This window comes from Haliotis asinina, chromosome 2 (assembly GCF_037392515.1).
Source record: "Haliotis asinina isolate JCU_RB_2024 chromosome 2, JCU_Hal_asi_v2, whole genome shotgun sequence".
In the NCBI taxonomy this organism is placed as follows: domain Eukaryota; kingdom Metazoa; phylum Mollusca; class Gastropoda; order Lepetellida; family Haliotidae; genus Haliotis; species Haliotis asinina.
In genome coordinates this window covers 73,686,660-73,802,419 of record NC_090281.1, presented here as the reverse complement: position 1 = coordinate 73,802,419, position 115,760 = coordinate 73,686,660, and the positions used below count along the sequence as shown (strand labels likewise).

General features: G+C 39.2%; 5 protein-coding genes across 16 annotated transcripts; 2 read left to right on the top strand and 3 right to left on the bottom strand.

Annotated features, from left to right (window-relative positions):
* Positions 1-7,777: 7,777 nt before the first annotated feature.
* Positions 7,778-16,332, bottom strand: LOC137272014 (uncharacterized). Its single transcript, XM_067804390.1, has 3 exons — positions 16,075-16,332; positions 15,909-16,035; positions 7,778-8,469 (listed from the first exon to the last, which is right to left on the bottom strand). The coding sequence occupies exons 1-3, from the start codon at positions 16,330-16,332 to the stop codon at positions 7,778-7,780; spliced, it is 1,077 nt and encodes a 358-aa protein (XP_067660491.1).
* Positions 16,333-27,015: 10,683 nt separating this feature from the next.
* Positions 27,016-35,759, bottom strand: LOC137274293 (nucleoside diphosphate kinase B-like). Its single transcript, XM_067807425.1, has 4 exons — positions 35,537-35,759; positions 29,216-29,317; positions 28,113-28,225; positions 27,016-27,355 (listed from the first exon to the last, which is right to left on the bottom strand). The coding sequence occupies exons 1-4, from the start codon at positions 35,708-35,710 to the stop codon at positions 27,238-27,240; spliced, it is 507 nt and encodes a 168-aa protein (XP_067663526.1). The 5' UTR covers positions 35,711-35,759; the 3' UTR covers positions 27,016-27,237.
* Positions 35,760-40,161: 4,402 nt separating this feature from the next.
* Positions 40,162-50,745, top strand: LOC137274291 (zinc finger protein 585A-like). Its single transcript, XM_067807424.1, has 2 exons — positions 40,162-40,216; positions 43,665-50,745. Exon 2 carries the CDS (start codon positions 43,739-43,741, stop codon positions 47,264-47,266), a length of 3,528 nt encoding a protein of 1,175 aa, XP_067663525.1. The 5' UTR covers positions 40,162-40,216; positions 43,665-43,738; the 3' UTR covers positions 47,267-50,745.
* A 4,193-nt stretch (positions 50,746-54,938) lies between these two features.
* LOC137274289 (sorting nexin-25-like) lies at positions 54,939-80,526 on the bottom strand. Of its 2 annotated transcripts, XM_067807421.1 has the most exons (24): positions 80,425-80,526; positions 79,811-80,069; positions 78,174-78,334; positions 77,645-77,776; positions 76,422-76,606; positions 75,668-75,854; positions 75,435-75,508; positions 73,904-73,918; positions 71,933-72,009; positions 71,321-71,443; positions 66,785-66,876; positions 66,589-66,628; positions 65,900-66,019; positions 65,091-65,244; positions 64,601-64,770; positions 64,229-64,369; positions 62,924-63,085; positions 61,978-62,091; positions 61,403-61,533; positions 60,786-60,854; positions 60,080-60,226; positions 58,972-59,153; positions 57,640-57,740; positions 54,939-57,402 (listed from the first exon to the last, which is right to left on the bottom strand). In XM_067807421.1, the coding sequence occupies exons 2-24, from the start codon at positions 80,030-80,032 to the stop codon at positions 57,286-57,288; spliced, it is 2,916 nt and encodes a 971-aa protein (XP_067663522.1). In that variant the 5' UTR covers positions 80,033-80,069; positions 80,425-80,526; the 3' UTR covers positions 54,939-57,285. The 2 variants fall into 2 exon arrangements, with proteins under 2 accessions (XP_067663522.1, XP_067663523.1); XM_067807422.1 differs by lacking the exon at positions 73,904-73,918.
* A 268-nt stretch (positions 80,527-80,794) lies between these two features.
* On the top strand, positions 80,795-96,102 carry LOC137274287 (ankyrin repeat domain-containing protein 10-like). 11 transcript variants are annotated; one of them, XR_010956176.1, is made up of 7 exons: positions 80,795-81,136; positions 83,999-84,151; positions 85,927-86,018; positions 86,789-87,180; positions 88,661-88,829; positions 90,365-90,533; positions 91,736-96,102. XR_010956176.1 is itself a non-coding variant. In XM_067807413.1 (7 exons), exons 1-6 carry the CDS (start codon positions 80,936-80,938, stop codon positions 90,517-90,519), a joined length of 1,116 nt encoding a protein of 371 aa, XP_067663514.1. In that variant the 5' UTR covers positions 80,811-80,935; the 3' UTR covers positions 90,520-90,533; positions 91,736-91,822. The 11 variants fall into 11 exon arrangements, 10 of the variants coding, with proteins under 10 accessions (XP_067663514.1, XP_067663511.1, XP_067663512.1 ...); XM_067807413.1 differs by lacking the exon at positions 83,999-84,151 and adding an exon at positions 84,195-84,353 and having other exon boundaries at positions 80,811-81,136; positions 88,661-88,777; positions 91,736-91,822; XM_067807410.1 differs by lacking the exon at positions 83,999-84,151 and adding an exon at positions 84,195-84,353 and having other exon boundaries at positions 80,811-81,136; positions 88,661-88,777; positions 90,350-90,533; positions 91,736-91,822.
* The last annotated feature ends 19,658 nt before the right edge of the window (positions 96,103-115,760 follow it).

Sequence of the window (115,760 nt, the reverse complement as noted above, 5' to 3'; positions counted from 1 at the left end):
GAAGTGAAACACAGAGCGCGACAGTTGTATGATGTTCAAGATCATCTGTGTTGAAGGTGAAGTCTATTCAAATTAACATGGGATGCCGAACATCAGGTGTAAAGCAATAATCCACAATTCTAAACTGTTTCAACAGGGGCTCCGAGGTTGTCTTTATCAAAGAGTTCCCAGGGTCGTTTTTAAAAAGATGGTGAGACAATTAGTTAGAAATCCACATAAGTGAGTGGGTGAGTTGGGGTTTTACGCCATTTTAGCTTTACCGGTATTCCAGCAATACCACAGCGGGAAACACCAGAAATGGGCTTCATACATTGTGACCGTGTGGAGAATCGAAACCGGACCTTCAGCTTGACGGAAGCTTTAATCACACCGCCACAGAAATGGACATTACACTAACATAAATATTAGTCAAAAGAAGTTTTAAAAACCTCGATGTTTTATACAACTAAAATCGGTCTTTGAGGTCAGGTCACCACAGACAAGCCAGAGTAAAATGAACGGACAGAGTGTTGATTGATTTCTTTTGAGCAGTATCAGTCCTCGTATGTTATGACGGTTTGTAGTTCAAAGGCTCCCAAGTCCTGGCATGTTCGATTGGGGTCGTTCAAAACGTAATCAATCTGCTGACCCAGTTCAATGTTATGTACCTTCGGAAACTCCTGCTTTGAACTAGCCCCCAGCAGTGAAGGAATGTAAAAGTCGATAACTTTTATAAGCTTTGTCATTATTTACTTAAAGTAAATATAAAATCCCAGTAATAACAGTCGGTTATGCTTATTATTTTTGTTCAAATTAAATGTAATGTAATTCAAAATTGACAAAATCGATCCTGCTGCTGTACTACCATGCAGTCACTGGTATGTTTGTGTCCGACATCACAATTCATATTAGGTATTATTGTGTCAAGACACTTACTCACAGTGTGGTATTTGAGGATAACACAATCGGCAAAATCACTGCTATTTACTCAACGTTCTGAAGTCTCCATGCATTGGTCCCTACTGTATTAATGCATAGATACGTCACGCTTCTACTGAAAGGTATTTGCTTTGAATCAATCTTGACCAGCTCCACGTGCAAATTACGTGATACCGCGAAACCCTTTAACGCAAACCTTCCTCAAACCATTTATCTTTAATTACACCATATCTTGTCAATGCAAACTGTGTCAGTTTAATGTGTTGTTGATGAATCAGTAAACATCAAGTAAACATATAACCTATGGACTACAGTAAAATGTATGCCTCACAGTTCCTGGACCATATTTTCCCAGCCCTTTATCCAGTGACAACGCCCTTACTTAATGAAGCAAGTCTAGATTCCCCCAGGCTCTGATTTTCCCACCTTACTGGAGCTGTTTTTCAGTGAAAATGGGATTATTTTTTGCCATCAAAATTATATATATATATATATATATATATATATATATATATATATATATATATATATATATATATATATATATATATATATATATATATATATATATATATATATTCAGAACGGTAATCTAACCTGTAAACTTCAGTGCAGGATATCCTGAACTCAAGCACGACAAGAATAGTTCAGTTTCATTTGTCCCGACCATAAAGTAACCTACACTCTTATTACATGTATAATCCATATGGCTTTCCTGTTGGCAAGACAAGACAATCGTTTATTGTATTTTAGGCCACCGGCCCTTATACAAGAGCGTTGCTTACAGCATTGTGATACATGTTGTAGATATAAACATTAGGACATGGTTAATTGTAAGTGCTCGTTACGACGAATAAATGCATACTTAACATAGAGAGCTAGGTTACGAAGGGTTTATTCATTATTAGATGTTAATACTAGTAAAGGCTGTCAATGATGGTATCGATAGATAATATTCTGAGATGTAGTTGTAACGTAAATCTTCATAAAACGGATAATCAAGGGTAAAATGTACTTCATCTTCAACTGAAGAATTGCATAAAGGACAAATTCTTTCAGATTTTAGGATGGACAGTTTTTGTAGTGTATGTATCTAAACTAACTAGAAACATATTTGCCAAATACAGGCCTGGCTTGTTGGACCTAATGGTACATAGAGGCTTTCCTCTTATACTCACTTGCATTTAAAATGGCCACCTCTATGTTAAGCTGTGAGATGAAGAATGACTCAGATAAACCGTTTAATGAGTTATTCAAGTTACTCAGTCACTCATTAGTGTGACTATAACGTTGATTTTATAAAACTTCAGACAGAATGGCAGACAGTCTTGGGATATGTATATCCTTTTCAGTACAATAAGTAGTATTAATGATTAATTACGTTTCAGAACAGCTACACACGTGTTACAAACGTATAAGAAAATGCCATCTGAAAAACACACCATTAAAAAGAAGTGGATATTGAATTTACAAGATTAATAAATGGCAAATGATGAAGTCAAGAAGGAAACAGATGATGAAGAAAAATTGAGGGAAAATGTGATAATGTATTCCATTGGATTTATTTCATCTGTATGGATATACATGCATATTACCTTTTCCCATGCCTTGGCATTGTCCAATGATATGCTCGCAAAGTGGAATATCCTCTACCTTTTGGCTGAAACCATCATTCTCAATTTTGGGTAAGACATGACACAAGAAGTAGATATTCCCATGGACACAAATTCTGCGCTTTTTCTTCAAGCATATACTATAACAAGTTATGCTTGGTTTGGAAATGTGAAAAAATAGTTTGGCAAAAAGCATTTATTTTAAGATTTAGGTACATTCATTGATTCATTGATTCATTGATTCATCTACAACATGGAGCACCACACGTGCTGTGAATCATGGTTGCAATCTAATCTAGTCCTAAATGCCAACTGGTATATAAAATTCATTTAACCGTATGTTTCTTTGACATAAACATTTCTGTTCGGTTTGGCAATGTCAAAACATGATAGTTTTATGTATATTTTTTGTTCAGTAACAGGCAAATACAAAGTCCCTCCTTCTGATTAAGGCTTTTAAAATGGAAATGAAGAAGACCAGTCTGTTTCAGATTTGGCCCAAGACAGTATGAGGCGTAACCTTCCACTTGCCCACTTTCCCTTCATGTGGAAAGATGTTCCAGCTGTTTCAGCCTTTGGTGTACACATTTCATAACCTTTTGCACAATCGAGCATGATGTTCCTCAAACGCTTTAAAAGAACATGACACTATTCTTGCTTATATAAGTCGTGAAATCACGGTTGCAATTGTCAAGGCTGAATAAAGTCAATAAGTTGGATTTTATGCTGTCTTTAGCAATATCACAGCAATAACACGGTGTGGACACCAGAAATGGGCTTCACACCCATGAGGGGAATTGTGACGAGGGAACACTTTAACCACTAGACTAACCCACCGCCCTCAATAACAGGACATGGATGCTACAGTTCCCAACACCCTTTACCTCGTATGCTCTTGTGTTGCTTAATTGGTAGCGGTGGGCATATATCTATGGGGGGTGGATTTTAATGTCTAAATGTCTATTCTCATTGTAGCCATGTAGAGAATCGAACCTCGAGGGCTACCCCACTGCCCCATATCGGTAAAGACAAAAAGAAAATGTGTAAAGAAAAAAGTGTTCTTCATTGTCTCCCTTTCAGAATATTGACAATTACTATTTCAGTCAATATTACGATGTGAACGTTCCACCTAATGGATATTTATCATATTGTGACAGTGATAACAGATGACCAGGATGAATGGAACGTGGTGTAACTGCTGGTGAGTTACAGAGTCGTGACATAATTTTGGTCTGACAGTATACAACACGGGGTGTTACCTGAAAATCATAGTGTAGAAACCAAATATTTCTAAAACAACATTTGAGCCAAAAAGGCAAGACATAGCGGAATGTCACCTTTAGACGTCGCTCCTATCTAGCGCACGCTCTCTGGTAATATTTGCACCCACAAAATGGTACCCAGTACATTGCTTCTACACTTGCACGTGTGTCTCGTGACAGATAACAAGCACCCATATATATTTCGAAGCTTCTACACACGAATGTTGCTTCTTTGACGCAAGCTTTTGCACACGTTTTGAAGTTGCCACTTTTGAAGTTGATCACTCGGTCGTTGTGGCCGCTGATGCAGAAGAGTCTCGACTGGTAAATTACGGTACGTCCGTACGTCCTACACTCTGGAAACAAACACTGAGTGATTAACTAGTTTTATGCCTCATTTAGCAATGTTCAAGCATTGTCACGGCGGATTTCACACCACTTGGCTACCACATCCTCGTGGAAAAAAACAGCAAGTCGGTTGATGATGTTTTGCGGCGAAACTTGTAGTGTGGATCCTGCATCATGTCTACAGCTAATAATCCAATGGTATACGCCATATATACAAATTAACGGTTTCTCAAACGGTTTTTTTAATTCCTTTTTCGCCAGAACAAATAAAACATCTAGATAAGACATTAGGTTATTGTGTACCGTTATGTTAAAAGCGGTCGCTCTTTATCATTAGAGTGAGTGAGTACGTTTTGTCCCGCTGTTAGCAATACTCCAGCAATATCACGGCAGGGAACGCCAGTAAATAGCTTCACGCTTTATACCCATGTAAGAATCGAACCCGGGTCTTCGGAGTGACGAGCGAACGCTTTCACCACTAGACTACCGAACTGAGCGTCGTTATCATTAGAGGTGGTGGAGTGGTTCAGGGGTCAAAAACGCTCATTTAGACATGATATCACGTACGCAATGGAATATCACCCGAAAAGAGGCAGTTGGGAGTAAAAGACACAGCAGAGGTGACAAATATATGGACGAATGACAGTTATTTGTGTAAAGGGTAATCATCTGGAACTGACTTGCGTGTTCGGTAACTCCTTAACCGGTGAGGATCAGAGGCCAATTTCACAAATGAGGTTTCACCCAGACCTCGATTCGATTTTCGATATTGGACCTTCGGTTCGATCATTTTCATTTCGATTCTTAAAACAAGTAAAAACATCAGATTTCGTATACCTCTCACGGTCGGCTTTAAAAATCCCCTGTCAATTTCTACTAATAACAGTTCTCCATGGATACGTATCCCTGTGTCAACCAATCACATTTCGCTTTACTTCAGAGCTCGAAACTGCTCATGTAAGAGTCAAAATATCGTTCTGGATGTGAGCATAAATATTAAGCTGTTGCAATTCGTGGAGATTTTGGCATGACCGTGTAGATCAAGTCTAGCAGTTCAAAACCTCAAAATCGTCTTGGAACACGATGGGCTTTATCAAGATTACATCACAAGCGACACATGGACGTGAGAATCAACTTCTGAATGAATTGGAAGGAATAACTGTTTCTTTGTCTCAAAGAGGTCATCCAGATAGAGATGAAGCAAAGGTGTCTGCAAGCTCTCATCTACAGGAACAACTTCTGGCACATTTCCTCCAGTTTAGAATCAGAGCATACAACATTGAAATTGCCAGGTTTCTGCTGGGACAGGTCACTTCGACGTCACCACTTAGAAAGGTCTCTCGGTTAGCCATTGAAACGGGACATGATCATCTTCCGTTTCATCATCGGCAAATTTAGAAAATAAAACCCGTTTAGGCGTATTCTGAGAAGGATCTGGCAATTTATTTAATTTCTCAGTGACCCAGAAAGATTCAAATTCTGAAGCTGAAGCCACGTTACCTTTAGGACATTTGTGGTGCCTACTATGACTGTCAAGAAAGGTTTGTGGATTATTTTCCTCGCTTGCTCTAGCGTAGACATCGATCACGTGTTTGTCGGGTTTGTTTAAAGGCCGCTGTATCATGACAGGAATGGACGGTGGGGTAGCCTAGTGGTCAAAGCGTCCGCTCGTCAAACCGAAGACGCTGGTTCAGTAACACTTAATGCGACGTGGGCCTGTGGACAATCCGATGATAGTTCACCAGACAATCCAGCGACACGAGATAAATAAACATCTCTCTACAAACTTTGATAAGCTGGTAATAATAGGTTGATTTTAAATTACGTCAGCTATGTACTTGAACAGATATTATTCTTCTTAGAAGTACTGCGAAATGCTTCAGAAATACGATATTTTTTAAATGCAATGGGTCTGTGTTACATTCTCGGCCAAAATAGTTATTTTACTAAAATGCCTTAATGAAATTGAAAAATGCTACAGAACTTTATGCAACAGAAAACCAACATGAACTTAAATGGCACCGTACAAGAACCCTCAATCCAAATTACATCCCGAAAGACGATCCACTGGACGGAAAGCGCAAAACAGTTCTAGGAGGACTCATCAGCATATATACATGTTAAACCAAGCTCACTCCCGCACCCGTCAAGGTCCAATTAGGAACTGATCTTCAGCAACCCCTACTTGTCGTAAGAGGCGACTAATGGAATCGGATGGTCAGGCTCCCTGACTTGACGGGCCATATCCCAATTGCGTAAATCGATGGTTATGCTGTTGATCACTGGATTACTGATGCTGACTGGATTATTTACAGACCGCCGTCATATAGCTGGAATACTGGGCGAGGCGTAAAACTAAACTCACTCACTCCCTCACACACAACTCCACTTACCTTTTACACAGGCCTTAGTTGAGGGTTTGAAATGAAGTCCCGTCTTACAAGAACAGGGTTTCCCGTTACGCTGAACCTTCTGTTTGTCAATACAAGTTGGCGTTTCCTCAAACGGCATGACGAAAGTGTTTATGCAGCCAATCAGGAAGCGATAATGCAACATCAGAAACAATTCTGAATGAGATAAAAAAAAAACTTCTTAATAAACTAAATATTCTAATATTAAAAGTCCAGAATGACATGAAATGGATTCATTGACTTTCAGTTTCTTTTAATACCGTCGCTTTAAGTCACTTGGTGGCTGTGTGCGGTATAGTTTCCAACTTTTCTCCAACTAGCTAGTCGGGCTGTCCATCCCTGAGAGGTACTAACCCCAATTCTGAATGTAAATACTATGCAAAATATTACAGAAATGCAAAATACAACCATTTATCCCATATTATTGCATGTTGTAAAAGTGTAATTAAACTTAACAAGAAGGGGAGAGTGGGTCAGTGACCGTGGAGATTTATTGGCCCGACTGGATGTTTACTATGTCGCACACTGTTTGGTGGTGACATATAACACCAAGATGTTTGGAATTCGCTAACAACACCCATATCTGGACCCACATCTCTCAGTTTTAACACAACTTAAATATTTAGGCATTATGTTAATTGTCATGTGAAAGTGTAATTTACTTTACCCATTGAATAGGATATAAAATATAAGACTCAAACATACTTTCAAAATGCATATTCTACTGTTGGGTGGGTATGCTAGAATGATATTCGGTCTCTGTTTGAACTTTAGTGGTCATTTGAATGCAAGGCAAAGTCAACGTGTCATTGGGGTGTTCTTAATCACATTTCTGCTATCTAACACAGATTTTGATTAATAATAGTAAACCTTTACATGGAAGGAAGCATAAACTACATACTTCGTTTATTTGTTGTTTAACGCCGCACTCAGCAATATTCCAGCTTTATGGCGGCGGTCTGGGCCAGACAATCCAGTGATCACCAGCGTAAACATCCATTTACGCAACTGGAATACGATGACACGTGTAAACCAAGTCAGTGACACTGACCATCCGATCCCGTTAGTCGCCTCTTACGACAGGTTGATGGGTTGTTGATGACCAATGACGGTCTAAAACTGTTTGAGGCAGCACGGTGGGTTCGATGTAAATTTGGGGATTTAGTTCTGATGGAAAGAAATACATTGTATCGGATATTAAAGGATCTTCTGTTTGTAATGTAGTTCAAGCATTGATGATATGTTTCGTCTTACTTCTTTTCATCATTTCTGGAGACAGCGTTGCTGTAGATAAATCCGGTAACGGTCTCGTATCTATAGCTACAGGCGCCTCCGCGTCCACAAGGTCAGTGTTTGACACCACGAGGGATAGAGCTGTCACAACGCTGGATTCAGCTGATGTGTGGTCGGAGGTGGTTTTTCCTTGAGTGTCGAGGCTGGTACCGATGTCTGAGGCGCCAGTGTTCATAGTCTTTGATGCAGTTTCCGTCATATCCGTGAGCTGATACGTCGACGTCAATGCTGACGATGACGTCGCTTTAATTGGAGCGATATCTGAGGCGTCTGTGGTCATAGTCTTTGATGCAGTTTCCGTCATATCCATAAGCTTATGCGGCAAGGTCAAGGCTGACGATGACGTCGCTTTAATTTCGACAGAAGACGTCGCCATGTGTTCGAACTTGTCGACCTGACTGTAGGTCAAAATCATTGTCGGCGTTATCGGCCCTGCATTTAATGTGTCAGGTGACTGTGTGAGGTATTGGCCATTGTCCACCTGGGGCTTCAAGGTATCTGACAAAGAGGTTTCGATTTTGAGTGCAGCACTGAGCCTTGTTTCTGGATACTCGGCGACGTGGTAGGTCGACAATGTCCCATGGGCGGTGTTCTTTTCTGTGCTGTCGTGGCTTGTGTTTCCTTCTGTGAAATATGATCAGATTCAGTACTAGTATACATTTACATGACGTGTGACCCAGTCGTCTCAAATGTAATACAGTCACAAATGAATCTGTGGTTTAGATTAGCTTTTTGCCTGTATGATTGAATTTCGTTGGGTATTTTAAGACAGGCATGATGGATCAATAATTATGTCATTAACATTTATGTTACTTTTTTAAAAAACAACTTAGACTGCAGTGTTTATTTCGTTTCCTTCTATAAATATCATCAGATTCGGTAGTGGAATAGAGATCTGTCGCGATTAACATTTGTTTTGTAAAAAGAATATGAGAGGCAAGATGAATCAAATAATAATACAATAATATTTTTTTTAAATTACAGCGACGCAAACAGGTTCTGCTTGTTTCACTGCAATGTTTCGGTTTATTAATATTGTCTTTGCCGATTAAAATGTATTAATATAGCAACGAGATTTCGTGCTAGCCTAGCACAGTCAGGCTGGTTGAGGCCAACATCACCTGAGCGCCCTTGTCCAGGCAAAGACTTCATCCAGGAAGCGCTCCCTTATGGTGGCTGATTTGGACCATCGCTTTCTCGCCTTAAATTTTTCAGGCGAGAAAGCGATACCACAAGACGAGAAAGCGAAAACACGAGACGAGAAAGCGATAACACGAGACGAGAAAGCGATAACACGAGACGAGAAAGCGATAATGCGAGACGAGAAAGCAATAGCACTAGACGAGAAAGCGATAGAGCGAGAAATCGAGAAATCGAGAAATCGAGAAATCGATAAAGCGATAGAGCGAGAAAGCGATACAGCCAGTCGAGAAAGCGAGAAAGCGATATTTACCTTCATTCTGCCCTGTTCCTTGCCTGCGTATGACTTAATCCAACAGGAAGCTGAATCACCATTAGTTTTAGTCGCGTAGAATAAAATGCATATACTTTCAAATTCTATGGCAATCTTTAAACTTGTCTAGCTAATAATCCAACGGCGTGTTCTCTTTTTGCCGGCAGGTATTGCTATGGGATTAAAAGCGGTGGACCGTTCTAATCCTTAAAACAAACGGATTAGGCAGGGTCCATCTCACACTTCACATCATACACAGTCACATTTAAATTTACAAATACAAAGAAAATTTACTTAAAGACTTCACAGTCACATTTTAAAATGCAATATATCACGGACAATTTCAAGAACTTTATCACTCACACATAAATTTACATATATATCACGTATTATTTAGTCGCATTTCAATTTACAGTCCCACCAGATGGGACACTGCGTCACCATAAACAAGTGGTGAGATGGTGCCAGTTAAAAGTCTACATTTCTGGATGTCGATCCTAGCGTCGATGTTTTCTACTTTTTGGTCGAAGAGAAGCACTGGTTCAGATTTGATGATGTTAATCAACTTGAACGTATTTTGGTGACTGGCAGTTGAAAATATCAATATCTACAATGATGACTACAAGACTTACTGTTTCTCTGTTCTTGGTAGATGGTTGGCACTGGTCTCTGATCTACTGTCACGAGTTCCTTCAAGCCATTGATAAATGAATCCACCTTTAGTTTGGCATTGAAAGTCAAAATTCTCTCTTATAACTGGTCTCGCCGCGTCATATTCGATTACTGGTGATTACTGATGATAACTGAGTTCACTAATGAACTGTGTTCAGAGTACATGGCATGTGAGCGAACTCAGGTGTGTGAGACGACCCAGGGACAGCCTCTGCTGACCTTTAATCCTAATCTGCTTATAGCCAATGAAGGTGCAAAAAGAGAATAAACCAATCCAACAATAACCAAGACCAAGAGTGTTTTTGTTAAAATAAATGAGTGTTTTGAAAGCCTGTGAAAAGTATAACAAGGTCTGGATTAATTCCTGGTTTACATTTCTCTATTGTCATTTCCCTTGTTAAATGCCACCATTGTTATCTCATCACTCATGCCTGGATGAACAATCCCTGGATTCCATTTGCCCATCCACCCTACCAGTTTAGCGCTAATTAACAATCGGCTTCCCTTGTTATCTTATCACGGTTGTTTCCAGTATTTTTAGACTATGTCATTTAACTGGATGCATAAGTATTAATCAGTGTGATTTGATAAGTCTACGCAGTTGTACATTGCAATACTAAGCTCCTTCTAACCCTAGTAAATACGTCGTACGGCGTGCTATGTCGTATAGCGAGCTCTGATAAACAGAAACCTGGAAATCGTGGAAATATCAAAACGAGGCTCTGCCGCTAGAAAGGTTTAGCGGTCTCTGACGGAACTGATATTACATCAACCTCATTGTTCGTTACAGAACTACGCTCAATAAGCACAAAACAATACATAACAGGTTTAACTAGTGAGCCATATGCATTGTAAATCGTTTTACGACCTCATCAGAGAGGGGCAATCTGTGATTCCATAGTTAAAGTATGTTGCCTCAACCTCGACATTAGGTAGAGAATGACGGTGCAATAAAAGTTTAAAATTGAAATTCATTTGTAAATACCATTTTCTTATGAAACAAGGAATTGGAATTCAGTTTAACCAGAGTTGTTTGTGGTGTCAATTTACACTTTCACACGAGAAAATTCGGATCATCTGAAAAGTAGGTCATTGTCTGAATAGGTTAATGAGACTTATGTTTCGGTATGGTATGATATCAGATAAACGTGATAAAGAGCAAAGAGTTGTTCTTTGCATGGGCACTTGGCTTCATCATGCATTATTGTTAATGGTTCCAGTTGGTTGGAGTTTTGCTAAGAGCAACATAAATCGATCGCATCTCACTCACTTAAGCGTTTCCTACAGTATTGTACATTACGTGCTTGATAACAGTGTCTACACCAAAACGTTGCTTATATTATAATAAAGAAGCTGCCTATCCATAGAACTGTCCCCACTGTTCAGCACACCAACTGTTAAATACCTCTCGAAGTTCACTATGGTTAGTTAGCCCAGCGTTTAACTGCGTAGAGTATACTGTATATTTTCAGGTTTGACTGGACGAACGTTGGACTGCATCCTTTTGCCTAGGTTAGACCACTGACTGTGGAATGGTTCTGTTTCTACATTTAGGTACCAATTTAAGGTGTTTTACTGTCAAGCGCGCCTCTTCGTTTCTTGGGTAGCAGCGATTTAGGTAGAGTTCATAAAGGTGAAGATCGTCAGTTAATAAATTTTATCATCTTGAAGAAATCAAAGAAAGTACATGTGTAATTTTTGATAACCACGAAAACCACAAATGGTTCCAGCTTTTTTATTATTGCTAAGAGCGACGTAAATCGAATCTCACTCACTTAATGGGGTTGTTGCAGTGATTGCATTTTAGGATGAATGTTTGGATGTGGTTGAATACACCGTTTTAGGTTGCACTAGTGCTATCACAATGCCTTATTTGTCATTACCCCTCCCACTAATAATAATTGGTTGATGTCATTAAGTTGTGTAAGACAATTCTAGTTCAGTGATGGCATAAAATATGTAATTCCTTCACAAAATGAATATTTCCGGTATTTCACATTCAAATAGTATGCCAAAGGAAAGTCTACATCTATCACAAATTTCTCTAAATGTCAAGTCAAACAATGACAAAAACATTACTGGAAACCATTCTATACTATTGAGAAACTACGAATGGTGATAAAAACTCCAGTTCATTCATGCTCAGACAGGACTGAATTGTGGGTAATATCGCTTTCTCACTTTTACGCTCTCTCGCTCTATCGCTTTCTCGCACAATGATATCGCTTTCTCGTCTCGTGCTATCGCTTTCTCGTCTTGTGGTATCGCTTTCTCGTCTCGCGATATCGCTTTCTCGTCTCGCATCATCGCTTTCTCGTCTCGTGTTATCGCTTTCTCGTCTCGTGTTATCGCTTTCTCGTCTCGCGATATCGCTTTCTCGCCTGAACAATTTAAGGCGAGAAAGCGATGGCCCAAATCAGCCACCATACTCCCTAGATTTTGGGAGAATGTGTCTACCAACACTGCAGCCTTCTCCATTATCCAGGAACATCTTGATAATTCGGGTTTCGTAAAGGACAATCAAACTGAGTAAACTTAGTCTCAGTGTATTTCGTTACACTCCACCACTAAGTCTAACAAAACCTAGAAGGTCGCGTCAGGTAACCTTTGAGCGACCAATCACCGTCCAATCAAACGCGAGACGGTTAAATAGATTTAACCAATCAGACAACGGCTACTATTTAGGGATCGGAGGGACTTTCAAAATATTCAGGTCACTGACACAGATTTCTCCACAAACAAAAATCCACATATAACACAATTATTTGACCTGCAGTTTATAGGGTTTGGGGTTTCTGTTGACACGGTTACCATTAGCTAACGTTCCCGCAAGATGACATCCTTGAATATTGCCCAATCACCATTTTCAGCGACTGTTTACTCACCGTTGTCATGGTTGTGCGTACGCCGTGTGCATCATCCGGAAGCGAGCGTACGCTAAATAGCATTCAGAATCGTTCGGGTATGAACCTTTTCAAGATTAAAATTTCAAAAGGTGTGTGGGAATGTCCACTTTCGCGATTTGGTAAGCTGTGTTCTGACTGGTCAATCTCAAAGGTTACCTGACGCGACCTCCCATAAGGTTTTGTTAGACTCAGTAATGGAGTGTAAAGAAAAGTACTGAGGGTAAGTTTACTTAGACTGCGTAAAGGAGGTCTGCATGTTTGTCATGTTTGTCAATCACATTATTGTCAAGTGATCGAAAATACAATGACATAAAATGAATTCATTAGTTTTGTCAAAGACAAGGTCTGCTTTGTTCCAAAGAATTCTCATTTTTCTTTGACGCAGCTCAGTGTCATCATTTCTTGCACTTATCACTATGGACGATGTGAGTGAGTTTAGTTTTACGTCACTTATGGCAATATTCCAGCAATATCACGACGAAGGACACCAAAATGGGCTTCACACATTGTACCCAGGTCTTCGACGTGACGAGCGAACGCTTTAATCACTAGGCTACTCCCACCGCCCCCATGGACGGTGTGCATACATTAGATAGCGTATAAATGATTTTAGTCAGTTGTAACCAAGAGTGACACTCGGTTTCCATGGTAACACAAGCATGTTTACCTATCATTGCTGCCACACAAAAATGGCCATGTTCAGATAAAGGTATGCAGAGCTTCTCAGGACAACTGCTACTGCTGCAGCTTTTTTTACCAATCTGAAATTTGAAAAACACCTGTTAACAACTGACAAGTTTGACGATCTATCAGTAGAAGGCTCTACCCTGATCCTCAGTCACAGATCGTTTCAACACAAGCTAAAGCCAGGAGTCGGCATGATAGTGCAGGGTGAAGTAGTGAAGCATGCAACAAATCATTTAAAGATTCTATCCAAGGCATATGTAAGAAACCATAAGAAAAAAACAACACTTTTCGGGGGATGGGGGGTGGGGTGGGGTGGGGGGGTGGGGGGGGGGGGAGTGTATGAGGGGTTAAAAATATCAAGAAATCTGAAACGAACTGTGTAACCTTAAATATTTTAAAAACGTGAATACCTCTGGTAATGACAGTGACCGTAATGTGGACCCGGGACCGGTGACCGATAAGACTAGACTGTGACTAGATGTGCGTAATGATGGAATATCAATAAATTAAACTTTCAGTGCTGTTAAAAAATTAAAGACAGGTAAATTCTCACTTCATTCTCACGGGCAAAAAAGTGAACGCTTTTTATGTTGAATTTATGGCGAAGTTCTTTCAATGATTGACTCTTGTTGTATTTGTGATCTGTGCTATTCCTCCCCATCTGTCCATTACATTACACGTGCTCTTCGTCACTGATGGGGTTCTCATGGACAGTGTTAGTGCATTGTCCCAAATGATGGCTTCATTCAACGTACCATAACTTTAAAATCATTGATAAGGATGTTCACTTTCTTTTGCCCACAAATTTAGTTAAATTAATCACTTTGGTTTTAAATGGCCGCCTGACAACTTTCGTTAATGATAATTCTGTTATTTCCGAAATATTTCCGAATCCGGTTTAGTATTCCACAGCATTCCAGTAATGTTCAGTATGTCACAAATGATAACACATTTAGTTCATTAACTGTCAGTGATATTTTCAGATCTGAAACAGAAGAAATGTTGCAGTGTTTTTGTAGGTTTCCAAAAAGCAGTTGATATCATGACGTACATGGCGTGTATGTCTTTGGCAAAAAAACTTCTATATGTTATTAATGCAAAGTGCCTACATGGTTTTCAAAATCTATATAAAAATACTCAACCATGTATAAAATATGGTGAAAATCATCTGTTGTTGTTGTTGTTGTTGTTTCTACTTTGGATGATGGAATGCGTCAGGGAGAAAATCTGATGCCACTATTATTTTCCCTCAACCTTAATGATATTGACAATTTTTATAAATGAAAATACCTGTAAAGGTATAGACTTAGATAATGTTGTTGATATCTTAAAAGTGTACATATTTCTATATGTAGATAATACCGTTTTACTTGCACAGAATCCTACTGACTTACACCATTGTTAAGATATTTATGGCCAGTATTGTAATATACAGAGGTTGGGATTTATATCAAGAAAACCAAGACTTATACTGTTCACAAAAATAGAAATTATGAATCATTTTAGAAGAATTTATTGCGTCAGTTTGGGAGCAGTCATGTCATGTAATTACAATGGTATATATTCCATTTAAATATTAAATGTTCTCGTCACGATATGATTGAAATATTGCCGACGTAACGTTAAATATTAACTCACTCACCGTGGTATTAAGGTGTAAATTCAGACGTCTGTAGACAAAGGCTTCGCCAAAACAACAGCAGCCTTTCTTGTTGTGTTTCTGTTTAAATAGGTAAATAAGACTGGATAACTCAAGAAAGTCGCTCTTCCTGAAGCCTTCCCCACTCTTCCTGCAATGCGATGTCCATCCATAGATGTGTCTCAAACCAGACGCGTAGCTACCATTATAAGAAAAAGCCAGGGCTTACACATGATTGTTGCTAAAAGAGGTTGGACAAGTCTGCAATACTATCTAAATATAAAGCTTTGCAATCTGTCGGGCTTACACGAAATAGCTGGATTACTACGCGCCTGGATGCATGTTAGGACGCTGACGTAGGCGTCGATCGAGTCCATCCCATATCGTTTACATCTGGTGATCGGGAAGGCCAAGACACTGAGGTTAGAATTGGCATGATGGCGGAGCGTGACGCGTGTAGTACGTGAAGTACATGCTCAAACAACTCCCCCTGTCGGTCCATCATCGTATGAATGTGGCGGGCAAGGTCTCTTTTGATGTACTGATTTGCTGTAAAATTCCCCTGAACCACCACTAAATCAGATCCTTGTGTACGATGAAGGCGCCGTCTTCCATCTCGCCCACTGAAGAAGATATCGTGATTCACCACTGAACCAGACTCACCTCCAGATTTTAAGGTTCCAGTCCCGGACTCTACGACACCAACCCAAGCGATCGTACCGATGAAAGTCTCTCAAAACAGGGGCGACAACAGTTGGTCGGAAAGTCCTCTCAAACCGGGGATACGTTATGTAGTCTCCAATCTTGGGCGGCACTGGTCTGCTGGAAACGATCTTGGGAAACAACAACAGAACCAGTTTAACTTAACTTACCCGCAATATGGTCTTTATGTACATCCAGTTCCGATCAGGTACCACCGGCCCCGTGGCGTTGTGAAGGTGACACTGGCGTCTCCCGGGGTTGTAGCTGATGCTGGCACATCGGGGGAAGTAGCCGCACAGTTCGTAACACTGAAACATCACGGACAGTCGGACAGACTGAATGACCGGGCCATGAAAATAGCCAGATGTTTTGTACTTCTCCAGTAATGAGTCCATGTAAGCTGGACTTCCATCTGAACCGATGGACATTATGAAGACGCATACTAACACGCGACATAGCATTGTTAGAAAGGAATATGTGTCTGAGATCTGTTCCCAGGCAATTGCGATCAGTGGGCGGAGCCGTGAACTCAGACGAGTGTTTCGGAATGTGACGCGAGTGACAGTTGCTTCATAGGAAAGTTTTGGAATGTGACGAGTTGCTTAAGATGCACCAACAGTGTTGTATCGATCCAGTATGACGTCAGAGTGATGTATTTTATATATGTTGATAAAGTAGCATTCGCACAATATAGATATATATGTGTAATAATGCGTTGTATTTGTGGATTCAGTCACGAATGAATTATATAAATAACTAGGTACTGACAGTATAAATCACCTTATCTTTATATCCTTTATATCTCCAACATCATCTGTCCAGAAATATGAAGACTCTCTTCACTACGATATACGTCTGATTATGTATTTAGTAATAACGGGTTCGTCTAAAAATCACGTTTATTTGGAAACCAAAACTGTTCCACTATAGTAAACAAAGAACTTTAAATTGCAGTGTATATGTTTAATAAATTTAACAAACAGCCTTACAAAGGCGTTATTTCTCGTATTTGCGACATTTGTATATCATTTACATTGTGCATTTATCATGACATGTTTACTTCCTTCCATTGTATCCCGTAGCGGTATTTATATAAACTTATGCTTGTTTACCAGTCTGGTTCCTTTCATTGGAAATATTATATTTAAATCATATCCTTATCAACGGAACTTACCACAATAAGTTCAATGGGTGTTGCGTTTATATTCCGGATAAAACAGATGAAATACATAGTCAGCATCTTACATATATTCTACTTGTAAACATCCGCGTTCGATCCTTTCATCCTTATCAACCGAAGATGTTAGATAAGATTAGAAGATAGGATTTGTAAGTTTTGCAGATCTTTTGAAGATGAGCTACACCTTACTCATCGCGTGTGATATTTGTTCTGGTATTAGGTAACAATTTATGGCGGGTATCATCCCTTACTAACCCTTTATTTTCACAAATGTCTTCAAAAGCTCAGTCTGTATTCTTATTAAGTAATATAAGATTTGTGAAGCCTCTTGACGCATTATAATCGTAAATGTATAACAGACCCAGTCTCAGTCAGTAATTATCATAACGCCTACTAATACTTTAACCTTTTAGTCTTGTATTCAAAAAATTGAAATTTCGAGTTTTTGAAAGAAACTTGACGCGACGAGAAAATATTCGAAATTTCCAATTTTTGACTGAAACTTGAAGCAGCGAGTAAATATTCGAAATTTCAAGTTTTTGAAAGAAACTTGAAGCAACGAGAAAATACTCGAAATTTCAAGTTTTTGAAAGAAACTTGAAGTAACGAGAAAATATTCGAAATTTCAAGTTTTTGACTGAAAATTCTCGCAGTAACGAAAACTTAATCGAAGCAATGAAAACATATTTGAAATAACGAGAAAATACTCGAAGTTACGAGAAATTTATTGAAATAACGAAAAAATACTCGAAGCAACGAGTAAATAATTGAAGTAACGAGAACTGTCTCTGAAAAAAATATTTTGTGCTACAAAAGTGACAGCATTAGGCTTTCGGAATATCATCCTTTAACGGCAGGTTCTATAAGGATAAAATATAAGTTTTAATGCACGACCTCCGTCAAAAACTATGACGTTTGTGCAGATTTGTCTGTGGTGGGAGTCTCTGAAACGTATATAGCCCTCACTCTTTAAAATTGTACAAGATCTTTTGAAATCTTCACCAGGATCATAAATTATTAACGTTCTCTGTTCAAGCGATTCATCAATGTGCCTGATTTGAAATGAGCCATTGTGAGCATCAGAAGGTATGTTTTTTATCGAACAGAAACAGTTGAAACTTGATCACTCAGAAATAGTAGCGACGTCTTCAGGGCCTAGATTGTTTCAATGATGAATAGTAAAATTTTAATGTCAATGTTTATAAATTACAACTATTCTTTTACATAAAATGACATGTTCTTATTAAATGACGTATTGTTATTGGTTCAGCTGATTTAACATTTAGCATTAAAGTATTTTTCGAACCCATCTGTTACCTATATGTGCTGTAACGGGTGTATGTTCCAGAATGACACAAGAATTTAAAATATGCATTTCTTTTATGATATTAATGATGCTTCTTTAATACTAAAATGTTCTTTATAACTGACAGAGCATATTAATATGCGTTTTCTCAACCATCAATAATGGAAATTTACGAACGTCGCTCATATCATGATAGTGTACATTACACTGCAATCAGCAACAATAATAAAACGTTCACAATATCTTTCTTTGCAGCTCTTTTAAAGAATATTATTTCCAGCCCCAAATAGTTGTTTGGCTTTTTAATCTACCCTTCTGTTTTTCTCAGCATTGCAGTATACTGACAGAGAGAAATGTGCATCAGGCACAGCATGACCCTGCCACCTACCGACTCGCCCAAACCCTCTTGCCTACCTACCTTCCTACTACATACCTACCTTCCTCCTACCTACCTACCTTCCTCCTACTTACCTACCCACCTACCTACATACATACATACATACCTACCTACATATATACCTACCTACCTATATACCTACCTACCTTCCTGCCTACCTCCTACCACCTACCAACCTTCCATCTACCAACCTATCTCCTACCTACCTCCTACCACCTATCAACCTTCCTCCTACATACCTTCCTACATACCTACCTCCTACATACCTACCTTCCTCCGAGCTTCCTATCTACCTCCTAAAACCTACCAACCTTTCTCCTACCTACCCACCCGCCTCTTACCTACTTACTACTTTCCTCCCTACTTACACACCTACCTACCTACATTCCTCCTACCAACCTTCCTACCTACCTCCTCCATACATACCCCCACCTACGTTCCTCCTACCCTCCAACCTACTGCTAGACACATATTAGATGATCCTGCGCACTAAACGCATTTGTGACGAGAGGCGGTACAACGAATTGGGCGAGTACACTTGGCTGCTACAGGTAGCTTGACGATTATGCACGTGCAATACATGCTAACCGTCACATGAAATCTACACCGCTACTGATTAACACCTGTCTCGCTACTGTGTAACACCAGTCTCGCTACTGTTTTACACCTGTCTCAGTACTGTTAAACAGATTTCAGCTGTAGCAGAAAATGTCCAAGTTAGGAATACATGGGCAAATAGTTCATTCTCAGGCAAGGGAGATAGCATACAATGTTATCATGTATATGCACAAAAATTGTGCAATCAAAGCAGATTCTCTTTTACAAAGTAGCCGTGCTACTGGACTCTCAACGGCAACTTTAAAGCGCATTAAGGCAGAAGGTGGTAGGAGTGTGAGTGGACCTACATTTATTAGTCCCACCAAGTTGCTCAAACCCCAAACTTGCAGTTACAAACCTGATGATTTCGACCGCTGTGCAGTCCGTCAATTTGTACAAAGTTTATATGGCGTTAAAAAAACAACTACCCACTCTGGATACGATGTATGACATGGCAAAGTGCCAGTTGAACTACAAGGGTTCTAAGGAAAGTTGTCGAAAAAATCTCAAAGACATGGGGTTTAGGTGGCGAAAAACGCAGTCAACCCGTAAACTTTTAATGGAACGTAAAGACATTGTTTCCAAGCGTACTTGCGTGCAACGCAGGGGGAACATGAACTTCTCGATATTTATCAGACAACCTGTCTCCCTCTTGTTCCAAGTGGATCAAGCCCTTACAATTAGGATAGTCACCATGGTCATGTTGAGGGGCGATTATGGTATGTGTGAACCATCAATGGCACCTCCACAACCAGGGAGTCCCCATCGTTCTTCGTATTCCTGGATCACATCCTTCAGATCATCACCATCAGGAAACTTGATGTATCAAGGCGCCAAATGTTCCATAATAACACTGCAAACATTATGGACATAGTCAAAACCCGATGACTTTCCAAGACCAAATAAGTTAGAAACTGTTCTGTACTCAGCTGAGGAAGCCAGCCAATATATGGCTGCTGCAACCTGATGTTTAGTATCAACTGGTTTGCATATGGTGCTGTTTCTCAAGATGAGGCGCCAACTCATTACAGATGAAATCAAATGTCTCTTTTCATCTTGAAGTTCTCAATCCATTGTACCTCATCAAAAGAATTTAAAACAGTATCATTCCACCAAGTCTGGATCCTTTCTTTTCTGTATATTTCTCTTTCACGACTGAGTCCAATGGTCAATGATGCAGACAAAACGTATGGTAGATATCTGTAAGATCTTCTACGTTGAACTAATAGTGCTTGTCAGTTGCGAAATTAAACACTTTACTACACAAAATACTAATAAACATCAGCGCATATGAACGCATTGCAAATATACAATTTGCACACGTGTGTTACCAGGAGTATTTTGCACACGTATGCAAAAGTGTACATATGAATGGGGCCATTTATCATCCAAAAATGTGTTCCACAGGATATATCTCTTGTGTGAGATCAGACGATGTCTCCTAGGCGATATCGTTTTGTCAGTAGATTTTGTACAATGCCCTGATAATGCTATGACGTCGTGAAGTTGATGACGTCACAATGCTATGACATCGCTGCACTGCAAAATCTAGTGGCAGTACTGTGTTCAGAGATTTTATCATTTTTCACTGAAAACTAATGGAGAAGGATTTTTATGATAACTAGAATCTCACCCTCGTGTCTACTGATATCTCGTTCATAAAGGTGAAAATATCAACGGCAAGCCTCGGATATGTATTACTTTATCAACTTGTGTGAGATTGTCTATTTACTGGCCACAAGTGATGACATGTGACCGGATATCAGAATACAATCAACAATATGACTGAGTGACGTCATCGTATTGATCTTATATACGAAAATATCGTGACCATGAAATATTCTATACAAAGCGCCACACAAACACAGGCACACACAATTCCAAGATACCAACCACCACAATGCTGGTACAACATATCTGACCAGGTAAATCACGCTAAACAACATGATACCTTCTATTAAATTACTTCAATGTGTTCCAGGACCAGCGATCAGTGGGTTTTCCAGCAAGCCATAATACCGTTTTTAGAACAATGACCGCTTGAAATAACTGTGTGCAAACCTAACCTACAAGTCAGTGGTGAAAGTCTGGCCTTTAAGAACATCGACAGATTTACAAGAGCGCTAGGAATGACCCCAATCGAATTATTCATACAGCAAAAGTGGAAGCGGCATCAGATAGGATAAAGAGAATCCTAGTCAACTTCATAATTTTATGAAGCAACTACTTGGTAGAGAAGAGGATTTTAAGTTACCGGATCATACTTCCAAAACAACTGTTGTTGACCATTTCTCGGGCTAATTTGAGGGTAAAATCGCAAAGATCAAGGATGGTTTGATCTTGAGGAATTTTAAACATTCATCCAAGAGGGAGTTGAGAAACTGCTTAAGTCTTCAAAGAGGAACATGCCTGATTGACCCACTTCCTAACAAACTGTTTTTTGAGAATTTGGACATCTTGCTGCAGGTCATAACTATACTGAAAGCCATTAAAAACGCAATTGGTATTTGTCGTCCTGGAATATACAAAACTTCTGTTGAAGGTGGTTTTTTTTCCAGTGATACAGTGGATGTAGGGATAACAGTCTGATATTCCTGCCCATTTCGAGTTTGAAACCCAGAACATTCGTCTATAAAACTGAACCTTTGACTTTTCTCGTAAATACGACTACATTCATGAAACGCGTTGCGTACGCGCATTACCTGCACCCAGGCCCTTTAAAAACACAGGGAGTTGTGAAACTGAATCACGTTGAGAAAATGTCACGCTTGACACAAGACGAAAGGAATCAGGTTCTCGCTATGGTTAGCGGCGTTTCTTCAGATGTGATGATTGTTAGTCACTGTAATGTGCATTCATCCACTATTGGATAACTCAGAAAACGTTTTCGGGCCACCGGAAGTGATGCATTTGTCCTCGACCTGGTGCACCACCTTTGACGACAGCTCGACAGGACCGCATTATCCGAGTCTCGCACTTCAAAATCGGTTCAAAACAGCTGCTAAAACTGCAAAGAGGACAATTGGGACAAGACACCGTCATGTCTGCGCCCAAAGGGTGCGAAGACGCCTTAACGCGAATTAAGCGTACCCTTTGCAGATGGATGTCAATGGATTTATCGACGTCGAGAAGAAAGACTTGCGCCAAACTGAGTTTTGGGAGAGCTGGTGCCATGACCAAAGACAAGTGCTGAATTGACACCGACCCTTCAACATCACTGGCAGACCATTCCACAGCTGTTTCTGAGAACTCTGTGTCTTCCATGCCCCCGGTGACTGTCTTGCAGTGCACTATGGTCACACACGATATTGACTGCAAGTGACCCTCCTTTGTTTGATGTCGTTGTGGCGTCACTGACGTTTTTGTTGATTGAACATTTTCCGATTAATTTATCCACAGATGTTTATTTAAAACATATCTTCCAGTTACGTCTATATGTGTTGACATTTGTGTGAGTAAAGAAAGTATGAAATCGCGTTTTAATGGCTTTCAGTATAAAATAATAAACACTAGCTTGTCTTCGGGTGTTTTCCTAGACGTCCTGAAGAATACAGGTTATCAGACCTCTTATAAAGAAGAACAACTTGGATCGACATTCATTAAGTAACCATAGACCAGTTTTTCGGGGTTTTTTTTAAATATTTAGGAGAAGGCGGCAAAATGAGGCTACATTTGGTGAACCACAAACTGTTGGGAGGACTTTATGTCTACTTATCGCACAACAGTACCGAGACAGCATTGTTGCGGATACTGAATGAACTGAGGACCAAGACTGACAAGGACCACATGCCGTCTCTTACATTATTGGATCTCTCAGTGGCGTATGATACGGTGGATCACAACAACTCCTTCAACGAGTTAACGACTGGATAAACATTATTGGTGTTCCTCTTACCTAGATCCAATCCTGTCTTGACAGCCGAAGACAGAATGTTATCATAGGGTCAACCATCTTGCTGTACCAAACTTACATGCGGAGTACCACAGGGATCGGTTCTAAGTATTGCTCTCTTTATACCAATCAGTTTGACTGGCGGAATCATAAAATGGCATGATCTGGGTCACCAATGATATATGCTGATGATACTCAAGTCCTGGATGGTTATGAACTTTCACAAGTTGCTGAATCTATTCAGGAAACAAGTGTATGTGCATCAGATATGAAATCATGGATGTCGTGTGTAGCAAATTGAAACTTAACGATTGAAAACTGGGGTTGGTAGGCTCTATGCAACAACTTAAGATGTCAACTGACGGTTAAAATTTGTGACTATGTAGCACTGTTATAGATGTCTTCCCCAAGGTAGAAACCTTGGTTGTCTATTTTGACTTAGAGCTGTCCATGAATTCAAATCAAAACATTAATTACAGAAGTTTCGTATGCTGACTGGGCTCCGTTCTATTTCGCACCTCAGTACAATTACCAGTCCAGAATCTTTACACCAACTTTTCAAATGGACCTTTAGATATTAATCAGTATTATCTGAAACATCTAATCGACTGTATACTGCAACACCACGCTCCTTCTAATCCTGCAAACACGACGTTTAGCATGCTCTGTCGCACAGTGTGTTCTGCATTTATTATCACGTTTCTGTGCGGAAATGTTTACTCGAGCTACAACGAGATGTATAGCGTCATGAAATCATTTATATTTTTATTATTTCAAATAAAGTTTTCAGTAATATCTTAGTGATCTGTTCTAGAATTGCCCACGTGATACTAGAGATGATGGATCCGAACTCCAGATAAGGTGCATATTTGTGTATTTTACTCAATGAAAATCACATTTACTTAATTAATTACAAAAATTGCAAAGAGAATCACTAAAAGCCAGTAAGTCTATAACAACTCGCCCAATTAACTAAATTAACTTGCGTATGATTCGTCGTGGCGCCCAAACTCTACAACAGCATGAACTAATGGTAGGCGATACCTCTACATACATATGCTGTTATATACCCGTAGCCACTGTCCTTGGTTTACTCTAATAGTCACATGACTTCCATGTTCTATACTTCTATATGGCTCTGAAATATGAGGACTACAACAATATGACCATTTATATATGAGTCCATTTATATGCATGCAAACAAGTTCTTGGGCTGAAACCAAACACGTGTAATATGATGGTCTAGGGAGATTCCCTATGTTATATACTCTTCAACCATAGCAATAACGTATCGGGTAAGATTATTGCATATGCCATGCCAGAGGTTTCCGAAAAAAATGTTATGATATGATGAAATTGTATGACGAAAATTGGAAAAGAAATTGGGTGACTGATATTAGAGAGCTGCTGTTCAAAACTGGTCATAGTTATGTGTGGTGTGATCACAGTGGTCAGTTACATACAAATTTAATCATATCATGTACACAAAGAATGAAAGATGTATTTCCAATCTTTCGACGTTTCGAAAAATCGACGTAAAAAGTTTCATATCGCTCTCTGTCGTTTCCGTTGCTCTTCCCATGAAGTATATATTGAAACTAGCAGGTGTAAAGGTATACAAAGGGAAAACAGAATATGTGATTTATGCAATATGAATACTGTTGAAGATAAACAATACCCGATTGCTTGAAAAATTATCTTTAGTTCAAGCTTCAGGAAAACCGTACTGCAACGGTGATATTTTAGGGCCGTTTCCCAGACACACAGAAAGTACAGCTGGACAAAACTGCTGGCTTTACTGCAGTCTTTCTTTCCGTTCCAAAGACAGGTAAAATACTATTCCTCGGATTTTATTAACAATATATTGACTGTGGTTCGGTGGTAGTAAGGTCTCATTTGGCAATCGTTATGAACTGCCAACGTGGATCATATTTCAAACACACACTAAGAGCCACCTACAGTGTGTGTTGTCGGTCTCATCGAAACAACACTTAAAATATAGTGTAATGATTCTGCTGAATGCTACCAAAAAACATGAATGACAACAAAATACATATATTTGAATGAAGGACGTTATTTCAACACAGGAACCTTACGACACAATGCATTAATCAGCGTTATCAGGTAATCCTTTGCTCGATGGTTTTTTTTAAACCACAGGCAAACTGTAGCGAAGATGGGCTGCGCAGCATAGAGAAAATGAGTCGAAGCAAGCAACGGTTGGCATGGTACTTTCCTCGCTTAAGTTCGACAAATATTTTTCATGTCAAAATAAAATATCGCCACCATCAAAAGTACACACCCATTTCTTCACTGGGTTGTGCTCTCACATTTCCAACCCCATGTTGAACAATTACTCACGTGAAATATTTTTTATTCAACATTTTGCGCGCAATTCGTGATAGATCAGACCGTTCTTCGCCTCCATTCCCCCTTCCAGCTTCCGGTTCAACGGAGTGAAGGAACAGTGATGGTATTATTCCATATGGAATAGTTACAGTTAAATCCCCTGCTTCATTCGCCAGAAGTGTTTTATGTGCAATAAATGCTACGAAAATTCTAACAACAGCGACGACAGATAAGACAGATAAACACCAACAGGTTCATAATAAAATTAGGCAAACTGGTATTTCTTTTTAATTTCTGCTTATTCTTGTTCCGTCACTCCGTTCAACCGGAAGCTGTCAGGGGTAATGGAGGCGGAGAACGATCAGACTGGCGCATAAAATGTTGAATAAAACATATTTCATGTGAATAATTACAAAACATGGGGTAGGAAATGTGAGAACACAACCCATTGAAGAAATGGGAGTGTACCTTTGATGGTGGCGATGTTTTGTTTTGAGACGGAAAATACTTTTCGATCCGAAGCGAGGAAAGTACGGATGCCAACCTTAGCTCGCTTCGCTCGCATGTAGGAAGACTTGTCTTATTTTCTATGCTCCGCAACCCCATTTGTGCTGCAGTTTGCCTGTGTTTAAACCCAGCTGAATATTTTGCTGCACTTCCAAGCGCATATTCCGTAACACGTCACATCAGGCCTTAGTTTATTATGTTGAGTATCTACTCCAAACAGGATAACTGCCCAACACTGTCAAGAGTATGAGGTGACCCCAGGAACATTGCATGCACAATCATGCCTCAGGATCAAACAAATGACAATTACAGAAAGGCATGTATGTTGAAAGGGTTGTCCACTCTCTATGAACATGACAATGGACAAGTATATCCCTCTCCTTAGCTGCCGGATTTTCGAGTCGATTTTTGAATTTCCTCTTAAGCAGTGTAAATGGATAGCCGGTATCTACTCACATCATTAATTTGTGTTCTCCATTTCAACAAATCTGCCAGAGGTTTCATGAAACACCCAAGCCAATATGTCAGTACTTACATGAAATCCCTTGAATCAATTTTATTTATTACCTACAAGATTAATGACGTCCCACACACACACGACTGAAGGATGCTAGTAAGTTCGGCCTTCTTTCCTTAAGACTTTTCGACTTTAAGATAAATTTGACATGTCATGGAACTGCTTTTAGTGTTTATGGTATGTAAATATAAAGACAGACAAACCTAATCTTGTGAACAAAAGTTCCCAAATTGTTTGTGTTCAATTATGGGAAAATATGATCCATTGCTTGGTTGTTTAATCACCGGGACTGACCTATTATTTCAACCAGTCAGACCACCACTGCATGTGACACCCACATTCTCCAACACAAGATAACTAGAGGAATACTGGACATTGTTTATTTCTGACACCAATAGACTGTAAATGTATAGCACTTGACATCACAGGGACCTGACCAATAGGTCATGCAAAAGATCTAAGAACTTTGGGGAGTTACCTCCCTTGTATACTGATTTGAGTAGCTGGAAATGTAATGGCTGTGCTGCGATGACTGTGATAAGTACAACAATTGTCCTGTTGCTTGGTTAAATAAGTTAAAGTTGAGACCTATTCATAGACCCATGAAGCTTGACAACTATCGTAATCGCAGAGTTCACTGGGGCTGAACCAGAGGGCAATCTCCTTCTGGGCACTCTCTACTGAATCACTCCCGTGACAGATGTTCCTGAAAATTTAAAATAGATTGTAACGTCATCAACTGACAGATACAAAACATGACAGGAACATTGATAAAGATTTTACTGTAGAAACCATGATAATATTGTGTAAATAAGTGAGTGAGTTTAGTTTTCTGAGGCTTTAAGCAAATTTCCAGCGGTGGACATCAGAAATGGGCTTTACACATTGTACTCATGAGAGTAACTGAACCTGGGTGTTTGGCATGCCAAGTTAACACTTTAAGCACCAAGGCTGCCCTATTGACACTTTGTAAACAACAGATGCCACAGTCAACAGGGTATGACACATACAGCCACTATGTTAATCACACACAAGCTCAGTCTTCAACATACTTGTTGGATCACAAATCACATAAATATTTCTTTCTTCAAAACTGGATAGTTTTCCAAATTTACTCTTCCTTTAAGCTAAATTATACTTAAACTATTAAGGTCAATTAACTATTCCATTTGATGAAATTCTTTGCAGAGCTTGAAATTTTGGCTGTCATATACAGAATTTAATTGGGTTAACTCCGTTTTTCAAGAGAAAACAAAACAGTGAAGTTTCCAGATGATGTGGCTCATTTATTTTTTCCCTCACTATTTGTCCCTTACTTCAGGTAAATTTTCTCAAAGAATATTGCTATTCATACAGAAAAGGAAAGGAAGAAAGGAAATTGATGTCCTTTTTTGTTTTATATGATACCTCCTAACTTGGACAAATGAAAATCTGTGAGTTAGGTCTATTACTTTGTACCCTACCTGCCAACGTCAATACAGAAGTCTCCTCTGATGGTGCCTGGTTCAGAGTCGATTGGGTTGGTGGCGCCAAGCATCTTACGGCCCATCTTAACTACATGCTTGCCTTCCCAAACCTGAAACACATAGTATATACATGCAACACCTGCAATATGACATTTCTTTAAAGGTGTGAATAGTGTTTTGCAAGTGAGTGAGTTTAGTTTTACACCAGCATTATTCCAGCTATATGGCGGCGGTCTGTAAATAATCAAGTCTGGACCAGCCAATCTAGTGATTCACAGCATGAGCATCAATCTGCGCAAGTGGGAACGAATGACACAGTCAGCAAGTCTGACTGTGGCCAATATGAAGTTTGCATCGTATCTCTCTATTGTGAATGGGTGCCAGGTGGGATGAGAGTGAGTGAGTTCAGTTCTACTCTGCACTCGGAAACATTTTAGTTATATGGCAAGAGGTCTGCAAATAACTGAATTTGCACCAGACTATCAAGTGATCTAGAGATCAACAGATTGAGAATTGATCTGCGCAATCGGACACCAATCACAAATTTCAACCAGTGAGCTTTATCACCAGATCCTATGCATGGGTCACTGAAGATCAATTCTAACCCTGATCTTCACTGGTAGGAGGGATGGGACCAAAAGCATCAATTAGACCTTGAATCCTTAGAGACTACCCAACTAGCCATGGCAAAATGGAATGAAATTAATGCAGTGTAATATTTTTTACAGCAATAGTACACTAGTGTAATACCACTATACGTACGATGTAATAATGATTCAGCTTTGATGTCACTATGCTAATGCCGCTGCTGCAATGGTACTGGACCTTGTTGGACTCACAGAAAGCTGAGAGTCCTCACAATGTAGGCAGGGTAGCCGCAGTTTTTATCAAATTGTGTTGGAGTGGAGAGTAATAGACAGAATTCTGAACTCACTTCCATGAAATACCACTTTTATTAAACCTGTGAAAGATTTAGTTTCAAACTCGTTTTCACTCTTTCGATAACAAATCATTAAGTCATTTAATATTATTATTAATGGTATTACACGGAAGGTTCTTCAGTATCCCCTATATATTTATCAAAAAAAAAAATGTATTACCATAGCAACAACTGGTCCAGATGCCATGTACTTGACAAGGCCAGGGAAGAATGGCTTACTTTTCAGATCTGCATAATGTTGTTCAAGGTGTTCCGTGGAAGCCTGAAACAAGAATTCAACAACAGATGTTGGACAATGAGGTGAATAACTATGCACATACCTAGTGTGCCTCCAAATTGCACAATAACTCAGAATAGTGAATACTATATTAAATGTCAAAATAAGACAGCAGCGAATACCCTTCACCCTACAACCACTTCAGAATAATGTTTTTACCATCAGTAGCTTCCTCCTGAACTCCTCTGTTATCAATAGGAAAAACTGGCTCATTCTTTATTATGCTTAATGGCTTATAGATAATGATTTCAGAGACAATGTTCGTGGAACACATCCCTATCTGGTATTTTATCCAAATGTATTGGTCAGTTTTAAGTCTTAATGGCATATTCTTTTCTCAGAATGCAAATTAATCAACAATCACACTTTGGACTTGATTTACTGAAAACTGTGAAATGTTTCAACTTCACATGATCTTGAAATGTGCCCCACATGCTTGCTCTGATTGCTAGAGTCCTGTCAGACATTCTTCAGCTTGTTAGAAGAACCAAAAAACCTATAAGTGACATGAATTGAAATAGTTTTCCTCCCCTTGCTCCACACTGAAAGAAATCTTACACCTTCAAATTTAACTGTTTCACATCTGCTGAGCAATGTGAAGCTTGTCAATCAGCCTGTGTGGACCACAGCGTTATATGTGGATTAAATGTGATGTTCTGTTTCTCCGATCATTGAGCTTCCCTGTTTGAAGTGACATCTCTGCTCTAGGACTAGAAGTAGGATTAAAGGAACTTTTTTCCAGAAGAGGGTAAAAATATAACAGACAGTAGATATTGTTCCACCAATGTAATGCAAGGTGCCATATTGCCACTTGATAGACTATTCACAATTTGGAGTTATTTTGCAAGTCACCATGCTCACTGGACAGACTGTACACAGTGAATGAAACCACAGACAGGTTATGTAACTGTCACCAGAGACCTGCAGTGATATCATACTGCTAGACACATATTAGATGATCCTGCGCACTAAACACATTTGTGACAAGAGAGGCGGTACAACTGGCTGCTACAGGTAGCTTGACGATTATGCACGTGCAATACATGCTAACCGTGACATGAAATCTACACCGCTACTGATTAACACCTGTCTCGCTACTGTGTAACACCAGTCTCGCTACTGTTAAACAGATTTCAGTTGTAGTAAAAAATGTCCAAGTTAGGAATACATGGGCAAATAGTTCATGCTCAGGCAAGGGAGATAGCATACAATGTTATCATGTATATGGACAAAAATTGTGCAACCAAAGCAGATTCTCTTTTACAAAGTAGCCGTGCTACTGGACTCTCTACGGCAACTTTAAAGCACATTAAGGCAGAGGGTGGTAGGAGTGTGAGTGGACCTACATTTATTAGTCCCACCAAGTTGCGCAAACCCCAAACTTGCAGTTACAAACCTGATGATTTCGACCGCTGTGCAGTCCGTCAATTTGTACAAAGTTTATATGGCGTAAAAAAACAACTACCCACTCTGGATACAATGTATGATATGGCAAAGTGCCAGGTGAACTACAAGGGTTCTAAGGAAAGTTGTCGAAAAAATCTCAAAGACATGGGGTTTAGGTGGCGAAAAACGCAGTCAAACTGTAAACTTTTAATGGAACCTAAAGACATTGTTTCCAAGCGTTTGCAATACTTGCGTGCAATAAAGAAATACAGAGAAGAAAATCGAACACTCATCTTTATCGATGAAACATGGTTGCATGTACACCACCTTGTCCCAAAGTGTTGGCAAATTTGAGGGTGAAATCGTAATAAATGGGGTTCAATCTCCATCTGGCACCGGACCTCGGCTTATTGTGGTTCATGCAGGGGGTGAAAACAGTTTTGTTCCAAATGCTTTGCTTGTTTTTGATTCCAAACTCAAATCAGCAGACTATCATGACAAGATGAACTTTGATAATTTTTCCAAATGGCTCCAGGAAAAGTTGATCCCAAACCTTCCACTGCACTCTGTCTTCGTTATGGATAATGCACCATTGCACCATATCATAGCAAGCAAGTGGACAAACGTCCAACAACCGCCAACAGAAAAGATGACATAAAAGCGTGGCTACAAAGGCACAATATCTCATTTGATGAGAAAATGCTGAAAGCCGAACTATTGTTTCTTGCAAAATCCAACAAATTGGGCCCTGTCTACAGAGTAGACACGATGTTGAAGCAACATGGTCATGATGTACTACGTCTCCCTCCATACCACGCAGAACTAAACCCGATTGAGTTAATTTGGGCAAATGTGAAAAATTATGTCGCTTCACAAAACTTGCAGTTCACAAAAAGTTCCTTAAGAGTTGCCATAAATGAAAGGCTGTCTGCAATCGGTGCAAAAGAATGGTCGGAATGTTGTAAACATGTTAAAACAAATTGAAGATGGTTACTGGCAACACGAAATCGCAGTAGAAAGGGAAATTGACAGACTAGTGATTGACTTAGGACTTGCAAGTGATTCAGAGACCGAGACTGATTTAGGGAGTGATGATTAAAGCATAAATCTGTAAGTCCGCCTAATTTTCAAGCATTGTTGTGTCTTGTATAATAATTGACACATACTATATCAGGTTTTTACTGTTACCATACTTTGTCATAAAAAAAGAGTAATCTTTGGTGAGTAGTCTGTATTTCATATTTTTTTAGTCACTGATAAATCTGCTGAGTCAGGTAGTGAGTAATCCCCAAACCGACAAATTTATGTACAAAGACATTTCTCACTGACTTATCAATGTCAAAAGTTATTTTCAGTTTTCCGTACACAATTTTGGTGACCATAATAAAAATATGACAGAAATTTGGAAATATTGTTTGAATACTAACCATTTCTCTGGAACTGGTTATATAAATTTCCAAGACATGTATTCCCGGTCGATCACTAGCGGAATTATGAACGAAAATCAGCCCGTACAAAGAAATAGGAACACAATTATGGGATAAAAATATTTCCCCCTTGCTACTCTGATTTAGCCACCACCATTCAGTAACATAACTTTCAACATATTAAAAAGTTAAATGAAACACAATTAACTATATGTAGTTATCTGTTTAATATTTAGCAGACGAAAAGTCAACTGTACCCATTAAAACAACACCGCATATTCCTTCGAATGATAAGACTGCAATTTCAGGCATAAGATACTGATATTCCATGCTAACCTTTAGTTAAGACGAAAACAAATAGATGATTGGGGCATTGACAAGCATTTTAGATATTCAACAATTTTGTTAAAAAAAAACCAGGAAAATGTCATTTGCTTTGTGAAATGGATCGGTGGTCCTAAACATATTTGCTCAGTATGTTGTGTTGATTCAATTTGTTGGGATTGTACCTGTTCCCAAATCGAGTGTTATAACAATTCATGCGTGAAACGCACAGGGAAAATGAACTTCTCGATATTTATCAGACAACCTGTCTCCCTCTTGTTTCCAGTGGATCGTTCTGTGGGGCGTTCCCAAGTATGCAAATTGGGGTCATTTGTCAGGTCGTGGATCATCTTATATGTGTCTACCAGTAGAAGGAACGATTTTCAGTTAGTTGTATAGAAAATATGTAGGAAACTCCTTATTTAGGTGATTTCTTGATGTCACCAAAGATATGCCAAATTGTTGTGTTGCCGTCAATTTCTTCTTGGGGTCGGGTGATGGTGCACAGATTTCCACCGGACCCCATTGTTTGTGCTTAAATTAGTTGTTTGTGTGTGCGAAGTGAGCGTTGTGGAGGCCTGTGGTATATACTAAATCGGATGGTTCACCCCCTACCACACTTCCAGGATAGAGAATGGAGTTCAAGTTTTATCAAGTTTATAAAATCAGCACTGCTTACTACACATTGCTGACCAAAAGGATTTTGCATGAATATAAGTTATAACGCTTTCTTCCTCGGAAGTGAGGTTGTGGTCGAAGTGACAACATTATCATATGTAATATTATATCGACCCCCGCCTCGCTTCTAAGAGTGAAATTGTTATGTTGTAAGCAATGTCATGTAAAATCCCAAGGTCCATCAATAAAATACATATTTTACTATCAGTGAAAAGTAATTTTGATTTTGTAAGTCGGTGAAGGCAAACTTAAATAGCTTTCATCCTCAGACAGGGCGCCGCCATTTTTTAAATTTGTGTCATGGGCTAAATATAGTCCATTAGAATTATTGAGATTATGGTTTGTTTTCGTCAAGTTAGAAAATCAAAACTACTTTTTACTAGTAGTTGAATATGTATTTGAATCATGGCCAAAAGGATTTTGCATGACACAACTTGTAACATAACGACTTCTTCCACGGAAGCATGGTGGGGGTCTAAGCGACATTAATATTGCAAGTAATATTATATTGATCTCGACCTCTTTTCAGTAGTGAAATTGTTTGTTATAAGCAATGTCATACAAAATCCTATTGTCAATCAATAAAATACATATTTTCCTACCGGCAGAAAGAAATTTTGATTTTGTAAGTCGGTGAAAACAAACTTACATAGCATTCGTCCTCAGACACGGCACCGCCATTTTTGAAAATCGTGAAGTCACTGACTGAAGTCCATTTGAATTAATGAGATTATGGTTTGTTTTCATCAAGTTAGAAAATCAAACTACTTTCTACTAGTAGTTAAATATGTACTTGAATCACGACCAAAAGAATTTTGCATGACAACTTGTAACATAAGCGAAGTCGGGGGTTGAAGTGAAAATACTGCGTGATAAATTTCTTCACTTGCTAAATTTACTTGGTTTGTAAACGTTCACTCACCAGTATGTGGACACTTATCAATATACGACATTATATTTGGTCTCATAATTCTAATTACTTTATAATCACACTTGAATGCATTTTGAAACTTAATGAAAAGAAGCGTTCTGCGAATGTATAATAGGAATGTAATATCTAGACATTTCTTCGTTTGCCTGTATGAATCATAATTTGCACGCATGCACACACTAGTGTATGTCATCTGTATCATTACACTTCACCTAAGTTAGTTAGCCAATAATGAGCAATCAATCAATGTATTGGCGGTTAATCCTTTGAAAGAAGGGTGTTGTTTTTACATAGACAAACATAACAGTGTATTCAGTATAGATTAGTAAATGTACATACATAAACTCTGCCTTTTGACAAATCTCCATTTAAATCCCCATAAAACTAATTAATCAGCGTGTTATCGGTTAATCCTTTGATCCATCTAGACACAAGAAATGCCAAATGGGAACCTTTGTTGGGTAATCTAAGTGGCGTTACCACTAATTATACCTGTTACAAATTCATTAACTGAGCATCAAGTCAATGATGACAAATAAAGTGTAAGTTTATACCACCTAACACAGATTACAACCTAGCGACACCAAGTGATTTTGACAGAATCGCCTTTGAAAGAAGGGTTGTAACTCGAAAACTAGGCAAAGCAGGAGACAAAACTAAATGATAGTAGATCGTGAGAACATATAGCTTTCATTTTTCACAACAGCTGTCACGATTTCACGTTTGTACAAACCAGTAAACGAAATAGTTTACCCCTTGAAATGTAGATGAATTCTGCATAGACCCTCACATCTATACCTACTATTACGTCACGGAGACACGCTGCTCTGATTGGTTGAAATTTCGTTTGCAGCTGAGAATTGTGCACGGTTGTTAAAAAGGTCAATTTAAGCTAATTAAAGATCGAAATGAGCAGTTTTAATGGGAGTAGTGCACTTTACCGGGCGCACTTTTTCCGATTTTTTTTTCGGATGGATATACTCGCACCAAAGGTAAGCCAACCCTAACCTATACTCACTCACAATAAGGATCTGGAAGGGGGGTGCCCAAGGGCTATGGGTCTAGAACGGGGGTGACCAAGGGCTAAGGATCTAGCATTAGCAAGCGCTCAGCAGTCCCCGGGCGCGCCAGGTAAACTGCACTCTAGCACCGTTTAATCACAAAGAAGTCTAAAGAAACACTTCGCACATATTACTAAGACCAAATAGAATTAATATTTGAAATAAGAATTTTCTGTACTTCTCTGTATACCAGAAATACCCACTAAAAAATCGATATTCGGTTTCATGACCACACAGACGTTGACAAATAATTCATCATGTGGACCAGTACTTATCAACAAAAATCCTGGTTTCAAATCCCATGGCATTCTGTGGAAAACAGAATGAATCACTTGTGACAGTCGCGAAATACCACGTGTATTTGCGGCATCGGCCCATCACGTCCAACTGAACTTACCTTCATCATTTTGCAGGCAACCAGTTTGTAGCCACGACTTTCAAACCTCTTCATGATTTCTCCAACGATCCCACGTTGGACTCCATCAGGTTTGACTGCAATAAACGTGCGTTCTGATGCCATATTTTTGGTTTTGGAGAAGGCTGCAAATATAGACAGTAGCGTGGCGACCATAGGCACGAAAAAGAAAGATCACGTGGCCGGAAAAGGTGATAGAAACACCGGATCGTATCTGTTGACAACTAATATTAAATAAATATTGTAGAAATGAAAGACAAAACATATCTGTTTGGATTTATAATTATTTTGTTTGAAAAATATAGATTTTTATTAATCATGATAAACTATTTGACTGTTTTTGAGAATATATGTATTGAAATATTTCATGTAGTTATTTTCTACTACAAACATAATATGTTGTAAACTTAGCACAACAAACTGAAGAACTGGGACTGTCTTCTCTAAAGATGCAGACTTCGCATAAGTAGACCACAGACAACACCGTAAGGGACAAATTCCAGAGTTTCAAACAAGCGATATGAATTGATGTCATATCACAGTTTCAATCATATTAAAGTTTTCATGGAAATATATGTATTGCGTCTGATACTAAAAGTGAATTTATCAAATATTATTGGTACACGCCTGCTTTGTGAAATTTACGGACCAGTAAAGAAATTGTGCTTTATGTATAAACTGGTGTGATATATCTTATATTCTATTATATATACGATTGTTTTACGATCATTTTAAGAAATGGTGTAAAATGTATTAAATAGCACGAATTCTAACGTTAAAAAAGCCAATTACTTTCTGATATGTGATGTTAAAGTTTGTTTTCCATTGCTAGCGGTACTAATCCGGATCAGATAATCCAGTGATCAACAGCATGAGCATCGAACTGTGCAAGCATGCGTTGTGAAAAACCAATTCAAACCTGGATCTTCGCCGTCATATAGAGCTGTGCAAAGATGCATCGCACAGGTCAAGAACATTTCAGAATATTTCAGATTACTTTTTTCATCACATGACGAAGAATAAAAAAAGTCGTTATCCATCAAGGTGTAATGTATTCGAGCTACTCCAGCTTCTCAATAGCAACTATGGAATTCCTGACAGATAACTGTTATGCGAAAAACGGAGTCCTTTCATTCCTAGGGTGCTGGGATAGCATAATGGTTAAATCGACCGCTCGTCACGCCGAACACCGGGTTCGATTTTAACATGGGTACAACGGGTGAAGCCCATGACTGGTGCCCCCCCCCCCCCCCCCCCCCCCCCCCCCCCCGATATCGGTGGAATAACAATTGTTACATGCGGCGTAAAACCGTACTCACTCACTCTTCTTTTCTAAGGTGTAATATACCTAACTGTCGATAACGATAGGAGGGGGTTCCTAGTTATCTGGGGTAATTTGAGTAATGAGAGACCTCAACATTATATGTTGTTAATTAGTGAAATTATAGCACGGTCAGCATTTTATTGTTTGGGGCGTTTGTGTTGCATTACTGATCTTCATTTCACTTACGTAGCGGAGACGTAGATCACAGGTAAACATGTCTTCTTACATGAGAGCGGAGCGAGCAAAGGTTGGCAACGTACTTTCCTCGCTTCGGATCAAAAAGTATTTTCCGTCTCAAAACAAAATATCGCCAACATCAAAGGTACACTCCCATTTCTTCAATGGGTCGTGCTCTCACATTTCCTACCCCATATTTTATAATCACTCACATGAAATATGTTTTATTCAACATTTTCAAGCGCCAGTCTTGGCATTCTGATCGTTCTCCGCCTCCATTACCCTTGACAGCTTCCGGTTGAACGGAGTGACGGAACAAGAATAAGCAGAAATTAAAAAGAAATACCAATTTGCCTAATTTTATTATGAACCTGTTGGTGTTTATCTGTCTTATCTGTCGTCGCTGTTGTTAGAATTTTCGTAGCATTTATTGCACATAAAACACTTCTGGCGAATGAAGCAGGGGAGGTAACTGTAAGTATTCCATATGGAATAATACCCTCACTGTTCCTTCACTCCGTTGAACCGGAAGCTGGAAGGGGGAATGGCGGCGAAGAACGGTCTGATCTATCACGAATTGCGCACAAAATGTTGAATAAAAAATATTTCACGTGAGTAATTGATTAACATGGGGTTGGAAATGTGAGAGCACAACCCAGTGAAGAAATGGGTGTGTACTTTTGATGGTGGCGATATTTTATTTTGACATGAAAAATATTTGTCGAACTTAAGCGAGGAAAGTACCATGCCAACCATTGCTTGCTTCGCTCGCATGTAAGAAGACTACTCATTTTCTCTATGCTGCGCAGCCCATCTTCGCTACAGTTTGCCTGTGCGTAGATGTATGGTACTGAAGAAATGTGAGGCTTTTTCATTCTTTACGAGGCGATTGAATGGGTTAGTAGTTACACAGTGCTTGGTTGGCTAAAGTGAAATGTAAGGCTTTTTCCTTGTTTACGAGGCGATTGAAAGGATTAGTAGTTACATAGTGCTTGGTTGGCTAAAGTGATTTTAACTGAGCCTGTCACGTGTGAGGATCCTGGTTAGAACAGGTCTTCAGTGGGTCATCTCAGTTTTCTACCAGCCATATGCATACTAGGACAGGGACTTGCAATATCCAGAATATATCCTAAAGATATAGCTTTTCACGATTTCCATTCTGAGTGAGTTTAGGTTTACCCCGCACTCCGCAATATTTCAGCTACATGGTGGCGGTCTGTGAATAATGGAGTCAGGACCAGACAATCCAGTGATCAGCATCATGAGCATCGATCTTCATTTGGGAACCGATGACAATTTCAATTCTGAAGCAATCACCATTTTGAAAGTCCCATCCGGGTTATAAATTCTATAACAGCTCAGTATTAACTCATGCTTGTCGTAAGATGTTAAGCAACTAACGGGGTTGAGTTGTCTAGCTGTTAATGCCAGTCACGTGTCCCAATCGCGTAGACCAGTGTTCATGAAAGATAGGATATATCTCGTGGGTGGCAAGTTCCTTACCATATCGTTATGCAACGTTTCGGTTTAGTTGTTGTCAAGACTTGAGTATTATATCCCACCGTCATATAGCTGGAAAAATGCTAGCTGTAGCTTTAGACAAGAAACAAATACCCACTCCGTTGCAGACGTATAGAGAGAGGGGATGACAGTTGTACGAGACATTCTGACAGGATATGGAAGCTGATTGTCTATTTCTGTTGTTCCTGAGGAATGCATAGATTGCAGTGCGAATGCAGTAAGAATATCTAGAATGCAGTAAGGATACTCAGAATGCATTCGATATTTTCCAGACTTCGAATGTACCTCAAACATGTTCAAAACATTCGGGCATGTTACAAGAAATGACCCAAATAGCTGCAGTGCATTCAGAGAGCACTAAGAAGTTTGAGAATTCAGTTCGAATTTCTAGGAATCTCAAGACATTTTCATTCCGACAGCATTCCGCCTGAAGTGTGAAGGGGGCATTATGAAATATAATAGTACTAATTAAGACCCCCAACCCCCATCCAACCATCCACCATAACAGTAAAGTTTAAAAGGCCAGTCCCGCATGTACAAATTAAAAGGAACTCCCACATTTCTTTTCATAAGATGAAGAACTAGTTGATCAATGCCCTCGTTAAACAACATTTTACGATTCGTCCATTGTTGTTAACTAACCAACAATTAAGGGATTGACGTAATTGTGTTGTAATGCGACTTATCTAATTACTTCTTGGTGTGTTTCTCGAAAAGTGTATTCATTAACAAAGATGTAATTAAACACGGTTATATGATGGTCACGCGACAAAACACCTTCAGGGTAACGTATTTTAAAAATACACCAAAGCGCCCGAAGAAGGACAATAAAAACGAGTGAAGACATGTACAATGAACAGGTATTGTCCTGATATATTTTTTTGTTAGGACGTTAAGGCAGCGTTCAATATTTGTTTGCACGTGTATGCGCGTGTGTGGCTGCGTGCAGGTTGGGGCTAGGATGAACTTGTAGTGATTTTATAGCGCCATGGAGCCACCCAGCTCAGATACAACACCGCAGTAAACATGGATACCCCACTCTGACACAGTATCCAGGCTCCGGGCAGAACATCATTGTTATATTCGCTTAAAACCGCAACAAACTTGAGACCATGTACTGAGTTTTCTTGAGTCTCTGAACTTACATATAATCTTTTGTCTTTGGGCATGATATTCTCAAAGGATCGAGCATCTTTCGATATACTCCTGGCGAGCGCTTTATCCACTCGACCACGACCCCTGGCGGTTGATTTGGTAACCAGTCTTTTAGGCGAGTTAATCGACTTTACAAGACAATAGAAAATCGCCAGTAAAGATAAGAAACAACGTATCAGAATAATGGTGGAATTAATTGTGTTGTTATGTTTAAATAATAATTGAAACACTAATTAGTACATGCATCTTACAGCTACTTGCAAATTATTAGCCACAACATTTACATGTTCCTTATCAGTTGCCAGCCCACAAGTATATGAAACCTGTTCATGGGCAAGCCGATAAGCGTGGATAATCCTCTCGACGAAATCTCTGCTCTGGGTAACCGTAGCCAAGAGGACAGTCACATACCAGTCACATTACCTCCCTTGGCTCAAGATGGCGGTCGGTGAAGTCGCAGCCTCAGACGTGGTCTCGGTATGGAGGTAATTTGAGTTGAGCGTCCCCTCTACAGCTTTGGCTTGTTAAATCAACATAACTGTTTCACGTGCATGTGTAGGTCCTCTACAAGCAAACTGATTGCCAAAATTCTCGTGGCGATAAGCTGTTTTCGGTTGAAGTTGCGGGATGTGACACGGGCGCACACCTCGGTGGAGTGCGACCTCATTATTCGGCCCGACCACTTCAGGGTGAGACGGGAGGTCGCACCATGCATGCGTGTCACCATGGAATGTTACACTCAAGAGGGAATGTGTTTTTGATAACGCAGGTTTCATTGTATTATGTCATTGTTTTGAAAGATTTTATTCAGCTTCAGCAAGACAAACTTTCAAACTTCTTCATTGTATTTTGAACGCTATGAATGACAGGTCGCCGAGCGTGTTTGGCAGTGTGCTGGGATTACAGTCGCCCAGCAAAGAGGGGTAGCGACGCTTGCAAAGGCATGCGTGTCTTGAAAAAAAATACACTAAGTAAGAGAATTTTGTATTACCCTAGTGGCGATGTTTGCCATCGTGTTTTATGCACTTATAATATGAATCCGGAACGTGAGACCATCTTACAGCCAGCCTTGACATAAAACTCAGACAATTTCTGAGAAATATGTTTTTGAGGGCCTGTGAGTTGCCTTGCTACTGCGTTGTGTGCAACCTGTAAACAAATTAGGAATCATAATTTTTGTGAGTGTATTATGTCAGTATCGATAAAACCAGATAAAACAAACTCTGATAAAACAAAGGCAGGTTTTAAAACTGTTGATGCATCAAGTGTGGAATTTTCCTGAAATGATTTTGATGTACAAAGCCAGTGTACACAAGATGAAAGTTAAATATTCTTTCACAGTTGATTATGTTCCTTCTTGTTGTGTATGAAAAAAAAACATCAACCTTTTTCAGAATTATTATTTATTACCTTGTGTATATAATATTTGCTTAAGAGAAAGGAAAAGGCATCAGGCAGTTGATGACTCAAGCATAGAGGTGGCATTGAGAAAAAGGAGACAGGAGTAATTGTATACCAGTAGTGTCAATACTCTCTAAATAAAAGCTGTTGTGAAGATTATTTATGTGTGACAACTGTTCATAGTTGTGCATATACACCCTTTAGCCCATGATTTTCAATAAGTTACATCCTGTTTTGGTTGCAGCTGCATTTTAGTTATGAGTATGGGATGTGCAGGAAGGACGATGGTGGTGAGATGTGTTTGCAAGAGCTTGTTCACATAAATCATGCTATATATTTAACTAATGCCAGTTTTTGTTTCATGTGTGACTTGAGATCACTTGCATTCAACATAAAACTGTGTATTTGTTTTGATTTTTGTTTTCTTTAGAGTGTGTTTACATTATCTGTCAAGCATACAACCAAACTGGAATATAGCCAGTGGATATTTTGACATGCTCTGCACATGTATGAGCAGAGCAAGTTAAAAATTAATGTGAAACCAATGAATTAGGTAGAGCTAATGAAGAGGTGACTGAATTTTAAAAAAATATATGAAGAAAAACAAGGAAACTACTCCATTATTCATATGAATAGTGTTGTCCTTGGAACTCTATGAAATCACCACTTTCACTATGCATCAAATATTTTGTTTTGTACCATGTCAGTTGTTTGTTTAGAGGTTTTACGAATCATCCAGTGTTTGTCACGTCTGAGGCACTTTCATTCAGTTGTGCTGAAACAAACAAAAACATTGTTTAGGATTTTATAATATTTTTTTATTTTTTTATTTTGACTTTTCTAAGATTGATGTACGTTAAATATGCATTTCATGAGAGACAACTGACTAATGAATCCATGATCAGGCAATGACCAGCATGATTACATTTATCAAGGGAGGTCAATTACTAAGCTATTGATAGTCAGACATACTATCAATACATCAATAGTTTTTCATTACTACCTTTGACTAATTGCTGTAGGAGACTTCATAGTCGCAATCCACTGATAGTTTGATGCATCATTACAGCGCTATTTTCACGTTTCAATCATATTGCTGAGTATAGTGACTAATTTCTATTTAGAAAGTGTATTGATACTAATGACTGTCTGTCATGGTATGTCAGGGATTTATCTTGACAAACTGGGGAAATAAACATTATTTTTATTTATTTCTTGGTATTAGGATTTTTAATCTCAAAATAGGGATGCTCTTGACATCTTATGTAACACGTATGTTATTTTCTATTGTCCCACTGAAAGTGAAATATACTGAGAGGCAATATAAATGCATATCAGGAATAAATGTCAGATATATTTATCATTTGTCCCAAAATTACATAGTAGTCATTATGACGGTACAGGAAATGGCACTGCAATGACTTGTGAACAGTTTGGCAATGTTTACAGGGTATTACAGATGGAACAATATCTTTGGGATTATTTCCCAAACTAGTGGTTTTGTCAAATGACACATTTCAATACCATATGTGTCCTTTTTGGACAGCCATGCAAGCCCAGAGTTTGCCTGGCACTGATAAGCACAAACTGAAGCGATTCCAAAGATGAATGACTACAATGTGCCAATGTGCCTTTGTGATGTCACGCGGGGCACTCCTTGACTTGGGTGGTCTTGGACACATCCTCTTGCCATGTGATGTCACTACCGATTGTCTGTTTGACTAGAAGTGATTAGCAACATCTCTCTGTGTTTGGCCAGCATCCAGCATTCCAATCGCTTGCTTCCTTTGGACGTTGGTCAGCCATGGCATCATGAATGTGAATGGTATCTATTTCTCAACCTGTGCTTTTATGGGATCTGAGTGTGTACATTGCACATGCACCATGGTTTTCTGTTCATCCAACTGCATTGTGATCGCAGTTGCGCTTGGGTGCGAGATGTCATGTCCCTGTGATTTGAAAACATGGGATTCAAACCTAAACATCAGAGCTGTGCAAACCCGTGAAGGTCCCGGGGTAGAATAGCCCTTCAGCAACCCATGGTTGCCATAAAAGGTGGCTATGCTTGTCGTAAGAGGCGACTAACGGGATCGGGTGGTCAGACTAGCTGACTTGGTTGACACATGTCATAGGTTCCCAATTGCGCAGATCGATGCTCATGTTGTTGATCACTGGATTGTCTGGTCCAGACTCAATTTTTTACAGACCGTCGCCATATAGTTGGAATATTGCTAAGTGCGACGTAAAACTAAACTCACTCACTCAGAGCTGTGCATTTCTTAACCATATGTATTCACCATATTGTAGTTTAGGAAACAGCAATATCTATGAAACAGACTTAGAGTAGAAAGTCCAATATGCGTTTTTAATGCCTCTCAGGATACATGCTCTGCAAAGCTTCAGCATGAGGTATATAACATCAATGATTGGTAATTCATAAGTTCCAATTTTTTAATGTTTTCTTACTAATGAAAAGAATGGCATGTGAAGGTAAAAAGAGCATTTTTTATTCATGTGATTGCTTTGTTGTAGGATATTCTGATGGCAAGCTTCAGCAGGATGAAGCCTACATGCCACTCTGAGTTGTCTCCCCTCAGTTTGTGACCATGCAGAAGAAAAGGGAGGAAGAGGAGGCTGCAATGGAAGACATGGTGGAAAGTAGTCATGGGCTTCCTGAAAACTGCAACAGTGAATCAAACGAAGAGCATGAGAATCCAAGAGCTGGTAAAATCAAAATGCGCCTCTTCAATGACAGTGGTAATGGATGGGGTATAAGCAACTCTGTTGGTCAAGGAAAAGAGGGCAAGCAGGATGAAGAGTCAGAAGTGGATGGGGATGAAGGCCCAAATCTGTCTCTGGTTGAAAAGGTGTCAATTCCATCTGTGGAGGATGAGAGATCCAATCCATCTATGGAGGGTGAGTCCAATCCATCTGTGGAGGATGAGGGATCAAATCAATCTGTGGAGGATGAGGGGTCCAGTCCATCCATGGCAGATGACTCACACCCTTGTGAGGTGGAGGATGCATCAGATCAATATGCAAACAGAAATTCTTCCGTTGAAGCTATAGATGACTCTGCTGATGAAGACGATGATAACTCTGCTGATGGCAATATGACCGACAATCCTGATGAGAGTGGCGAAGACATGGCAGATGAAGGCAAAGAAGATGATGAAGAGGACAATCTCCCAGTTCATTTTGGCAACATTGCTAACGGTGTAGAGGTATGTGGTGACTCAGTGAGTAACGATACAGACTACAGTCAGAAGACCACCACAGACAGCCAGTGTGGGAAGACTGAAGATGAAAGCACTTTGTCTCTTGTTGATGAGATAGCCAGCAGAAAGAGATCATCTGTTCATAAGAAGCTGGAAAATGTTTTTATGCGACTTAAGAGCAAGCAGATTGCTGCAGCTATTGCTGAATATGAGGGCACAGGTGGAGCCAACGAGAACTCTTTAGAGGTGTCATCTAGTGACAACGAGGGTAGGATATCTCCCATTGATCTACAGGAGATCACTGAAAATGGCTGCAGTGAGATGCTAGACGACAGTATCAACATCGAAAGCATTACCAAGTACCATCAGTTCAATGGGGCAGGCTACAATGATGGTGATGAGTACATGAATGATGCAGAAGACCAGGAGGTTTTAGCATCATGGTTGGATGAGGGCAAAATGGCAGATTATGATATGAACGAGGAGGATGGATTGAATAGGACTGGGAGCATGAATGGGCATCGGCTGCAGATTAAGACTGAACCAGGACTTGAGAGCTTCTCAAGCAGTAGTCTGAGGAAACAAAGGAAGAAATCCCTATTGAATGGGAGATACAAAAAGATTAAGACCGAGCCACTTGACTATGACTGGACGCCTAATATGGTGAATGGCAACCATGTGAAGGTAAAATCGGAGCCCATAGATGATGATGAGTGGAACTTTTCTCTGTCTGGATTAAAATCAGTCAAAAAGGAACCCATGGATGATGTGTGGGAGCCAAAGAACGAGAACCTTGTGAAGTGTAATCTGTGTGACATGGTGTTTTCCTACAATAGTGCATTGGTCAGGCACATGCGTGTTCACACTGGAGAAAGGCCTTTCAAATGCACTGAGTGTCCCAAGCAGTTTACAGAATCGAGTGGTTTGAGACGGCATCTGAGGACACACACCGGTGAGAAGCCACATGAATGCACAATGTGTGGAAAGGGATTTTCTGAGTCTGGCGGTCTTACACGCCACATGCGGACCCATACGGGTGAGAAGCCGTACACATGTGAACACTGTGACAAATGTTTTACAGAAGTCGGGGCCCTCAGACGCCATGAGATCACGCACCAGAACAGTCTGGAGAAACTGTTCAAAGTATTCTGTGATTTGTGTGGTAAAGGGTTTAATGACACCTCATCACTAACCAGACATAATCGCTGTCACACTGGCGAGAAGCCCTACAGTTGTTCAACATGCGGGAAATGTTTCTCTGAGAAAGGATCACTCGCTCGCCACATTCGTATTCATACTGGCGAGAAGCCATTCACATGTCAAGTCTGCCATAAACAGTTCATAGAATCAGGCTCCCTCCGTCGTCATATGCTCGTCCACACTGACAGGAGCAACATTCGATGTGAGCTGTGTGGCAAGGGATTCAACAAGATGCCAGCCCTCATCAAACACTACACCATCCATACAGGAGAGAGGCCTTACAAGTGCAGTTTTTGTAGAAAGTCATTCTTCGAGCACAGAGACTTGATACGCCACACACGTTCACACACTCAGGAACGTCCATTTATATGCAATGTGTGTGGTAAGGCTTTCTCCGAGAACTGTTCACTTGCTCGGCACAAACGTATACACTCCGGAGAGAAACCTTACAAGTGCAAAGAGTGCGGGAAAAGGTTTGTGGAGTCATGCGCACTGACAAGACACTCTCGTATACACAGCGGCCAAAAAGATTATGCCTGCTTCATATGTGGGAAGAGGTTTATAGACAGCAGTGCTCTCAAACGTCACATGACAACCCACACTGGTGAAAAGTCATACAAATGTGATGAATGTGGGAAATGTTTTTCGGACACAACAGGTTTGACTCGCCATAAGCGTATTCACACTGGTGAGCGTCCATACAAGTGCAACACATGTGACAAGGAGTTCCCGGACAGTCCTGGGCTTATCCGCCACATCCGGACACACACTGGAGAGAGACCATATAAATGCAAGTCCTGCAATAAAGCATTCACCGATTCCAGTTCCCTGAGTCGCCATGAAAGGACTCATGAAGACCGCACGTACAACTGTGGGGTTTGTCAGGAGGAGTTCAAGTCCTATGAGGAGCTCGTCCATCATGCAGAAGTCCATTTTGAGAAACTAGCTTGTGGTATATGTGGAAAATTATTCACTGTCTTATCAGCATTGAAAGATCATCTGAAGCTCCATTCTGGGGACAAAGTGTTCAAGTGTACAACGTGTGACAAGGAATTTTCACTGATGAGTTCACTTGAGCGACATATGCGTGTTCATACGGGTGAAAAGCCTTTTGGGTGTGAAATTTGTGGCAAGTCGTTTGCAGAATCCGGAGCTTTGGTTAGACATAAGAGGATACACACTGGAGAAAAGCCCCATAAGTGTGACATTTGCCTGAAAGGATTTGTTGACTCGAGTGCACTTTCTCGACATCGAAGGATACACTTGAACATACGGGAAGAGAAGTGTGACATCTGCGGTAAAGCTTTTGTGGACACTGGCGCAATGAGGCGTCACAGGAAAATACACACGGGGGACAAACGCCATGAATGCTTGACTTGTGGGAAACGATTCCTTGAAGCCAGCACATTGCGCCGACATGAACAGACCCACACGGGGGTCAAGCCCTACCACTGTCACATCTGCAACAAACAGTTCACCGAGAATTCCACACTCATCAGACATATTCGCACACATACAGGGGAGAAACCCTTCTCATGTGATATCTGCAATAAGACTTTCTCTGAGTCCGGAACACTAACGAAGCACAAGAAAATCCATGGTGTGGCTGAGAAGCAGTTTGAGTGTGGTCTTTGTGGGGAGGAGTTTGGTGGCTCAGAACTTCTCGTCGAGCACTTGAGTACTCATAATATGACAGTTGAAGGTGAATATTTGTGATACATTGGACCTTGCGTTGTTTTGTACATAATGGACTGATATTAATTTGAAAGTATTTACGTGTAACTGCATTAGGATGAACCATTGCATATCAGCATGAGTTTGTTTTAAAACTTTTATTTGTCACTGTAGGTTTTTGTTTTTTTATTACTTTGTGAACAAATACAATCGTAAATGTGTACTGAAGTGTGTGTACATGATATAGAAAGTATGAGAGATATGACATTTTTAACTGAGAGGTTATGCCAGTTTCTTTCATTACTTGGATCACAGATGTGCTGACTGAATTTGTTCGAGCAGAGTCCTTAATTTGAACTTGTAGTAGACGGAAAATAGAAATAATATTGCTACCATAGGAGCTGTTTAATTTTGCGTACAGGACAATTTCAAACAAAGATTTTCATTTTTTTTTCCATTTTGTTATCCAGCAAAAAACAAAACAATCTTGCAAGGATAAAATCTGCTCCTTTGGCTAGAAAGAACTATGGTCACTGGAAACACAAGAAAACTGTTATTATACCTTTTTGTGATTTTCTGAAGAAAATTGACTTGGTGCAGCTGTGATCCAAGTAAATTATTGAAGTTGTGCTTTATAGTTATGCATTAGATGTATTTTCAGAGTATATGCTCACCACAAAACTGTTCATTGATTTTGTTCTGTAAGCAATATATTTTCACACACAAGTTTTAGTGTTAGAAAGAATTGGCTGATGGAATGTCATTCAAAGTTTGGTAAGGTTTGCTCCCAATTAGATCTGTCTTAGGCCATTAGTAACTTTTAGTAAATTGTGTTCCCTTTTTTTAACTGCAATTGCTGTGGCTACAATATTGTGATGTCTCAATATTTTGGTCCTCTGTTACAGAATGTTTGCTTGTTCGTTTGAGGTGATATCTTTGTGGAAGTATGTTACCATATCCTTTGTTTTGACCCTTCCGTCTTGGGAAGAACAACCCAGTGTAAGACATACTCCTCAAACTTCATGTTTGGGTTTGGTTCTAACATTGTGTCTCATCATTATCTTTCTACTCTGAAACTGTATGTCATCTCATAAGGAACAATAAATGGAGTATAGCTGTGACCTTGATATTCCTGAAAGGTCTGCTACATGTACAGCTTCATGAATGATTGCACAGTATGAGTTCATTCCCAAAAATATTTCCCTCTCATTTGGAATATGAACATTGTCACAAATATGTATTTGGATAGACAGGTATGGTTATAGTGTGTGTATTCAGCACTGGAGATACAACGCCCGGGATTGGTGATGATGGTATATTTTTGTCCTATTTTTCTACTTAGGAGTTAAAAAATCCCATCACCGACGCCCGGGACAAATCACTTTTCATTTTAGGCAATCAAATGATGGTATCTTACTTGTCTGAGGCTACTAGATGTAGTCTGCTTATGGTTTCAAACTGCAAGTAAACATGGATTTCATTTCATATCTGCACAAAATGTAGCTTTTAAATTTTACAGTGATAATAAAGTAGAGTTACACATATCTCTGAGATGTAGATACATTGCCCCATTCAGGAAAAGTTTTTCTGATTTTGCTTGGAAAGCAAACAGGTATTTTCTAGTTTTGTAAAATTCTTGGTTTGGTTGATCTTTGTGAGAAATGCACTGAGAAATGGATGACTGGTGCTATCAGAACATGTTCAATAGGAAGACCCTGACATCCAAACAGCCATAATCTGTCCTTTGTCATACCTCAGGCAAACTTTACAGTTGGGAGGCACTAGCAGTGAAAGTCTGAAGGTATGAGGTGCAAGATCAGAGTTCTACATCTGAGTACCATTTAAATTTTGGAATGAAAAGCATAACATGTCAGAGCATTCGTTTTTTACAGCATAGAAACATAATTTTAGGAAATCTATGTTTATTGCTGTCTCGAATACATTGTCTTGATATTAATCATACTGAGAAATAGCCATCAGAATGTAATTTCAGAAATGTTGCTCCTTGTGCAACTCTGATCCTGCATCTGTTGGTACACAAGCAATAATGATGCCCTTGTGACTCTGTAACTCCATTTTTATTGTACATATGATTGTAGCTTGTTATTCTTTGTGCAATGTTTCTGTATATGCAACTTCATGAAATTACATTTCTAAATGTTACACTGAAACTCACTGCTTTCTACTGGGCAAATCTGAGCACATGGTTGAACCTGCAGTCAAAGGCCTTGCTGCCTGCTGTACAAAGTTCCGTCCCTGATTCATGTCTCTGACATGATCCAGATTCATCCCAAATATGGTCTTCATCTGTTGCAACCCAACCTGTGCTCATGTGCTTCTCAAAAACAATAAATGCCCATGATCCTGACCCCCAAATGGGCTTTTTCCCCCCACTGGGGATGGTGGGGTACCCTCGTGGTTAAAGCATTCGCCTGTCATGCAGAAGACACAGGTTTGATTCCCCATATGGGCACAATGTGTCAAGCCCATTTCTGGTCTCCCCTACCATGATATTGTTGGAATATTGCTAAAAGCAGCATAAAACTGAAATTACTCTCCCTCCTCATTGAACTGGCTTGTTATAGTGTACATGTTGTATTGTTCAAAATCAGATTTTAATGCTAGTCCCTAATTTTAGAAACTGATGTTTGTATTGATGCTGTGTGTGTTCTGTGTATATTAATGTGTTCAACAACTCCATGGATAACTGATGGATAACTGTGCTCAAGAGTTTATATCAAAGGTTTACCCCAAACATGTTTCACTGACTGTCTGCTGAATTCCTATACTATTGGGGGCATAATGAAGCGGCAATCCCTGGCCTAGCATAACTTTAGTCAGTCAACCCACTAGCCTGATGTGAAGTCCTGTTCAAAGTAGCATTAGACCCAACTCATTTTTCACCCTCGCACCTTGTAGAGAGCAGTGAGTTTCAGTGTTTTTGTGTAAATATCTCATCTCTATGCATAACATTGACCAAAAAAGTCCTGTATGTGAAGGCAATCTGTTTGTTTTTCTCTTTTTATACCAAGTCTATGTGAGTATGACTGATATATGTAAACAACCGATTTACCTCATGTACAGACATAAAGTGCTACCAGCGTTGCAACCCCCACAAATATCCAGACCATTTACCTCGGGCATGTGTGTAGTTCAAGATAGATGAGCATCTTTTTGTTCTTAATAGCTGATAGTGTACATTTTCTAGAGGGACAGTCCTGGACAGTTTGGTCTGTTTTCAGTCTATGTAGATGCTGTAGTCATTGCGTCAGTTTAAGCAAGACATTTTCTCTGTGTGAGTAAGGGAAGGTGAAACGGTACGCTCTTACCACTGAAAGGTACGAATTACTGTACATAGCCTTTGGTTTGGTTTGGTTTGGTTTGGTGTTTGCGACATGATCATAATGCAGAAAACTGACGTTACAAGTAAAAAATTGATAGCTTTTGACAGAATGATTTGATTACTAGACATTTTGGAAAATGTTTGAAAGGTTAATAAAATGATGGTACAAAAACGAAAATACTGAATTTTTGGATTGAATTACAGTATACAGAACCGAAGGCAAAATGCCATAGTACATGTATACCCTTTCACACCTAGAGTGTAGTACAACATAACTACTAAAGTGATATATACTACCAAACAATTGAATGTTTGTGTCTTGCTACAGAACAAGTGGACAATATATTGTTGGGTATGTTAATTATCCTCACATGAAGCCAAATATATTTGAGTTCCACAGCAATTTTAGCCACCGGTTTTATGCTAATACTTCCAATCAGTTGGACACTGAATATCCATTAAGTGGTATAAATCACAGAGTTGAAGCAGAGTGCAAATGTTGGAATGACTTGATGAGACAGTTTCCTAAGGTGTCTCCATTTTATTATGCATGGCCATGCCACATGTATGGTATTCCTGGCTGTTGTGCTTGTCTTCGTCAAGAAGCTCTTACAGAAAGTACAGTGTCCAGGTTACTATGGAATGGACCACTCACTCTGTAATTCTATGCAATGTGGCACTTCTTTGTCTCAGCAATACTAACAACAACACTGGGTCACATGTGAAAGGGTAGCATTGTCCTTTGACAGGATACGCTTCCTTTTACAGTTTGCAGACTTCTGCTGACCAATAGCTTGGGTAGGTTGAAATATATTTTCTTATACAACACATTTTTAATATCTCATCACGCCTCAAGCTATTTTTGTCAGTTTAACTGGAGATAAAATAAATGTGAATAATGTATAAAGTGTAAGTTGTAAGCATTTCAAAATTAATGTGTATATATGCACTTCTGAAAATGCTTGTTTCCGTTGCCAAAGAATGCATACAGTTCTCATTCAGAGAGTTGGAGATGCATGATTCTTCCAGTCTATTTAAAATGAAGTTTGACGAGTAACAGTACCTCATGAACAATTAATGTTTGATCAAATCATTAAACCAAATGATAAATAAATGTCATCATTGATCCATACAGTCAAGTTGAGATCTGTTGTGTCCTAAAATAACAAGTCAAGAGTATGTGAAAATGCTTCTGGATACAGGTAGTCAAGTGCTTGTATGTTCGTTTATCCAAGAACTTCAACATCCAGTAATCACCATTCCTTATACATGTATAAAAAATGGCATTTGTGTTTGGAAGGTAAGGAATTGACTTGAGTATTATTGCTTATCATCATTCAACAGCATTAATTGTGTTCATTACTGACCCAACATTCCTATTTGTCTGTTCATACTAGTATGGTATTTTAAATGTTTGAAATTAAATAAAACTTGAATTTTTTCAAGGTGTCTTGGATATGTTGCATAATTGAAACATTATCTCAAATGATTTTGTTTACAAAATCATTTTCCAAATGAGGAATATTCTGTAGAATATTTTAAGATTTGATAAGGTGTTCATCCTAATATGCATTAGGTGTTTATACTACTTAAATTTGATGGAAATATTTCATACTAAACAAATGATTGATGTATTATCTGGATGTCCAGCTAAGAGTGTCCATTCGGTGGCAATATTAAAATAAACAGAAATATTAAGGGCCCAATTCCACAAATTTATTTTTGCTCAAAGACCCATCATAAAGATTTGTGAATGTTAACTTGTGGAGATGCAATAATCATAGCACTAATATCAATTTGTGGAATGGAGACCAAGTTGAGTAGTATACTGAACTGCAAAAGAAATGCAACTCTGGGTGTTTGTGAAATTTTTAAAAATAGAAGACAGAAAAACATGCGCTCACTTTCATGAGATTTCATGTTTGAAACTTGTTTCTTTTTTGCTGTTCAGTATATATTTGTAACCACATAAGCAGAAAGTTTGTGATGAATATGGCATGTACTTATTTTTAGTCAGCATTGCATATTGTTACATCATATACGAAGGAGTGATACCCAGCATGTACAAGGTATACATCTCATAATGCATTTAATAGTCAATGTACATATCTAGCAGGTTCTACCAATCACTTTAGTTATTATCCAGATGTTTTAATGTATTACCTGTGCAACATCAATCATTGGATTTGCACCATAGCTCCTTCATTCTCAACATTGTATCATTTTTGCAGGCCATTTGTGTGTATACTAAGACCAATTAGTGTTTTGGTTTGCAGATTATATTCTAACCCATTCTTCAAAGTGATCTTAAGACGTTTATAACTGCCAGACTTTATCTTAGACATAGCTGGTCTATGATTCTATAACTTTGTGGAACTGGGCTAAGAGCCCCAGTGCTCAGACTTAATCAAAGACTTGTGGCAGTCTTAGCCGTTTGTTTTTCTAGGTTAAATTCTTAATAGATAATACAGTACATGCAAATATACAAATAAGCATAATTGTAACAACACTTTGTCTTGTCATCTTTCTTATGCAGGTTTTGAGAGTTTTGTCTACATGTCAAGATATGATTGGTCTGATCTTTGTAAACTTGGTTTCAAAGTTATGCTGTTTTTCAGTGTTTGAGATTACGATCATTTTATACGGGTTTCAGATTTCTGGCGTTTGACATTCATAATTCCTTCATTGGTTTCAAGTTTCTCTGAAATTTTCATAATTTAACACACAATGTTTCTACACAATGGAGCTATGGCCACTGCTTGAACAATTATGCATGTGTTCAGAAATTACATAGGTCCAGTGTGGAGAGCTGTTGCACAGACTATTAACATCAACATCTCTTGAGTCATTGTTGAGTTGCAAGCTCAGGGTAAGACAAGTTGACGTTCATGGTATCATCCCAGATTCATGTATCATTGCCAGTCATTGCCCAGACTACATCAGAGGTATTTTTGTGTATGATGATTGTATGATATGGTGTAGTTTGCGGTAGTTCTATATTCAGAGGAATAAACTTTATAATACTTTTACAGAAGATTTTTTTGTTGTCTTTGTCGACAAATGTTGAGATCTATAACCCAAATGCTGCAGAAGTATGTACTTGTGGAGGGAACACAAATTTTCATTACTTGTAACAGAATAATCTGAATCGTGAACATGAGAGTCAGATATAGGCTTCTCATTTGCACAGGAAGGCATAAACTACACTTACTCTGCAGTCTAAGTAAACTTCGTGTCAGTGTATTTCGTTACACTACACCACTGAGTCTAACAAAACCTAGTAGAAGGTCGCTTGAGGTAACATTTGAGCAATCAATGATAGTCCAATCAAATGCAAGACGGTTAAATAGATTTAACCAATCAGACAATGGCTACTATTTAGGGATCAGAGGGACTTTCAAAATATTCACCGACCCAGATCTCTCCACAAACAAAAATCAGCATATAACACAGTTATCTGACCTGCAGTATATACACTTTTGGGTTTCTGTTGACCTGGTTACCATTAGCTAATATTTCCACAAGATAACATCCTTGAATATTGTCAAAAACACTAGTTTCAGCGACTGTTTACTCACCATTGTCATGGCAGTACGTACACCGTGTGCATCATCCGGAAGTGATCGTATGCTAAATAGCATTTGGAATCGTTCGGGTACGAACCTTTTCGAGATAAAAAGTTCATAAGGGATGTGCGAATGTGCACTTTCGCGATTTGGTAAGCTGTGTTCTGATTGGTCAATCTCAAAGGTTACCTGACGCGACCTCCCATAAGGTTTTGTTAGACTCAGTGGTGGAGTCTCTGCAAAGAAATTCTACATATATTAGCCAATGCAAAGATTGGCTGCAAATATTTGCTGGAGCAGATGTAAGCAACATCTGGAGCAGATGTAAGTTTGGCAGATTTTTAGTGGGCAGGAGCTAGTCAGATGTGCTGGTGCAGATGTCAGCGACACATATTTGCTGTCTCAGACAGCTCAAGATACATTTCACTAGTACATACTCATAGTAGTGCAGTTGTTTATACTGTAACATGCCAATACCAGGAAGAGGGGAAAATCTCTTTCACTCTCAGTGTGCACTGCCAAATAGGGGTGGTCAGGCTTGCTGACATGATTAACGCATGTCATGGTATCCCAATTGCATAGATCAATACTCATGCTGTCAATCACTGGATTGTCTGGTTCAGATTCGATCAATTACAAACTGCCATTACATAGCAGCAATACTGCTGATGGCTGTGTTAAACAACAAACAAACCATTTAATGGATCAATTTAGAAATACTAACACTTTGTCATTAATTAATCCACTCATATATTTGGTCTTCGATTTCCTTCAAAGCAGTATGGTAATGAGGAAAACTGAAATGTTTCTATGGAACAACTTTATTGCACAGATGAAACTGACAAGCAACAAGGCTTAGTTAATATTGCACAGTCACACAAGTTGAGGTAAATCTCAGTGGGTGCAACCTTGTCATCACAAATCTTCACTGAACACTACTTAAGAGAGAGAGAGCAAAAATCATGACAAGTCCTTCGAAAATAATTCTTGTCTCTTTCTCTCAAATCACTACTTTAAACACTTGGACCACTTGTACATATAACTACATTGTTTTCCCATCTGTTTTCTGCCATCATCACTTGTCACATTATCAGGTTCACAGGAAGATGCTGAGCTAGGATTGTGGTTAAAGAATGTACTTGTCAGAGCTAAAACCACAAATTCAAAATGTCTTCATCATATTCATGAACATAGAATTATTTAAAGGTTTCATTTTCAGCATTTTCAAGGTATGTCATATGTGCTAATATGTTTAGTCATGTTTCATGGTAGATGTCCTGACTACTAACAGGGTGGTGGAGTCTACCTTGGAGATTAAAGTGTTCGCTTGTCACACCAAAGTCAAGGTTCAATTCCCGAAATGGGTACAATATGTGAATCCCATTTCTGGTGTCCTCTGCTGTGATATTGCTGGAGTAATGTTGCTAAAAGTGGCATACACCATACTTTTACACTCATTATAGTCAGAGAAATTGCTTCTTCAGAATTCAGTTTTGGTTTTACAAATTATTACAACAATGAGCCACAAAGAATCAACTGAAAGTATCACCAAAGGAGCATGCATTATAGTTTTACCTTCATATAGTAGATTTCAGTCTCAGGTAATATGGCAATCCAAATAAATGAAAGCCATCTTTCAGTCATTCTGGTTCTATCTCTATCTATCCCTACCTTTCCCATCCGTCCTCTCTTTCCTGCCCCACCCATCCTTGCTTTCCCTTCCATCCTTCATATCCATATGCCCTCCAGTTGTCTCTCACCCCGACACATCACTGTATGTGTGAGAGACACTGGTACATGTGAACACCAACTAAATCCCAATGTAATTTGCAATGGCAACAAAAGCAGACTTACACAAATTCATGAAGTGGTTATGTCCTCCGAATGGACAAAGTACTACATATCACAGGAAAATGTTAAATATCACTGATTCATATTTTAAACTAACATATGATCCTGTGTTGCAGAAAACATTAAATTCACAACACTCAGCGACATCAGGAATGTTTCAGTAATGCCATATCAAGCTGAACACAGCTCCATATCATGCAGTATCAAGATGGGCTTGTCTCCATAGTGTGGCTAGTGTCATCGTCAAAACACCCCAATTATATACAAAATATTCATCAGATGTGTTCACCAGACATAGTTCAACTTATTAGAAGTTCACCCAGCCTCTAAACACCCTTCAAGAGCTACATACACACAAATCAGCATTGTCATCATTTTTAACCTACAAATCCAGCAGCATCCCAGATAGCATTCAGAGTTGGGCCAACATCGGCAGATATTGGCCCAATGTTGTTAAACCTTGGGCCAACGTCTGAATGCTCTCTGGGATGGTTCTAACAAGTCACATGTTTTAGCACTAAGAATATGTCGGTAAACAACATTTGCCATGCAACATGACTTACTCATCTACATCATCTGAATGATTCACACAGAATTCCAGTAAGGCTTACTTATATACATACTGCCTCATTTCAATATCTGACTGACAACATACACGTGTCACTACTACCAACATTCCAGTCATATATATGCATGGCACAAGGGCCCCTCGTATCCAAACCTGGACAATGTTTACGATAATCTGCAGCTGTTCCTCAGTACACAGTAACCACACAGGAAAGTATCCTTGTCAAGTTTGACTCCAGAATTTCGCAATACCATATTGAATTCATCAGTAGAATTCCATCCACGTCTGTTGATAAAACAGGTCCCAGATGTTTCATTATCATTTCTGTTCTTCAAGTTTACAGTGAATCTGTGACAAATTACTGAATATTCCATAATAGAGATGATGAAACTGGGTCAAGGCTAATGAAAATCTACTTGTTTTTTCAAATGATGCCAGTAGGGTTAAAAATCACTTTCTTTTTTCTGTTAATAAATGCATGAATATTCCAATAAATAGCCAATGTTACATTGAGTTATTGGTTCTGTTTTAACTAGCGTCACTCATTTTGAGCCAGAAAGAATAATGAAACAAGTTGTATTGGCACAGAGCTGCTTTGAAAGTCACTGGCATTTAGATGGAGACAAGCCCCTCTTCAAACGAGGGTCAAATAAAACAATCATGAATAATGCCCATTTGGTTGACTGACACGCCTGCTAGGTGGAAGTGTCTGGACAGCAGTGTACTGACAGCTTCATGTCTGCACCGCTGTACTGGTTGTGCTGACTGTTGGGGACGTCTGGGAGTCTACACGAGATCGGATCTTCTCAACCTCTGGGCAAAGTTCCATCATAAACACTTCAACAATGTTCTGTAAACAGAACGTACATATTAACATCACACCTCAATCATTGATGGTGTTCTGCAGACATAACATACACATTAACACCATTTTCTGCCAAAAAAACAAGTGCATTAATGCCACACCTCATCCACTGACAGTATTCTACAAATAGAACACACATAAACACCACAACTCTTGAGAATGATGGGATGGAATTCTTGTCCTGTATTACAAGTTACGTCATTAGAAGACCTGATCACTTACATAGAAGAGCTGCTTGTTGAGGCGAACATCCTGCAGAGCTTCAAACATCTTGATGGTGCCACGTCTTGCATTGTCTTCTCCCACTAGGTTCTTCAGGGCATCTGACAACAATTTGTTTGGAAAACTTAGCTGACACAAACAGATACATACATTGATTGGATACACAGGGATGAGAGTGGGTATCAGAGCAAAAAGAGGAAAATGAACCAGGGATCTTGGGAGACATAGGTCCTCATGTCAGATCCAATTACCTCTGCACGATCAAATCCATTTAGTGGAGTGGATCCGAGGATAATTCTTATACCTACATATATCAGACTGGAATTATATTCTCAAATGTATCATGATCTATCCTTTATCAGCCGGATACACCATATGACTGGAATACTGCTGAGTGCAGTGTTAAATACTTCCATCAACTGGGTACTAATACATAGCTGACTAATAACTGGCAGATATATTAAGTGACTTTTCAGCCTCCACAATAGTTCATCTTAACCACCATGATCTAAACATCTCTAAACATTTCGGTTGCGGTGAATCATCAATATGACATCAAGATTCAAACAGAGGTTATCATGTGGGTGTTTGTGTATGGAACATATCCCATATTAGGAATAATCCTTGTATTTAGCAAGCAACAATCCAAACTATACCGAGAATAAACAAGTTATGTGCCAGCCTATTTCAAAACTAAGATGTGAAGCTGTGGAAATGTTAGGCTAAACTAATAGTGAAGGCCAATCCATATTTAGAGAAGGTTCATCTGGTAACTGTTTAGGGATGTCATAATCTTCTGCATTTACAATTAAAGGAAATATTGTTACAGATAGGATGACACTGCTTTTGAAATCAAAATAATTATTTCTGTTGTGCTTAAACAAGACTATCAAATTTAGGTTTCACTAGTTAAAAGTGACAGTCATGTGACCATATAAAAGTCATTTCTCATTTCAGTTTTCAAAAGAAGGTAACCTTTTTGAGGAAAACAAAATATATGTTTACGAAAAGAGCATGCATCCTGTTGAAAGTAAAAGATAATTTCCATTATGGTTTTGTTTTAAAACTAAAAGTACAAAACCAAATTATGAGAGCTCGTTTTTTTCTGAAAGATTTCCTACGTGCCAACCTATATTTTTGCAAAATATACTGGGTGTCACTTAACTTTTTATTAACGGTATATATCACATAGAAACCGAGTCTTGACCAGTGACATGAGTACCAATCTAGCCAACTGGAATGACGTTGAGATCAAGTCATCTGACAACCAGTATATCATGCTTGGGCCATTAGTGTTGCTGGGCATCCATAGATTTCTGCATCCTTCCTCACCTGGGATGTTCTCCAATATCTTCTGTTTGGCCTCTACCCGTGTGGTGAGTTTCTCATCATCAGTACGTGGTGCAGATGCTTCAGCAAGTTCTCCTTCTGGCCACATGGAATCCTTGAACGTGTTCAAATAGTAGATCACCATGGACTCAGAGAATACCCAGTCAACAGTCTCTCGTAACTGCCTGCAACACACAGACCCTTGTCAGGATATACAGCTTCTTTCATGAACATTCTCAGGATTTGGGAAGGTGGAGGGGGTCATTGATTTTGCAAATGGGGCCACATATTTTGTACATAAATATCAGTGGGGAATCACATTGTACATGCTTCCCCATAAAAACTATCAACACCCCTCTAGCGATAAATTATGAACAGCCCCATAGTTAATTGTGTTATCAGCACTGTGGAAGTTATCCATCAAAATAATGTATCCATCTTCATGGACAACAACTTCTTGTTTATTACACAGAGTGATGACATTTCACTCTTACACTTAGCTTGAAAATGGTGTAATATTTTATACTGATACATCACTCCATAAAGTTTTGTGATCTATAACTTCAAAGTTGAAACTAATATATGATTAAGTAAGCAAATTCATTATGATCACATGCACTAACCACTAAGCTCCTCATGTCCCTTCACATATTTAACTTAACGTTAGGTGAACATGTTAGTTTCTGCTCCCAGCTTTGACTCATATCCTTACTAAAGATGGTGGAGAAGCACAGTGTTTGCTCATCACTCCAAAGTCCTGGGTTTGATTCCTAAAATGGTTTCACTGTGTGGAGTGAATAACCCTCTCTATCGTATTACAGAAATAATGATAGAAATGCAAAAAACCCCATTCGTTGACATATTAGCTTTCAAGGCAAGTGGGTAAAATATTACCCACTGTAGCAATATTCAAGCAATATCACAGCAAGAGATACCTAAAATGGGCTTCACACACTGTACCCATGTGGGGAGTAAAACCCACGTCATCGGCATGATGTGCGAAAACATTAACCACTTGGCTACCCCACCTACCTCCTACGTTAATAAAAGAGTACCCCATGAACCAAGACAGTATCAGTTTGAGATGGCAGAATAAGTTCAAAAACATTACCTGTTAATGGATCTACCAAAGGATATTTCAACAAATGAAATGAAAGACTTCCTCAGCCATTTGAACATCCCTCTCAGTTCAAACACCTCGTTCATGAGGCGGTAGATGGGCTTGGCGATGGAGTCACGACCATGATCCTCTTTGGTGCTGCAAGACAGAAACCCTTTGAATCAACAACTTGGAATGGTTGATTATTTACATCACATATATTTTATTTTATGGGTGGTGAAGTGGTAAGTATTATACAGATGAGATATTTACCAGTGTGATGAAACTGAAAAAGTAAGGGTAAAGTGCAGACAAAGGAAGTTATCAGGATAAGTCTGTGTTTCACATCTATGAATAGAAGATCTGAGAATAGACAAGGGGCACAACTCTGCACATTTGAGGGAAAGGATAGTTAAACCCACACAAATATCTGTCAAACTAGGACTAGTCAGAGTAAAAAATGCTTCAGACACCTAGCTCACTCTTGGATCATGGCATAATTTTCAGTAGAATTTAGAGTTTTTGATGAAAGCATACTTTGCTGAGATTACTAGACTGAACAGAATTTTCACAGACTTCAGTTTGAGAGTAGTGGCAAAAACTACAGACAGAAAAATTGACAGTGACACTGCTGGAAAAGATTATTTATTTCAGGATGTTCAGAATTTCATCTGCCTCTAAGCAGATTCAAATTACTGTGTGATCGTGGAATAGATACCTTTCATCCCCTAGAAACAGAAACTCATCATCACTACTGTGGGCATCTGATGATCGGATGTTTGGCAGGCTGGAAGTGGAATGATTGTGTCAGTGAAATCAAAGAAAGTATCATGTATAAACACACACATATACATATCAATGTCAGAAAAACTAGTGTCATTATAGAAAAATGAACACCTTCAGATCTATGTCTTCAAACAATTGTTGACAAACTATAAATATTCAAAACAGTTTAGGGCTTGTAGTCTTTGTAGTTGTTGCTGTTTTACACCGGCTTAGCAATATTCCAGCTATATGGTGGTGGCATGAAAACAATCTATACCAGACAATCCAGTGATCAACAGCATGAGCATTGATCTACCGAAATGGGATACAATGACATATGTCAACCGAGTCAGCAGACCTGACCACCCAATCCCGTTAGTTGCCTCTTACCACAAGCATGGGTTGCTGAACACCAATTCTAACCCCGATATTCACAGGTCGTTTTCAGGAACTGGTTTTGGGTGTAGGACATATGACAGTTTTAGCTGGATCACTTTCAATACAAGGACTTAAAGTCACATGTCTCAAGCAACCAAAATGACCTGTGCTTCAAAATAATAAATGTAAGACCTTTTAATAAGATTGGCCAACTTGAACTTGCTCTTCTTCTGTGTGGAGGGTATAAGCAGACACTCAGGTGAAGGAGTGAGGAAGGCGTACAGAGCCTCGCTCTGGGTCATACGCTCATCCTTCATCACTTCCTGTAAGCAGGGGAGATAACTGTTGCACACATTAGAGTTTAACATTTCAACATTGTTTAAGTAGAAACAGTCGTTAAATTCAGAAGTATCAGATGAATCCCTCCAACAGTTTTCAGTTAAAGTTCACCATTCAAAAGCCATCAGCTGAAGTTCATCCTACGATAGTTGGATTGTTCTACAACAAACAGTCAAGCTGATGTGATAATTGGTTGGTAATCAAATGCATATTTCCAGCCAGAGATGAGACATAGTGATGTTCATATTTTTTCACTTTTTTCATTTTCATAGGGGGAGGGGAAGGGGGAATGTAACTTAGAATGAACAGGATTTAAAAGAAATAAGCACTCACATCACCTCTTGTTTCATACACAAGAGACAGCTTTCCTCCTTGTCCGCCATATTTTGACATGAGCAGGATTGATCACAACAGTTAATTGTACTCACAATGAGGTACTCATTAAGACTTTTCTTGGCCTTCTCCAGGAATGCTGCATCAATGGATTTGAAGAAGGTCATCCCTACGCTGGGCAGCTCCTTCTTCTTTAACCATGGTCCAATCTGGGGATGGTAACTCATTTGAGTTTTCTTATTTTAGGTCATATCTATGGATAATAGTTTTCACTGTAATAACCACTGTCTCAAATTATACGTTACAACCCTAATTGGACAGGTGTTCGAGGCAATACCATAAGGCTTAGGATTGTGGTAGAGATTAACAACAGGTGGACACTGAGGATGATTGAGGTAAAATAAAGGAGGCTAGAGGAGTATCTACTCCACTGAGAGTTAAAACTTTCTTTGTCATTGTCTGATGCACATAGATATTTCTCCATGTTAAACTAATATCTTATAAACTACAGTACTTGATCAAATGATCAAAGTTATAATCAAAGTACTCTTAAACACATGTACAATTGAATGTTTTATAAATGAATTTTGAACCAGCCATGAATAACATAATACCCACACTAATTTTGAAATTCCACTGAGCACTGTTCACAAATAAACCCTTACGCACAGCCTGCCTGTCTTTCATGGAATACACACTTGTGTAAGTTTAAGCTATCCTACATGAACCAGTTTCTCATGCAGGGAAAAGACCTCAGGACATCCTACATATTTCTGTAGGGTGAATCACCCCTACCTGAACCAGTTTTTCATACAAGCATAGCGAGTGAGTGAGTTGGGTTTTACACTGCTTTTAACACTATTCCAGCAATATTACTGTGGACACCAGAAATGTGCTTCACACATTGTGCTCATGTGGGGAATAGAACTCGGGCCTTCAACATGATGAGCGAATGCTTTAACTACTAGCCTATCCTACCACCACCCCTCATGGAGGTGTAGACCCCAGTTCATCATTTGTACTTAGGTGAAGTCTAGCTACCTGAACCAGCTTCTCATGCAAGGCGTAGAAGTCATCCAGACTCCGAGACACCACCCAGCCTTGTGAGCTATTCTGCAGCTCCTGGGCCCCAGGCTGTGACCCCCGTAGGTAAATGACCAGGATGAATGATGGAGCCAGTCGATCTGTACCTGACTGAGATACCTGATAAAGAGTGAGAGTGGATGTAGCTTCACAATGCATTCAGCAATATCACAGCTAGACTGTACATTAGTTGAGTGCCACATGTAGCAATATTCTAGCTTGTAGATAGTGTTTTGTAAACATTTGCATCAGGTACAGAACAAAAACAGGTATGGCATTTGAAATACCTGTATGCCCGACTGCCTGGGACGAGAGATGTTTAACACTGACTGCCAGATTCTAAAATTCACCAGCCTGATGGTCAGGTTAGAGTTAGACACGTATATGAAGATATTCATCATGCTTCAGGATAATACATCATTACTAATTCACTTACAAATCTGAAATAAACAGTTAAATCTCCTTTTGCAATAGTATTAGTACTTTCAATATTTTATAAGTTTAAATTTAAGTATTCTAAATAAATTAGTATCTCTTTTATGGGCAGGTCAGGGTTTTGGTCAGGGCTTGCAAGTTTTACACCTAACAGCCCTGTGGTCTGGCTGAAATTTTGGGGAGTTTCATAACCTGATGTACTGCATTGGTACCATGTTACACAATCAACCAAGTCACAGATCCATTTGGACACCTCTTCTTGGCATTGGTTGCTTGGAGCTAATTGTAACCTTAATTAAAAACTCACAAGGCAAATAAACTCAGTCTTGGCTCAATGGCTGATATTTCAGAAAAGAGGTGATATTATGAAGGATATCTATTCACCTATATCCATGCTCCTCTTCACACATTTTCCTATAATATCAACATGACTATCTGAGAACATCCCATTTGACATCACATCAGAATGACATTTCATGAAGTTTGACAGACACCGGAAATGATGATCAGGAAGTTCACTCTAGATCTAGTCAATCAGAAAGCTGCTTTCAAGAGTTTTACAGTTCAGTTTCATGACTCATGACTGAATCAAAAAAAGTGATGGAATCTGTAACAGTACTTCTCATGGAAGTAAGCATAAACAGGAATGCCCTGTGGTAACCATTCCACAAACTGACTGTCACTTTACCAGTTATGTAAGCAATACTCTGACTAAATGACATATTGTTCTGAAGCAACCTGTAATGGGATGTAAAAAGATCTAATTAGGACAAAAGTTACACACTTCACTTACAAACAACATGCAGAAAGCAATACAAGGTGGTGTACCTCCGCATTGTGGACTTGTGCCATCCAGGTTCCTTGGTGGTCGATCCACAGCTGTGTGCGGGAGATGTGAGCCTCCAGTTTCCGTTTCTCCTCCTGGATCTTCTCTATCTCCTGGTCCATGTCATCCTCCACCTTCTTCGTCTGGAACACAGAGGCCATGATCACAAAGACATCGGAGAAGATGCTGAATAAATGAACTATATGAGTACTTGAACCATCAAATGTCGTTGCTACATAACTGAACTGTGGCAGTTCAGACAGTTATTCAGTGAAGAAGAGCCTGTGTTGTATTGGCCAATATTAACTTTCTTATCAAGATTCTAGGAGCTCTTGATCACCTGCAGAGCCTGTGTTTTATTGGTCAAGGCTTACTTTCTCATCAGGCTTCTGGGAACTCTTGATTGCCTGCAGAGCCTGTGTTTTATTGGCTAGTTTCTCATCCAGCTGCTGCATCTTCTGCTGAGCATGGTAGGATTCATCAGCAAACATGGCGGGACTTTCACTAGGATCGATGTCATCCTTCGACTCCAGAAACAGCTCATCTGGCAAAAACCAGTAATGAAAGTCAGGTTTACAAATACATTCTTTGATCAAACCTTTGCAATTACAAAAAAAGAAGATAAAGTCATCAATATCCCACACAATGGCAAAACACTTTCATGATAATGTCAAGCAGGTATGACTGTCAAATGTTTTGGCATGTACATAGCAAAGTGGAATGAGAGTATTGAAAGGTTTTAAAGCTCATCTCCAGAAAGGATCTTGAAGTTGTTGCCAACTTGGAAATCTAACACTACACCAGGAGAAGATACACCATCACAACGTCCTAATGATCCAGTGTAACCATACACGTGAGACTCACCTTTGGAGGACATGGCAAGTGGGTCGAGGTTGTCCTCCTCCTCCAGAGAGGAGATGCATTGGTGGTAGATGTCGCTGACGATGAAGGAGGGGTAGTACTTCTCCTCCATGATGCCATACAGCTGCTTCTGCGCTTCGTAGAATGACTCCGGACCCTGTAGAGTGGCGACACATACAATGAGTGAGTGAGTGAGTTGGGTTTCATGCAGCTTCTGATTAGGGACTGTTAAGCTATGGCTGGGGGAAACAGTGATTATGGGGAAGGAGGAGGTCACCCATTTTGTCCTGGGTAAGTAGGGGAGTCAGAATTTTGTACTTGAAAATATTTTTAAAATCATGCTTAAACATGGTGGGGAGGAGTCATTGATTCTGTACATCACATGCAGGATGATCATTTACTTTGTACATAAACTTAGAGGGGTTACTCTCCCTAAAAATCATCATCACTGGGCATAAATAATGTACACTCCCTTATATACCAGATTTTCCATCACAGAAAAAGAGGGTAGAGATCTGAAAGTACATCTGATTACCTAGTGTATTATATCTCCAAGATATGAAACCCATTTGTTATGTCCTCCGATGTGATATTGCTGGAATACTGCTAAAAGTGGCATAAAACTAAACTCACTTGCTCCAATACAGCATGAAGAATTTCCAGAACCACTTTTCCACCTCTGCACCTTTTTGAGGTCAGTGAGAAAACTATGCTACATGCTGCACTCTGCAGCCTATATTTCCTCTGAAAAAGTATTTCTGCACTCTAAATGCACTTACAGTTCCAGACTACAGGAACAGTGAGGTCCTCACCTTGTCCCCAATCAGAAATATCTCCATGCCCTTGATGGTGGCTTTGTCCAGTTTGACTGCTGTAGAGCTACTGGATACATACTGCTGGTAGATCTCACTGGCCACATGGTGGCGCTTGTCCTGTAACACATTCTCCATATGCATATACAATATAGGAGGCACCTTGTGTGTGTGATGCAGCCAACAAAGAGACTGAGGGTGTAAAAACCTTACCAATACTACAACCCCTGCGTCCTCAATTCATTTGGAATGGGCGATAGTATTATGTTCATTACCTTTCACAGTCAGTTTGCTTAAATAATGAGAAAGGAGTCCAAATAAAAACCTCATTCAATTAGGGACCATCCATAATTGTGGGTGGGTGAGTGAGTCATGCATGTTTAAATACTTATAAAAAATCAAGCTTAAAAATATGGGGAGGGATTGGAGAAGGGGAGGGTGGAGTCTTGAGTCATTTAATTTGTACTTAAAATAAAAAGAAGGGGATCATACCATTATGCATGTTTCTACACAAAAAATCACCATCACCCCACCCCAGCCAAAAATTATGAACGGTCCCTTAGAACTGGTTTCATGTAGAATCTGGATTGGAACTTTAACAGATTTAGTGCATTCTTCCTGTCACTAGACTTAAAACTATAAATGTACTACTGTGAAGATCAATAATTATGCATGGACATAATTCTCACCTTACTTGCCACTCGCAATTTTTCTACTGCATTCCAAAACCTGAAATATGATTTTACAATTAACATAATGGTAATATTACTACTGCAACATTAAATCATAGAGGGAATTATTGAAAACAGACTTTTGGATCTGGTGAAAGATTTCATGATGATCTTGATTTTATGCAGAAACTATGATATAACCAGAAACACCCACCCCAGCAGGGACTCCTGGCTCTCTTTCTTCAGGTACTTCATAAAGTATTCCCGGGCTTGAGGCAAATCCATTATCACGCTGAATGACAAGACCTAGTAAAGACAAAAACACAACGGGTGAAATGGATTTAATACTGAGATCTCTGGGTGAGCAAGTTTAGAGCATTTGCTCTAAATGGTCACAATATATCTGAGCGGACCTGCAACACTGCATCACCTGTGCTTCATAACATAAGGAAATATTAAATGGATACTGCACCTCAAGATGCATACTTTGCTGCCCTTCACATGTGCATCAAATAATATGGCTCTTGTACTGGGACCACTACTTCTTCAAAATATTTACACAAACAAAGTAAATTATAAAAACTTACAACATTAAAGCAGACACTTCCATTTGAAGAAAATGTTAAATACGTGTACTCATCAGTAAGGAAAATGTGATTTTCTGAATAAAATTGATATTTTATACTTATCCTGACTCACAGTTATCATGCTTCTCCCTCTATTCGAAGATATTGGAACACTTGAAGTCCCTTGAAGTTCCCTTCTAATTGAAGCGAATGTATAATACACTCACCCATCGGGAGCCTCCCTTTCCCGCCAATTCGGTCACATGACCTGCCATGCTTGTCACTCTTTCTGAATCTCATAAGCCCAACACGAATTACAGTGAATTCAGTGAGCCTGAGAGGGGTGGTTGGGAAGGCGGTGAGTCAGGATAAGCATAAAATACTCATGCTTATTCTCTTTTAAGAATTCAGCAATGGAAAATGGTAATGCTGGATTATGTTGACTGCCATATAAGTACATCCATACAGCAATAGGTACTTCCCCCCTTTCGGGATTTTTATAGCAATATTCGTCTGTGAGATGGAGGGATCACAGCCAGTCAAACTTGTCTTCTTGTGAAGCATTCGTTGACTGGAACATGATACTATATATAATGTCTAATGCAACTGTATCTCAAGATTTCCAGCCAAGACCATTCGCAACCCTTCTTCATGTACAAGTATCTTCATTATGGGTACAGGGTCATAATCACTTATGATAGCCTGTTCAAGATGTGCACATGGAATCTCAACCATTATCCTCCGTACAGCACCTTGGTCTCAACAAGTCACATGATAAAAGGGTGAGTTAAACACGGTACCTTTGTGGAACCGTTAGTTTGTGTGCAACAAGTCGCACAATTGGGTGAATGCCAGGGACATCCTCTGTGGCAATGTCCTGTAAGTAGTGATTGGCAAACACCGTATTCAATTTCCAAAAGTAGCCTTCCATTATAGTTGACAACGAGAAGTTTCCGTGTAGAGCAAGTGTTAACGCCAAGGTTCTCACTTTGTGTGAATTGGAGGCTCGCTGAGGGTTGAATCCTGCTGCTTTGTAGGTCCTCAGTATAACAGCTCTTATCCTTAATGAAATAGTGTTGCAGGATACTTCCATAGGTGTCTCAGTAGATACTGGGATGAATAGGCGCTTGAAACATTGTCTCCTTGTCTTAGTACGTTGGAGATATATTTTCAACACTCTGCCTGAACATAATGATAAATTTTGTGTATGATGTAGCCCGAGGACTGAAGATAATGCTGGTATGTGGAATTGTCTGTCCGGTTGTCCAGACAGTTGATTTTGGCGATACAATCCCATCTCAGTCACAGATGTATGATCTCATGATGACTGGAATCAAATCGTATGCGATGGAAGTCCAGAGCATGTATTTCTGACATCTGCGACACTGTTGCTAGGGCAAGTAGAAACAGCATTTTCCATGTCAATAATTCAAGAGATGTCTGGTCTAGTGGCGTGTAGATATCACCCGTGAGGTGTTGTAATACAACATTCAAGTCCCAAGCTGGAGCCTTACATCTGCGTTATTGATCTTCCAGTTTGAACGAGCGTAGTAAGGTAAGTAGTTCAGGTACTTTAGTCAGCTTGATCCCCGTTTTCATGGTGATAGCAGAGCCGAGTGCTGCCAGGTATGTCGAGAGCGTAGAACCTTTGAGTCCTCTGGTATGTCGTAGACATAAGTAGTTTGCTATATGAGGATGTGTGGTCTTCATTACACTGGTTCGTCGTATAATGTGCAGGTATTATCTACGTAGAGCTAGGGTGACTGCCTTTGCTGCTCTAGTAGAATATCCTCTATGTTTCAAGCAGGTTTTGATATGATCAATACATGAAGATGGAATGACGTTGGCTTGCCGTGAGCTTGTTTGGTGTGCAGATGGACGAGAAGGTACTTCCACTCTGGTTGGTGCAGTGTTGGTTGTCCTAGTTCTTGGATGAGTACTGGGAACCAATCTCTTGCTGGCCAGTAAGGTGCAAGCAAAATCACTTGCATCAGCATCGTCTGTTTCATCTTCCTGATGATTTTCAGTAGTACTACTGGAGGGGGGGAATGCATACCGGTAAGCGTTCAGCCCTTCCCACAAATGCTGAGACCATACCCATGCTAAAGGATCAAGCACTAGAGACATAAATGTTGGTATCTGGTTGTTGAACCTTGTGGCACTTAGGTCTAATTCTGGAGATCAAAATGTCTGACTGATGAATCGAAATGCCTGTCAATGTAGCATCCATGTCGTTGGAGATGATTGTAGAGGGTATGACAGCGCATCAGCCATGATGTTGCATGCCTCTGAGATGTGACAAGCCTTTGTGTGAAGATTCAAGTCACCGCGATATCAAAGAGTTGAAAGGCTAGCTGTAGGAGTATATGAGATTGTGTTGATCCTTGTTTGTATATGTAGAACACTAGTGTGGAGTTGTTTGTATGAACCATCAGTAGTTTGTACCTCAATGCTGTCGACCAATGCTGTAGCATCGATTACAGCTTTTATCTCCAGGTGGTTGATATGCTGAATGCATTTGTTGCTCGTCCAGATTCATGCTGCCACCTGTTTGCCTCCCCAAGCTTGCAGCGATGCATCTACATACAGATAGTTGTTGTAGACCGGGTCCAGTAAATAGGTCCTTGCGCAGACATTCAGTTATAGTAGATATGGTCTAAAGTTGTCCAGCAGAGCAATCTGAACAAAGGTGCTGAATCAGTAACTGAGCCATTCGAGTTGAGTTAGCAGCCTGATGGTGAAGTCTAACTGAAGTCTGAGTTGACTTGTCTCATGATGAGCTTGAATGCTGTCATCCAGGGAAAAGGCACTACAAAGTCCCCAGGAATGTAGGTAGGTGACTATTGGTCTGGTGACCTGAGTAAATAGCCACAGTGCTGAAGATATTCCACACGGTAGGAGCATCCATTGGTAGTGCTTACCATTGAATAGGAATTGCAGATATTTCCTGGAGTCCAGGTATATTGGGATGTGCAGGTAAGCATTTTGTAGATCGATGCTGGCCACATAATCCGCTGGACAGATGAGATCCTGCGGTTGTGGTAGTTGGATCATTCTGAACCATTCTGGCTTCAGTAGACAATACTCGTTGAACTCCTTCATGTTATATATAAGTCAAAACTTTTCCTTGGAGTTTTTCTTGGGTACCAAAACAATTGGGGAGAAGAATCCTGGTGTTCAACGATCCAGGTATAATTTTTTGACTGTGCCTGCTCTAGAAGAGATGATATGTGTCAAGTGACTGTGGTGTCAAGTGACTGCGGTGTCAAGTGACTGCGGTGCAAGCAGTGGCGGTTGGTTTGCTGAAGCTTCTGATGTGTTGAGTGTAGACGTTGTAGATGTCAGCATAGATAATAAACTCTCTGAAGGATGCAGCATAGTAGACAACGTAGTCTAGTAGATGCTGCGCGTTGATCTTGTGTGCTGATTATCTGTACCTCGGGAAGTACTAAAACCTTAGTAGAAGTGGAGGTTCACTGTAGATGTGACATTCATCAGGAGGGACAGTCTCATGACTTCAACTTCTCCCAATTCTGACGACGCTCTCTTCTGAGATCTAGACGAAGATTCATTGGTATCACGACCATGCCCCCTGGGTACATCACTAAAATGATGAATGTCAGCTGTAAACAACATGCGGTTACAAGACACAGAATCAACAGATTTAGACATGAGAAACAAGAGCCTACGTTGTTTGTCCTCTGCACGCCTTTGAACACAATATAAATATAATGCAAATTCTCAATCACATAAATTCTTGCAAAGTTCACAGAGAACAGTGGAAGAACAAATAGGTTTGTATGCAGGACATGTATTACATAGTAACTACAATTCAAAAACCAAATACGACATAATAGTTCCAAAATTTAAGCAAAAACATATCACTGTATCGGGACCAAAAGTGTCTCCAACCGTCCACATCAGGCGATGAAGGAGAGAGTGACAAGCATGGCGGGTCATTTGACCGTATTGACAGGAAAGGGAGGCTCCCAATGGGTGAGGAGTGTAATGTATGTTCGCTTCAATTAGAAGAGAATTTCAAGGGACTTCAAGTGTTCCACTATCTTTGCACAGAAGGAGGAGTATAATAAGCATGAGTCAGGATGAGGAAAAAATTATCAAATTTCATTATTATAATGACCAATCACTTTTAAAAAGTATGAAGACTGCAGATGACCACTGACCTTCTGACCAGGAAGGGGGGAAGTAGCGAGACTCTCTCCACCATTTCCCCCACTGTAGTACTTGTAGTCAGGACCCCCTAAAGCCTGTATACGCTTCTCACACCGGGACTTGGCCACAGTCAGCTGAAGTACACATAAATATATAAACTCACTTCGTACATGTAAATCTCAGAAATATCTGTAATTTATCATGATGATAAATGTACTGGCAAAAGAAACAGTAAAAGGTCATATAAGAATGTTAGCAGTCAGTTTCTTGTTTGTTCATTATGGTATTCAACAACATAATTGATGGCAACCTGTAAATAAGAGATCAGAATCTAGATGTTGAGGGTATGACAGCCAATCATCCAAGTCACAAAGTCTGACATGACATTCCATTGAAATGTGTCTTACAAAAAGTATAGTTTGACCAACTGAAGCATTCTCCCATGAGACCAACAGCATACGATTCCATTTCCCAAAATGGGCACAAAGTGGTGAATCATATTTAAGTTCACCTTGTGTCACCTGGTGTCACATTGTTGTCACATAGTTGTCACATTGTTGTCACATTGTCTTGCTAACTAGCAGCAATAAACCATACTAACTTGCTGAACAAATCTGACATACCTGATTGATGTACCTCTTAAGGTTCCGTGCCTTCAGGAGCTCTCCTTTCGTGGTGCTTTTAGGGGAACTCTCCTTCTCTGTGAGGTAGAAGAGCAGAAAGGAGCTTTACCAAAAATCTTTCCCTTCCATTTCTTCATAAGGATCACAAAACAATACTACAACTCATGATTGCGAACAGTCTACCCAAAACTGGTAATGATCAGTAATTAATACAATCAGTACTTTACTAAAATCATATTTTAGCCTTATTAAAGACTGATGGTCATATTCTTGGTGTGAAACTGAATTCACTCACTCATGCACACAACTGCATATGATGACAGAGAGATAGTGTCAATTGCTGCATGAGGACATCAGTCATGCATCATATGGGACATGTATTTCATCATACAGATTATGAGGTAGTATCAGTAATGAGAGTAGTTATGAAAGTCTTCTATCAAATATTCAAACTCATCCTCTCACAAGCCAGGCACCTAGTCACAGTGGCTGAGTGTGTTAGATGACTGACTGTGTGTGCTGGCTGTAGGTGCGGGTTACAATCCTGAATTGGACTCAACCTGACACAAATCTGTACTTAACTGAGAAAGCATAATAACAAATGTATCATACGATACATCTGAACACGTTACAATGGCATTGTGTATCATTGTTAATGAAACAAAAGTCTTGGATTTTCTGTTTGCAAAATCCAAAGTTATAACTCTTGGAACACGCTTTGGTTTATTTACTTCATATTTATCAGCAAATAAATGAGTAAGTGTTGCTTATTTTGCAAGTATTTGCAGCTAGAGAAACAAATATTTTCCTGTGAAACATTTTTCACAGTAAATGGAAGCTGTACAAAGATATACAATCATGAATAATGCATGCACTCAGGACACATAAATAACAACAGTATTAGCAACATCCATACCACGACTATATACAACAAATATACATTGAGCAGGTAACCATTTGCAATAATGTTACTTCATAAATTAGAAGGACACCATCTATACATTTAAACAGACGTTAAAAATAAAATATTGGTGTTTCCAACAATCCTAAGGACATTGTCATTCACCGTGAATTCGGATCACAAATGTACGTGTAATGAGTTGCCCTGAAGACACAATATTTGCAGCATGGGTGTAGGACATTCCGTTTGATGTCAGTCATACAATAAAACTGGGTGTCAAGTTCTGTTTCTATGAAACTAGAATTTTGACCTGGGCCCTTTTTCACAAAGCCATTGACTACAACTGGCATACTTCCTATAATATAACACAGTGCTACGATAGCTTTCTGAAAAGAGGCTCTGTCCATCATACAGGTTAGTTTGTGAATGAATTTACATTTTCATACTTGGCTCAAGGTGTTATCATTTGACTAGGAGAACTCACAACCACAACTTGAAATATCTTATGACACACACATATACATTCAAAATCAAATAAAAACAGGACTTTTGACACAAGTACTACATCGTTTGGCTTTACAACATGAAGATCTAAAATGCATCTAAGGTTATTGTGCAAAGCAAAATATTAAAAGCAACAATAAAAAATTTGTTCAGTTTCTTTGACTTTACTGACACCAGCTTGAGACAGGGAACATGACAAAAACCATAATCTCCTCAAGGACAGCCATGTTCCATAAAACAGTCTTAGCACTAAGGTGATCATAACTGACATTCTTTAACACAGTGAGTCGGTGAGGTTTTACACCACGTTTAGCAATATTCCAGCAATATCACAGGGCACGAGAAATGGGCTTTACACATTGTACCCATATGGGGAATCAAACCCAGGTCTGAGGCATGACGAGCAAATGCTTTAACCACTATGCTACCCTACCGCAACCGCATAGCTGACATCGCTTTGTGGAACATGACCGTGAGCTGTTTAAAAGGTTATAAAGACATGACAGAGGCACACCACCATAGTACTCTATGTTAGATATCTCTGCAAGCTTTTCTACCTCACTTACCATGCATCTTGGCAGCTAGAACAAGTAACAATGCATGCACAGTAACAACAGCAACCTCCAGTAACATCACAGCACACAAACAAGTAACAAAAGTATCATGCTATATATACCCTTTACCACTGAGTTGTACAAACCGAACATTGTGTCTCAGTTTCTAGGCAATGTTTAATGAACAAGGCTTTCTTGTACCTAAATTAACCAGACTGCTTTCATGGTGTTGTCCATAAAGCATTTACACATGGGTACAAGGTCAGTGGTGCAATGCTTAAACAGTGGGGATGACTAATGAGAGGAAAACAAGTATTGTGACAGCGATAGTCTATTGCAACATACAACTGCAATAGCAATAGTCTGTTGAGACCAACTATTGCAATATTATTGCCATAGATTTTCTCTCCCTGAAGTCATTTTCCATATGAGTGTATAGTTTCATGAAATAAAAACATGCCGAACTAGTTTCAGTCTCTTTTAACAACTAACAAGAAACGTATTACCCAGTTCAGCTTCATAGAAGAGTTCACAGGGACGGACAACTCTTAATCAATGTGAACAAATCTGGTACTTCCTGTATTTCCATTATTTTCATATTTTCCTGTATTATCATCACATGTCAATTACTAAACCATCGACTGTCACACATGCAACTGATACATCAATAGCTTTTCGTTTCTACCATCAATTAATTGCTCTCTCTTGGATTGCAATCCATTGATAGTTGCAGCCCTATTGGACGGTCATACCAAAAGACTGGTACTTCTTGTTACATTGCCTGGCACAGCAATTTAATGTATGAATGCACGGTTACTCCCCTTTATCCAGTGTGTCTGGTATCTGCCATAGTGACAAGTTTAATGTTTTAATCCCTTTAGAAGTGTTCATATTTAAATATGGTTTGCACTCAACCAGTAAACAAAGATCCATAAACAAATATCTACACACAAGTTGGAATTGACACATTAAGTAATGTTCATGTTTAAATATGGTTTGCACTCACCTAGTGAACAAAGATCCATAAATAAATATCTACACACAAGTTGGAATTGATACATTAAGTAATTCCACAGTATTGTCATAAAATTAGCCCTTGAAACTTTCCACCACGTTTGTACACAAGCAAATCAACAATATTGGTAATGGGTGTTTAGTTTGTGTATTTACATGAATCCTGAGATTATCTGGAACTCTGATAATACATAACATCATCGCCATGTTTCTAAATTCTCGATCACTTCGTCAAGGTTTAAAAGCATGGCACCATTACACTTTTATGTCTGAAGTAGTTAAAGCTGTTGCCACTTGAAAATACTGAATATGAATACTTTAAGATTTCTAAAGGATTATTTCTCAAAGTTATCATGTACCTACATTAGAGACACATGTACAGGTCTTTGGTAAATACTGAATGAAAAAAAAAACAAACATTGCACACACGAGAAAAATTAAATTCATCTTTTTCATCTCAATGACATAACAGATTCTTTCACACACATCAATGTCTCATTATATTTCAGTTATTACTTAGCAAACACACCTGTCTTGATTCCTTGTGCCTTCTTCAAGTTGTTGATAGTGGTGGCATGCATTATCTCTGAAATTATGTTGTACCTGCAACAGAAACAAACATGTTTCTGAAAGAATCTCAAAATGATTCTTTTAAAGCATTTGAGAGATCTTGAAATTAGCAGCAGTTTAGACAATTTTAATGGTTAAAATACTTACCACCTAAAGTTCTTCTTCTAACTGAACACTAGTATCTCCACCCACCTCATTTGTTTCAGGTGTTCAATGTCCTCACACATCTCTATCTTCTTCACAAAATCCTCGTATGTTGCAGCATAGGTGTAAGTGCGGCGTGTGTCCTCGGACAGCTTCTCTCGGTACTCCAGGTAGCTCAGCAGTTTCAAGTTAATGTAGTCTGGATCACAGATCAAGTCCACCATTGGCTTCAGCGCTGAAATCAACAATGGACACAAATATAGGACTTGGCAACAAATAGAGTCATGGAAACATTACTCAAGGCAGTGACTGTCTCAGACTATTTATACCTTGTGGCATAAAGTGAGCGAGCGAGCAAGGAGTGTAGAGAATTGCTGAGTTGAGCAGAGTACAGCTCAATGTCTACGATTTAAAAAAAGAGGGAAATGCTGAGGGCTGCCTTTGGTCTCATGTCATCATATTACACTTGCATACATTGATGTTGATGGTGTTGATCACTGATTGTCTGGTCCAGACTTAATTATTTACAGATCTCCACCATATAGCTGGAATATCATTGATTGTAGAGTTCAATAAGAGACAAACAAAAACACTATGTTAAACAAAAAGTCAAGTGATGCAGGCCTCTGATGTTTCCACTTTGAGAAACCCATGAGCAGAAGTATGGTGCACCATATTAAGACCAAAACAAAATTCGAACTCATGTTCATAAGTTTCTGGCAAGCTTACGGAAGCAACTCCACAATATATTGTGATACTTTGCCCTGTGGCTGTCATAGAGATGTGATCTTGGCAACATTACCTGCAGCAGTGACTATCTCCCTGAGTAGATGCCTGATACTGTGGCAGCGATTGTAACATGGTGGTAGGAGACAAATCAGCAGCACATCACACAACTTCCGTAAGTAGTTCCTCTCAGACTCCTCATCTCGCAGCCAAGGGTGCAGTACAAATGTTGGAGGTTTCTCTGTCTTGTCAACAACATCCCTGCATCAGTAAACCAATTCCACGCCTTAGAGTTGCCATACTGCATGAACCATTTCAGAAATTTCATTATAAAAGTATCCCTGTCATGTCAAAGAGTGTTTCTGAATGTTAGACAAAGACCAACTTAGGAGAAACCCATGAAAAGAAGTATTTGCACAGAAACATATTGAGCAGAAATCAGGATTCAAACCCACAGTGATATATATCTACACAGTATACTATCACTTGAAGCTGCCATGTTGCAGGACTTCCATTTTAAATATATATCTATCAGAGTAAAAAACTGTTCTGTACATGTGACACCGACGACAGGCCTGCAATGTTCAGAGCATCTCAAAGAAGGAAAAGCCTATAAAAATGATTTGGAGGGTCAAGCTGATTTCAAGAGTATCAGTTTATTAATGTTTTTTAATCAGGAAAAACACAGGATGTGTTTAAATCAGAGATGTATAAGAAACTTGATTCTCGCATTAAAGCTGGATAATTATTTTGGATTACGCACATAGTCACATGGCTCACAGTGTGCTACAGCTATGTTCATTGGTCATTTAGAATAGCCAAAATACAAAGAGACTAGGTATCATTGGCTGAAAGTTATTTTGAATATTCCAAGTGTATATATAGCACGGAATTTCACCTGAGAGAAAATGCAGTCTGATTATAAGGTTGCAGGCTTCTGTGCCCCCATCCAATAATCAGCTAGCACCTTGCTACCTGAATCAATAATCATAATTCTGTTTCAAAGGAAATGCAGTTCCAGTTTCCTACAAGAAACTACAACACAGTAAACAAGCCTTTCACCCATCCTCAGCATTAAACCAATTACTGCATGTCAACAGGAGGTTGACAAAACATGAACATTATAATTCATTTTACAAATAACTGATACATTAATAAATCATGATATACTTGGCTTGATACATTTAAGTTAAATTTTCCAATCAAAGTCACCCCTTCCATTAACTTCAATGTAAACAAGCCTTTGCACAAACATTTGACTGGACATCAGACACATGACAACCATGACAGTGATCTTACTTTCTGCAAGCGAATCTGATGTCCCTGTAGTGATCGTGGAGCAGGTCAATGACCTCCTGTGTGATGACCTTCACAAAGTCGACCCGTGAGAGGCGAGATCCAAGCTCCTCCACCATCAGCCACATGTCGCATCTGACAAAATAACACTCCGTAAAACTCACTGTCTTCGTTATACTTCCAGGCTTCATAGGCATATATCAGTTAAATTGTTGCTGAAGGCTAAAATAAAAACATTCAATTACCGTATCATCCGTCTGTCATACCTTGTCATTCTTTTACTAGGTTGATGAAAGGCCTCAGATCGATTCAGGTCTTTTATATAGCTGTGATATTATCAGACAAACATGGTTCTCAAATGCCTGACTGTCTGGAACAGTCTCTTTTCTCACTCACTCATATACCTTTCAGCTCATCCCTCCACACACTCGACCTCCCATCCACTTCCTCTCAACTCACTATCTACACACTCACTCCTTTCATTTTTTCCTCTCAATAAAGAACTGATTTATGTCATAAACGTCTAACTTACTGTACAGAGTTTACAAATCTCTGTTGGTTTTGTCCCAGCTTGGTGTACCAGGAAAGGATGAAGTCATTGATAGCGAGATCCATGATGTCTTGAATGGCATTGTCCAGACTCCGGCTGATTACCACTTTTCTTGATGCCTCCTCCACTTTTGCTTGCTTCTCCTTGTTAAAAGACAGAGGGTTAGAGGAGTTGAAAGGGTGTTTACCATCATGTTCAATATTATTTCAATCTTACAGCAACAGTGCTGCAGCCCGTACTAAACAAGACTAAAAGTGTTTGCCCACAAAGACGGCTGGTTTAACATGGCTGTTGAGCTGCCACCTGCCAGTCTGCTTTTCTCCCATAGAATAGCATCATGTATTTTAAGATCTTTTGGCATGACCAGTGGTGTTACTTACATTAACATTTGGTTTGTGAACAAATCTGACAACAAATGAATGAAAATCAAATGACAAAATTACAATCAATTCTACCTGTCACTCTACAATTTATCAAAAAATATATTCTTCCTTATCAATGTCAAACTCTCAAACAGCCTTTTTTCACACAATAATGAGGAAACCAAATTGCCACATTGATAATGCACAGCAAAACAAGAAAAACTGGCAGACGCCCTTCTACTAAGACATTACACGAAACAGCTCAACGAATCTGGGACTAAGGAAGGAACCAAGGAAGGTGTTTTTGGCTTTTAGATAACAATAAAATCACTAATGACTTTATTTTCTGTGTATATGTTAGCTCTGTTTGACCATTAACATATAATAAAAAGTTTTCATTTAACATATTTGTTCTAAGGGGATGCTTGAGTCTGTAAGGTCGGCTCTGATGGTATTTGAATCAGAAATAGGTATTCCTGCTGACAATGGTCAATTGGTCAAAATAAATTAGATCCATAACTAAAAACTAGTTCATGGGCATTCATTAATTTCATCCAGTGATGGACTTACTTGCAGAGGAAGTATGACAAATTAATCTAACAGTAGCATTTACCCACATTACGGTCTGATTTACATCAAGACAGAAGCAAAGATCCTATTGGCGAATTTGTTTCAAATAATGCTAATGATTCCCCATCCCCATTGGGCCAACATCGGCTTATGGTCGACGCCATCAGCTAATATCGGCCAGAGCTGTTCAAAGATGCTGATACATACAACATAATAATGATGCTGATATAAATTGAATTACCAAATAAATTGTGATTCATACTAAATCGGTATCACAAATATGCATACGTGGTGAATTAAGTATGTTTTCACAAACAATGCATACATTGTTTTATAGGAAAGTCTCCAGCAGTAAATTCCACATTCACAATGCATTCGCATGATCATTTTGGCGCCATATGCGAACGACATCAAAAGGTATGAAATAGACTTCTGGTTCATTTACCGTATTTACCACAGTTTAGTTATGTTTTCATGTCTTATGTTTAAGGCATTTTGAAGGAACTGTTACATCTATTCAGATGTTGGGCAAATGAAGTTTGTCGACGTTGGACCAACGTTGACTGGCCCGATGCAGTTGGCAGACATCGGGACGATGATGTACACCTGGGTCCACTAAAAACAGTAACAGTTGTTACTGACACTTAATTTTGTACATTGATAAAATCTAGACCATCTTGCACCTACCATCATCTTCTGTAGCAGAATGGAAGCCAGGCTGACCTGTCTGGGTGTTGTGACAGGCTTGTAAAGCTTTCCCTGCACAAGATGCCATTGTATGGAGTAGTAGAAGGCGGCGGTGGCGGCAGCTACATGGATGCCAACGTAGATGAATGGTGACAGCCAGTTGTACATATACAGAATGGACATAAACACTGATGCTAAAGCACCCAGCAATTTGTAATCCATGCTGTCTCTAGATCTTACTCATATCCCAAGAGTATATCTGAAAGATGATTGATTATAAAAAATTTACAGATTTCTGGATTTTTAAACTTATTTGTTCTCTGGCCCTGTTCAGTTCGCTTTAGTTAAAGGTGTCAAATTGTATACATAACAAATATGGGAGAAACAGAAGATATTGTCAGATACAGCATATTCATTGCCATGTACCATATTGACATTCAGTAAAAGTATTCAGGACTTATTTATTTCGGAAGTAGTTGTTTTCGTGCCAAATTATGTCTGTCACTGACAGGTGGAGTGAGATGCAGATTGAATAGCTATGGATTTGATACATATTATATAAATAAATCATAATGGAACACCAGTGTGTGTGTGTGTAGCGCATATAGCTTTACCTCTCCTGCACAGAGAGGCGTAACTCGAGTGACACCATACGTAACGTCAGCACTCTTCACATGATGGAAACCGAGTGTATGTTTATTACAAAGGGTCAAATCAAAGGTCACTTCCTTGTTTTTAAACCTCGCGCTTTCTCGCACATTATTATATACTGCATACATACAACTACATATTTATGTAATCATTAATATATGTCCGCAGGTTGATATGTACATATAGTTGTAAATTTCTGTATAAAAGATTATGTCTTTAATGTGAAATATATTTTAAAATTGATGCATTATGGGACCTTAAGTTAAGACGTGTAGACACCAATTAAGTAATAACCGCTTTAGAATGTACAGTTAGGAAAGCATGCTATCTCTGCCGACAGGTGCCCGGATCACAGCATGACCCGTCGTCTGCCCTGGTGATTGTTTGGCGGGTGATAAGTCATTCAAAATTAATCTCACGGGCTGGAATAAGGACATGATTTAAATTGGAGGCAAGAAGTTTCAGTTCACAACCATGGATGAATCAAATGACAGCAGTTGGTTGAGCAAACGGAACGAGGCTTTGCTGGAAAGTCAATATCCACTGCACACTGCTATTCGTGATGGCGATATGGAAAGAACTGTGTCTTTGTTGAAAACAGGGCGGTTCGATCTGTACGAGGAGGACGGATTTTACGGATGGACACCTGTTCACTGGGCAGCACACTTTGGAAAAGTAATAACGCCAGTTATAGTAATACTTTTTTTCTGTTTGAACTGAAGGCTATATTCAACTCCGGGCAAAACAAGGCATTTGCTGATAAGCATGTAGGCATATTGTTGACAAGGCCGTTCGGTCTATTTTTAGAACAGTGGAAAATAATACAACCCGTCAGAAGGAAATTTGAGGCTGTCGAACTGTATGTCTACATAGATAGGCAACTTTCATGTATACATGTGAATTGTAACCGGCAAGTCAAAGCTACTTCGCCTAAATGGCAGTGGTAGTGTATCCTTGTACTGCGCAGAATGAGAATGATCTAAGTTAGCCAGTTTGATAAAGTATGTCATTAATTATTGTTATGATGACGGCTAGCATTATCTTGTTAAGTAGTCCCTATAATGAGCCTTTCAAATCTCTTCAAGGTTTTTCATTTGTTTCATTTAAAAGGATTACCACTCGAAAGCTGATACATTTAACACTTAGGTCAGTCAATCCCTTGTAAAGTGCATTTCATGAAATATAATTTTATCTGATATATTTCATAATACAGAATTTTAGATCTGACACAATTTTTAGTTGAATTTCTGAAAGACTGAAAAATGTTCAGAATTTGCGTGTGACTCCAGCTGGTGCTAAAGCTAATGTCAGCAAGCCGAAACCTGCCTGTCTGACAATGGTTACAGGTTCAACTTTTATTATTAAACTTTACAAGAATGAAAGCAAGTATTGGATTCAGGTTTCAGTGGTTGAACAAATGTTGAAGTCACGCACAGTGAACCCTAATTATTAGATTGTTTAGAACATAGTTATGTTTGGTTACCTTTCCATGTGTATTGTTTATGATATTGTCTTTTTTTGTTTTGTCACAGTCAGGCTATGACAATCTGAGCTGTACCAAACATGTTATATGCTGAACAATGCTGTAGGCTTTCCCCATCACGTATTATTGTCCTGTCAGCTGTCAAGATTTATTGATACACACCTGTTGCATATCAGTCATCCAACTTTGTTTGACAATAGGTATTTATTATGTGTCACCATAAACATGATAAATGACATTGAAATACATGGAATGTTGAGTTTCCATTTATATGTGTGCAATTATGGGTATCCAATATTCTCAAATGTTTCATTTGCTACTATCATCGATACATGTTTTCTCGAATTCCAAAATCCCTTGCAATATTTTTTAGCTGTTACCAAGGTTACTTCATATAAAAGCATAATGAATAGGACATAAATTTGGTTAAACCACTCAAAAATGTTGTTTCCGCACAATTGTTTTCTGATATTCATAAAATATGGGAGACTACTGATGAATTGGATACAAGATAAAAATCTGATATAATTGCAAATGTCAAGTTTAACATGTGTTATGTAAGAGGTAAAAAGAAATTGTATAAAACTCTAGTTTGGGATCCAGTCCAATAAAAATTTGAGATAAGCAGACAGATTTGTAAAGGTATTGTATAAATATATTCAATATATATAATATAGCCTCTTAATATTTTATGTATGAACATGTATCCCAGGAATATGTTGGCATAATGTGGTCTTTTTTGTAAATCAGCTTCATAGATTAGCAGACATCATGTAAGTTTTGGTCAATTAGCTTGGCTAATTGTCCAAAAGCAAATATAACAGTCCTTATTCTACTAAAATTGCATCCTTGATAATCACCACGGTATGTGATAAGCTAAATTTCCACTATAGCATTGATGTGATAAATCATTGGGCTGAGTCGCAGATGCATCCAGGGTATGGTCAAGATTTATCATGACATATACCCTGCAGTTTATCAAGGATGCTGAAATTGATGTTAAACTTCTTTCACTGTAACTGTGAATTGGTCCAGCTTTCACTGATTTTTCTTTCAAAAGTTAGGACAAGTATGATACTATGCATTGTTTCCAGTCTAAGTAAACTTATCCTCAGTACGTATCGTTACACTCCACTACTGAGTCTTAACAAAACCTCATGGGAGGTCGCATCAGGTAACCTTTGAGATTGACCAATCAGACCACAGCTTATCAAATCGCAAAAGTGGACATTCGCACATACCTTTTGAACTTTTTATCTCGGAAAGGTTCCTACCCGAATGATTCCGAATGCTGTTTAGCGTACGCTCGCTTCCGGGTGATGCACACGGCATACGTAAAACCATGATGACAAGTAAACAGTCGCTGAAAATGGTGTTTTGGGCAATATTCAAGGATGTTATCTTGTGGAAATATTAGCTAATGGTAACCATGTCAACAGAAACCCTGCAGGTCAAATAACTGTGTTACATGCAGATTTTTGTGTGTGGAAAGACCTATGTCACTGTCAATGACCTGAATATTTTGAAAGTCCCTCCAATTCATAAATAGTAGCCATTGACATTGACAAACTGTCATTTGGAATGTCCTTCAGTATGTCAAATGTGATAAAAAGAATGTCCAATTCAAGTATAGTTATAAATCTTGTTACCTAGTAAAAGTTAATAGAGTCTTAACATTTTTCCAAACATCCAGTAGAATTTAACCTTTTCATCTGACCATGCTTATTAAAGTATAACTTTGATCTCACTAATAATCATAAAATTGAGCTACTTCTACCTGCCAAATTCTTGGAAAATGGATGATCTGGATATATGTGGATGTTGCTAAATCACCACAGACTGTTAAACATGTCCGTAGTATTTTAATAGCAACCTTTTTTTTTCATTAGTAAGTAATTTTACACTTTGTATAATTTCTGTTTGTTTATGTATCATTTTAGCTTATGCACAGAACATGTTGAAGGAAAGGCCTAAGTTTTTTGTCTCTGTTGTCAATGTATGTAGCTACTGTTCATTTCTTGTAGTCAAGTGTTGTGTGTGCATTGTGATTTTAGTTGACGTGCCTTATGCAGCTACTTCAGCACGGTGCCAGCTGCGATGCCGCTACTCTTCGCTTCAACCAAACCCCCGCCCACATTGCAGCTTTAGATGACAATATATACTGCCTTAAATGGTTGTTACATTGTGGTGCTTCCGTCAACAGACAGGTAAATCACAAATAGTAACTGAAATGTTAACTTTGGTTTGTAGCTTGATATCCTGAGAAAGCTTGTGTCAATGTCGAAAGATGGCTCCCCAGTTGTGAGATCGAATCGATCCCAGGTAACTCCAGCTCACCTGGCTGCAATGTCAGGGCACCCCCACTGTTTGCAGTGGGTACTTCAGGCTGGGACTGACCCCTGTATTCAGGTAAATAGTGCATGCTGTAGACTAGACTGGGGTAGGCTGCACTTTATGCGTCCCTGGTGATCAGGGTTAGGGTTAATTGCTGAAGGCAGGGGACCTGTAAAGTGCAGGTGTCCCTAGACTGAAGATGGACTACATATACATAATTTTGATAGTAGCAAATAAAGCCACTTAAATTGAATACCAGTCCCATTTAGATTGGCAATTCAGAACCTGAGGAAATCAAGATGGTCAGAACAAAATCAAAGGAAATCAAGATGGTCAGAACAAAATCAATTTTAATTTTATTGTGTGTCTCAGCAGTGGAGCATATCATAGACAAACACTAAGTCTCTGAATATATGTATAATTTTGCAAAGGATCCCAGTGAGATGCAAGGTAGAAATCTAGACTTGCTTCATCAAGTGCTTTAGTATTGCAGACAGGCCTGGTTTTTCACCTATGTAAAGCTGCAAACAACAGAATCTCATATTGTAAGCATTATATATATGAGCATCATACACATAAACCTTTGTCAGTATGCTGCAAACTTTAACATTAGAAATGAATGGTTTGTATATATGATACTTGTATGTTGTGAAGCAAACTTATTATATGAAGCAGGAATTTCCTGATAGGTTGGGAACAAAAGCACTCACAGATTTATTATCTGATTATAAAGGTAATATACATATTGCAGTATCAGACGTTTGGTTGGCTCTCAGCCATCATGTCAGGTTATTATTGGTGAGGTTGGCTTCACATTTTCTGTAATAACTACAATTGCATGGGGTTTGAAATAATTGTGATCCAAATTCAGACACAAGACACTGATTCATGCTAAATGTCGACGGAGTGAGTGAGTGGATATGATTTTACGGTGCCTTTAGCAATATTCCAGCAATATCACAGCAGGAGACACCAGAAATGGGCTTCACACATTGTGCCCCCGCAGGGAATCAAACCCGGGTCTTCAGTGTGATGACCACACGCTGTACCCACCAAGCTACAACACCACCCCTGTCGACAGAAGGGATATTTGTATGTTCTTCAGATAGTGCATAGTGACCTGATTATGAGTTATCATACAACTATGATACAACTTTATGGCAAATAGAATGAATGCTGGTACTTGTATGGATGATCATTATTCTTTATCAGGCAACATGCAATAATCATGATAATGATTAATGGTGTTTCAATTGATTGACATAATGGAAGATTGGTACCAGTGACCAAACGACCAAGCAGTCAATCGCATTTTCTCATAATGGAACACAAACAATTTTGGAATTATTGGTGTAGTCTTTGAAACACTTGACAGTGAAACATATCTATAAAGTTGTCAGGATCTGAAACCTAGTTTGATTCTTGGAAAACTCACTGAATATTTCTTGAAGATTCCAGGAAGCATGTGTCCATGATATGTTTGTATTCACTTTAAAGTAGCAAGTTGCATCATGTTATTGATAGGAAAATCTGAAAAATTACGATGACAGGGCAATCATCAATTGTGAGATTTCAACCAATTAGCAAAACACTGATAATGATATCTAGTGGTAGGTAACAAAGTTCAAATGTTCATATGTTTCTTCAGGATTACTGTGGGGAGACACCGTTACATAAAGCAGCTAGGGCAGGCAGTATGGAGTGTGTCAGTCTGCTGGTGGCACAGGGAGCTGCCATAGGGTATGTACTCTTTGTCCATTTTGTCTGGCACAAGTTTGATTAATGCAATTAGTCACTCTTGCATTAAGGCTGTTTTATCACTTAATACAGATGCCTCATCATCATCATGTTCAGCCTGAGACAACTATGTTTTTCTTGCTTTAGACTCAAAGACTTGTGATACCTCAATAGTTTTTTAGGACAATTTTTAGGTAATGTTTCTTGATGTAAAAAATCAGAGTGGACAGTGAGATGGGATCATGTCATTCTGTCAAAAAAAAATCAAATTGTATTTTGTACATTTTGCAATTAAATCTTTGGGCTGTACACACAATGCACGCTAGCCGTATGGCCCTATGTAGTAAATTATGTTGATGACAGGTAGAAACTGAATCATGGTAATGCCTTTCTGACTCTTGAGTATTTGACATCTGTAATGCTTTACCAGTGTACAAGTACAAGTCAGTCTTGAAGGACGATCTTCAAAATCACTGTGACAGACACTATTGACTATATTTACACAAGCTCCCTGGTTCAGTCAATTTAACAAAATCTCCTTAAGGGCCTTATGTTTTATACATTATCAGATGACATTTGGTATATCAATCATTTGTCACATGCAATATTTGTGGATTAGTTATGTTTTCAACAGCTATATTGTTTGTTGTTGGTTTGTTTTTAAGGGGTTTTTTTTGTATTTGGCATTTTTTTTGTTGGGGATTTTCTTTGTTCAACCATTCATGCATAAAATAGATCTACAATTTTCAGAACACGTGTGCTTTATTTTTTAGACTGAGGAATAACAGTGGTCATACTGCCGCCCAGGTGGCCTCTTTAGGAGGTTATTCGGAGTGTGCTATCAGTTTGGAGAAATCACTGCAGTTTCAACAGCAATCCATGGCGGCCAACATCGTCCAGACCCACATCTGCAATAATAATAACACTGATATGGTGTCTCATCATATGAATGATGAAAATGTTGAGAAGGACTGTCTTGATGGAGATCATCACGGAAATGGAGACATAGATATGGACACTCATCCTGAAGAATCTATGCACAAAACCCGTGTGAATGGTTACCAGGTTACCAATGGGATTGACATAGGGGAGAATGGTTTCTCTGGCGTGAAACGAGGAAGAGATGATTTGGAAGAGGAGGTCTTCAAAAGAAGGCGGTGTGATGGTTGGTATATGTGATGCTAGAAAATTGAATAGAAAATTGGTCAGCATATTTTTTAGGGATTCACCGACAAAGATTTTGTTCAGGAAAAGCTTCAACCATATAGATTTAGGTGTTGTAGTTTATATAGCCTGGTTGGGTTTGTAAATGCAGTGTTTCAGATTGACAGGATCGACATAATATTTTTACTAACTAGCCCAATGCTTTTAATGGACACATGGATTGTGTTAAAAGTTACCAGAATTAGAAAAGTCTACTGTAGGCTTTAAATTTTCACTGATTTAAAATTAAAGACACTCTGCCCCTACAAGAGGTTTTTGAATTCTCACCACAGTTAAAGACACATCCTTTAGCAATAGAGATCTCTTTACCTCAGTTTGTAATAACCTGTGTGGGTAACGTCAATTTCACATGTAATTAGTGTGTTGATCTATAAGAATCCATCAGTCTGAAACACTGTTAAGGTGGACTATTGAGAGTATCACGATAGTATATCCTTACTGACATTCTCTTGGTGCACTGAAGTAGCTGCATCTGTGCATGTTTCTAACTGCTGATAGATAGATCATCTACCATGAATATTTCAACACAATGTGTTTGATGTCTGGGTGTATTTGGGTGTTAAAGTGTTAGTCTGCAGGAATGCTGGGTTAAATGGAAAATCAAGTTACTTCTTCTTGTACTTAAACATAATCCGATGTCCCTGTGATAATGGATTTCAATCCAACATTCACCATGGTTGTTTATATCTGCACCAGACCTGTTCTTTTGGTATTCACAAACATGCTATTAACGTTTTACCTCCTGCCAAGGCTTCTCCCCCAACACTATCACAATTAGCTTTGTACACTAAATGACCACTAAAAAGTCCAGACACACGTAGGAATCATTATCAGACCATTTTCAGAAAAAAATTCAGAATCTTTGCACATTGTATGCAATCAGTGATATATTTTTATTTATACATACTCCATATTTTGTTCTCTTTAACCCGAATATCATAAATCATACTTTATCAAAATATTTCAAACAGAAAATGTGAAGGGTGTGTTTGAAAAGTTGCCTTCCCTTTTTTTGCACATTGCATGTGGCACTGGCACAGGACATAATTGCAAGTAACATATTAGACTTTTGATTAGGGTTTTAGAGGCAGGTTGTTTCCCAAGAGTCCATAACTCAATAACATCATCATAGAAGATTGTTTGAATGAACAGTATCAAAAAGCCATCATAATCTTCAAGTTTCAGCTGTAGCTGAGTCTCAGGGCAGAATCATGTTCCCTCAGTATATATCTAGCACAGCTATGCTCATGCTGTTCGTTGCTGCTTCCCTTCACTAACATCACGACTTACTGCTTTCACTTTCTATTTCTTGCACAGTCTCTCAGTTGAGATGTTATTTTTCCAAATGATAGTGAACTTTGTCCCCAAATTGTTTCCCTGTGATACTAGAATGGTCACAGGTGACTCCTTCTTTTTCACAGAGCAGCCTTCACACAGTGTTGAGGCCACGTCTCACAATAACAATATACTGAGTTCATACAATGCTATTCTGGCCATCTCCGCCAATCCGAGCACTACGTCAGACAGTCATTCGCCAGGTACACAGTCTACACTTTTCTTCTGCTGACTTGTCTGTCTCTTTCTTGTGAGGTGAGCTGGTTTAGCTGTAACACTTGTTCCCATAGTAACTTACTATTATTACATCATTATTATAATGTTTTCCTAACTTGAAATTTGTATCATATGATTATTTGCTTTGTGCAGGGCAACATGTCAGTAAAGGTGTTGACAAGACATGCAACATGTCATTACAAAATGAATGACACTACACACATCAGCTTAGTAAGGGGTCGTGACATGGCCCAATGTGCGATTTCCAACAGGATTTTGTTTGATGTTACACTGTGTAGGTTCAGGTAATCTAATAGTTAAAGTATGTTCTGTTTGTATCCTTAACAGGACTCACCCCCCACCCTAAAGTACTAAAATCTGTACTTCACTGATAAAGTGTAACCCCAAATATAACATATACTGAACAGCAGAACAAATGTAGTCTGGAGGGGAGGAGGGACATTAATATCTCTAAAGAGTAAGTGTTCCTGTTTATAAAACTTGACAAAAAACAGAGTTGTATTTCTTTTGCTGTTCAGTATATAATCACTTTCTGTGAGATTGTGCATTCACAGAAGGACAATGTACACTATGTAAAACCTGTAACTTGTGCTCCTGACGTAATATCGCCAGAGTAATACTCAAAGGGTCATCAAAATCACACAACCTCACTCTGCATGTAACATAAAGTGTAAAGCAGTACGCATGTACATTCTGTATATGTGTGTACACTCACGCCTTTTGTCTGTCTGCTTATGGTGATGGGTTTTGATACATTTAAGTACATTGTAGTGTATGAAAAAGAGCTTAACAATCAGGATGTCCTTGTCAGTACTCAAATGTTTTACGTTCAGGTTTTTAAGCCAGCACTAGTTTTGATAAATGGTATGAAAGTGGTGTCATAAAATTTAACACTAGGTTGTTTGCAGTCTTAGCACATTTGACCCGTAGGATCTCATTAAGTTATTGCTTCTGGCCCTGAAATCTTTTTGATATATGATTTGAGATATGATTTACATTGATATATACATCGCACACGTTTGAAGAATCAAAGCTCTAATTGGCATGTCAATAAGCCTGGATCAAAATTTAAGCCAAAATGTGACACTGTACTTGGTAATTCATTTTAAAATGTATTCACATTTATAGAGATATTTGGACACAATTTGTGCTATTTGTGAAATGTTTCAAATCTTAACTGGATTAAGTCTGTTTGTGTTCATTGGTTCTTTTATGCTTAGTAATGAGACTACCAAATTCTGTAATGTTATCAAAAATAAGTTAAGAGTATTCCAGTGTGGAATTGTTGCTGTAGGCCATGTAGGTAATAGATTCTTTAGGCTAATTTACACAGCATTAATCAGGGTTTTAAATTTCCCATAAATAGATACTTCCCACACTGAATACATTCCCACTGACATGTAGATGGTTTTCTATTCACAGTTCACATAATGCATGAAATCTGCCATATGTGATTAATTATTTTTTTATACCCACCTTCACCTTCTGCCATGATAAAAGTTCATGGCACCTTCAGGATTTCTTTGGCTTACTCCTAGATTTTCTCCACACAGAAGCAAGAGTTATCCCCCCTTGCTCCATGGATCCGGATGAACCTTCCCATCCTACCAATCCCATGCCTTCGAGTGGATCCTCTTCCTGTCATGTGATCAGCCAGAATCAAGACATTCCAGTTAAATGTTTAGCCCTGCACTCTCATATGATATGAGCTTTTGTTTAAAAGTATGGCCTATTTGATATTGTTATGTTAGAATACTTAAAATGACTGTAACAGTGGAATATGATCAGGTTCACCAGTTGCTCAAGGATTTTATTACAAGCACAATATTTTTAGAATAATTCACTCAATATTAGTATATTGTATAAAGTAATTATGTGCATTGGATTTAGGCATCGCTATCACTTGAAAATTATGTATTTGTAAAAGAATGTGTGAAATCTGTGTGTGAACTGAAGTTATAAGCATACTAAGCAAATCTTGTTTTATTGCCTTTGTCAGTCTGCATTTTTGTTACTAGTTACAAAACAACCATCTTTGATATCGGATCTGCCATAAATTTCTAAAACTAGAAGTGTTTATCTAATATGAAGTCTACGTGATATGATCCCTTTGTCAGTTTGTAGGTGGTATAGGTCAACTGCTCCTTACAAAATAAGACCTAACTGGTTTGTGTCATTGTATACTGGAGCCTTCTCTCAGTACTCCTGCTGGGCGGAGAGGCAGCTTAGTGGATAAAGCATTCACTCATCATGCCAAAGATCTGGGTTTGACTCCCTACATTGGCACAGAGTGTGAAGCCCATTTCTGGCATCCTCACGGAATCATGCTAAAAGCAGAGTATAACTAGAGTTACTCATCTAATAATTATGCTATCAACCACTAGACAGTATAAGTATGTGTTGATACAGCTTTATTATCACTTACTATAAAAAGAAATGCTTAGTGACTCAGTGTTGTTATTCTTAGAGTAACTAGTTTGTTTCAGAATCACAATTTAAAAATATATATTTGGAACTGATATCTTATCTCTTACAGATGAGACCAACAACCTAGGTTATTGCCTGGCTTTCTGATCCATTGACTGTGTCAGAAAACATTCAGAAAGAAAGGTTATTAGTTTCAGGAGCTATTGTTATGCATGCTGACAGTAATAGTTAGTTTGACAATGGAGGTATAGGTACAGAATACTGAACACCCACTCACACTCACATTGACACTGTTCACAGAGCAAAAGACTATAAGTTGATGATGTCTTCAAAACAAATTTAGGGAAGCAAGAACAACGTAGATACTTTAAACATGGCAAGATGTCCATCGGATGTAAAAGTTATATTCATATTTTAAAGTACCATAATATTCCTTTCACTGTGATTTTAAACGAAGATAGTTTATTAATATTAATATAAGTCTTAATTGTTTCCAGATTCCCACCCAAGCCAGCCACCCAAGCAAATTAATGTGATAGCTGAATCATCCACGTGTATGCAAGTTCCCAGCAGCATGATTGAACACCACAACACTGTGGTGATGCAGGAAGGTTATGACAGTATCCTAGTCAACTCATTTGCAAGTCAATATTGAATATTTATTTTATGACACAATGCAAGGTCTCAACAAATATTTGCTTCCGTGCATAGTCATTTGAGGGAAGACTGCATTCTCTGGATTTGACAGCCATGTTGCAGATCGAAGGAGAAGTTAAGGTTCAGCGTCTTCCCTGACATTGCATCAGGAAAGAGTGCTGCCATTTAATATCATCTGTATGTTTAGATTCATTTTAATTTATTCTTATCTGTAGAAATGTTACCTTTTGCAGCTGGTCTCACTTCTTGAAATTAAATTTGAAATCAAACACAAGTATGAAAAGGAGTGCCATTTACCTTATTGTCACTGAGGAGAGGACCATGATGTTGACACGTGATCAGTATGCAGTGATCAGAGTCAATTTCAATTCCAAAAGTGACTGGTGGATTTCATTGTGTTTGTGTATTTGTTGAGCATGACACAAACTGTCCTGTAGCACTCATTTCACCATGGCTAATGTCAACTGCTATTATATTGCAGATCCACAGAGGTAGGGGTCACAATTGTTTCCTTAGTAGTAAGTCCTCATTCTTGGCAGACTCGGCAAAAACAACATGGTGATTGTGTCTTATATCAGGTTCTTCATATACATTGTAGATGGGGAAATGATGCTTTACAGTTAGGTTTCTAGCTTTTATGTTAATAGATACCAGAAATAGGGCTAGTTTTGTTTGATGTGGTTATTCCCAAGATGGTGTGTGTTTATTTTGTTATTGTTTATAAACCTACAATGGACTGACATATGATTTCATGTGTGTCCAGCAAAGTGACATAATATTGCATCGATAGATGCTGTGATTGATTATTTGTGTTCTTATAAGGATTTTGATGTAAGGTCTCCTCTTAACCCTGACATTGGAGGGTAATTCTTTCATTTCAACATATTATGCAAACAATAACAAGCATATCAGAGTCAACCTTGAACCTTGAATTAACGTTTTCCCGATATGAATTTTGGAAGAGTTAATGTTTCACAAAGCTCAATGCCAAAATAATGTTGATAATACGAGTTACACAACTATGGGCATGGTATCACTTTGTACGACATGTCATGTACCTTCTAGAGCATGACAGCATACATAGCTAAAGAATGCCTGTCCCACACTGAAGCAATATTTTCACAGACACACATTCAATGGATAAGGGGAGCAAATCCATGCATTTGATTTTTCATTTTCATGTCACCAATAAATTGCTTTGGTAGTTTACATGCCTAACCATAATGACTATTACATTGCCCAAAAATACATACTATTTTGCATAACACTGGCATTGCTGTTGATGTTGTATGACCATATATGGTAGCAGTGTTGAAATTGTCTGGAATTATTTTGATTTTTTTCCAAACAGATGTAACTGATTGTGTCATGTATTTGTTGTATGCAAGTTAATCTAATATTGAAGTGCTCTATTTTTTTATATGTTGTTGAATTTGATATGTATTGTTTTCGTGGTGGGGGGGTTTATGTTTTTGTTTGGGTTTGTTTGTTTTTTCACGGTCGAAAAATGATTGTACCATGTCTTGGACAATACTCACTGTTAAGTCTCAGCTGACACTGATACATAATTGCAGTAAGAAGATACAAATGTTTACAGTGAACAAAGTTTGGGTCTGTTTTGTATGTGTATTGTCAAATCATGAGGATTTGTTAGCATAGGCTATGTATTTGAACAGCTGCTTGAAATATTTGTATGGCAAACAGGGTGTTTTATAGTAAGTAGTCAAGGACTAAAAGGGACCTATTCATATCTCAAATCTTAAGAGAGTAATATATAAGGGTTCTTTGAGACATCTAGTACTTTTTTGGGGTTGAGTCCAAATCATGAATCGAAGGGCAACTGGTCCAGTGTTATTGTAGTTGTAGTCTTGATCACTGATTGCTTGCCAAATACTGGGATGCATTTAGTTTCATAGACCTAATATATATTATATCAGACCTGTTTTTAAAAATAATGTTTAAGCTTTGAAAATATATTTTCAGATCTCTACTAAGTGTTCAGTGCTCTACCAGGATCTTGATGATTGCTTCATTTTTTGTTTACTATAATTTTTATGGACCTTTTTAAATTGGGAGAAATCTCTAAATACCATTTACTTAAAAGCACTGATTAGATTGAGAAAATTACATTACAAACCCCTCACAAACTAGAGTGAAAACATGACCAATATATGGGGGTTTTGATTTGAGCTGGTTCTGGTTATGTCTGGCCTGTCAAATCTTCAGAGTGTGTGTTTGAGGAAATGAAAGATTTTGTGGCACATGGATTCACAGTATAAAGAATGGAGATATGATGTGATGGATATGAGGATTGAATCATCTGTCGTTGTGTATTGTTCTTTCCATTCACATTAGAATTATTTTGCTATGATCATAGCAATTCTGTCTCATATTACATCATATGTTAATTGACAGTGCTACAACTTGATGCTTAAGGTTCATGATGTTTTAACAATTTGCCATCAAATGTTTTGTGCTTTCATACTTGTTTAACTGTACCCTTATATATAGTGATAAGTTTCAGGAGTTCTCCTTTCAAACATTGTGCATTTGAACTTATTGAAACATTTTTTTTTCAGTTGTGTGAATAAGTATATACTTGTTCTTAGGATTTGCAGTGTCGAGATGTTACAGTTTGGGGGCTTAATGTTAGATATGGTTTCCAAAGAATGTATTAGATGAGTAATTGTTTGCAGTATGCCCCCATTACCTCAGCTCATGCTGTTGATCACTGGATTGTCTGGTCCAGACTCGATTATTTCGAGACTGCCACCATATAGCTGGAATATTGCTGAGTGTGGCTTAAAACTAAACTCACTCACTCACTCACTCACTCATCACCTCAGAGTCTGTTATCTTAACATATTAACAATAGGTGGTGGTCATTGGATTTTGTGAGTTTTTTGAGAGTCATCTTAAATACAGTCTAAGTGAACTTATCCTCAGTACTTTTCGTTACATTCCACCACTGAGTCTAACAAAACCTTATGGCGTCAGGTAAGCTTTGAGATTGACCAATCAGAACAGAACTTGCCAAATCGCAAAAGTGGACATTTGCAAATACCTTTTGAACTTTTTATCTTGAAAAGGTTCGTATCCAAACGATTCCGAATGCTATTTAGCGTACGCTTGCCTTCAGGTGATGCACACGGTGTACGTACAACCATGACAACGGTGAGTAAACAGTCGCTGAAAATTGTGTTTTTTGCAATATTCAAGGATGTTTTCTTGCAGAAATATTAGCTAATGGTAACCATGTCAACAGAAACCCCAAAGTGTATTTACTGCAGGTCAAATAATTGTGTTATATGTGGATTTTTGTTTGTGGAGAGATCTGTGTCGGTGACCTGAATATTTTGAAAGTCCCTCCAATCCCTAAATGGTCCGGTTGGTTAAATCTACTTAACCGTCTCGCGTTTGATTGGACGGTCATTGGTCACTCAGAGGTTACCTGACACAACCTTCTGCTAGGTTTTGTTAGACTCAATGATGGAGTGTAACGAAATAGACTGAGACTAAGTTTACTTAGACTGACGTTAAATATTTCTTTTGTTTATGACCACAAGTGTCTTAACAGGTTAGTCATTATGGTCTTTATAATTCTGTTTTCTTGAAGATTGTGATATTGTTTCAAAACTAACTTTGTTTATCCTTTAACATGCATGAGAGGTCCTGTATGTTGAAACATATCCCAAAATGAATTATCAGATTTGAGACAGGCAACAGGAATGCATTGTATACAGTTCTCTCTCACCCACCCCCAGAATGGTAGGAGATAGCAATCTCATGCTTGTTTGTAGACCTTTTCAGTTGTTTTATCCTATGTGTTTTCTGCTAGTACATATCAAATACTCTTTTAGATTCAGTTGTAAGGTTTTGTTTTTGCATGTCATTGTGATTTCAGTTTTTAGGCACACAAATATGCACCATATCTTTAGTTACCTACCATGTCTGCTTGTTTGTGGTTGCTTTATTTTTTATATAATGGTGCCGAGTACTTGATCAGGGAGATTATAATTATGAGTGAAATAAGTAATATATTACTATCAAACCTATTGAGGTGTATCATACTGTGTATCAGTCTGCCCTATGTTGATCATTGTTTTCATTTTCTACTTGCTTGTGCTATGATGGCAGTAGCATGGTCCCACTTGCCAGTATATGATTGAACATTTTTGCAATTAATTAAAATCAGTTTTCTCTCCTTGACTATTTGTTTTTCTTTACCAAGGTATGTATTTGACTTTCACAGTAAGAGTTTCGCTGGATACTACAGATACAAAGTGATCTTTGTCTGGAGATTTTCAAAAGAGTATTGTAAAATGAATTTCTGACAAAGACTGGCATACCTGACATCTGTTGCTCAGGACCGGTTTTCAATAGTTCCTACTTAAAATATATGCACATGAACATTAATTAAGCACCACCTGAGAAGTCAAACAGTTATATCTAAATGCACATGCGTTTAGCATGAAATTCACGTGCTGACTCCAATGCATGCTTTTCATGCTGAATTTATGTCATGGTACAAGCGACTGAGGGGTATGAAAAGGTGAAATGACGTATTCTCATTGCTTTCTTTTCGAGGCATTAATAAGTGAACAGTGCTGAACTTTTTGGACATCCCGAGGCGTAGGCTTTCTGAAAATACCAAATGGCAGATCACTGGTGTCACATACCAAAGTAACCACAACAGAAGAATAGTTTGTTTTGCAAAACTTTATTCCTCCCCTTAAGATATAAGTAACCCCAATACCTATACTAAACTAATTCTACAGGTGCAAATACAACTAACTAATCTAATTACCTAACCTAGCTACATATACAGTTCTGTCTACCACTTAAATTGCTAAAGTTCTAATAATACTACTACTACTACTAACTACACTAAAATCCTAATACCCTCACTAATATAGATAATGATTACATATAATCCCAATCAGAAACTAAACAATTGAACTAAATAACAATAAAGGAATTAGCCACTCAGAGAGAACACTTTCTCTTTACAATGTAATCAGAATGTCAGTGCACTTTGGTTCCACTTGGTGACGTCATGGTATTTGTGTGGTATCCCTCACACCCAGGCGATGGTTTCCCTCACGGAGTTTAAGGGGCCTGTGTAATGGTTGATGGCTGTGCCATCCACATCTCACATTACTAGGAGATACATGCTCCTTGTACAACAGGGAAGACTCTTGTCTGTCTCCTTACAGGCGGAGATAATACCCCTCTCCTTACTTTAAGGATAACCGGCCAGTTCCGGGACACTACAATACAATATAAGTAACTACAGTTACTCAGTAAGACATGTGTCAATGTCTTATACTTTATGCATGTACTTTACTCCGATTTACATATTTGAAAGTGGAACAGTTTTTGTGGAACGATAACATTCAAATTTTGAATGGCTTTGTGGCTATATAGTGTTACAATATGCACATATATCTAGAAATACTACATCAGTAAAACAATTTCTTGCTACATCTACTCAATCAATAAATACAAAAGTAATAATGATAATAAAAACTTACGCCAGCCAGCGTGAGATGCAATCCCATACAAAAGTTGAACCCATACAGGTGAACACAGTGGTGATTCTGGCTGACTGTGCAGATTACTACCCTTCCTCACTATTTATATTGACCTCCCATACCCAAGCTACTCAACACCTCTCTATTGTTTACAAATTAACACCCCAGCTCTCTGGCCATACCTGGTCACGCTTCCCTGAACATAACCCTGTTCCCATAGTATTACCGAACATAATCTAACAACAACTCCCAACAATATATAACACACTCTAACAATACCATACTACATCTATTTACAGTACCATAAACTAATTATATAAACGAAATCATCTGTGATCTTGACATCACTCCCCTCTTCAAGTAATTGTACACAAGTACAATTATATATTACACTCAAGATCACATTTAAGTTTGTTTTAATGCATAAATATCATAAAACACAATTGTCTAAATGTACAATAGCACAGTAATACATAAGAAATAACTGCTGACAAATAATCTGGATATGCAGAGAGTACATTATTTACACACTGCCATACACATAGTATGACTAGGGTGAACACCGGCTCAAGAGATCAGCCCCAACATTCTCACTTCCTTTGATTGCACGAATTAGAAATCTGTAGGGTTGCAAAGTCAGGGCCCACCTCATCACTCGTCCATTGGTCATTTTTGCCTTGGTCATCCATATTAAGGGCTGATGGTCAGTCTCCAAAATAAATTCTCTCCCATACAGATATCTTTCTAACTTCTGTATTGCCCACACAATAGCCAAACACTCTTTTTCTATTGTAGAATACGCTCTCTCACGATCTACTAACTTCCGACTCACAAACAATATTGGAAATCGCTCACCTTCCTGTTCTTGTAGCAGTACAGCTCCGATTCCAACGTCAGAAGCGTCTGTTCTTACCAAGAATGGTTTCTTCAAGTCGGGTAGTTTCAAGATAGGAAAACTTGACATATGGGTTCTTAACGTAGTGAAAGCTAATTCCTGGCTTTCTGTCCATATTACCTTGTTTGGCTTTCCTTTCTTTGTGAGATCAGTTAACGGAACTGCTATGGCTGCATAGTTTGGGATAAATTTCCGGTAGTACCCGGTCAGTCCCAACAACGCTCTCACTTGTTTCTTGGAGCTCTTCACCTCATTTTGTTGCTCCTCTGTCAAATCTTCAGAAATGTCTACATCCTGATACGTTTCCTTAGAAACTAAAGAAGGTGAAGCTATGTCTAACATACTCACCTCTTCAGCCTTGACATCCACCAGACCAGCACTGACATGCACAAGTTGAGCTATGCTGACGTCACATACAGCTGTGTCCTTGACCTCCTCTCTCTCAATGTACCTTTTCAGTAGATTGGCATGATAGGTTTTAATCTTGTTACCAACCTGTATTCTGTAATTGCCAATGCCAAAGGTATCCAGTATTTTATATGGCCCTTTCCACTGCAGCAACAGTTTGTTTGAATCAGTGGGCAACAGAATTAATACTTTATCACCAACCTTCATTTTTCTTGGCTTGGACTTCACATCAAAGAACTTTTTGTATTTACATGCTTTCTTTTGAAGTTCTTGCTGTGCTACGTGAATAGTCTCCTCAAGACGGTTTTGAAGATCTAGCACATACTCATATGTGGTTCTTACCTCTGGATTCGGTATATCTCTTGTCCAGATTTCCCTCAGAATCTGTACTGGTCCTCTCACAGTGCGTCCATATAAGAGTTCAAATGGGGCAAAACCCAAACTCTCTTGAGGTACCTCTCGGTAAACAAATAACAAAGCAGGTACATACCTGTCCCAGTCATTTGGTCGTTCTGCACACATCCGTTTCAGCATCGTCTTCAAGGTTCCATTGAACTTCTCCACTAGGCCATTGCACATTGGATGATAAGGGGAAGTAGTAAGCTGATGTATGGACAATAGTCTACTTACCTCCTTCATCACGCCTGACGTGAACTGGGCTCCCATGTCTGTTAATATCTCCTTGGGGATACCAACCCTATTGAATATCTCGAACAGAGCTTCGGCAACATATTCCGTCTCTACTCTGGGTAAAGCTACTGCTTCTGGGTATCGTGTTGCATAATCAACCACCGTCAGTATATACCTATTACCCTTGTCTGTGACAGGATACAATGGACCAATCAAATCAACAGCTACCCCCTCAAATGGCACTTCAATTAATGGCATTTGTCCCAGTGGTATTTTCCTTACCTTTCCCTTCGGCATGGTACGTTGACAAATATCACAAGACTGAACATGTCTTCTGACATCACCAATTACTCCTGGCCAATAAAACTGTGAGATTACCCTATCTAGAGTCTTCTTGATTCCAAGATGTCCACCCATCAGTGCTTCATGACATACCTTCATTACCTGTGTGCGCAATCCAACCGGTACTACTGCCTGTACAACTTGTTTACCATTGTCCATTTTATTGGAAGTATGCTTCCTATACAGCATATCATTCTCCACAAAGTAAGAGGAAGTACTATGTCGGGTCTCCCTAATCTTACCTTCTTCCACTAATTTTCTTATTTTGTTCAGACTTGAATCCTGATGTTGTAGGGATACGAACTCACCTCGACTCAGTGTCAACCCAACAGGTTCCAATGTCTTCAAGGGTTCCATGCCTACTTGGCGTACTCTTCTCTGGCTCCTTGTCTCTACAGCACCTACTGTTTTAATGTCCTGCTTATCCCACATCAAGTCTGGATCTCCTGGCTCTCTAACTCCGGGAATATTGCCTAATATTAAGTCACAGATTGGTGTGTCCATACATGCTGCTCTCACCATACCCGTGTAAAAGGGCGTATTTACAGTAATCCATGCTACCGGAAGTGTCAAGATCCTGCTATCTGCTAATTTACAAGATTGTGTTTCTGAAGTCAAACATGCATCTTTTACCATTGACCTCCTCACTATTACACCGTTACATCCCGTGTCTCTAAGCACATCTACTGGAGTGTCGTTTACCTTTCCCTGATAAAATGGCATGCGGTGATCTTTGGTAAGCACACTCCCTGAGGCTACATCTGCGTTAGTAACCTCCTCTGAAGTTGCTGCATCACCATCTAGAACTTCATGTATGCAGGGCTCTACTTTTGTGTTATCTGGATGTATTAGAGACATGTTTGTGTTGTCTTCACTCACCTGGATACTTGCCACTTTAAACTTGGGTTTCTTGCACTGTGCTGCCAAATGCCCAGTTTGATTGCAGTTGTAACATGTCCTTTCCTTAATAGGAACAAATTGTTTGGAACAAGTACCATGTTTACCTGATGCGCTACCCTCGACTATTTTCCCTTTGGAAACCTGCTTGTCAGTTTGACCTGGAATAACTGGTCTATTGTATCTTCCATGACTCGTACCTCTAGCTTCTATAAATTGCTCTGCTAGTCTAGCCATTTCCATCGCGTCTTTTGGCTTTCTCTCTCTCAAGAATATACCCAGATCCCTTCCAGTCACATTCAAAATCTGTTCACGCAGCAGCAAATCTCTCACACCTTCGAACGTCTTTTGTGTACCACTTAGTTCAATCCATCTGTTGAAATAGTTCTCAATTCTAACTACAAATTGTGTGAAAATCTCACCTGTTTCAGTTTTAGCAGTCCTAAATTTCTGATGGAATCCATCCTCAGTCATTTCATAGCGTTTAAGTAATGCAGTTTTAACTGCATTGTAATTTTCAGCCTCAAAGGCATTTAACCGGGAGTATACTTCTAAAGCCTTACCTTTCAGCAGAGTACACAGGTAAGCTGCCCAATGGGACGGGTCCCAGCCTTGCGCTGTAGCTACACGTTCAAACCTTTGCAGATATGCATCAATATTGTCATTGTGGTCGTCAAATGGAGGCATTTTAGGCATCTTGGGAATGGCTGCCGATCTATTCTCTCCTACCTGCCCTTCTTGATTTCCTGCCGCACTCTTTTCTAACTTGGCTAGTTCTATTCTTTCATTTGACTGTATTTTACACTTTTCTTTCTCCAATTCTAATCGTTCTCTCTCTCGTTCCCATTCTAACCTTTCTTTCTCCTTTCTTTCCTCCAGTTCTAACTTTTTAATCTCCCGCTCCCTAGCTCTTTCCTCCCGTTCGAGCCTGTCCTTTTCTTTCTCATTCTCCAACTCCATTTGCTCTTTCACAAACACTCTCAAATCATCTTTCTCATACCCTAAACTCTGACCCAGTTTGATAAGTTTGTCAATGTCCATAATTGTCTGTATGAGGGCAAAGCAGGGTACACAAAAAGTCAAACTGTCTGGTATAAATAGGGATCCTACCAAGAATAAAACCGGAGGTGATTTCCCATATATCCCAATGTTCAAAATGTTCACGACGAACCAATGGCCTTAACTGACCAATAACCACAATACACCCTCCACCCTTGAATTCCAAATCATACACTCAAGGACGCAGAAGTGGTGCCGTATGTTCTAACCCTTCTTTATGGACACAAAGATTCTGCAGCGATATACAATCAACAACGCTACATCAAATGCGCTACAGAACACAACTAGGGTTCCCTTTGATAGTGACAAATAATCTAATTATCCCACCGCTGCCACCAAAATGTCACATACCAAAGTAACCACAGCAGAAGAATAGTTTGTTTTGCAAAACTTTATTCCTCCCCTTAAGATATAAGTAACCCCAATACCTATACTAAACTAATTCTACAGGTGCAAATACAACTAACTAATCTAATTACCTAACCTAGCTACATATACAGTTCTGTCTACCACTTAAATTGCTAAAGTTCTAATAATACTACTACTACTACTAACTACACTAAAATCCTAATACCCTCACTAATATAGATAATGATTACATATAATCCCAATCAGAAACTAAACAATTGAACTAAATAACAATAAAGGAGTTAGCCACTCAGAGAGAACACTTTCTCTTTACAATGTAATCAGAATGTCAGTGCACTTTGGTTCCACTTGGTGACGTCATGGTATTTGTGTGGTATCCCTCACACCCAGGCGATGGTTTCCCTCACGGAGTTTAAGGGGCCTGTGTAATGGTTGATGGCTGTGCCATCCACATCTCACATTACTAGGAGATACATGCTCCTTGTACAACAGGGAAGACTCTTGTCTGTCTCCTTACAGGCGGAGATAATACCCCTCTCCTTACTTTAAGGATAACCGGCCAGTTCCGGGACACTACAATACAATATAAGTAACTACAGTTACTCAGTAAGACATGTGTCAATGTCTTATACTTTATGCATGTACTTTACTCCGATTTACATATTTGAAAGTGGAACAGTTTTTGTGGAACGATAACATTCAAATTTTGAATGGCTTTGTGGCTATATAGTGTTACAATATGCACATATATCTAGAAATACTACATCAGTAAAACAATTTCTTGCTACATCTACTCAATCAATAAATACAAAAGTAATAATGATAATAAAAACTTACGCCAGCCAGCGTGAGATGCAATCCCATACAAAAGTTGAACCCATACAGGTGAACACAGTGGTGATTCTGGCTGACTGTGCAGATTACTACCCTTCCTCACTATTTATATTGACCTCCCATACCCAAGCTACTCAACACCTCTCTATTGTTTACAAATTAACACCCCAGCTCTCTGGCCATACCTGGTCACGCTTCCCTGAACATAACCCTGTTCCCATAGTATTACCGAACATAATCTAACAACAACTCCCAACAATATATAACACACTCTAACAATACCATACTACATCTATTTACAGTACCATAAACTAATTATATAAACGAAATCATCTGTGATCTTGACAACTGGTATGCATGAAGCTGGTTTGTCCTGTCGTAGCACTGGGTCCAGATTAAACATCAATCACACCTCAGTCGCCTTGTAAGGAAACATGCACCCACTGGTTACGCCAAGGATCGTCCACGATCAGGAAGGCCAAAATAGACCATTCCCCGTGACGACCGTGCCGTAGTGCCCCTAGTGAGACGCAGGCCCATGACCAGTGCCAAAGATCTCAGAGAACAATGGAGAGTGGGTGTTCGTCTCTCAACCAGCACCACCTGAAGGAGGCTCAGGTCCGCTGGACTCCGTGCACGTCGTCCAATCAGACGTCCATTACTGATAGACACAACGTTCAACGTTTGGCGTGGTGTAATCAACGGCAAAACCATAATCTGAGGACATTGCGCAGGATCCATTAGTTTTCTTCTTCGTGTTACTGATGGCCTTTGGCGAGTTTGGAGAAGGATTAATGAGGCTTATCAACAGCAAATGATGCATGTAGCTGAACCTTTGCAATGGCTGTGTAATGGTGTGGGGGTGTATCTCCTATGACTGTAAGCTTAGTCTTATCACCATTCAAGGGACACTCAATAGTCAGAGATACTAACAGGAAGTACTGGAAGCTGCTGTTGTGTTGCATTTTGATAACCACCCCTCGCCAGTCGGCCAGTATTTATGGACGATAATGCTAGGCCCCATCGTTCCAGAGCTGTTATCGCATGCTTGCTGAACAACGCAGTTGACAGATTACCTTGGCCTGAGAGAAGCCCTGACCTCAACCCAACTGAGCATTTATGGGACTCTCTGGGTCGTCAAGTTCAAGTAAGGGATCCACCTGGTGAAAATCTACAGGAATTGGCCCAGGCTCTTCATGAGGAATGGCAGAGGATTCCAGTGATTGATTTCCAGCACGAGGAGGAGGTCTGCAGCAGTTATCCGTGCGAGCAGTTATCCGATGTCGCCATTACTGTTGACTTAGGATTGGACAGGGTACGTTGGACCACAGACATTGTTAGATCATGTAACTTTCACTTGAATCGTTACTTCTAACCAGTCCGACAGTTCTTACAACGACAGGCCAGCGCCGCGGCTTGGGAAATACTGTTCCAACTCACGGTACTTCAGTTATCCGGCGAATGAAACTAGTGGAAAGTCCAGTGTCCGTAGTCATGTGCTCTCCCATTCATAAATTCGCAAATATATGACGACCGTAGGTTTAAGGGATCTACAGGCGTGTGCTGCCAATTTGAATTTTGAAAGGTGATTTAGTGTACGGTACACAGGTAAAATGCACTTGTTTGCGCACCAGGAAATCGCAATATTTATTCAAAAATTTCCGTGTAATAATGATGTATTTCTGTACTTTTATGAATTTAGATGGGTGTTTAAATGTAAAGAAGGTATTGTTTCCACGATGCGGTGAGGTTTTTATGAAGTCTTCAACAAGCATTCATAATGATTCGTTGTCAAGGACGTTTCTCCGGATTACTTGTTTGTTGTTGAACGTCACACTCAAAGCTATTCTTTCAGGCATCAGTCTGCAAATAATCGAATCTGGACCAGACAATTCAGTGATTGGGACACGATGGCATTCAGCAATGAAGTCGGCAAACCTGACCACACAGTTCCGTTAGATACATGCTGTAAGTCGCTGGTCACTACAGAGACATGTGTCCTCGATGATTGTTTGTTCCCCTTGCCCGAACCCATCGGCCCCGAGGGGACCAATGAACAACGTATTGATCTTACCGAACAACTCTGTGGAGTACCAGAAATAGGCAACAGTCAAAACACTACTAACACTATGTACCAAACGAATTCCCATTGATCGGAATTTCAAGCGGGTAACACAGAAAGTTTAAGTAGGGGTACACTGATTGGCTCAGCCAATCAGAAAACGGCATTTATGTGCGAGGTAAGATAATAATATTCGTACAGCGCCAATATCCAGTTCAGTTGCTCAAAGGCCCATTGGTCCTTTGCTTTCCTTTGATCACTGGATGTCAATCTCAACGGCGCATGGTATATTCGGTCTCACCTTCCTGGGGATCATAGAACTCATGCAGCCAAGTTAATGTGGCTTTCCAAAACCTTACGAGGTATCCATACACAGATGAGTGGACTGGGACGCACAGTCACAGTACTTGTCCAATTTTACTGCGCATTACTGTACAGGTATCAAGGTGTTTGCCCGTTTTCATGTGGCCACCATCTGGTCATTTACCAACGGATTCGTGAGTTCTCTCAAGTACACGCGGTTGTGTACACTAGGGGTTTTGACACCACTCACAGTCTGCACATAACGTTGACCCAAAGTTACACCTGGTCAGGGGTGGGCTCGATGCCCGCTCTTAAAGCACGCTAGATCACTAGCCTGGCATTCGAAACAGTTCTCCCACCATGCTCCCTCTTACAAGAATGGTCACCTGAAGGTCAATTCTAGCCCAGATCGTTATTGGTATTCCGGATATTAACATCCATTTGTTTCAGATCAAAAGACCAAATAGAATCGGCCAATGTAACAACTCGCGTAGTTTTTCGTCAAGGCCTTTCACAATAAATTTTAAAAAAAAAAACGACTCCAAATCAAGTCTAATTATGTGGGCAAGTACAGACTGCATCAGCTCTTGGGTCTGTCCAAATTTAGCCAGCGACATTCTGGCTTGCTTATATCAGTTAATTCAGTTCCGCCGACATGTGTTCAAAGCTGATATGGGTGACCCCCGATTACGCCACTGGGACTCTCTCTCCTTTGTCCGAACTTAATGAGTACCAGCTGTGGGAGGTCGCCATTCCATAGACTAATGCTTAGTGTCTGAGTATCTATAATTTTGATGGAAACAAATAATTAGGTCTAGCGGAAATTCAGGACCCCAGGAAATCTAGACTTGCTTCACTTAGAGTTTTGGCATTATACAGAAAGGGATGGATGGGCTGATGTGAAAATAATGGGGTTCCTGGACTGCTAGCAAGTCTACCAGTTACTAAGTTTAGGCTTTAGGAAGAGCAGTTGTCCTGGAAGAAAGTATACACATATATTTCTGTCAGTATTCAGAAAGGTAGAAATGGTTGTCTCTACCGTAGTCTTAAGTTAATTACTGATTAATCAGTTAATCAATTCTTATCCTTTATCAGAAAACAAGTATAGAGTAGTATGAAAGTATACTGAAGAGTCATGCGGCCAAACACGGTCACCCATCCAATGGCTCTCCGTGAACAACACTGCATATTTTCACCTGATTTGGGATAAGCGCCTTCCGCACAAGACCACACATCGCCACGTATTTCCGGGGAGTTTGTGCTGTCATTTGTGAAAACAATCGTATAACTGCAGCTTATTGAAATCCACTCTACCCTCAAAAGAATGATATTATTTAAGGGGATGTGAACCTTTCAGTCATCGGAGGTCATCACAACCTGCGGAAACAACAGAAAGAACCAAATATTCTGTTTCAAAGTCGTGAAGATGTCAAAGACATATCCTTGTGCCGTATTATGGTTGCGCAGCAATAGCTTTGACATATATTTCATTGTACTTTTGGAAACTTCTTCGTTGTCGCCAGCGATATTTCTGCTCTTCATAATGAATCATCTTTAAATAAAACGATCTCTAGTTTTGTAAAATTATTAAAACTCAACTTGGAGATATCCGTATTGCATTTTGCACGGTTGGCGTTGAAATGCAGTTTTAGACTAACGGCTCGTCTGTGAAATGAACATATTTTACGGAAAATGTAATCATGAACTACTGTAATGAAAAGGACCCCAGCGAGTTTTTTCGTTTTCAGAAACTGTGGAACTCTAGACTTGCCACATATTCTACACTTTACTAGAGCTTTCTTGGATAAATAGGTTTCAGGGTCTGAAAACAGGCTCAAGCAGTCACTACGGTTATCAATTTATTGCTGCAATGGCTAGTCAGCTGAATTTTTTAGCCCCAGGCCCTGCACAATTGTTGGGGGTGATCCATGGGATAAGCGTACGTACAAGTCGGCGTTTCTTTGGGGGAAGAATTTCCTGAAAAGGTTGCTATACGAACATAAGATGGTAGTCTTTACAGACAGGTATATGAACAGTATGTCAGTGAAAACATCATGTCGTGTTTGTAAACCGGTATCTGAGCAGTACGTCAGTGAAGGCAGGTCAGTGAAGTCGTTATGTCGTGTTTACACACAGCAATCTGAAGAGTACGTCAGTGAAGGCAGGTCAGTGAAGTCGTTATATGTCGTGTTTACACACAGGTATCCCAAGGGTACGTCAGTGAAGGCAGGTCAGTGAAGTTATGTCGTGTTTACACACAGCAACCTGAAGAGTACATCAGTGGAGGCAGGTCAGTGAAGTCGTTATATGTCGTGTTTACACACGGGTATCTGAAGGGTACGTAAGTGAAGGCAGGACAATACTCACTGTTAAGCCTCAGCTGACACTGATAAATAATTGCAGTAAGAAGATACAAATGTTTACAGTGAACAAAGTTTGGGTCTGTTTTGTATGTGTATTGTCAAATCATGAGGATTTGTTAGCATAGGCTATGTATTTGAACAGCTGCTTGAAATATTTGTATGGCAAACAGGGTGTTTTATAGTAAGTAGTCAAGGACTAAAAGGGACCTATTCATATCTCAAATCTTAAGAGAGTAATATATAAGGGTTCTTTGAGACATCTAGTACTTTTTTGGGGTTGAGTCCAAATCATGAATCGAAGGGCAACTGGTCCAGTGTTATTGTAGTTGTAGTCTTGATCACTGATTGCTTGCCAAATACTGGGATGCATTTAGTTTCATAGACCTAATATATATTATATCAGACCTGTTTTTAAAAATAATGTTTAAGCTTTGAAAATATATTTTCAGATCTCTACTAAGTGTTCAGTGCTCTACCAGGATCTTGATGATTGCTTCATTTTTTGTTTACTATAATTTTTATGGACCTTTTTAAATTGGGAGAAATCTCTAAATACCATTTACTTAAAAGCACTGATTAGATTGAGAAAATTACATTACAAACCCCTCACAAACTAGAGTGAAAACATGACCAATATATGTGGGTTTTGATTTGAGCTGGTTCTGGTTATGTCTGGCCAGTCAAATCTTCAGAGTGTGTGTTTGAGGAAATGAAAGATTTTGTGGCACATGGATTCACAGTATAAAGAATGGAGAAATGATGTGATGGATATGAAGATTGAATCATCTGTCGTTGTGTGTTGTTCTTTCCATTCACATTAGAATTATTTTGCTATGATCATAGCAATTCTGTCTCATATTACATCATATGTTAATTGACAGTGCTACAACTTGATGCTTAAGGTTCATGATGTTTTAACAATTTGCCATCAAATGTTTTGTGCTTTCATACTTGTTTAACTGTACCCTTATATATAGTGATAAGTTTCAGGAGTTCTCCTTTCAAACATTGTGCATTTGAACTTATTGAAACATTTTTTTTTTCAGTTGTGTGAATAAGTATATACTTGTTCTTAGGATTTGCAGTGTCGAAATGTTACAGTTTGGGGGCTTAATGTTAGATATGGTTTCCAAAGAATGTATTAGATGAGTAATTGTTTGCAGTATGCCCCCATTACCTCAGCTCATGCTGTTGATCACTGGATTGTCTGGTCCAGACTCGATTATTTCGAGACTGCCACCATATAGCTGGAATATTGCTGAGTGTGGCGTAAAACTAAACTCACTCACTCACTCACTCACTCATCACCTCAGAGTCTGTTATCTTAACATATTAACAATAGGTGGTGGTCATTGGATTTTGTGAGTTTTTTGAGAGTCATCTTAAATACAGTCTAAGTAAACTTATCCTCAGTACTTTTCGTTACATTCCACCACTGAGTCTATCAAAACCTTATGGCGTCAGGTAAACTTTGAGATTGACCAATCAGAACAGAACGTACCAAATCGCAAAAGTGGACATTTGCAAATACCTTTTGAACTTTTTATCTTGAAAAGGTTCGTATCCAAACGATTCCGAATGCTATTTAGCGTACGCTTGCCTCCAGGTGATGCACACGGTGTACGTACAACCATGACAACGGTGAGTAAACAGTCGCTGAAAATTGTGTTTTTTGCAATATTCAAGGATGTTTTCTTGCAGAAATATTAGCTAATGGTAACCATGTCAACAGAAACCCCAAAGCGTATTTACTGCAGGTCAAATAATTGTGTTATATGTGGATTTTTGTTTGTGGAGAGATCTGTGTCAGTGACCTGAATATTTTGAAAGTCCCTCCAATCCCTAAATGGTCCGGTTGGTTAAATATCTACTTAACCGTCTCGCGTTTGATTGGACGGTCATTGGTCACTCAGAGGTTACCTGACACAACCTTCTGCTAGGTTTTGTTAGACTCAATGATGGAGTGTAACGAAATAGACTGAGACTAAGTTTACTTAGACTGACGTTAAATATTTCTTTTGTTTATGACCACAAGTGTCTTAACTGGTTAGTCATTATGGTCTTTATAATTCTGTTTTCTTGAAGATTGTGATATTGTTTCAAAACTAACTTTGTTTATCCTTTAACATGCATGAGAGGTCCTGTATGTTGAAACATATCCCAAAATGAATTATCAGATTTGAGACAGGCAACAAGAATGCATTGTATACAGTTCTCTCTCACCCACCCCCAGAATGGTAGGAGATAGCAATCTCATGCTTGTTTGTAGACGTTTTCAGTTGTTTTATCATATGTGTTTTCTGCTAGTACATATCAAATACTCTTTTAGATTCAGTTGTAAGGTTTTGTTTTTGCATGTCATTGTGATTTCAGTTTTTAGGCACACAAATATGCACCATATCTTTAGTTACCTACCATGTCTGCTTGTTTGTGGTTGCTGTATTTTTTATATAATGGTGCCGAGTACTTGATCAGGGAGATTCTAATTATGAGTGAAATAAGTAATATATTACTATCAAACCTATTGAGGTGTATCATACTGTGTATCAGTCTGCCCTATGTTGATCATTGTTTTCATTTTCTACTTGCTTGTGCTATGATGGCAGTAGCATGGTCCCACTTGCCAGTATATGATTGAACATTTTTGCAATTAATTAAAATCAGTTTTCTCTCCTTGACTATTTGTTTTTCTTTACCAAGGTATGTATTTGACTTTCACAGTAAGAGTTTCGCTGGATACTACAGATACAAAGTGATCTTTGTCTGGAGATTTTCAAAAGAGTATTGTAAAATGAATTTCTGACAAAGACTGGCATACCTGACATCTGTTGCTCAGGACCGGTTTTCAATAGTTCCTACTTAAAATATATGCACATGAACATTAATTAAGCACCACCTGAGAAGTCAAACAGTTATATCTAAATGCACATGCGTTTAGCATGAAATTCACGTGCTGACTCAAATGCATGCTTTTCATGCTGAATTTATGTCATGGTACAAGCGACTGAGGGGTTATTAAAAGGTGAAATGACGTATTCTCATTGCTTTCTTTTTGAGGCATCAGTAAGTGAACAGTGCTGAACTTTTTGGACATCCCGAGGCGTAGGCTTTTTGAAAATACCAAATGGCAGATCACTGGTGTGCATGAAGCTGGTTTGTCCTGTCGTAGCACTGGGTCCAGATTAAACATCAATCACACCTCAGTCGCCTTGTAAGGAAACATGCACCCACTGGTTACGCCAAGGATCGTCCACGATCAGGAAGGCCAAAATAGACCATTCCCCGCGATGACCGTGCCGTAGTGCCCCTAGTGAGACGCAGGCCCATGACCAGTGCCAAAGATCTCAGAGAACAATGGAGAGTGGGTGTTCGTCTCTCAACCAGCACCACCTGAAGGAGGCTCAGGTCCGCTGGACTCCGTGCGCGTCGTCCAATCAAACGTCCGTTACTGATAGACACAACGTTCAACGTTTGGCGTGGTGTAATCAACGGCAAAACCATAATCTGAGGACATTGCGCAGGATCCATTAGTTTTCTTCTTCGTGTTACTGATGGCCGTTGGCGAGTTTGGAGAAGGAGTAATGAGGCTTATCAACAGCAAATGATCCATGTAGCTGAACCTTTTGCGGTGGCTGTGTAATGGTGTGGGGGTGTATCTCCTATGACTGTAAGCTAAGTCTTATCACCATTCAAGGGACATTCAATAGTCAGAGATACTAACAGGAAGTACTGGAAGCTGCTGTTGTGCTGCATTTTGATAACCACCCCTCGCCAGTCGGCCAGTATTTATGGACGATAATGCTAGCCCCCATCGTTCCAGAGCTGTTATCGCATGCTTGCTGAACAACGCAGTTGACAGATTACCTTGGCCTGAGAGAAGCCCTGACCTCAACCCAACTGAGCATTTATGGGACTCTCTGGGTCGTCAAGTTCAAGTAAGGGATCCACCTGGTGAAAATCTACAGGAATTGGCCCAGGCTCTTCATGAGGAATGGCAGAGGATTCCAGTGATTGATTTCCAGCACGAGGAGGAGGTCTGCAGCAGTTATCCGTGCGAGCAGTTATCCGATGTCGCCATTACTGTTGACTTAGGATTGGACAGGGTACGTTGGACCACAGACATTGTTAGATCATGTAACTTTCACTTGAATCGTTACTTCTAACCAGTCCGACAGTTCTTACAACGACAGGCCAGCGCCGCGGCTTGAGAAATACTGTTCCAACTCACGGTACTTCAGTTATCCGGCGAATGAAACTAGTGGAAAGTCCAGTGTCCGTAGTCATGTGCTCTCCCATTCATAAATTCGCAAATATATGACGACCGTAGGTTTAAGGGATCTACAGGCGTGTGCTGCCAATTTGAATTTTGAAAGGTGATTTAGTGTACGGTACACAGGTAAAATGCACTTGTTTGCGCACCAGGAAATCGCAATATTTATTCAAAAATTTCCGTGTAATAATGATGTATTTCTGTACTTTTATGAATTTAGATGGGTGTTTAAATGTAAAGAAGGTATTGTTTCCACGATGCGGTGAGGTTTTTATGAAGTCTTCAACAAGCATTCATAATGATTCGTTGTCAAGGACGTTTCTCCGGATTACTTGTTTGTTGTTGAACGTCACACTCAAAGCTATTCTTTCAGGCATCAGTCTGCAAATAATCGAATCTGGACCAGACAATTCAGTGATTGGGACACGATGGCATTCAGCAATGAAGTCGGCAAACCTGACCACACAGTTCCGTTAGATACATACTGTAAGCTGGTCACTACAGAGACATGTGTCCTCGATGATTGTTTGTTCCCCTTGCCCGAACCCATCGGCCCCGAGGTGACCAATGAACAACGTATTTATCTTACCGAACAACTCTGTGGAGTACCAGAAATAGGCAACAGTCAAAACACTACTAACACTATGTACCAAACGAATTCCCATTGATCGGAATTTCAAGCGGGTAACACAGAAAGTTTAAGTAGGGGTACACTGATTGGCTCAGCCAATCAGAAAACGGCATTTATGTGCGAGGTAAGATAATAATATTCGTACAGCGCCAATATCCAGTTCAGTTGCTCAAAGGCCCATTGGTACTTTGCTTTCCTTTGATCACTGGATGTCAATCTCAACGGCGCATGGTATATTCGGTCTCACCTTCCTGGGGATCATAGAACTCATGCAGCCAAGTTAATGTGGCTTTCCAAAACCTTACGAGGTATCCATACACAGATGAGTGGACTGGGACGCACAGTCACAGTACTTGTCCAATTTTACTGCGCATTACTGTACAGGTATCAAGGTGTTTGCCCGTTTTCATGTGGCCACCATCTGGTCATTTACCAACGGATTCGTGAGTTCTCTCAAGTACACGCGGTTGTGTACACTAGGGGTTTTGACACCACTCACAGTCTGCACATAACGTTGACCCAAAGTTACACCTGGTCAGGGGTGGGCTCGATGCCCGCTCTTAAAGCACGCTAGATCACTAGCCTGGCATTCGAAACAGTTCTCCCACCATGCTCCCTCTTACAAGAATGGTCACCTGAAGGTCAATTCTAGCCCAGATCGTTATTGGTATTCCGGATATTAACATCCATTTGTTTCAGATCAAAAGACCAAATAGAATCGGCCAGTGTAACAACTCGCGTAGTTTTTCGTCAAGGCCTTTCACAATAAATTTTTAAAAAAAAAACGACTCCAAATCAAGTCTAATTATGTGGGCAAGTACAGACTGCATCAGCTCTTGGGTCTGTCCAAATTTAGCCAGCGACATTCTGGCTTGCTTATATCAGTTAATTCAGTTCCGCCGACATGTGTTCAAAGCTGATATGGGTGACCCCCGATTACGCCACTGGAACTCTCTCTCCTTTGTCCGAACTTAATGAGTACCAGCTGTGGGAGGTCGCCATTCCATAGACTAATGCTTAGTGTCTGAGTATCTATAATTTTGATGGAAACAAATAATTAGGTCTAGCGGAAATTCAGGACCCCAGGAAATCTAGACTTGCTTCACTTAGAGTTTTGGCATTATACAGAAAGGGATGGATGGGCTGATGTGAAAATAATGGGGTTCCTGGACTGCTAGCAAGTCTACCAGTTACTAAGTTTAGGCTTTAGGAAGAGCAGTTGTCCTGGAAGAAAGTATACACATATATTTCTGTCAGTATTCAGAAAGGTAGAAATGGTTGTCTCTACCGCAGTCTTAAGTTAATTACTGATTAATCAGTTAATCAATTGTTATCCTTTGTCAGAAAACAAGTATAGAGTAGTATGAAAGTATCCTGAAGAGTCATGCGGCCAAACACGGTCACCCATCCAATGGCTCTCCGTGAACAACACTGCATATTTTCACCTGATTTGGGATAAGCGCCTTCCGCACAAGACCACACATCGCCACGTATGTAGACACACGTATTTCCGGGGAGTTTGTGCTGTCATTTGTGAAAACAATCTTATAACTGCAGCTTATTGAAATCCACCCTACCCTCAAAGGAATGATATTATTTAAGGGGATGTGAACCTTTCAGTCATCGGAGGTCATCACAACCTGCGGAAACAACAGAAAGAACCAAATATTCTGTTTCAAAGTCGTGAAGATGTCAAAGACATATCCTTGTGCCGTATTATGGTTGCGCAGCAATAGCTTTGACATATATTTCATTGTACTTTTGGAAACTTCTTCGTTGTCGCCAGCGATATTTCTGCTCTTCATAATGAATCATCTTTAAATAAAACGATCTCTAGTTTTGTAAAATTATTAAAACTCAACTTGGAGATATCCGTATTGCATTTTGCACGGTTGGCGTTGAAATGCAGTTTTAGACTAACGGCTCGTCTGTGAAATGAACATATTTTACGGAAAATGTAATCATGAACTACTGTAATGAAAAGGACCCCAGCGAGTTTTTTCGTTTTCAGAAACTGTGGAACTCTCGACTTGCCACATATTCTACACTTTACTAGAGCTTTCTTGGATAAATAGGTTTCAGGGTCTGAAAACAGACTAAAGCAGTCACTACGGTTATCAATTTATTGCTGCAATGGCTAGTCAGCTGAATTTTTTAGCCCCAGGCCCTGCACAATTGTTGGGGGTGATCCATGGGATAAGCGTACGTACAAGTCGGCGTTTCTTTGGGGGAAGAATTTCCTGAAAGGTTGCTGTACGAACATAAGATGGTTGTCTTTACAGACAGGTATATGAACAGTATGTCAGTGAAAACATCATGTCGTGTTTGTAAACAGGTATCTGAGCAGTACGTCAGTGAAGGCAGGCCAGTGAAGTCGTTATGTCGTGTTTACACACAGCAATCTGAAGAGTACGTCAGTGAAGGCAGGTCAGTGAAGTCGTTATATGTCGTGTTTACACACAGGTATCCCAAGGGTACGTCAGTGAAGGCAGGTCAATGAAGTTATGTCGTGTTTACACACAGCAACCTGAAGAGTACGTCAGTGGAGGCAGGTCAGTGAAGTCGTTATATGTCGTGTTTACACACGGGTATCTGAAGGGTATGTAAGTGAAGGCAGGTCAGTGAAGTCGTTATGTAGTGTTTACACACAGCAATCTGAACAGGACGTCAGTGAAGGCAGGTCAGTGAACACATTATGTCATATTTACAAACAGGAATCTGAACAGCACGTCAGTGACGACGTTCTGGTCGTATTTTACAAAGAGGTGTTGGAACAGAAGATCATATACCATTTATATGTTACCAGAATAATTAAATTGAAAAGACCATTAAAGTGTCACAGAATCGATTTGCTATGCATCCGACCCTACACGAATATTCCAATATCCCGCACCCGCCTTATGTATGACGCATTAAAATAATAATGTCTCGTACAGCAGAATGCATTATTCATTGAAAGTTGCTATGTTGTACAGGTGTCGAGGACATCTAGTTGATAGCCTCCTGCCGCACCACCCCACAAGCCTCTCCCGCCTGTGACGTAACAGTGCCTACTGGGCTACGTTGTGACAATAAAATTTATGACACATCAGTCCACTTGAAAGACTTTGAATACCTTACTATAAAATGGACAGAATCACAGATGTTCGTTTTGTTTAAAAGTTTTCATTTCACAGTTATACATTCGATTATTACGACAATGAACAAAGAAAGTGTTGCATACTTCAGTGGTGCAAGAGTATGACTGGGTAAATAACGTCATTCTATA

Coding starts and splice junctions, on each gene's coding strand:
- LOC137274293 (XM_067807425.1), bottom strand. CDS start 35,710: ATGGTCGCCACGCTACTGTCTATATTTGCAGCCTTCTCCAAAACCAAA. Junction 29,318..35,536: donor TTGCCTGCAAAATGATGAAG/GTAAGTTCAGTT, acceptor TTCTTGTTTCAG/GCTTCCACGGAACACCTTGA. Junction 28,226..29,215: donor CTGGACCAGTTGTTGCTATG/GTAATACATTTT, acceptor TATGTGTTTCAG/GTTTGGGAAGGCAAGCATGT.
- LOC137274291 (XM_067807424.1), top strand. CDS start 43,739: ATGCAGAAGAAAAGGGAGGAAGAGGAGGCTGCAATGGAAGACATGGTG.
- LOC137272014 (XM_067804390.1), bottom strand. CDS start 16,332: ATGTCCATCGGTTCAGATGGAAGTCCAGCTTACATGGACTCATTACTG. Junction 16,036..16,074: donor ACATAAAGACCATATTGCGG/GTAAGTTAAGTT, acceptor TTGTTTCCCAAG/ATCGTTTCCAGCAGACCAGT. Junction 8,470..15,908: donor TCATCGGTACGATCGCTTGG/GTTGGTGTCGTA, acceptor CATATTTCACAG/AAGGAAACACAAGCCACGAC.
- LOC137274289 (XM_067807421.1), bottom strand. CDS start 80,032: ATGGATTACAAATTGCTGGGTGCTTTAGCATCAGTGTTTATGTCCATT. Junction 66,629..66,784: donor AGCCAGGAGTCCCTGCTGGG/GTGGGTGTTTCT, acceptor ATCATATTTCAG/GTTTTGGAATGCAGTAGAAA. Junction 64,370..64,600: donor CCCAGAAGCCTGATGAGAAA/GTAAGCCTTGAC, acceptor TCTGTGTTCCAG/ACGAAGAAGGTGGAGGATGA.
- LOC137274287 (XM_067807410.1), top strand. CDS start 80,936: ATGGATGAATCAAATGACAGCAGTTGGTTGAGCAAACGGAACGAGGCT. Junction 86,019..86,788: donor GCACAGGGAGCTGCCATAGG/GTATGTACTCTT, acceptor TTTATTTTTTAG/ACTGAGGAATAACAGTGGTC. Junction 88,778..90,349: donor GTCAGACAGTCATTCGCCAG/GTACACAGTCTA, acceptor GCTTACTCCTAG/ATTTTCTCCACACAGAAGCA.